General features: G+C 41.3%; 1 protein-coding gene across 2 annotated transcripts; it reads right to left on the reverse strand.

Moving 5' to 3' along the window:
- Nucleotides 1–900: 900 nt before the first annotated feature.
- On the reverse strand, nt 901–70,029 carry LOC126162896 (myoneurin-like). Of its 2 annotated transcripts, none has more exons than XM_049919703.1 (3): nt 69,915–70,029; nt 44,893–46,536; nt 901–3,293 (listed from the first exon to the last, which is right to left on the reverse strand). In XM_049919703.1, exons 1-3 carry the CDS (start codon nt 69,919–69,921, stop codon nt 2,785–2,787), a joined length of 2,160 nt encoding a protein of 719 aa, XP_049775660.1. In that variant the 5' UTR covers nt 69,922–70,029; the 3' UTR covers nt 901–2,784. The 2 variants fall into 2 exon arrangements, with proteins under 2 accessions (XP_049775660.1, XP_049775661.1); XM_049919704.1 differs by lacking the exon at nt 69,915–70,029 and adding an exon at nt 47,672–47,928.
- Between the last annotated feature and the right edge of the window lie 42,445 nt (nt 70,030–112,474).

Here is a 112,474-nt window from a genome sequence, read left to right on the forward strand (position 1 = left end):
AAATAGTAATTCTTATTTTATAACAATATATCTATTGAATATAATAGAGGGAAACATTCCACATGGGAAAAATATATTTAAAAAGAAAGCTGATGAGACTTACCAAACAAAAGCGCTGGCAGGTCGATAGACACACAAACATACACACAAAAATCTAGCTTTCGCAACCAATGGTTGCCTCTCTTTCCTGACGAGGCAACCATTGGTTGCGAAAGCTAGATTTTTGTGTGTATGTTTGTGTGTCTATCGACCTGCCAGCGCTTTTGTTTGGTAAGTCTCATCAGCTTTCTTTTTAAATATAATATATCTATTGAGGTATCCTGCTAATAGGAGACCACATGGACAATGTTTCAGGACTGTTACACATTACCAAAGAAACATATCGTGATCTACTAGAAGTGGTGGTGTTCTGTGACCTTCTTTACAGACTCTCTCTTCTGGCTGTGAATTTATTGTTTTGTGAATCCCATTTGTGTTTTGTACAAGTAAAAAGAAATATATATATATATATATATATATATAGAAGGAAACATTCCACGAAGGAAAAATATACCTAAAAACAAAGATGATGTGACTTACCAAATGAAAGTGCTGGCAGGTCGACAGACACACAAACGAACACAAACATACACACAAAATTCAAGCTTTCGCAACAAACTGTTGCCTCATCAGGAAAGAGGGAAGGAGAGGGAAAGACGAAAGGATGTGGGTTTTAAGGGAGAGGGTAAGGAGTCATCCAGTCCCGGGAGCGGAAAGACTTACCTTAGGGGGGAAAAAGGACGGGTATATATATAGAAGGAAACATTCCACGAAGGAATATATATAATAAAAAAACACCATGATTTATTTTTAATAACTGCACTTACGTGTATGTTCCGTTAACTATATTTTGTTGAATGATTTTTGGAAGTAATACACAAGGCGATTTAATAAGGATACAAAAGTTGAAACACTAAAGTATTTGAGTGGTAAAAAATATCTCAGGGTGTTCCACCAGGCTCCATATTAGGCCCAGTCCTGAAGATCAGGATTCGGAAAAAATTCCCAAATCTGTGATCAGTACCCTCAGTAACTTAGAAACTTGGTTTCAGCTAAATCAAGTTGAATCTACACATGTCTAATAAGACTCACGTGATGCAGTTCAAAACCAAACAGCCAAAATGTGAGCAAATTGTACATAACAACCAAGATATAGAAGAAGCTGACTCAATCAAATTCTTAGGTTTAAATGTATATAAAAACTTGTACTGGCAAGCACACATTGAATACCTGGCAAACAAACTGAGCAGCTTTGCATTTGCAATGCAAATATTATCAACACAACTGACATGGACACACGAAAAGTAGCATATAAAAGCTACTTCAAATCCATTATTAGGTATGGTATTGTTTTTTGGGGTAACTTGACAAACATAGTGCGGATACTAAAAATACAGAAAAAAATCATTCGAAATATGTGCACTGCAAATCACAAAGAACCATGTCGACCATTATTTAGAAAACTTAAAATACTAACTCTGCCATCCTATTATATTTTTGTACGCCAGACATGAATTATTTGAGGAAACAATTTTGTCCATTCACATGATACTAGAAATGAAGAAAATTTTACGCTCCCCACCCACTGCCTCAAACTATATGCCCAGGGACCTCAAGATATGGGAATGAAAATTTGTAATAAAAGGGAATAAGTTGATGCAGATGAATTTAGGTTTACTTAAAAGAAAGCTATATGAGGTACTGACATTGAAGTGTTATTACTCAGTGGATGAATTCATGCAGGACAAACTGGAAATTTGAGCTGGATACAATGTGTTACATATTCCAAGAAATATCATTATAATGTTATTATTTATTGTAGTGCTATTATTTATTAATGTAAAAATCACTGTAACTGTATTATAAATTTTTGACATATCTCCTGTACACAAACCAAATGTACGTCATGAGATGAATAAAACACAATTCACACTGACTTATTAATCTTTATAATTTACTCAAGTTCATTCAAAATAAAAACAGAAAATCTATAAACAATATTATTCCTAAAACCCTGTGTGACAGATGACTAGAATCATAGATGAATAGAATTTTGTCGTGGGATTTACATAGAGGTTATATAGTGAAACATGATCTTAATATCCCATTAGTTTCTAAATTTCATAATCTGATTTGACAACTATACTAAGAAACTGAAAAATAGCATTCAAACAAATAAGACACATAGGGTCAAATTTTTAAAAATATTTTTTAACTCTTTTACGGAAAACTAAAGAACGGTCATTCAATGCACCTTATAAATTACAACAGCATATTTCAATAAACACTGTAACTGTGAAGTTCCAAACTTTAAAACTGCGCCCCTGAAAAAAATCTAGAAAATGGAGTTAATTCCTCCTTCCCCTGTAGTCTTCAAATGAAATACCAAAAACTTTGTGCTCAGTAATATGAAAGCTGCAATGCCTGTAAGGCATATTTATAAGCCCAAGTTCAACATTCTGCTCATCTGTAAATATAAAATTCAACTCTGATGATTGAACTCTGATGATTGTACCACACAGTAAACATGCCAAGGTCTCTCAGGATACTGGCAAGAATGTTGGTCCCTTATTATCTGTAAGGTACGTCAACTGAAAGTAAATCAATATTTCTGGAATAAAAAGTGAGAATTACAATGAAAGGTTACAAGGCCAAGCTAATACTTGTCTGTCTTTCTTGGTTCTACTACGTAAAAAATTTTCACGTTACACTAGAAGCATGTACAGGTATATCTCACACATGTCCTTAAAAGTAAGTATCCCTCACAGACTCTAGAAATGACATATCCCTTGCCACCGAACTTATATTTTCATGACACACAGCACTTCTTTCTGTTGGAGTTGAAGTGATGATGTTGTCCTCATGGTTGGACCTTTGTATTTCTTCTGTCATCCAAGCACCAGATGTTGACTGTTGCTGATGTGTCTTAAGGTGCTGCTTGAGACTTTCTCTCCATCGAAAACTTCGACCACAGGTAGTGCATGACAAGTTCCTCTCATCTAAGTGAATCTTCATGTGCTTCTTTACACTGTCTGGGTATGCATAGGATTTACCACACAGCTGACACAAATACGGCCGTTCTCCAGTGTGCTGGCGCATGTGTACTCTCAAGTGACCTGCGTGATAGAAACATTTTCCACAAGTGGGACATTTCAGCATCCGTTCACCACTATGTAGAGTTTTCTGATGCTTGTTGAATGTAGAAGCATCACTGAATGACTTTCCACAGGTAGCACATAAGAATGGTTTCTCACCTGCAATAAAAAAAAATGTTTAAAGTAGCAGACACTAATTGGAAGAAGAAACTAAAAAACATAACTTCACATTATTTGATACTGTAGTCTACAAATGAACTGGCAAAAGGAAAGCAATCAACAGTGTTAAGCAATACTGTTTTCCCTGCAGCTTCCCCCATGCATGAATTTGACATGTGTATTGCACACATCTCCTTCTCCCCAGTGTCTCAGGTCAACTCCCTCTCTCTGTCAATCTCTTCCTACCACCTCCTACTCCCCATCTCTGTCCATCTGCTCATCCTTCTTCCCCTCTGTTCCCAACTCCTCTTCCCCTCATGTCTCTGCCAATCTCCTCCTTCCCCCCTCTCCCTGTTCATCACCTCCTCTGTCCCTCTCAACCCCCCCCCCTCCCAACATGTAACCCCTGCAACACAGGCTGATAAAGCTGGTGATAAAGCTGGCCTATACTACTCCAACATATCAAATCTGTCATGCAGGGCAGCCTACACAAGAGGGGCTTGAAAACTGTGCCCCTGATATGTAGGCTGTCCTACAAAGCAGGTTGAAAAGGAAGACCAATACTATTCCCAAATAACATGCCTGTCATGCAGGATGCTTAATCAGCAAGGGCTGAAAAAACACTCATTTGCCTGTATTTCTGCTTCTATTGAAACCAAAAAATGCTGATAATAATGAAGTTTGCTGTCTGGGCGTAGAATTTGGCTGAAATCGATAAGCTCAGTTAAAAGAGACATAAAAACAATAACTTCAGATTTTCAAAAATGGCAGCAAAAGCTCAGGAGACCAGAGATTTTTCCAATGGACACAAAAATAGAAATGAGAACATACTGAAAGTTTCTGCAAAACACGAAAACCCGCTGGTCAAGAAAGTTACGTTGACATCACTTCAACACATCCTATTTCAATATGTGCCAGACGTTCCTCAGACTGATAAATTAAGTTTCTACCTGTTTGTCCACTGTAAAATTTAATACTATCATCACATGAGATTTTATATATTCCTGAAGTCAAGGAAACAAGAGTACAAGAAGAAGAAACTAGAAACCCAATTTTCTCAAATTCAAGAATACACAAAATCTCATGCAATGGACAAACAGATAGGGACTTCCCAATTATGTTCAAAGAACACACTCTAAATTGTGAAAGTAACCAATCTATCTTTTACCTGCACTAATGCAACCATAAACACTAACCAGAATGAATACAAAATGCAATGAAAATGCTACAGTTTACCGAAAGGGACTAATAATGCAACTCCTGAAATAACTTGAGATTTATACCCACACAGACACTTATCCAGACGAAATTGTTGATGAAAAATGGAACTAAAACACAAACAATATTTAGAAAACTTTATTGACTTCCTAAAGGAGAAAGGGTGATTTTCAGTGGTTCATGACACCAGGAAATAAATAAAAAACAGCAGAACTCTCAACACAAATTATATATATATACATGATACATGAAAACATATAGTGATACAATCTATGTAATGTAAACTTATTGTAAACACATACACATCAGTGGAGTGGATCACATCAGTGGAGTGAATCGTAAGTGAAGTTAGCTTTCCTATGAAACAAATGTAGGCACAAATAAAAAGTGAGGACCATACATAAAGTTCTGACAAATTCCAACACTCAACGACATGACATCTCAAATGTAAAGCTAATTGTTGCTAACATACATGTAAGCTTATTGATTGGCGACTCCATGTTGTCTTGTGCACTACGACCAGGTAACAGGTATACTTGAAAAAAGAGACAGCATTGGTCGTATATTTTTCTATTGCAAAATCGATTTTCTGTCACTGAGTGACCATCTTCAGTGCTATATTGTATAACAAATTGGGATGCACTGTTGTTACTAAGCTTACGGCAATCACTGAGTGACCATCTTCAGTGCTATATTGTATAACAAATTGGGATGCACTGTTGTTACTAAGCTTACGGCAATCACACCGGCGGCGTCAAGAAGCCCCACCGCTACAGGCCGGGCACCCTGCGAGAAATCAGGCGCTACCAGAAGAGCACAGAGCTGCTCATCCGCAAGCTGCCATTCCAGCGCCTAGTGTGCGAGATCGCCCAGAACTTCAAGACCGACCTGCGCTTCCAGAGCTCCGCAGTCATGGCCCTGCAGGAGGCCAGCGAGGCCTACCTCGTCGGCCTCTTCGAAGACACCAACCTGTGCGCAATCCACGCCAAGCGCGTCACCATCATGCCCAAGGACATCCAGCTCGCGCGCCGCATCCACGGCGAGTGCGCCTAAACACCGCGCCGCTGGGCACCGCGCACTCAGTGACAGAAAATCGATTTTGCAATAGAAAAATATACGACCAATGCTGTCTCTTTTTTCAAGTATACATGTAAGCCATACCTAATAATTTTAAACAAAAAACTGTACCATTATTAATATGGTAGGATTACTTGAAAATGGCATAACAGCCGAAACCACTTGTCTTATGTACATAATGAGCTAACAAAATCAGTGTGCAGCACAAAATGGAAAATTCATACTAAATCATTCATAGAAATAGAAGTGTTCATCTTTGGTTACCTGGACAACTACAGTTTTACAAACTTCCAATGTGCTGGAATAGCTGTGGGTCAGAACATTCTGTTAATCATTACACAAAAAAAAAAAAAAAAAAAAAAAAGGTTTAAAGTTGCAAATTTTACTTTTTATTCACTTGATGACTAATTTTGGGCTGAGACCCAATTTCACATCATCGTAACATAGTCAAAAATGGTATTTCCAAAGATGTGAAAACCACATCAAAAATGTGCAACAAACGCGCTGTATACGCTGTAACTGTTCATTGCACATTTCGGACATGGTTTTCACGTCTTTGGAAATACCATTTTTGACTATGTTACAATGATTTGACAATCAGTCTCAGCCTGAAACTAGTCATGGAGTGAATAAAAAAGTAAAAATTGCAACTCTGGACTGGTTTTTTGTTGTACAAACTATAATTTTAACTTGAAAGAATTTCTCTTTGCCGAATTTGTTAGTTAGAAGACTGGAGTTAAGGCAGTTAAAGTTGTGATAAGTGTTGGCCGAGAGAACAGGAAGGAAAGGTTTAGCTCCCTAATTGGAAAGATTTTCTTTCCATGTACACTATGGCATCTCTCCTCTGCAAATGTGTATCAGTTGAAATGATTGTGATGAGTATATCATGGAAGAATAACAATCTCCATAAGTCAAATACAATTGCCCAAGCACAAATTTAGTTTTTCTGACTGACTTTGAAGTGGTGAAAAATGATTCCATGGAACAACTTCCAGTTCATTTCTAACAAATATATGCACTCCAAGGACTTTTTGGTAGGGAGGTTCAAATGGCTCTGAGCACTATGGGACTTAACATCTATGGTCATCAGTCCCCTAGAACTTAGAATTACTTAAACCTAACTAACCTAAGGACAGCACACAACACCCAGTCATCACGAGGCAGAGAAAATCCCTGACCCCGCCGGGAATCGAACCCGGGCGCGGGAACACTACCGCACGACCACGAGCTGCAGACTTGGTAGAGAGGATGTGGCATGTTATCTTGGATGGAGAGTCACTGTCAGATGTAGAAGTAACTTCAAGTGTGCTGCAGGGAAGTGAGCTGCAAACAATACTAATAGTAATCTCAGACTTTTTGCAGATGATGCAACTGAACTGGTAGACTCTTGAAGATGGATGTAAGCTGTATAAATATGCAGTCAATCTTGATAGGATTTCAAAGTGCTGCAAAGATTGGCAACTTGGTTTACATGTTAAGAAATGTAAAACTATGCACTTCACAAAACAAAAAATGTAATATCCTGTAACATCAATGAGTCACTGCTGGAATCAGCCGAGTCATACAATTACCTTGGTGTAACACTTTGAAGGGGTGTAACACTTTGAAGGGATATGAAATGGAATGAACACACATGCTCAGTCATGGGTAAACCTGGTGGTAGTCTTTGGTTTATTCGCAGAATACCGGGGAAGTGCAATCAGTCTACAAAGGAGATTCCTCACAAATCGCTTGTATGACCAGTTCTAGAATATTGCTCAAGTGTTTGGGATCTGTACCAAATAGGACTAACGGGGGAAATTGAATGTATATAGACAATGGCAGCAGGAATTGTCACAGGTTTGTTTGATCCACTGGAGAGTGTCACAAAGGTATTGAAGGAACTGAACTGGTAGACTCTTGAAGATGGATGTAAACTATCCCAAGAAAGCTTAGTTTCAAGACCCGGCTTTAAATGATGACTCTAGGAATATACTACAATCCCTTACATAATCACTCCCACAGGGTTTGTGAGAATAAGATTAGAATAATTACTGCATGCACAGAGGCGTTCATACACAATTCTTCCCACGCTCCACATGTGAATGGAACGGGAAGGAAACCTAACAATTATGCAATGGAATGTACGTTCTGCCATGCACCTCATGGTGGTTTGCAGAGTGTAGACACAGACAAGAGCAACTATCAACAATGGAGTTAAAGAATGGACCAGAACTGTGTTATTCTTAAAGCCTTCATCAGTGTTACCCTCATACTACAGTTGAGACTCATATAACGTAAGACACAAGATGGCATCTTATTAGAAATGCCTGTTACAACAACATGACATCAAACCTTAGTCAAATGAACTGCAGATTCTATGAGGAGGAAAGAATCAGAAGTGCTGCAGGTTTTAACTTAGGAAACCAAAAGGAGGATTCTTTGGGACAAAAAGTAAAATATCTAATGTGCATCTTTCCAGGCATCCAAATTTTGATTCCCATTAAAATATAAAAATTAATAGGCTCTATGAATATCAGAAATTATTAAATGCTAAGCTCAAGTGTACATGTGGGTTCGAGGACCAATTCATCAATCTTCAACAAATTTTTACTTCAATCTACCCATTGTAAAACATTGTTGAAATACTCCATAATAAAGAATTTTCCTATGTGACATGAGGCCACCCGAGGATTACATATTAATGGGCCAAAGTTGATATCGTGAATAAATAAATTTAATAACAGTGCAAGACTGTGGGCAAGAAACAGAAACAGTATTTACCATTTAATGTTCTCCTTTCCCACACAACACATATAGCCTCTCGGTCAGCAACAACTTTTGGAATGTCCAGAAGCGCTCCCAAAAGCTTGTCAACATGTAATGGGCTGCTTAGCAAGAAATTAAAAAGAGAGAGATGACTATTAATAAAAATGGACACTGTGAACTGACCTCACTAGTACAGGTCTAGCTTACAGTTGCTGACCACACATTCAGGTAGGTAATGTAAACTGCTTTCCAACAAACTGCCCAGGCCTGGAAAACTGTGTGTAAGTAATATTTTGAATAAAAACATTTATACAAATCCTGATTAACCTGACTGTAATCAAAAATCAACAAAACCAAAAGACAGAAGGAAATACAAGTAAGAGAGGGGCGAGAGTGAGTAAGATGGGAAAAATGCTCCACTCAGAAAGCAGCTGGAGGCCCCGTGGGCATGTTATGCAGTGGACCTGTGTTTCCTCACCCTCCGTTACTTCAAGAAAACTAGCCAAGTGGCCAAACTGATAAAATCTCAGGAAAGATAACTACAATGGCTAGGCATTAAAACACTGACGAATTAAAAAGAATAAAAAGATGGTAAGGGCAAGAACTATGCTGCCCCACTGAGAATGAGCAGGCATGTGCCCCCTGGGCAAGAGCCGGTGAAACGGCACACCTCCAATCCCTCAAACAGCTGACGAGGCTAAATCACCCTACCTCAGAGAAAGGAATAGATACTGTCTTCATCAACAAAATGTAAAACCAGATCAGCCACTTTCGTGTCATCCACTAACATCAAAGGCAGTGAGTTTAACATTTTACCATAAGGTAGCCAAATTAGGGCACTCCAGTAGAATGTGTTCATCATCAGACAGGCATCCCACCGACAGTGGGGTGGATTCTCATGTCATAAAGGGTCACCATGGGAAAGCCAAATGGGGCCAATGCGAAGCCGACAGAGAATGGTGGATTCCCTGTGAGAAACGTGAAGGGAAGACTGTCGTGTGATCTTGGTCCCCTGATTAAGAACACTTGGCTGGTGCAAGAATGAACATAACGAAAGGTTTGACTGATGACCACCAATTCTGCAATGAATACACAGCATTGATTCTCCAGGCATCATAGTTCACTGCACCTCGATTGTGTGTAGGCAAAAGCAGTTGTTCTGTCAAGCGATCAGTGTATACCTTTTCTGAACCTCGAAAAGCATCAATGACGGTCGGGAACAGGTGGCAAAAAACCGTGGGACCAACAGTCTTTGTGTCCAAACAATACGTTGAAACATATCCAAGGATATGGTACACACAAGGGGGGACAGATGATTGTTCCCTGACAAGAGGCAACAGTGGAGGGAGGTGGAGTTCAGAGCAGAGACACTATGTGAACAGCAATTTTGACTCCAGTTCTGGGCCTCTGTTGTGGAAGGTAGAACACAGTAACAGCAAACAGATCATAGTAACTTGAATGCTAAAGGGAGCAGCTCCTGTGTATTGAATAACTGAGCAGTGGTTGTTGGCACCTGGTCTGTAGTGGTGTGGTGTGCGTACTGTAAGACCTTCGGAACACACACCATCAGATTATTTGACTTGTCGCTCTAACGAAGTAGGCGAGTGTCAGCAATATGTCTCGTGGTCTTATCATGGCGTGTTTATCTTCTGCCATTAGGTCAGACGATATGCCACTTGCACGCTTAGAGTAGCACATTGACGGTGACCAACTTTAAACAGAACTTGATTAATTTTCACACATATTTATTAAAATAATAACAAGCATAAAAATAACTTAACTTGGCTCTGGATGCTATTTACAATTGACAATCTGAAGTTCCTTTGGTCTTGGTACGTTAATCTTATTCTCACATATCTCTGAAACTTGACAAAGTGTCTATACATTTCTCTTCATGACTATGTACAGGAATATGATAATCTTATTAGGCGCAGACTGAAATTTGACTATAGACTAATGCAGACTGACTAATCAGAGGTCTGTACACTCGTTATAATACCTCACGCGTTCAGGTATCACTGTGCGAGTGTGATCCGCGAGGAGAAAAGGTTCTACGTTAGCAGCAATCTCATTGGCTGCGTTACATATTAATATGCGGATCAGTGGAAGCAGCATTTGGTCCGTCTTTATGGCAGCGCCATCTCGTAGAGCGGAGACGGACGAGTGTTGCGCATGCGCTGTTGTGCTTAGAGGGGCGCGCTCTAGTGGGAAAGTTGTGTACGCGCTGACTACGCGGAACTATGTACACAACAAGTGGGTAGACCCAAGCATCCACGAGTAGGCTGTTCACAGGGCTAGTCGAAAGGCACCTGTTGCAAGTTGGACCCACAACAGTTTATCAGGTCCACCATCCCCAATGTCAATGGCTATGCCAAGCCAAGAGCCAGTCTTCCACAATCAAGACAGGACAGGATCAGAGCTTTGTAAAGCTGCAGAAGTGTAGAGCGATCTGTGTCCCAACTGGTGTTACTGAGGCAGCGAAGGGTATTAAGGTGTGACCAACACTTTTGCTTAAACTGGAGAAGATGGGGAAACCACATCAACCATGCATCAAAGACAAGTCCCCTAAAACCTCCACCACTTTGAGCAACTGACCGTTGATGTATGAGTTCTGTTTGTGGATGGACAGTATGACGGAGGCATAAGTGTGTGACGTGTCTTGGCAGCCAGAAACTGAAAGCCATAGGTGAGAGCCCAGGGCTGCATCTCTTGTATGCCATCCTGCAGTAGGGATTCAGCAACACCCGCAGTGAGGAGCAATAGTACAAGCAAAAACTGTCGGAATACATGGAGGGTGACACTCTAGACCCCACACCTGTAGCTAGATCATTGATACTACTAGAAACAGGGGAAAACTCAATATAGAGTCCTGCAGGACCCCTTTCTCTTGTGAGTGGAGAATACTGTGGGAAGCATCAACTTCAACCTGGAAAGTACAGTATGATAAGTGCTGGACAAAAATTGGAAGCACACCCTGGAGACCCCACTCATGTAGGGTAAGGAGTATGTGGTGATACCTTTGTAAGTCTAAGACGACAGCAATAAGAAGCAGTCTGGATAGCAGACTCCAGGCAGACCAAATTGTCAGCAACAGAATGGCCTCGGCAAAAACTTACCTGCGATGGAGCCAAAAGGACCCGAGACTCAAGGTACCAACACAGCTGCCGGTGCACCATAAGCTCGCGAAACTTGCAGAGAACATTTGTGAGACAACTGGGCTGTCCACCTAAAAGGTGCTGGAGAACCCATATGCAATCTCTTAATGATCACAGCGATTTCAGAGGTCCACCAAGGTATGGTCTTCAGACAGTTGGAGTCTGAGGAACAGTGTATCACAAAGTCAGCTGCCAACAGAATGGCTGCGGCTGTACTCTGGATGGCCACACTGATACCTTCATGTGGCGGGGCGCTAAGGACGACAGCAGAAGTGAAGATATCCCTGTCAGCACAGTTGACAGGCCATGTGACTGATGCTGAGGGAAGGAAGGACAATCAGCAAGTGGCCACTGTCACATAGTTCATCACGGACACTCCAATGGACAGAGGGGAGAAGACCAGTGCTGCAAATGGTAAGATCAATGGCCAAATAAGAGCCATATGCCACACTGAAGTATGCAGAGGCATCACTATTCAAGAAACAAAAATCTAGCTTGAAACATAACCACCTTTCGTAACTAACTAACTCGATACTTAACTTGCAGTTTCTCAGAGTTCTTCGCTGCAATTATCTCAACCTGAAAGAAAGTGTTGGGCTCCTTGTAATGTCACGATCGATTAGTCAGGTTAATCAAATCTAGTGAATGATGTGGCTAAAATGAAAATATACTTAATAAATTGTTTATTCACAACACAAAGATGACTTAACGCTGACCCAACAAAATATGAAGCAATACTAGCCATTCCATGGCTGCTGCCATTGATCCTTATACTTCTAACGATAAGCGCATATAAATACAGGTATTGTTTGAAACAGTAATTCTGTAGTTTACATTTAAAAGTAGATTGGTTTTATTAAACAAGTTACATAATTTGTATTTACAATCTGTAACAATCTTTTCAGAAAATGTAAGCAATATGCCAAAGTAATACAGTTATCATTGCCAAAATACACAAAATACCTTTCCACAGTAAGTTTTGGTTTAGAAATGTTTATAATATTCTAAACATTGGTTTGAGTCTGATACTAACATAAATCCTGGATCCTTACACACAGTTAAAACACGATTACTATCAGGTTTCTTCGTATGAATTTTGCCAATACAAGTTTTATCATTTGTTTACATTTTTATACATATTTTTCGATTGAAACCATATTTCATCATAATTTTAATACATTTCATCGTTTTTATGTTCCATGTATTTCCATTCAGTCAAATAATATTGTTCTAATGTGTGCTAATGTAGTTATATAGCTTTGTGTACACATCGCGAGATAGTATCAGGTAGTTCGATACTTTCTATACTGCACTCTTCATTGTGTGTCATCCCATTCTGTAACCCTCCAAAGTACTGCACATAAGAACTATGGATGAGACTTTGCCATAGTATGCATGAATCCCAACAGGAATACATTATACAATACACTTGATATTGGTGTCTGTTTGTATTGCGAATTGATGGTTAGTATTACTGTAGTATCGTAGTCGATTGGTACTGCTAAAGCTGTTGCCTCAACATTCCTGTGGGCACCACGAGTGGGGCTTTGAACATTGTCGCCACTGAAGAACCTCCAGGCCGTTGACCAATGAGAAATGCCAGGATGGCGTTATAAGTGGCAGGTGCCAGAGTGCATCTGCTAGTCAAGATCACTTCCATGTTGCTAGTTTGTGCCAAATGTTACATCAGGTTGTTGATAGCTAGCTCTACCGGCAAACATTCAGTGTACTTCTGTGTCAGGCCTCTGCCTATAACTAACCGTGTCTGCTACACGTCGTCAACACTGCAGCATTTCTTCATCCACAACCTGAGTATAACATATTTATTTAAAGTGCACTTGCGTCTACTAATCGTTTGCTTGTCTATCCAGATTTCTATGGTGACAGATCCTTTGGTCATCTCCCACCCATTTATCTCAGGCAGCAACGTCACCTTCCACCCATTTATCTTCAGCAGTGAGGATACATTTGACTCCTTGTAACACAACTGTTACTGACTTGCAGCATAACAGTTCTCAACCAAGCATAAAACATAAACATATTAAGCAAAGAACAATTTAAACAAGTATATACACAATGTTTTTACATAAATAATTAAACATAACTTAATTTTACAAATGTGTTTCTTCCATGTCTTTTCTCTCCTCCATAGAATCATTAGTAGAATGGAAATTTGTATTCAATATGCCATCAGCAGGCACCTACTTCTTCTTGAGCCTCTTCACAGTGTTTTGTTTTCTCTGAAACAACACACATATCTATTACCAATCGATACAACTACAGATAAAAGAATTTTTTTTTAGGTAATTATACAATGTGATCCTACCTAAACTCAATTCTGGTATTTTGTCTACTTATCCAGTAGTAAGTTAAGTATAGTACTCCAGGTAAATTTGTATTATTATTTTCTGCATCATCTGTCTTCCATATCTGTGATATGGTAATGTCTTCCACACGAAAATCATCAGGAAAACCATGTACTCATATTTTTAATAATTATTTTGTCATCTTCAAAATATGTAAATTGCATTTCCTCTTAATGACATGTACGAAACTTAAGTTATAGGCAATGATTTCCAAAACAGTATTTTATAACAAATATGGTTCACTCAGAATAGTGTTACAGTATAATCATCATAACTATTGTTTTAAATTCATTGTTTACAGATAAGATACATAACATTTCATACATATGGTCAAAGGTGTACACACAGAACTCATGAGTATCAGTGTAAAATTCTACCATATTTCAACAAGTGTTAACTTATGTTAGCGCTACTTTCACAAAGGTGCAGCTCATTTGTCATATCCTCCGTACAGCTTCACAATTGTAATGAAACTGCTGTGTCCAAGTTTAAAGCACTTCATATTTATTTCATTTATTTTTATCTGACGATGAACTACTGTTTCAAATTTTGAAATTTATTTCTGAAACTAGCTGACAAAGCCAGCATTGCCCGTGTTTCCATTTTGCCAATTTTCACTGGAAACGAAAACAAAAAATGAACTGTGTTTGTAGTGTAAAACCGAAAAAAATTAATTTCCATGTATTCATGAAAACACCTTTGAAATTATTGTGGTTCATCTGTCTACAATGTGATTTTGTTAACATCACTATAGCCATGCCTGTTCATAGCTCTTTTAACAGCTTCTTCTTGAAGTCTGAGGGTATTTCGCCTGTCACATACATCTTGCTCACCAGATGGTAGAGTTTTGTCAGGACTGGCTTCCCCAAGGCCGTCAGTAGTTCTAATGGAATGTTGTCTACTCCCAGGGCCTTGTTTCGACTCAGGTCTTTCAGTGCTCTCTCAAACTCTTCACCCAGTATTGTATCTCCCATTTCATCTTCATCTACATTCTCTTCCATTTCCATAATACTGTCCTCAAGTACATTGCTCTTGTATAGACCCTCTATATACTCCTTCCACCTTTCTGCTTTCCCTTCTTTGCTTAGAACTGGGTTTCCATCTCAGCTCTTGATATTCATACAAGTGGTTCTCTTTTCTCCAAAGGTCTCTTTAATTTTCCTGTAGACAGTATCTATCTTACCCCTAGTGAGATAAGCCTCTACATCCTTACATTCGTCCTCTAGCCATCCCTGCTTAGCCATTTTGCACTTTCTGTTGATCTCATTTTTGAGTCGTTTGTATTCCTTTTTGCCTGCTTCATTTACTGCATTTTTATATTTTCTTCTTTCAACAATTAAATTCAATATTTTTTCTGTTACCCAAGGATTTCTACTAACCCACGTCTTTTTACCTAATTGATCCTCTGCTGCCTTCACTACTTCATCCCTCAGAGCTACCCAATCTTCTTCTACTGTATTTCTTTCCCCCCATTTTTGTCAATTGTTCCCTTATGCTCTCCCTGAAACTCTGTACAACCTCTGGTTCTTTCAGTTTATCCAGTTCCCATCTCCTTAAATTCCCACCTTTTTTCAGTTTCTTCAGTTTTAATCTACAGTTCATAACCAATAGATTGTGGTCAGAGTCCACATCTGCCCCTGGAAATGTCTTACAATTTAAAACCTGGTTCCTAACTCTCTGTCTTACCATTATATAAACTGTCTGATACCTTCTAGTATCTCCAGCATTCTTCCACGTATTTCTTTCATGATTCTTGAACCAAGTGTTAGCTATGATTAAGTTATGCTCTGTGCAAAATTCTACCAGGCGGCTTCCTCTTTCATTTCTTAGACCCAATCCATATTCACCTACTATGTTTCCTTCTCTCCCTTTTCCTACTCTCAAATTCCAGTCACCCATGACTTTTAAATTTTCGTCTCCCTTCACTACCTGAATAATTTCTCGTGAGCTTCGTGTCTATCTTGGCCACAATAATGCGTTCACTATACTGTTTGTAGTAGTTTACCCGCACTCCTATTTTTTTATTAATTATTAAACCTAGTCCTGCATTACCCCTATTTGATTTTGTATTTATAACCCTGTATTCACCTGACCAAAAGTCTTGTTCCTCCTGCCACCGAGCTTCACTAATTCCCACTATATCTAACTTTAACCTATCCATTTCCCTTTTTAAATTTTCTAACCTACCTGCCCGATTACGGGATCTGACATTCCATGCTCCGATCCGTAGAACACCAGTTTTCTTTCTCCTGATAACGACGCCCTCCTGGGTAGTCCCCGCCCGGAGATCCGAATGGGGGACTATTTTACCTCCGGAATATTTCCCAAGATGACACCATCATCATTTAACCATACAGTAAAGCTGCATGCCCTCGGGAAAAATTACGGCTGTAGTTTCCCGTTGCTTTCAGTCGTTCGCAGTACCAGCACAGCAAGGCTGTTTTGGTTAGTGTTACAAGGCTAGATCAGTCGATCATCCAGACTGTTGCCCCTGCAACTACTGAAAAGGCTGCTGCCCCTCTTCAGGAACCACATGTTTGTCTGGCCTCTCAACAGATACCCCTCTGTTGTGGTTCCACCTACGGTATGGCCATCTGTATCACTGAGGCACGCAAGCCTCCCCACCAACGGCAAGGTCCATGGTTCATGGGGGAAGGATGTCCTATTAAGATGTGAAAACATATACTAACAACATTTAATGAGTTTATAATGTCCTATTATAAACTCATTAAATGTTAATATACGTTTTCACATTCCTATCAGACACACAGTACAAACCTACATCTTATTACCTAGCACAAATATTTACTATATATCATAACTGATCATCACACACCACAGTGCAGAATAAAATTCCATAACACACAGCAACCTCATCATAATTATTATCTTCAAAATGCTATAATACATCCTATATTTCGTCAATATCTTATCAAATAGTGAAGAAAATCTCTACATATCATCATCACAGCATATACATAATCCTATCTCATCATGTCATCTTAATACACCTAAACAACTTCTCATATTTGACCATAAGTGTAAAACCTACTGTCTCCACATTATAAAATACACCACAGTGTATCAACTCTCAAATCACTACATCATCCATCACTTGTTCACCACTTACAAAAATGACAACTTCATACACTGAGGTCATAATGTTATGGGATAGCGATATACACATATACAAATGGTAGTATCGTATACACAAGTTATAACATGGCAGTGCATTGGTGGAGCTGTTATTTGTACTCGGGTGATTCATGTGGTAATGTTTCCGACTTGATTATGGCCGCACGATGGAAATTAATAGACTTTGAATGTGGAATGATAGCTGGAGCTAGACGCATGGTACATTCCATTTCAGAAATTGTTAAGGAATTCAGAATTCTTAGCTCCACAATGTCAACGGTGTGTTAAGTATACCAAATTTCAGGCATTACCTCTCACCATGGACAATGTAGTGGGTGATGGCCTTAGCTTAAGGACTGAGATCAGTGACGTTTGCTATGGGCTATGGCAGAAGACGACCAACGTGAGTGCCTTTGCTAACAGCACAACATTGCTGAAGCGTCTCTCCTGGGCTCGTGATCATACCAGTTGGACTCTAGATAACTGAAAAACCATAAACTGATCAGATGAGCCCCGATTTCATTTGGTAAGAGATGATGGTAGGGTTTGAGGGTGGCACAGATCTCACAAAGCCATGGGCCCAGGTTGTCAACAAGGCACTTGGCAAGGTGGTGGTGGCTCTGTAATGGAGTGTGCTGTGTTTACATGAAATAGACTGGGTCCTCTGGTCCATCTGAGACGATCAATGACTGAAAATGATTATGTCTGGCCACTTGGAGACCATTTGTAGCCATTCACTGATGGAATTTTTATGGATGACAATGCGCCATGTCACAAGTTACAACAGTTCACAAATGGTCTCAAGAACATTCTGGACAATTTGCATGAATGATTTGGCCACACATCGAACATTTATGGAACATATTCCAGAGGTCAGTTCATGCACAAAATCCTGCACTGGCAATACTATTGCAATTATGGACGGTTGTACAGACTACTGTCTGGTGCTGTCTACAGGGAACTTGCAACTACATATTGAGTCCATGACACTGAGATGCTACACTACACTTGGCAAAAGGAGGTGTGACATGATATTAAGAGGTATCCCATGATTTTTGTTACCTCAGTGTAATTCTCACCTGTTTTAGCTTTCAAATATTACATATGTGATCTAACAAATAATCTCCTCACTCTACTCCTCTTTTATAGTTGAAAGTACTTGATATAACGAACAGGTGTTCTGTAGGTTTGAAATTTTCAGCTTAGTATTTACTCCTCATAACAAATCATTATCAATGTTCTCACTATATTCAACTGCTGACCATGGATCTTGAAAGAGATAATAGAAAACTTACAAGCCTGACTTCCTTCATTTTCAGTTACGAATAAAGTTCAAATCTTCCCCAAGTAATTCCAAATTTTGTGTTTTTCGAACTTCTTTGGGACCAAACAGCACAGTAAAAACTTCTTCTCAAACACAGCCAAAATGTGCCCTCTGAAAATGCAAGACAACTCCTCCACTACACAAGCATATCAGTATGAAATACCTGTAGCGTAACCATGGTTCAAAATTTCTCTGCCTTAATCAATTGAATCCAAATTTCATTTAGATGCCTCACTTCTACTAGTGAAACTATTACTTAGACTAGACAGCATTCCATTCATTTTGTTATCTAATTGTACAAAATTGTTTTCTTGATTTTAAACTGTTACTGCATAAATGACATTATCTGTTTAAAAGTGTTGTTGTAATATTGTCTAGCTCCCTCTTCCTGCTTTTTTTATTATGAAAATTTTTGCCTAACACACATGAGAAATATTGTTTCACAGGTCACATGACCTTAACATACTGCCTATCATTATGGCACAAAACAGAAAAAAATTTGAAAGTACTTAACTTTGTTTGTAGTCCACCAAGTAGATATTACACATAATTAATTGCCACCCACTCTGTTCGTCATCCTCCTTGTCCGCCCCTCTGTTTCACTTCTGGCCCCTATTGTTGTCAGTGCTGTACACATTTGCAATTTGGATTAGTTTTAATTTTGAATATAGTTTTTGTAATGTGATGGCACCTGAAACTTAGAAATTATTAACAAGACTGACCTGACAGTTTTAAACATATTCTAGCTAAATCCACCAAATTAAAATGTAACCACTTTTCATGATTACTGAACTCGGTACTTAACTTGTAGTTTCTCGAAGTCTGTAAACTGAGGTGTGTATCTCTTCGCTCCTATTATCTCCACCTGAAAGAAAGTCTTGGGCTCCTCGTAATGCCAGGATTGTCTCGTCAGGTTAATTAAATCTAGTGAATGTGTTACTCAATAAATTGTTTGTTCGCACCACAAAAATGACATAACACCGACCCAACAAAATATGAGACAAAACTAGCCATCCCAGGGCTGCTGCCACTGGTCTTTATATTTCTAACAATAATTGGAAATACAAACACATTCATTGCTTGAAGCAGTAATTTTGAAATTTACAGTTAAAAGTTGATTGGTTTACTTACACAATTTATGGACTTTGGATTTACAATTTGTTGCAGCATTTTCAGAATAATTAACATGTCAAAATAATACAGTTATCATCACCAAAGTACATGAAATACCTTTCCACAACAATGTTTCACTGATAAATGTTTATGACGTTTTAAATACAGATTTGATACTAACATATATACTGGATCTTTACAAATAGCTGAAAAATAATTACTATCAGGTTTTCCTGTATGAATTTTGCAAATTCAAGTTTTAATGTTTGTTTACATTTTTTATACCTATTTTGGGACTGAAACAATATTTCATCATTATATTCTGGGTACCTCAATTTCATTACTTCAGTTAACTAATACCGTTAAAATGTGTGCTAATTCACTTGCAAAGCTTCGTCTATACATTGCGAGATTCCATCAGGTATTTCGATATGGTCTGTATTGTATTCTTCATTATGTGTCAACCGATTCTGTTACTTAAGCTCTATGAGCAAATTTTTATAAATGGCCAATGGTTGTGGTTCAATCCCACAAAAGATTATACGGATACTGAACTCATCCAGCATTAGGAAGGTTGGGGGTAGCTGTGAAATCGGTGCAGAAAATGTGATCTGACACAATTCACTATGGGTTGGGAGGTAAACATTACAGACAGTAAAATCCAGAGACGTCTTCACACGAACAGTAACAGCTTCCAGAGATGTATTAAGTGGCACGTGTTTGCTGTACATGCAAGCTCTGTGCAACATTCTTTCATAGCCACTGTGATTCTTAAAATAGCCCCAATAGCAATGTAGGGAAGCGGTTTGCATTGCTGGGAACCAAGTTTCCTGGAGGGCAATGCAAAAAGCACAGGAAATGCATCAGAAATGTTGAAGCTCAGCCAGGTGGTGGAGGAGAACCACTACAGTTCCACTAGAACAGTGGTTCTCAACCTAAAGGTAATTACCATCTGAGGAGTAAAATTAAGTTTTCTGAGGGGTAAAATGAAATTTTTTGAGGGGTGAAAACTAAGCAATCCAATTACGTTTCTATCAATTGCTCTCAAAAGATCATTATTACTACCACTATTACGTATGACTCCTGTGCCTAATCTTTCCAGTATCCCACTACCTCACAAAGTCCCACCGTCTGCCCACAGAGGAGCATTCCCCTTGTAACTCATACCACACAGGACTGGAGCAACTGAATTACATTCTCTGCCAGGATTTTGACTACCTTTCAGCATGCCCTGAAATGAGAAATGTCCTGCCCACTATCCTTCCCACCCCTCCCACAGTGTATTCCGCCATCCACTGAACCTACACAGTATACTCGTCCATCCCTACCCAACCCCTTATCTCATGACTCATCAAAGGCAGGACTACCTGTGAAACCAGTCACGTTATCTACAAGCTAAGCTGCAACCACTGTGCGCATTCTATGTGGGCAAGACAACCAACAAGCTGCCTGTTCACATGAATGGGCACCGACAAACTGTGGTCAAGAAACAAGTGGACCACCCTGTTGCTGAACACTCGGTCAAGCATGACATCCTTCATTTCAATGACTGCTTCACAACCAGTACGATATGGATCCTTCCCACCAACACCAGCTTTTCTGAATAGCGCAGGTGGGAGAACGATCCTGTAACCCTCTTGGCCTCAACCTTTGTTAGTCATTGTCCTCACCCATCAAGCCCCTTCCCTGTTCCCATTCCAGCACTACACAGCCGTCTTTCCAATATCACACTCAATCTTTTTACTTCTCTCCTTTTCTGCTACTCCCCCCTCCCTCCCCTGTACTCTGTCTAACTTGCAGCACTTCACTGTTCGCCAGCCCCACCATACTATCACTGTCCCTCCCCCTCCCCACCACAGCCTCCTCCTTACCCCCATCTAGTTGCCACTCCCATCATGCATGGGTGTTGCTACTCACAGTGTGGTTTCAGTTGCCTGAGATGGCAGTTGCATGTCTACTTTTATTGTTGACGAAGGCCTTAATGGCTGAAAGTTTTATTTGTGACAGTCTTTTTGTTGTGCCTATCTGCAACTCAGCATCTCCGCTATACAGTGAGTAGCAACTTTCCTTTTCATAATATTATTACATTCCACCCTGGATTTTCCATTGTTTGAGTGACTTTAATATTGATTATGTAAGTTATCAATAACGACTTTTTCTCAATTACTAGCATTAATGCAGTGGACATTACAGGTTCCTCACACAGTCCACCCACTACTCACATATCTTGTGCTTTGTCCAGTACATTTCTGATGATAAAAGTGAGACATATATGTAACAAATGCTAAATATCTCAAGGAAATGTCTTCTCCAAGTTGTAGATAGTACCTGCAGTAGTCCAGAAATTACCTCATTACTCGCTTCAAAACAGATATATGAATTAATTGACAGCACAACACAGCATTAACTACACAAGGGCTACTTCAGTGCCATACAAGTATTTTTATTGTTGTTATTACGAGAGTAGTTAGACACAAAGCATTGTTATTACGAGAGTAGTTAGACACAAAGCATTAACAGTCTGAAGTTGCCAATTTCTGCCAGTTCAGAAGTAAGAAGTGCAGTAATCAAGTGATTTACAAACAATCAGTATACTGCACACATTTGAACTCTGTTGATTTTTTATGGAGTTGCAGTGTGCAGGTCAAGCAAGTGCTACAATGGAGATGAGTAATAAAGGATAAGTAAGTTTTGTAACAAGTGTCCACCCTCACTGTGGATAGTTAGCTTTCTTATCTGAGAAAGAATTATAGCTACCATTTGCAATGCACCTTGAATTCCTTCATCGTTAATTCTGACACACACACACACACACACACACACACACACACACACACACACACACAGAGGAACTAAATATAATTCATCTTTCATCATTTTAGAAATAAAAGTGTGTCACTCTACAGTTTTGTTAGGTGCTAAAGTTGGTCATAATGTAGGAGAAACGAGGGGAGGGGGGTGGGGGCAACAGATGGCTGGGGGTGGGTGGGGACACTAGCTAATGTTGGACTGCACTCAGGGGTAATTGTCCTCCTCAGACAATTTAGATGCCTGTGAGGGCTTCTCTACCTTAATTCCAGGGACAGAGAAGTGCCACGACTGACTGGCCACAGCCCAATTTTACGGTAGCTTGAAGAATAGCAACTAGATAGAAGCGTCAAAGCTTCTTCGTACATTCTATGTAGCTCAATCTTGGAATTGTTATACTGAAGAACATTGATTATTTTGCATGTCGCCCTTTGCTTACGACACATCTATGTATTTCTCAAAGTTAAGTATTATCATTTACTTTTTGTAATAAAACTCATTAATACAATTTGTTTAAATGTCGCCCTTTGCTTACGACACATCTATGTATTTCTCAAAGTTAAGTATTGTCATTTACTTTTTGTAACAAAACTCATTAATACAATTTGTTTAAATGTTGTCTAGCGATCCGAGAAAGCTGGTTTCCCAGACATCCCACTATTGACAACTAGGCAGGATTCAACATCTGGTGAGAGCTATAAGAATAACCCAGTGTCTGGGGGGCCACGGATTTTCTTTTGTGTTCTTGCTGGTGTCGTAAGTCTACCTTGTCTTTTCTTTGCAGGAGTGTGTTTACTTGCTTTAATAGTGTCTCTTATAGTGTTTTTGCTCATCAGTGTTTTCAGGTGTGTTTGCAGAAATCTTCTTCACTTGTGTGCTTCTATTTACTGCTTGCCTTGTCTGTTTATTGCATTTATCTCTTCCAATATGAGAAACCCATCTCTCCTACCTCTGCTCAGGCGCCTTAGCTGCAAGTGATAGATGCAATGCAGCTAACACAGATGTTCCAGTTTCAGACCAACACACTGCCTCGCTGCTAAACACGGTACAGCAGCTCCTGACGACTCAAGCCACCAATACAGTGCAAAACATAACAACTGTATCTCCGAGTGCCATACTGCCTTTTTGCCAGTTTAACGAAAAAGATGAGGAGTGGCTTGAGTGGCTGCAACAGTCTGAAGCCCACATAATTTCTCACAATGTACCAGGTACTGTGAAACTACATTATTTTTTTGTCAACGGTAGGAAGTGCAGTGTTTGCCTCATTCAGAAATTGTTCCCTAATGTAACTCTGAGTGAACTTTCCTATGATCAGGTTGTTGATTCGCTATCTAACTATTATGACCAACAAGTGAATGTGGTAGCAGCTAGGTACCAATTCCTTCATTGCAATAAATGGTCAGAGCAAACTTATTGCTAGTGGGTAACAGATTAGCATGGCATTCGAGGAAATGCAAATTCAAATGTGCTTTATATTCAGATGCTACGTTGCCTGATGCAATCATGTGCAATGTAACAGATGTCAAACTTCGATAATAGATTTTGAAACAATCAGATCCATCATTTCAGCACATAGTACAAATATTAGATCAGTATTGTTCAGGTGCCATGTCGACCGATAAATTTGAGCAGCCACTGATTTGTCGGGTTGTCGTCCCTTGTTTACGACCGGCCCAGGAGGCACCGGCAGCTACCACGCGACGTAAACAGTTCTCCACGGTGTGTAAACAGCTCTCTAAACAGGCAAATGGAATTAAGTCATGCCCTCAGTGCTATTCATGGCTCAAACACCAAGACTGCCCATCTAGACACACACAGTTTTACGCTTGTGGCAAGAAAGGTCACATTCAATCTGTATGTTTGCAATGGAACAAACATACGAATACTAACCACTCACAAAAATCTAGTCACAATGCAGTGTATTCAAAGCCTGCTGTGGGCATTAGCAAAACTAACAGGTGAACAGTTTCTTCAGTGCTATGCCAGACCAACAAACGTTTTGTTCATTTGCACATTAGTGGAGAACGTGAAATTTCAGTTGGACACAGGTGCCTCTGTTACATTGTTGAATCATAACACATATGAACTGTCAGGCTCTCCACACCTGTCAAAAACTAGCAAGCACCTGACAGCTTATAATAGACAAGACATTCCTATTCTTGGAAAATGTACTTTGCCTGCCATGTATCGCTCACGTACGCGAAATGTGACTTACTGTGCTACAATCACGCGATTGTGAGAACATATTTGGCCTTGATTCATTTGAGTTGTTTGGTTTTAAAATTCAGGACAATGTGTTGTCAATGACTTAAATCAATGCAAAAGACAATGTAGCTGAAAGACAATGTTGCTGAAAGAATTCCCTGAACTTTTTCCTGGAGGTTTAGGCAAGGCTAAAAATTTTGATGCACGTATTACTATGAACAACAGTGCTCAGCCGAAATTTTTCCAGCCCAGAACTGTTCCCATTGCATTACGGAACAAAGTGGCTGCTGATCTTAAGGAATTGCAAGATATCGAAGCTACTGAGCCTATACAAGCTAGTTCGCCTCTGTGTTGACTTTAAATCTACAGGCAACTCACAAACTGTGATTGATACTTATCCATCGCCACGCACAGAGGATCTCACAGACAGATTAAGCACTGGTTGCTACTTTTTAAAAACAGATTTGCGTGACGCATATCTTCAAATACCACAAGATGAAGAATCTTAAAAAGTGTGTGCTGTGAACACTAATTTGGGCTTGTTTAAATATTTGCATTTGCCTTTTGGCAGTGCTTCCGCACCCATCATTTTCCAATGGTACTCGGAACAGTTGACTGCTCAAGTACCAAACTGTTCAAAGTATTTGGACAATATTGTCACAGCAGGTCGTAGATCTGAAGATCACATTAAAATTTTGCGTGCTTTGTTTCGTGTTATCTGATGCAAGACTAAAGTGTAGACTGGAAAAGTGTGATTTTTTAAACCTGAGTTGCAGTATCTTGGTCATGTCATAAACAGTCAAGGTGTACACCCTCTTCAGTCAGATTTTTTACCCATACGGGACCTGCCAGTTCCTCACAATGTCACAGAATTGCAGTCAGTCTTAGGGAAAAATGAACTATTATATTCGGTTCACGCCGAATGCTGCGCAAATAAAGGCTCCATTGTATTGCAAGAATGTCCCCTTTGTTTGGACAGATGAGTGCCTAGTAGCTTTACAAAAACTTAAAGATGCATTGCTCAGTGATCGATGCTTAGTTCACTTTGATCCAGACAAACCAGTTGTACTGCAAGTTGAGGCATCCTCTTACGGAATCGGTGCAGTGCTTTCAACAGAATTGGTGATAAAGACAGGCCTATTGCTTTTGCATCAAAAGTGTTGTCCAAAGCTCAATGTAACTATTCAGAAATAGAGAAAGAGGCATTGGCTATTGTGTATGGTGTCACCAAATTCCACCACCACTTGTATGGCACAAAATTCTACTTAGTAATGGATCACAAGCCACTGCAGTTCTTGTTTCATCCGGCGAAGCTGGTTCCTGTACGAACTGCTCAAAAATTGCAAATATGGGTTTTGTTGTTGTCTCAATACCCGTACGAGATTGTGTATTGTCCGACAGTTCACCTTGGTAATGTAGACGCACTTTCATGTCTTCCGATTGGCCCTGATACGGTCTTTGATACTTCTGCTGCATCTTGTTGTCACATCAATGCTCACGATTCTGAATTGCTTCAATCCTTTCCTCTGAACTACAGGAAAATTGCACAGCCAATGGAAGCTGATTCTGATTTGAACATTTTGCTAAAGTACATTCACACATCTTGGCCTTGTCCCCTGCTCAGCATAAAGAACTCTGTAGGGCGCCGATACTTTGCACATTGGCGTAGCCTCACTATACAGCAAGGTGTGATTGTTGTTCAAAATGACAGCGGAAAGTCACGTATGTTGATCCCCAAAGCTTTGCAAAAAGCAGTGTTTCTGTTACTGCACCAAGGACACTGGGAGATTGTTCATATGAAACAGTTAGCATGTCGACACTGTACTTGGCTGGGTATGGACACCCAAATAGAACAGGTGCCGTCACAGTGTCACACATGTGGGGAAAATCAGTCCGCTCTGTCACAAAAATTCTCTGCTTGGCCTAAGTCGCAATTCCCATGGCAATGTGTGCACATAGGCTTTGCGGGACCTTTCTGGAATGCTCATTGGTTGATTGTGGTGGACTCTTATCGCAAGTATCCTTTTGCTGTGCCAATGAACTCGACAACGTCACATAGCGCAGTTCAGGCATTGTCCTCTATTTTTTTGCCTCGAAGGCTTGTCTGAAGTCATAGTGTCCAGTTCACATCAAATGAATTTGAAACATTCTGTGAACGCAATGGCATACAGCATCTAACTATGCACCGTTCCATTCACAGTCAAACGGCGAAGCGGAACGTTTTGTCAGAACCTTCAAGCAGCAGACGGCCAAACTTGGCACCGCACACACCAGGGATTACATTGTAACTGTTTCTCACCTCCTCTCCTTTGCATCCACGAGGTGGACCATCGCTGGCAGAATTGCTTCAGGCTCCAAAGGAAGGTCGCAAGTAACGCTTCATGCCGCATGATATTGTCTTTTACAGGATTTTTAGAGGCAGCAGACGGTGGACACGAGGTGAGATCCTTTGTTGCCTTGGCGCATGCATGTATCTCATTTCAGATCCAGACGGATTGCAGCACCAACATCACAATCAAATCCGTCACTGACAGTACACAGTGATCCTTCTATGTCTCTTCCCTCAGATTCACGGATGCCAAGGACAGCACAGCCACAGCAGCCGGCAGAGGGTGTCATCATGATGCCGCGGGATGACCCCACGGAGACGGAGCCTTCGCCTCCCCTCGTCCTATCGATGGAGCTGGACCCGCTCGCCCCACAGCAGCCGATGCCTTCTACATCTTGTTATGGGCCTCAGGAGGTGGACGCACACCCTTCTGGTCGTTTTCTGGGCAACATTTTTGGCAGAGTGAAGGCCAGATGGCAGGTACAGTCCATCGCAGCATCCACTCTCCTGCTGTTGTGCTCCCTATACAATGATGGTCCGTTGCTTTGGTGGTGGTGGTGGTGGTGGTGGTGTGTGTGTGTGTGTGTGTGTGTGTGTGTGTGTGTGTGTGTGCGCGTGCGTGTGTGTGTGGGTGGGTGGGGGGGAGTTACGGCGTTAAGTCAAGTGCCGGCACACCAGTCAGGAGTGAGAGCGCATAGAGGGTTGTGAAGAAGATGTCAGCCAACTGAACACTGACTGACTGTCCAGGATGACAACATGGCAGCAGTGGCCTCTATGCGAAGAGGATATAAGTGCCGTGCCCCAGTTCTATAGCAGCTTGAAGACTAGCAACTAGATAGAAGCATCAAAGCTCATTACTTTCCTCGTACATTCTATGTAGCTCAATCTTGGAATTTTTATACTGAAGAACATTGATTATTTTGCATGTTGCCCTTTGCTTGTGACACATATACATATTTCTTAAAGTATTATCATTTACTTTACATAATAAAGCTCATTAATATGATTTGTTTTATTGTTGTCTGGTGATTCGAGAAAGCAGGATTCATAGACACCCCTCAACTGATTGTCCGCCGCTCGTGGTCTCGCGGTAGCGTTCTCGCTTCCCAAGCACGGGGTCCCGGGTTCGATTCCCGGCGGGGTCAGGGATTTTCACCTGCCTCGAGATGACTGGGTGTTTGTGTTGTCCTCATCATTTCATCATCATCCAGGAAAGTGGCGAAATTGGACTGAGCAAAGATTGGGTAATTGTACGGGCGCTGATAACCACGTAGTTGAGCGCCCCACAAACCAAACATCACCATCTCACCCCTCAACTGACGACTAGGCAGGATTCAACAATCCTATTGCAGATCAACAGTAACCTGGGAGGGGAGCATCCTGAGAGACCCCTTCCTGGTGAGAGATGCCGCAGGAGGGTGGTGCTGCTCTTCGGCAGATGCATAGTCAACGCTCCCAAATGTGGTTTGGGGGAAGCAGTATGTGGTGAGGCCCCAACCACCAGCAGAGAGTGTAGTCGAGCAGTTCCAAGGACCCGACATAGAAAGCACAAAGGGTGAGGATACTGTTGCTACAGAGGATGACGACGTCATAGTCATAGCATATGTCATCATCATAAGTACGGGATGCATACTTGGCCCATCAATACTTCAGTTGGCCAAGAGTCTTGTATTCTTGGATTTTCCTTTTTTGTTAGAAGATGGTGCAGTTCGGTGAGTAGGGGAACGGTCCTCTCAGAAGTTGGCATACTTGGGGGAGGGAGGGGGGGATGAGGCCCAAGGAATGTCTGTATGCAACTGATGTCCACAATCCCAACAGATTGGGCTAGCTTTACAATGCGAACGCACGACTGACTCTTGTGCATTTAAAGTGTGGCATAAGGTAGTAGAAGGATACGTTTACAGCTTGGAAAGAGAAGTAGCACTGCGCAGGGACTGGGAGCCCATGTTAGCCAAGCACAGACTCACAAAAGAATGAAATGTGTAGGCACATGGTTGACAAACAGATATTGATGCCATGGAAGTTTGGGTCTGGCTGTGGGTCATGCTTGGACAGCCAAATGGTAAGGCGACTGCTCATGATAAGTGGGGAATCTGGGTTCAAGTCCTGGTCCGGCACAAATTTTCCTTGTCATTCCGTTATACACTCATGGTTTTTCACACTGTAACTGCAAATACATTTAATGTATTTCATAACAGTTGTAATCATCACAGTGCTTCTTCCTTTGGACGTGCATGCACTGCAATATTGCATTCGTAAAAGAGTTGTGAGTCACTTGGGGAGGGCAAGAGGGATCAGTGGCAAAGAAATTAAAAATTTTATGGAAATGTGTTAGAAACAAGAAACTGGAACACATATAATCTGTAAAGTCTTTTGGAATGTCATCTTTAGTGTTACAAGGTGTTATCAGCAAATGAAACATCTTCAAACAAACTGACCTGGACACGATTTACAGAAATACTTATTTTTCTAAGGACACTAACTGTACCTTCGTTACATAATTTCTGTGCTTCCAAAAGTGATGTTTTTCTTTTATTATATGAATTAAATAAATTTTAGTTCTAATTAAACATTTAATACATTTGTGATGTATGATATGCTTTATGTAGCATACTCATCTTACTTATTACGGAAGTATTACTACATCAACAAAAATAATCAATTTTTGAAAATATAGTGTCATTGGATAGGTAAAAAAATCTATTCACCAAGAGGTGGCTGAGGAATACACATATAAAGGTATTTAAATTTGCAAATTTTCAGAGACAGCAGCTCCCTCTTCTGACGAAAAGCTTGCAGGGAAGGGAAGAGGGGTGACAGAAAAGGGACTGGTGATGTTTAGGAAACGAGGGGAGTTGGAAAAAGTCACTTTGAACCCCAAGTCAAGGGAGACTTACCATAGAGGATGAGAAGGAAAGACTGAATGTTGGGAACTCCGCTGGATGAGACTTGGAAACCTGACAGCTTAAAGGTGGAAGATAGGATCATACACATGAGCTAACAAGGGAGGAAAGCTAAGTGCATTGTTTGTGATAGAGGTGGGATGGGGGATTGATAGGTCAGAAAATGAAAGAAATAAAAAACTAAAAGTGAATGAAGAAAGGAACAGTTGCTGTGAAGAAAAGCTGAGACCGAAGAAACTAACACAAATTAAGGCCAGGTGGGTGGTGAGAACCAAGAACATGTTGTAACACGTTACCAACTGCAGTTTTGAGAAACTGGTGTCTTGGAGAATAATACAGATGGCACGCATGGTGAAACAGGCACCTAGGTGATGACTGTCATGTTGTAGAGGTTGCTCTGTAATAGGATATTCTGTGTTGCCAGTATACAACCTCTTCCTATGCCCATTCATCCTACCTGATAACTTGGTGGTAGTCATGTCGATGTAAAAGTCAAACAGTGTTTACATAACAGCTGGTATGCAACACATGTCATTTCACAGGTGGTTCACCTTTGATAGAATGTGTTTTACCAGTTACAGGACTGGTATAGGTGGTGGTAGGAGAGTGCATAAGGCAAGTCTTACAGAGGGGATAGTCACAGGGGTAGGAAGGAGCACAGGGTCTGACAAGGATATTGTGGAGACTGGGAGGGTAATGAAAAGCTATTCTATTTGTGATGGGCAAAATGTCAGACACAATGGACCTCATTTCAGGGCACCATTTTAGGAAGTCATAGCCTTTTTGAATTAGCTGATTAATATTTTCAAGACCAGAATAACACTGAGTGACAAGATGTGTACTCCTAAGTTACTTTAAATCTCCGTCTTGTGTATTACCCCATTTTCCACCTTTAACCTCTGAAGTTTTCAAATCTCATCTGCAGTCCTCAACAATCCAGTCTGGTAAGACTTCCCTGACTGCGGGTGCTGGATGACTTTTCCAAACACTCTCCATTTCATAAACCTCATCAGCCCTTTTCCTTCGGTCCTCTTCTTTTCCCTTCAACCCTTCTGCCAGGAGCCACTGGCTCTGAAAGCTTTCTGATTTAAATACCGTGGTACGTGAATTCTCTTGCAGTCACTTGGTGAATAAATTTTTTTATCTATCAAATTAGAAGTATTACTGTGACACCAAAATCGGCTTCTGCTGAAAACATTTCCCCACCTTAATATGTGTACCATCTCAAGAGTACCTTAATAATGCTGTACTGAATTGCTTTTACATGCACTAATTCTGGGAAGGTAGGGTTTCTCACAAATTTTAATATTTGCCATTACATTTTTCCTTGTCATATACTTATGCAGGCTGCTACGGTTATGAACGCAATTAGAATACCACAAAAAATATGTAATGCGGAGAAAAGAAACACAGCATTTGCAATGTTGCGAGTAAAACTTCAATATAAATTTGAAATTTAGTGGCACTTTTGTAGCAACCATGCAATATATCTTCTCTCTGCTTTACTTATGTTACAAATTCTTTTCCTAATAAAAGAGAGAGAGAAAATTGGAAAATATGATCTGAAATAGCTATTACCAAGAACCATATTCGTGCAATTCCCACTGCATTTGCATTATAGTGACTGGGTACTTTTGAACGTTGCTCAGTTTAGTTACTCCACGAGCTCAACTAACATTACCCATTGACTCCACTGAACAATGGTCAACACATTTCTCACAATGATTGTTAATACGTCCGATAACATTTCTAATTTTCCAATGCAAAACAGCCAAAAACAAGCCTTGGAGTATATCAAATATAGATTTATATACAACAAATAGCTGAGCAGAGATTCTTCCACAAAAGGTACTGACACTAAAAAACTGCATTTAAATGTTGGCAGTCCAAAAGTAATGCAGCATTAACAGGATGAGGCAGCTAAGACAGGCAAACCCAAACATATCCAAAATGAATAAATGTATCAAGGGGCAGTTTACATGAAGTTATAGAGGATAATATTGTGAATCTCTTTATGTTTGCAAGTAATTTTTATCGTTTACAGTCACTGAATTATGACACAGATTTGTTTTCTTGTATTTCCTAATGGAACTAAATACTTTTTCTGTGGCAGCTTCTAAGAAAACTTCAACGATATAACATGTACTTTAACAACTTAACATGTATGGTACTTGATCAAATACTATAAAGATAACAGCACCGCAAACCACTGTCCCAACATCAGGAGAACAGATTCCACAAATGTCTGTCCTATTGTACCAAATGAAAGCAAACACAACACTCAGGTATGTTTCTTGTGGTTTTCTGTCTGCTTGAAGCCCACCAGTTTGTGTTCTGCTGTTGTAGCAATTAGATATGAATATTGTTTAAGGCAAATGTCGCCAAGTTATTAGAGCAGCATCCAGTCATGTTAAGCAATCACAAGTTGTCATTGCAAACATTATAAAAAAGTTCTACAAACTGGATGTGTAGAGAATAAAACACGCAAAGGAAAAAGCAGCACAGCTGATGAAAGAAATGAAATTAACACTTTAGCAGCAGTAGCACAGAATGCAAATGTCACTAAGAGGCATCTAAGAAATACAAGAAGGATCAAACAAATTAGTGTCCTAAAACATTACCCAAAATTTGTTACAGTTCTTTGAATGTTATCTATGAAAAGTGCAAAGTGATGCCGCATGTCTATGCAAAATTTTGTTTAAGGAAAGAATATCATTTACAACAAATTGTATGCAAGTCAATCTTCGCAATATGCATGAATTGTCAGCTGAAAATCTACGCTGACTAAAAGAAGTGGATTAAAACAACACGCTTGTTCTATCAAGGTTTGACACGTTTTTGATGACCCTTATCATTGGTCCCTGTTTTATTGATGAGAAGCTGAATACACTCAATTATCTCGAGTTCCTAAGATATGCTGCCACCACAGTTATTTGAAAACATCCCACTGGACATAAGACAGTCAAGTGTGGTATGAAAATGACAGCTGTAATGACAGACTCTAAAGAAAACATTTGGAGAACAATGGGAGGGTCATTCAGGAAACGCAAAATTGTCTGCACATTCACCGAGCTTAACACTTTTATATTTTTAACTGTAGCAAAAATTAGAACAAGATGTCTATTAGGAAACTACTTCCAAAGGCATGAAAAGCCTTATGACAATGGCCTGTGATGCCGTAACTACAGATGAAATTAATGTGTAGTACTGTCTCCCCAGAATCACTTAACAGCATGTCGCAATGCTCAAGGTCAACATTTTAAGCTCTTGGTATGACAGCCGGGATGGTAAATACACAAATAGCATCTGAGTTACATGTTTGCTTACATTTGGTATAATACAGCAGACATTTGTGGAACCTCTTCTCCTGATGCTGGGACAGCAGTTTGCAGCACTGTTAGTTTGATACTACTTGATCAAGTCCCAAACATGTTACGCCTTTTAAGTTCTCTTAGAAGCTCCTTTCAAATGCCGCAGAAAAAAGTACATAATTCTGTTCATCATATTTGATGTTTTAGGAAAGCCTGCAACTCATTCATGATTTAAATAATGAAAAACTGCATGAGTTACATGTTTTTCATGCTTAGCATAATGTGTTTTGAGAATTTATTCTCGTTTTCAAGTGCATTTGATAACACCAATATTTTGGTGATGTTCGTATGTTTGATTTTCTGCCTCTCTTACAATGTAGTTGTCCTTTTTAGATTATACTGCAATCAGAAAATCAGACAAAATGAATCTTGGAGTGTTTTTATATACTAATATTAGAAACAGTATTTTTGTCTGCCTGCTTAAAGGTTATGTGCCTCCTCTGTTACACAATGCGCATGTGTGCACACATACACGGGAGTGAGGGCACGAGCCCCCCCCCCCCCCCCCCCCCCCAAATATTGTCTCTATTGAGGTTGAAGATGAGTGTGACAGTGAAGTTAACTAACTAGTTGCATATAACAGGAGTAGGTGGAACCAAGTTAACTGATGGATGTTTTTACTGGTCACCTGACTCCTTTGTGACAGTTCTAGAGTCATTCAAAGAAAGCCTATGGATAGGGTAGTGTGGAAATACCCAGACCGTGCAATACTAGTTGGTGGTGGCTTTAACCTACTAAGTATAGACTTGGATGTCTATGGACTCAGTGCAGGAGGTACAGACAGACAGACAGACAGACAGACGGTCATGCGAAATACTTTTGTATACTTTTTCTGAAGAAGTGTCTTGAGCACCTAGCTCTGCAGCCCACACATGATGAAAATATGTTAGCTATATGTTAGCTATGTAGCTACAAATTGGCTGTACCTTACTGACAATGTCAACATAGAAATGGGGATTAGCAATCATGATGTGATTATGGCTACTATGGCTAAGAAAGTTAACAAATCAGTCAAGGAGGATAGGAGACGGTTTCTGCTAGACAGAGCCAATTAGCAGTTGTTAGCATCTCACTTAAGACAGTGAACTGAGACCACTTAGTTCCAGTAAGATGGACATACAGGAATTATGGGCAAAGTTTGAGCAGATTGTAAATCGTGGTCTGGAGAATTATGTGCCTAGTAGGTGGATAAAGAATGGAAGAGACCCACCATGGTTTAATAACGAAATTCAGAAGATGCTGATAAAGCAAAGGTTGTTGCACTCTTTGTTCAAAAGACGATGCACAAATGACAATAAGTAAAGGTTAATGGAGATTTGTGCATTTGCAAAAAGATCTGTGTGCAAAGCATACCACAATTACCATTGTCACAAAAGATCTGGCAGAGACCCCCAGAAATTTCTGGTCCTATGTAAAATCGCTGAGTGAGTCTAAGCCTTCCATTCAGTACCTTGTTGACCAATCTGGTATGGCAAATGAAGATAGCAAAACGTAAGCCAAAGTTTCCAATTTCACAATGAAGAAATCTTTCACTCATGAGAAACATGCAAACATACCATCATTTGAACATCGGACAACACAGTAATAAGCACTCCTGGTGCAGAGAAACAGCTGAAAGCAAATAAATCACAAGGTCCGGATGAAATCCTAATTCAGTTTTACAAAGAGTACTCTACCTATTATCAGTTCAAATATCACAAACTTTCTTGAGAGCGAGTAGCTAATATCCACAATTCATCATCGTTTTAGAAAGTACTGCTCGTGTGAAACTCAGCTAGCCCTTTTCTCACATGATATACTGCGAACTATGGATGAACAGCAGCAGCTAGATTCCATATTTCTAGATTTCCGGGAAGTATTTGACATGGTTCCCCATTTCAGGCTCTTAACGAAGGTATGAGCATGTGGAAAAAGTTCACAGATATGTGATTGGCTTGAAGACTTCTTAAGTAATAGAGCCCAGTATGTTGTCTTCAACGGCGAATGTTCATCAGAGATAAGGGCATCGTCAGGAGTGCCCCAGGGAAGTGTGATAGGACTGCTGTTGCTCTCTATATACATGAGTGATATGGCAGATATTGTGAGCAGTAATCTGCAGTTGTTTGCTGATGACACTGTGGTGTATGTTAAGGTGTTGAAATTGAGTGCCTGTAGGAAGATACAAGATAACTTACACAAAATTTCTATTTGATGTGGTGAACGGCAGCTAGCTCCAAATCTGGAAAAATGTTAAGTTAATGCGCATGAGTGAGATTAAAAAACTTGCAATGTTCAGATACAGTATTACCAGTGTCCTGCTTGACACAGTTAAAGTGTTTAAACATCTCGGCATAACACTGCAAAACAATATGAAATGGAATGAGCATGTTAGAACTGTGGTAGGGAAGACAAATAGCCAACTTTGGTTTATCGTGAGAACTTTAGGAAAGAGTGGGTCACCTGTAAAAGAGACCACATATAGGACCCTGGTGTAACCAACGGTTGAGCATTGTTTGATTGTTTGGGATCCAAAAAAATTGCAGGAAGACATTGAAGCAATTCAAAGATGGGCTGCTAGATCTATTACCGGTAGGTTCGAACAACACATGGTTTGAAGAACACGTAAGTGTTACGAAAATGCTTCGGGAACTCAAATTGGAATCCTGGTGGGGTGGGGCAACGTTCTTTCCGAGAAACACTATTGAGTAAATTTAGAGAACCGAAATCTGAAGCTGACTGCCTAACGACTCTATTGCCGCCAACATACACTGTGTGTAAGAGCCACAAAGATAGGATTTGAGAAATTAGGACTAATATGGTGGCATGAGAATTAGGGCCCATATGGAGGCATATACACAGACATTTTTCTCTTGCTCTATCTGTGAGTGGAACAGGAAGGGAAATAATTAGTAGTGGTAAACAGTACCCTCTGTCATGCACCGTACAGTGGCTTGCAGAGTATCTATGTAGACGTAGATGCTATGAAGATATTATAACACTATGGTTTCACAAAAAGTTTGTTCAGTCAGAGGTGTTGTAGTGTTATGGATTACATTATATATATGTAGCTGTCAATTATAAAATGTATTTTTACTAATACTGATATTGAATTATTGATTACATTTTTTAAATACCACATACAATGGATTTAAAGGAGGAACTTGAAATTTCTGTACAACGCAAAAAGCAAGAAGGAAAACTTCTTAATGACAAATTAGATAGTGAATCAGTTAACTTTTTCAAATGTTACTCCTGCATATGATAACTGTAGCAATTTTTTATAAATAAGCATATTTCATTTCCTTGCTCGTGTGTGTGTGTGTGTGGTGTTTTTTTTATGAAATGTAATCGATAATTCCGTAGCCAATAGTGGTAAAAATGCATTTTATAGTTAACAATTTTATACAATCCGAAAACACTAACACCTCTGACTATGCACAAACCATTTGTGAAACCACAGTGTCGCAATATCTTATTTGTAATTTTTGATTACTGAGACACAGAGTGTAAGTGATGATTTGTGTGTGTGTGTGTGTGTGTGTGTGTAATGGAGGAGGCAAATCAAAATACCATTTCTAACATTAGAAAAAAAAAAACACTCCAAGCCAGAGGGTTTTTGATACGTACCTCACAAGTGGCTTGTAAACAAATTGCCTTTATATGGGATATTGTCTCAGTTATGTGACTGGATTCATGATTTCCTATCAAAGGGCGTCACTGTTTGTAGTAACTGACAGAAGATCATCTAGTAAAACAGAAGTGATTGCTGAGGCCCTCGGTACTTCTTTATCTATATAAACGATTTCAGAGACAATCTGAGCAAGTTGTTTGCAGATGATGCTGTCATTTATCATCTAATAAAGTCATCAGGAGACCAAAACTGATTGCAAAATAATTCAGACATCTGTATGGTGTGAAAACTGGCAACAGACCCTAAATAATGAGAAGTGTGAGGTCATACACACAAGCTCTAAAAAGGAATCTGTTAAACTTCGGTTATACGATAAATCAGTCGAATCTAAAGGGCATAAATTTAACTAAACACCAAGGAATTACATTTACGGTCAACTTAAATTAGAAAGAACACATAGAAAATGTTGTGGGGATAGCAAACCAAAGACCATGTTTTATTGGCAAAACACTTAGAAGCTGAACGGATCTATTAAAGAGCCTGCTGACACTACGCTTGTCTGCGCTCTTCTGGAGTACTGCTGCGTGGTGTGGGATCCTTACGGGATCGGATTAACAGAGTACATCAAGAAAGTTCAAAGAAGGGCAGCACATTATGTATTATTGAGAAATAAGGGAAAGACTGTCAAGGACATGATACAGGATTTGGGGTGGAAATCATTAAACTTTCTCCTCCAAATGCGAAAATATTTTGTTGACACCAACCTACAAAGGGAGAAACAATCATCGTAAGAAAATAGGGAAATCACAGCTCACACGGAAAGATATAGGGGTTTGTTTTTTATTCAGGCTGTTTGAGACTGAAACAACAGAGAATTATTGTGAAGGTGGTTCTGCAGGTGCTTAAGTGTGATTTGCAGAGTAACCATGTAGGTATACAATGCAAGAGGGGCAGAAAATCACACATGCACACCACAAATATTAATGTAAACAAATGCACTCAATTTTAAGAATAAATTCTCAAAATATATTGTGAAAGGCATGAAAAAATAAGCAACTGGTGCAGATTTCCATTATTTAAATCCAAAAAGTTTAGGCTTCCACTGAACAAAATAATGCTAGTGTCATAATTTGGCAACTATAAACAATAAAAATTACTTGCAAACTTCAGAAAATTTGCCATATTGTCTGGTATAACTTGGCAAAAACAGCATCTCAATATATTTATTAATTCTAGATGCATTTGTGGTGGCCTGTCTTAGCTGTCTCACCCTGTATTTACACTTTAAGGAAATAGATAATGTTAGTGTAGTGTCTTGCATTATTTATTGTTTAATTGTGTCAGCACCATTTATTATTATGTTTTATTGTTTACCTCTGTGTAATCCATCAGTTTCCCGGAGATTTGAAATACAGTTATTGCATGAACAGATATTTAATTTTCCATCTCAACATTATTGCAGTTTTTTTGCACACTATACATCACTGTAGACTTCAAATATTTGCTGCTTATACCTAATGTAAGTTCGGTGAATTTTTGTTATTTTATACCGTTTGCTGCTGCTGCCATTATTCTATTCTGTTACAGTCTGTTTGTCTATGCTATGCATGGGTAAGTGATTCTGCATCTATATCTACACTCTGCAAACCACTGTGAGGTGCATGGCAGAGGGTACATCTCAATGTACGAGTTATTAGGGTTTCTTCCTGTACCATTCAGGTATGGAACGTGGGAAGAATGACTGTTTGAATGCCTCTGTGTGTGTGGTAATTATTCTAATCTTATCCTCATGATCCCTATGTGAGTGATACGCAAGGGGTTGTAGTATATTCCTAGAGTAATCATTTAAAGCCAGTTCTTGAAACTTTGCTAATTGACTTTCCTGGGACAGTTTATGTCTGCCTTCAACAGTCTGCCTGTTCATTTCCTTCAGTATCTCTGTGACACTCTCCCACAGATTAAACAAACCTGTGACCACTTGTGCTGCTCTTGTCTGTACACGTTCAATATCCCATGTTAGTCGTATCTAGAACACACTTGAGCCGTATTCTAGGGTGGGACGCAAGAGTGATCTGCAAGCAATTCTTTTCTACACCAATTGAACTTCTCCAGTATTCTACCAATACACCGAAATCTATCACCTGCTTTACCTAGGACTGAACCTATGTGATCACTCCATTTCATATCCTGCGGAGTTAAACCCAGGTATTGTATGGGTTGGTTGATTCCAACAGTGGCCCACAGATATTATACTCATAGGATACTATGTTCTTTTTTTTCCATTTTGTGAAGTGCAAAATTTTACATTTCTGAACATTTAGAGCAATTTGCAAGATCTTTAATATACAACATGAACAGCAAGGAACCCAACACACTTCCCTGGGGCACATCCGAAGTTACTTCTACATCTGACGATGATTCTCCATCAAAGATAACATGCTGTGTCCTCCCTACCAAAAAGTCTACAATCCAGTCACAAATTTCACTTGATACCCCATATGATCGTACTTTTGACAATAAGTGTATTGTGGTACTGAGTCAAATGCTTTTTGGAAATGAAGAAATACTGCATTTACCTGACTGCCTTGATCCAAAGCTTCTAGTACGTCATGTGAGAAATGTGCGAGTTGGGTTTCACATGATCTATGTTTATAAGATCCACGCTGGTTGGCACTGAGGAGGTCATTCTGCTCAAGATATCTCATTATGTTTGAGGTCTTTCTTCCGAGAACTGGGCATGATTTTTTGCCCAAGGGATCCACGATAGATGTATCAGGGACCCTATATTGCTCCAACTACACACTCCTCACACCATTACAGAGCCTCTGCTTGAACAGTCTCCCACTGATATGCAGGATTCATGAGGTTTTCTCCATACCCGTACATGTCCATCCACTCAATACAATTTGAAACGAGACTCATCCAACCAGGCAACATGTTTCCAGTCATCAACGGTCCAAAGTCGGTGCTGACAGGCCCAGGCGAGGTGTAAAGCTCTGTATCCTGCAGTCATCAAGGGTACACGAATGGGCCTTCAGCTCTGAAAACCCATACAGATGATGTTTTGTTGAATGGTTCGCACACTGACACTTGTTGATGGTCCAGCATTAAAATCTGCAGCAATTTGCTGAAGGGCTGCATTTCTGTCACATTGAATGATTCTCTTCAGTCATCGCTGATCCTGTTCTTGCAGGATCTTTTTCTGGCCTCAGCGATGTCAGAGATATGATGTTTTACTGGATTCCTGATATTCACAGTACACTCGTGAAATGATAGTACTTAAATCTTGATAGCGTGCCATTGTAGCAGCAGTCAGCAGTCTAACAACTACACCAGACACTTGTTGTCTTATATAGGTTTTTCCGACTGCAGTGCCGTATTCGGCCTGTTTACATACCTCTGTATTTGAATGTGCATGCCTATACTAATTTCTTTGGCACTTCAGTGTTTTAGTTGTCTTTTGTATTTTGGCAATCACTGTTGCCACTGCGTCATTGTCACTGATACTAGTTTCAATGTGGACATCATCAAACACGTCAGGTGTATATGTTGCCATCAGACTCAATATATTTCCATCATAAGTGGGGTACCTAACTATCTGTTCTCGGTAGTTTTCAGATGAGGCATTTAGTAAAGTTTCACAGGATCCTATCATGCCCACCACTAACAAAACTGTAATTATTGTTGGATGATTAAAGTCTCCACTGATGATAACAGTATGATTGGGGAATATCCAAGTGAACTGAGGTTTTCTCTGAAGTTTTCGGTTACATCAGGAGATGAGTTGGGTGGGTAATAGAAGGGTCCAATTATCATTTTATGCCCACCCCTGATACTGCATCTTGGCCAAACAATTTCACAAGCAGCTTCATTTTCTATCACGGTGGATTTGAGTTTCTTGTCTATTGCAACAAATACACCACCTCCATTTTCCATTTGCCTATCCTTTCGATATACACTTAAAATTTCCTCCAAAAATCTCACTGCTATCAATTTCAGGCTTCAACAGGTGAACGTGTGGCTTGCACCTCATTGCATGTATTCTTAGATATATGGTCACATAGTGACAACATTTTCATATATGGTCACGTAGTGACAACACTTTCATATATGGTCACGTAGTGACAACACAGTACAGAAAAATTACTAAGTCATTTGTTATGTGTGATTAATAGTATGATGCAGTTACTGGAATATCCATACATTTATACGGTGAAAGTTCTTCATTAATCAAAGGTATTCATGGACACAAAAAAAGAATACTGCATACACAAACAAAATTTCAATTATGTTGAGGGAAGTTAAATGATCTATAAATATAATACGTAAGTACACTCATGAGTTAATGAATCAGACAGAGCTGGTGTGTGTGTGTGTGTGTGTGTGTGTGTGTGAGAGAGAGAGAGAGAGAGAGAGAATGCCTCTCACCATGGAGAATGTGTGTGTGTGTGTGTGTGTGTGTGTGTGTGTGTGAGAGAGAGAGAGAGAGAGAGAGAGAATGCCTCTCACCATGGAGAATGGAATAGTTCAAGGTGTCACATAATTGGGATGTTATCATACCATGTTATTGGATGTTGGTGTGACACTTGAGAGCTCGATTGAAGCTAAATTGTTTGTGACCAATACTTTAATAACTCACCCTTCAAAATCAACCAGGCACTAGAGTATTAAAATGCCATAGTTTCAAGAGAGTATCATGAGAACTTTTAGTCCTGAAAAACTGCAACTGCCTGAGTCAATGGCTGCCGGCAACAACTTAATGACAGGCTGTATTTGACTATCATGGATTATAACAGCAGACAGGTGGATTGCAGCAAATCCTATCTACCGGTAATTCAACGTTGGGCAACAACAATTCGTTGTAACAGTGCACACAGGAACACATTCTCAGAGTACAGAAAAATATTGCCTGGACTCTGAATTGTGGTACATGTTGGTACATACTGATTGCTGAGTAAGATTACACAGAAATTATATGAGACAATGCTTTTCACATGCCATATTTCAGCCAGACATGAAAACAAGGCTGTGTGAAAGAAGTTTACATAGTATTGTGTCAGAATGGTTTGCATGTACAGAGCGCACACATTAGGTGCTTATATGGTCCCCCAGCCATCTGACCTCTATCATGTAGAGCACATCTGTACTCCACTGTGTGAGTTGCATTTACTGAACACTCCCACCTTTCTCTGTGAGTTGTGGGTAACAGTTGGTCTACTGTGTTAAGGGTAGTTTTCCGGTGCTTTTGTTGTCCCATCGAGTCAGTGGTGTAAAGTGTCTCCACCATTACCAGGTCAGGAGGGGATGCTAAGGGCTACTATGCATGTTATGTCATGTATAATTGCTTATGGGCATATAACTGGAAATCTTTTACAGGCCACAGCAGGTGCTTTCTAAAACTAAGCACTATGATATAGCTAAAACAAACTAAGTCCTCTTTTTAAGGTATGACATACTTGCAATAACATGTAGGTATTAATGCTCTGAATACCAATGCTAATACTGCAGTTAGTGCACCACATACTTTTTCTGAACTTGTGCACCTAACTGAAACCAATGAAACTATCATCACATAAACAATATCTCAGACAAATGTATCATTATTAAATGAAAGTGATCATAAACAGCCTTTTTTCAGAATAATTTTTATTTTGCTGTCTGCTTGTGAAAACCCAGCAGAGGAGACAGAAGAGGACGACAATGAATTACTACATGAAATGTATTCACAGTAGTGAATATGGACGATCATCAGCTGTATAATGGCATGACGATGATGAAAATTTAGGCTGGTCTGGGACTCAAACTGGATTTCCTTGTCGTTTTGGGCGGTGCATACACGCATGCCTGGAGAAATATTGCATCACACTTCTGAACAACACAGGCACTGTAATGTTGTAAGAATTACTACAGTCTTTATTCTAGCAAACACATGGAATATTTTGTCGTGCTTTGTCCACACTGACATGACTTCCGTTGTCAAGTGGAATATTTTGCTTGTGCACAAGTCATAACCGTAAAAAGTTGCTGACATGTATGTACATTGAATGACTGATAGGATGAATAAAGATACAATAAAGATATGTCACTGACACATCATGTGTTGGGTATTTAATCTTATTGTTATCATCTTTTACTCAAATCACTTTAAATCACTGCTTGTGCACACTGTTGTCGTTTGTATAATCTATACCAGTAGCAATTTGCTGTGATTTATGTAAAAGGTGATAAGAACGTTAACATTAAATATCAAAAAATGGATGTGACGATGACATATATACACGTCGGGTATTTTTTAAGATTTTAACATGAGCTGAAGCAAAACTTTTCAGTATTTCTCTTGATAATGGCCATATGGCTGGAACTGCAATAGTAGGTTTTGTGAATAAATAATTTCACAGTCAAAGGTGAATGTAAAGTAATTTGGAAAATGTTATGTAACTGTGAACCCCAACTATGAGAAGTTAATCAACAGATACACTGTCAACATTTTGGTAGCATACTAACTAACATGCTAATGTGTGGTGAAATGCTGTTTGCCACATTCAATCTGCAGACATGCTGAAGCATGTTCACTAATCAAAATTGGAAACTGTGAGCTGTAGCGCAGGAGATTCTTGCTGTGACAAACACGCCAATGGTGACATTCGTCGTCTTCTTCTTTTTTAAAAATAACATTTTACACTACAGTACGTTTCACAACAGACACTGCGTGGAATATTCATAACCAGCAAAGTGCGATGCCACCACCAGCAAAGATACATACCCTTGGGTGCTGCCTCAGAATTCTGGGCCTAAAGGTTGTCCTTTATTGTCATGACTAGTAATAAGTTTTCTAGATCCTCATAGACCACGATATGTGCAGTCAATTTTTTAAAATCTTAATTTCTGTCACTGCTATTTATTTGCCATTTTTATCCACTAAAATACACAGCTTTTTCTCTCTCTGACAACATGTGTAATAAAATCTTTGGAAGCTTTGTTATCCCAGAACATGAATTGTAATTCAATATAAAGAATACAAAAACAGTCACACTCAAGATAATGGAAATAAAGACATATTCAATACCCACACTCTGCTTAAAACTTGGCAAAAGTGTTTTTGAAGTACACAAACATATAAAAACAGCAACAAATTAGGAACAGTTCTGATAACTACGAAATAAATGCAAATCTGAAAATTAGCAGACTACATCGCATTTGTACTTAAGACAAAATATGCTTGGTCCAAGTAGGAAGACAGCCATACAAACAACAATTCATATGGTTAAGTAAATAAAACACACCCAATAATGATGGTGAAACAGAGCCAAAACACATCTAGGTAAAAGTGAACAGGAACAAACTTTTGTTTTGATCAAGGTGACGTCATCAAAGTACTTTATGTTAGGAACATTTAGTAAGCTTCACAAAAGTTCAGGAATATAGTGTACAACCAGTCTTCAATGTACATTCAATTAAAATACTTAACAAGGAGCCAAAAACTAAGTAAGGTGTAAGGTAGGTTTGCTAATTGCCACTAATGATATTTAATTTTCATGTTCAAGAGACAATGAGGAATGTAAAAAGATTAATTGATGTGTGTGTGTATGTGAGATCTGGGGACTGGAGGAGGTGTCATGCACAGAAAATCAGCATGATCGTCTTTGCTGACAACACAGAACATGGCTGCAAATGTCAACAGGAATTGAGTTGAGTGCATAATGAAATCTAATGTGCGCTAGCTGAAAGCTATAATATGCGCATAATGAAAATGAAAACTAATGTAATAGTATGCCAAGCTGATGGATATGGTGGATGGTGTAGTTAAACCTGGGCAAGATACACTTGAGGAGGCGAATGAGTTTTATTTTCTCAGAAGCAGAGCATGCAAAGAAGGAAAATTGTAGGAAAAGCATAGTAGCATGGATTGGATAAGGAAAAAGCCTTTCAATAAAAAAATAATCTACTCACATAAAAAATTATCACCTTCAAACCAGAAGACTACTGATGAGAAGCTATGTTTAGAGCACAATTCTGCATGGATGTGAAACATGCACTATAGAGAATGCTGAAAAGCTGCATCAAACATCAAACCAACCTTAAGGTTGATTGGGGGAGGGGAGGAATAAAAAAAAATATAAAAAAAAAATAGGAAACTAGAAACACATTTAATTTTCAATGACAGTTAATTTTTCATTGTTAAATCCAGCAAAGGATGAAATCATTTCATTTTCTTAACTATATGGACTTCACCATACCTGTATGGGTTCTTGCATGCTGCACAAGGTTGAAGGCTTTTTTGAAGATTTTCCCACAAACTGAACAACTGTATTTACTTTTGGCATGGATTTCACCTACATGTTTTTTTAATTGAATGTCATCATCAAAAGTAGAAGAGCATTCACTACACACATATCTTCCACCACTATTATGTTGTACCATGTGTTGCTTCAGTGCACCCACACGTTTAAATGCCTGACCACATATTTTACACGTAAAATCCGTAATGCTGCAGTTGTCTAAACCACCTTTATCAGTCTCTGTTGGTGAGACTCCCAGTTTATCAGTTAAGGAACTAAATTCAACTGCTTGAGTTTCAACTTTGACTGAACTGTTGACAGAGATATTAACTGTTTCAACCATTCCACTATTTAAACCATGTCCATTATCCAAACTTGAGAACGCATTGCTGTTGCTGCTATTGCAATCACTGTTTTTTAAAGTATTTATAGTAGACAATTGTAGCTCAGAAGAATCTGACGTATTATTTTGTGTATGTTTATTTAACATACCATTATTGTCAATAGTTGAGGTCTGAAATTGTAGAGCTGTGTTTATTACAATTGCATCTATGTTATTTTCCAAGGCAGTTTTCTCTTCTTGCTCAGAACTGTGATTTGTCTTTGCTAAATGCAAAGAATTCACATCAACACATGGGATCTTCTGCTCTATGTGTGACACGGACTGTTGTTCTAGCACAGAGCATGTAAGCTTTTGGCTAGCTGAGACAGCTGAACTACTGTTAGGTGATGAATTACAAGAAAGGTATTTGCTCCCCGAAATGCCTGGTCTGGAACTATTTTGTGCAAGTTCACTTTTTACTGGCTGGCTAAGTGATTCTGAGAAATTACTTGTTGCTTCCTCAAAACTCTCTGTGTACTCAAAAGTACTATGCAGACTATCTCCATTAAGGTTTTGTTCAAGCAAATCTAACCCCTCAAACCTCTGATTACATGCTGATGATGTGAATACTTCTTCCTTTGGTGAAAGTTGCAAGGTTTTTTCTACATCTGGGCTCGGAAAATTGAGAGCTGCTTCAGTTACAATTGATTCGATCGGCACATGCAGAGCGTCTTCCTGTTGATTACTTGATCGGTCTAGAGAGCCCATCATGTTGACACTATCTAAACATTCTATACTGTGCACAGTATGTAAACCCATGTGTTGTTTCAACATTTTTACACATTCAAAAGTCTGATCACAGAGAGAGCACACAAAGCTTCTAAAGGCATCACCTCTATCGAGGAAGCAGTCAAGCAGTGCATCAGTATCACCTGAAGAACAGTCTTCAGACGCATTTCGTGCTCGATACGGTATCTGATAAATGCGAAAGAGATCGCGTAACATATCTTCACCGAGTCCGAGCTGAGCCTTAACCTGTTGTGTGTACACATTAACCTGCCAGCCCTGCGAACCTGAACGACATGAAGAATGCAAAGGGAGACGATGATGACATGCCTGGCATGCAAAACACAATGCTGAATACAGTCCACTGGACCGCCGAACATCTTCGTGCAGCTGCAGCTGTCCAGAGCAACAACAAGGGCATCCCAATAATGGTCCTAAGGCTTCCTGCAGACATGTGAGCTCCAGCAGACGTACTCCTTCCGCCCGTACCATACCTGCAGATATGCAATGGTCACAATTAAATGAAAATAACAGGCTGTTTGAAGGGGTTTGAAAGATGACATAAAAATGCAAGTACATAGCTGGAAACGATATGAATTTTAAAAAAAGAAAAATTGCACGCAAATAGCTGGAAATATCAATTGCAGCAACATAATTACATAGTTACAATAATTTAAGATCTGTACCCACAGCCGATTTAAGGCCCAGGCAACACAAGCAGCTGCTTGGGGTGTCAAGCTGAGAAGGGCACCAAAGGTGCCCCCTTATGCAAAATGTGTGCAGCAGGTGTAGCAAAAACAATATTTATGAGGAAACCGACAGATGGAAATGGGAGCGACAAATGACACGTTGCTCGTGTGGAAAATGGAAGGGACGGAGGTGTGTGTGTGTGTGTGTGTGTCCAGATGAATATGTCCTGATTATACTCTACATAGAAAAAATTCTCTCACTGTGCAGCCTTTAGTGGTCACAATGATTAGTTACAGCCCTTGCAGTATACATTTCAAAAGGCATACACTGGAGTACGAAGATGTTATAGTGGGGTCACAGGATGCCTCAGCCTGGAGATTAAACTGTAATGCAAAAACAGTGTTTTTTTTTCTTTTTTTCTTTTTTCACTTCACATATGAATCAACAACACAGCCAGTCATATCTGTCTTACGAATATATCAAACAATGGAAAAATGACAATATTATGAAAAGGATAGACTGCAACTCATTGTATACGTAGATATTGAGTTACATACAGGCACAACAAAAGGACTGTGAAGAAGTAAGGTTTTGGCCAAAAAGGCCTTCATCAGAATTAGACCACCCCCCCCCCCCCCCCCCACACACACACACACCCCAACCACAGTCTCTGGCTGCTAAGGCCAGACTGCATCTATCTGCGACTCAACAATTTTATGATGTGGTGAGGTGAGAAGCAATCCATCCTTTTCATACTACAAATATATGCTTATGACAATTGTGATTAGGATACAGAAAGCAACAAGACTATTGCAAAGTCAACACATGTAATATTGTGAACACAGCCCACCGGACAGATCATAGACAATACCTATTTTCTTTGATTTAACAAAAGCATCTGACTGTGTCGACTATGTTCAACATTGGTTCACTTCATACCTGGAAAGTAGGAAGCAGAAGGTTCTCCTCCTGTATGAACAAACAAGTAAGAGAGTTGAGTACGGATGGGATCATACAAAGTTGGTGTGCCCACAGGGTCAACAACTAAACATGACAGACGACTTAAAAAAAATTGTCTTTGAAGATGATAATTGTTATTGTGAAAGACAATGAATGTAATGTAAATGATGCAGTTTATAGTATAGTTGGTAATATCAGCATGCGGCTTTGAAAGAAAATTAACACTTAACTGCAACAAAATGCAATAAGCACATATTTTCTGACATGGAACCCTTCATGATAAGATTTTCCCACATGATGTGTTCACTGTCAGTGAAGTTGAGTGTTTTAAATTCTTAGGACTGAGCTGGAAAGCAATCTTGGAAGGGTCACCTTCAGGATCTTATGCAAAAACTCAATCATGTTAATTTCACTGTAAGAATAATTTCCACTGCCTCTTACACTGAAACACAAAGGCTTCTTTACTTTGCTACTTCAATTCTATTATCTCATATAGTGTTATATTTTGGGGCAACTCTGTGCACTCTTCAAGAATATGCTTAACCTAAAAAAAGGACAGTCAGACTGATCTACAGTATCACCCACAGACTTCATTTAGGCCCTTTTTACATTTTTTATTAATATTTTGTTTATAAAATTTCTAATCAGCATTCTGTGAACTATGAACTGACTTGTTCCATGACTTTGGCTTGCATGGTCCCATCGAACATGATACATAAAAATTTCTCTCTGAAATGCAAGGATCACCACTTTTAATAAGAAACTTCTTGGAATATTAAAAACTGTACGGTGGACTGACTCGAACTCGGGACTTTGCCCTTTGCAGCCAAATATTCTACCGACTGAGTGCTCAAGCATGATTCACGACACATCCTCACATCTTTACTTCTGCCAGTACCTCATCTCCTATCCTTCAAACGTCATAGAAGCACTCATCCGAAACTTGCAGGACTAGAACTTCTGGAAAAAAGGATATTGCAGTTTCATGCCATATCCTTTCTTCCAGAAGTGCTAGTCCTGCTTTTAGTTAGCTTTCAGACAATATTTGCTGTGGCCTTGTAATGATTTAATTGGTTTCTCTCGAAGTCAGCTTGGCTGATGAACATTTCTACTTCTCTCCAAATGTGTTCTTATTTATTTTATTTTAACATCTTTTGCCAAAAGTTTAGAAATTACTGCTGTTCTGTGCATGTGTTTGATAAATTACTTAAACACTATGCCTCAAGGGCTAAAATGGTGTTTATTTCACTCTCACTCCAACATTTACTTGAGGAACAACTCTCTTAATAGCAATATGACATTCTGGCTATAGCGCAACAATCCTACTGCTATTGCAAATAAGAGTATACAAATTGCCAATTGTCTAACTGTATTAAAATATTTTGAGTTCAATAGTTTGGAGCTATTTTCTTGTGCAGGATACCTGCAAGTGATGTTGCTTAATGGTAGTGCTGGTGGAGTTTGGCTGCCAATAGCACATCTGAGTGTTAAGCCCTTTTGTAACCCATTATGAACAGATGACGATTATTTAACAGACTGGTTACATCTCAGTGAAGACTGCAATATTTATCAACATATGAAGCTAAAAAGAATGAAGACTTTTTCGTTTTAAAAGACTCTTCATCTCTGCATTTGAACTTATCTACTGTATTCAAGCCTTGGTCATCTTCTACAGCTCTTAACTCTCACACTTCCTTCCATTACCAAAATGACAATTCTGTGATGCATTATTGATGTGTCCTAGATTCTTTCTTTTAGTCAAGTTGTGCCACAAATTTCTTGTTTCATCAGTTTCATTCATTACGTCCCCATGTATTATTCGATCTAACCATCTGATCTTGATCATTCTTCTATAGCACCACAATCAAAAGTTTCCAGTTTTTTTAGTGTCTGGGATGCCTTTCATCCATTTTTTCACTGGCATGCAAGGCCACAGTCCAGACAAATGTCTTCGGAAAATACTTCCTAACATTTAAATATAAATTACATGTTTCTCATTTTCAGAAACAGTTTTCTTGGTATTGCTGGTCTGCATTTTATCTCTTCCTTTCTTCAGCCATAATCAGTTATTTTGCCATCAAACAACAATACTCATCTATCACTCTCAATATCTCATTTCCCAATCTAATTCCCTCATAACTGCCTGATTTATTTTGATATTATTCCATTACCCTCATTTTACTTTCATTCAGGTTCATCTTATAAACGCTTTTCAAGATACTATTCATCTCATTCAACTGCTCTACAAAGTCCTTAGCTGGCTCTGACACAATTACAATGCCATCGGCAAACTTATTTATTCTCCTTAAACTTTAATTCCTTTTCCAAATTTCTCCTTGGTTTCCTTCAAGCTTGTTCAATACAAATTATATAAATATAGGTTTAACTTTCTTCAAACTGTCTTCCAAGATAAGTTGTAGGGTCAATATTGCCCCAAGTTTTCCTGCATTTCTCCGGACGCCAAACTGATCTTCCCTAGCATTGACCTCTATCAGTTGTTCCATTCTTCTGTAAATAATTAGTGTCGATATTTTGCAATCATCACTTTTTAAACTGATGATTCTATAGTACTCGCACCTGTGAGCACCTGCCTTCTTTGGAACTGGAATTACTATATTCTTCTTGAAGTCTGAGGGTATTTCACCTGTCTCATATATATCTTGCACACCACGTGGGGCAATTCTGTTATGTGTGGCTCTCCCAAAGTTCTCAATATTTCTGAGGGAGTGTCGTCTACTCGAAATGCCTAGTTTCCATTTAGGTCTTTCACTGAGGCACAAGCTGCCCCACCTTGGCAAGGTCAGTTGTCTGTGGGAGGATCTGTAACCTAGGTGAGGTTACATTACCCTTACAGCATTCCAATGATTTTTTATTGCCTTAAAAGAGCAAACTACAGTGGGCACATGTGATTATTTTTAAAAATAATTGTTTGCATTTTACTGTGTAGATACTGTTCTTTAGCAATAACATCATCCTAAATAACAACACAGTTACATATTACACCCAGAGCTTTTCAGCTTCATCTCTCGCAACATGAATTACAATGTCAATGACAGTTGAAATTTCTAAGCTGCATGTAAATGTTGGTTCTAGGCATCTCCAATACCCCCTAAAAGACTGATTGAAACACTTTGTAAAAATTGGTACAGAATTCCATTCAAGACTATTTATAGACAACATGCACAAATTCTAATGTAAATGAAGATAAAAATTACAGACATTACAGCAATCTTAGATTTTTTCTTCAACCTTTTAGTACACTCCTGGACCCGCCTTGAATTATAGTGTCTAAGTAAGGAATGAAGAAGTATTAAGATGAGTTGGAGAAGAAAGAAACATGCTGAAAGTCATCAGAAAGAGAAAATGGAACTGGATTGGACATTGTTTAAGGAGGGACTGTTTACTGAAGGAAGGAATAGAAGGAATGGTGGAGGGAAAAAGGGGAAGAGGAAAAAGAAGATATCAAATGCTGAACAATATCAAAGGAAGCAAATATTCAGAAATGAAAAGACTGGCTATGGACAGACAAAAGTGGAAGAGGCTTAACCCATGACAAGACCTTAAGGCAGAATACCATACTACTACTACTAAGAGCATAAATATTGTTTGAGTTGAATGTGGAACTAGGTTTCAAATTTGTACGTATATGCACATATGAGACGTTTCATTGTACGCAGTAACATCATATTTCCGAAACTTCCTGAAAAATTAAACTGTGTGATAGACTGGGACTCAAACCCAGAACTTTGCCTTTCATGGACAATGTTGTTACTAGCTGAGCTATCCAGGTATGTCTTGCAACCTGTTGCCACTACTATACTCTCAATACATCTCTCTTGCTTTCCAAACTTCAGAGTAGTTCATCAGCATACACTGTGGGACTAGCACCCCTGGAAGAAAGTATACTGTGGAGAAATGGCTTATCCACACCCTTTGGGATTTTTTCGGAATGAAAACAGGAGACTGGTACTGGCACAAGTGAAGCTGTGCACCCATGAGTTGCACCCAGGATAGCACAGTCAGTACGACACTGCCTATGAAGCACAGTCTGGGACTGCTAAGATCTTACGTCTGCCACAGTTTAGCACCATCTACATACCTCTCCAAAGTCTTTGGGCACTAACAAGCTAGACAACATAATAATTGACAACATAAAAACATAGAAGCATTCAGAAATTTCTTAAAAATTTGTATACACCCGGATCGCTATAACAAAGTGACTGATAGCTAGCTAGCTGTTTATAGGACAACTACCAGAGCAAGAACAAATCTGAAAACAACCTCGATGTACCTTTGTTCCGCTCACCCTTTTCATACTGCACTGCTATCTGATGGACTGGTTGTCACAGTCAGATGCAAATTACACTTCTAATGGATAATGTAATGGTGTGTGTTTTGGTCCTTTGTCCGACATTTTAGTTTACAGAAAAGACTGGCTGAAGCTAGCAGTGAAAATTCTATCATACACAAAAAATGCAAATTCAGTACTGCATGTTAATGTATACAGCACAGAATTGCACAGCTATTGCCGCCACAGCAATGTATAGTAACTGTGAATCAGCATCATCTTCTACACCCAAATGTGCTTGTGTGTCACTCACTTTATTCTGGTCAAGATGTAGTTCAAAAGATGACTCAAACAAACACACAATTAAAAGAAATGATATGCCAGATAAAGTGTACAAAGGCATTCAAGGTATGATGAAAATAAGATAACATGGCAATGATGCCAGTCAATGAGAAATCACTAACGCAGAGGAAGAGTAATGTCTATAAAGGCAGACAATTCCACAAAACATAATTATCACCAACAAACAAAAAAAAAAAGTTTTTCACAAAGGAAGAAGTGGGCTTTACAAGTTCCAAAAATATAGAAGTTAATTCAGCTGAGTATGAGAAACGATCTTGTAATTTTTGAATAATGGTGTGCTGCTTGGGTATAACACAGCCAAGTGATATGAAATGGAACAAGTATATCAGAACTGTAGTAAGGAAGATGGATGGTCAACTTTTGTTTCGTGGTTTAGTGGGACAATTTTGGGTCATGTAGCCCCCTATAAAGCAGACTGCGTATAGAACAGATGTGCAACCCACTCTTTGAGTGGGATCCCAACAGGTCAGGTTAAAGGCTGACATCGAAGTAATTCAGAGGCATACTGGTAGATTCGAAACACAAACTTTGATCACCACAGAAATGTTTCGTGAACTCAAACGTGGTTCCCTGAACAGAAGACAAAGTTCTTATCACAAAACATTGTTGAGAAAGTTTAGAGAACTGGCAATTGCTGCTGACGGCACAACAATTCTACTACTGCTAATACATGTCTAGCATAAGGACCATGAACACAAGTTAACATAAATTAGCCGTCATACGGGCACACATAGACAGTGGTTTTTCCTTCGTTTCATTAGTGAGTGGAATCGGAAAGTGAATGATTAGTAGTGCTACAAGATACTCTCCACCATACACTTTACAGTGGGTGGCTGAGTGTGTATGTAGATGTAGATACAACAGAATGCGCCCTTTTGCAGATCTACACAGTGAGTAAGAACGACAAATTTAGCAGCTACAGCTGGATGATGTGTTCCATTGATGCTCCACAATTTTCAAAGTTTTGAGTGTGATAAACTGATGCTGCAGTGTTCATCTTTGGTATGGTAGTGTAAAAGGTGTCACATATACAGCTAAATAAAACAATCTACACAATTTGAATGTTTATTTACACATACAAACCGACTTACATTTTTTTGTATGCACCCATGTGTGGCATATAGGTCCAATTCAAAATTCTAGATTCTAATGTTTAGGCCTATGTTGTTTCTGCATCAGCTTTCTGTGATTGTACACTCCTGGAAATGGAAAAAAAAAAACACATTGACACCGGTGTGTCAGACCCACCATACTTGCTCCGGACACTGCGAGAGGGCTGTACAAGCAATGATCACACGCACGGCATAGCGGACACACCAGGAACCGCGGTGTTGGCCGTCGAATGGCGCTAGCTGCGCAGCATTTGTGTACCGCCGCCGTCAGTGTCAGCCAGTTTGCCGTGGCATACGGAGCTCCATCGCAGTCTTTAACACCGGTAGGATGCCGCGACAGCGTGGACGTGAACCGTATGTGCAGTTGACGGACTTTGAGCGAGGGCGTATAGCGGGCATGCGGGAGGCCGGGTGGACGTACCGCCGAATTGCTCAACACGTGGGGCGTGAGGTCTCCACAGTACATCGATGTTGTCGCCAGTGGTCGGCGGAAGGTGCACGTGCCCGTCGACCTGGGACCGGACCGCAGCGACGCACGGATGCACGCCAAGACCGTAGGATCCTACGCAGTGCCGTAGGGGACCACACCGCCACTTCCCAGCAAATTAGGGACACTGTTGCTCCTGGGGTATCGGCGAGAACCATTCGCAACCGTCTCCATGAAGCTGGGCTACGGTCCCGCACACCGTTAGGCCGTCTTCCGCTCACGCCCCAACATCGTGCAGCCCGCCTCCAGTGGTGTCGCGACAGGCGTGAATGGAGGGACGAATGGAGACGTGTCGTCTTCAGTGATGAGAGTCGCTTCTGCCTTGGTGCCAATGATGGTCGTATGCGTGTTTGGCGCCGTGCAGGTGAGCGCCACAATCAGGACTGCATACGACCGAGGCACACAGGGCCAACACCCGGCATCATGGTGTGGGGAGCGATCTCCTACACTGGCCGTACACCACTGGTGATCGTCGAGGGGACACTGAATAGTGCACGGTACATCCAAACCGTCATCGAACCCATCGTTCTACCATTCCCAGACCGGCAAGGGAACTTGCTGTTCCAACAGGACAATGCACGTCCGCATGTATCCCGTGCCACCCAACGTGCTCTAGAAGGTGTAAGTCAACTACCCTGGCCAGCAAGATCTCCGGATCTGTCCCCCATTGAGCATGTTTGGGACTGGATGAAGCGTCGTCTCACGCGGTCTGCACGTCCAGCACGAACGCTGGTCCAACTGAGGCGCCAGGTGGAAATGGCATGGCAAGCCGTTCCACAGGACTACATCCAGCATCTCTACGATCGTCTCCATGGGAGAATAGCAGCCTGCATTGCTGCGAAAGGTGGATATACACTGTACTAGTGCCGACATTGTGCATGCTCTGTTGCCTGTGTCTATGTGCCTGTGGTTCTGTCAGTGTGATCATGTGATGTATCTGACCCCAGGAATGTGTCAATAAAGTTTCCCCTTCCTGGGACAATGAATTCACGGTGTTCTTATTTCAATTTCCAGGAGTGTATTAATATTCATATGTAACACAATATACTGCTTATTTTTTCTTCAATTGCCATAAAAAACTTTTACCATATCATCAACTGTAAACTTAAATAGGCCACATCTAATACCATTGCATATTGACATGGGGAGGGGGAGGGGGGGAGAAACAAGTTATTTACGTCGTTTTTCAGAATTTTTGGACACTTACAAATTTATATTTCTAAGAATTTTTATAAGTTGTGAGTGTTGCACATAACCTATTATGTAGTCAATAAGCATTTGAGATTTACAAGTTACTGTAAATACTTAACATTATAAGTTATATTATTTTTCTCTTTTAACAGGAGTGTATACTGGCTGCATTTATTGTAAACCGATGATATTGTTGAATTTGTTACTGGCTTTAGGCTGAAGAATATTTCACAGAAATAGTAAATTTTTTACCATATTTTTCTGTTGTTGTAACAGATATGTCATTTTGACTCTAAAAGGTTACCAGGCCCACTAAAGGGAATCAGCAATCTTACTTTAAAGCTATTCATTACTGTTCTGTAAGATATTGCACTAGGCACAATGCAGCCACACTGTTTATGCTGTTCTCAGGCACAGGATGAGATGGTTGGTGTTCCTAAGCAACTAGGAATCATCGTGACTACTGTACGGCAATTGGAAGCTGCTGTAGGGCTACTGAGAACCATTTCCCACAGTTATTAAAGGTGCACTGAGAGCCATTTAGCAGAGATACTAAAGGTCTGTCCTCTTCTGTGGATACTGTCTCTTCTGCAGGAAATACAGGATGTGTCACTCAACATCCACTTCAGTGTGTGTGACTTATCAATGGCAGGTCTAGGTGTCCTGTGTAGGACCTTAATCAACAAGTTCGAGGTGCTATCTTCCACTGTAACCAAACTGAGCCAGTGAGACTTCACTTACTAGAAAAACGTGCACAGTCCAGTGTGAAGGGAGGTAAAAACAAAGGGGGAAGGAGGTCTATCAATTATCTGCAAGTCAAACATACAGCTAATAATGGTCCCCCTTATGGAAATGCCAACAGTGGACTGGAAAAAACACCACCCACATTCAGTGTGTATGCCTGGGGGTCTCATTCCACATTTGTCAATGGGGCTATACCAATAGTCACTGAGGAAAAAGGGTGTAACCAACTGCAAAGTGAGGCTCATGTTGGGAAAAATGTTGTTTTTCATCTGGGATCCAGAGCTGTACTTATATCATTCCAGTGACTGGCAGAAAAGGTCGACATTATTAGCCTCACTCATATTGTTTCAACAAAGCTCACAATCTGCAGCATGGTCCCTATAACAGAACGTGACCTCCTGGTTCTCAATCAGGTGGAACCTTAGACAAAAGATATGCGACAAGCTAAGCTGCAACTTCCTTGACTTGTACCATAGTGTTGAGAACTGGAGGGTCCCCCAAAATGAATCAATTCTGCACTACACAACAGAGGCTGTTACCCAGGTATCAGAGGGTTTTTTAGACTGGGCCAAAATACTAATCAGAAAAAATATTATGTAAAAGTATAGTGTGCTTGCCTGTATCAAAATTTGTTCAAATGGCTCTGACCACTATGGGACTTAACTTCTGAGGTCATCAGTCCCCTAGAACTTAGAACTACTTAAACCTAACTAACCTAAGGACATAACACACACCCATGCCTGAGGCAGGATTCGAACCAGCGACCGTAGCGGTCTTGCAGTTCCAGACTGTAGCACCTAGAACTGCTCGGCCACTCCGGCCGGCTTGCCTGTATCAATGAAACTTTAACTTACTTATTGGATTATAATGATATGCTGAACAAAGGTTCTAAACCGGAAGACAATTCTGAGTTTGAGCCAGGAGATTTTTAAAAATTATTTTGCATGCACCAGGACAATGAAATACATTTCAACTTTTGCATTTTTTAAGTTTATAGACCTTCATTTTTGTCCTGACACCATCTTGTGGTAACAACATTCTGAGAGCTTTCTGTTCTCTTAGTGTAACAGACTTTTTTGGCGGTCATTATGGAAAATACTGTACAGGCGTTAACACTTGTTATGTGCACTGCAAAAAGTATGCATAAATCTCAGAATGAAATCAAAACACTACTGATATACTGAAGAGAATGTCAGGAAAACAACAGAAAGGTTCAGTCATGTTATTCTATTCACTGAAATAAAAGAATAAAGATCCTAATTATTTGTAGAAGTGGAATTAACAACTCACTGTGTAGCTGATGGTAACCCACTGTGTAGCTGAGTGGCTGATATACTCATAAACAAGTCTGCAGACCTTGCCAAGTGTTCAGACAATTTTGCTGACCTAAATAGTACAGTTTACACATCAACCTGCATCGTTTCACTGTCCTAGTTGACTGCATTGTGCCAGCACTGCAGGATGAGCTGTAATAGTCAGCCCTGAAGGTCTCTGTCTGAAAGCTTGGCACCGTTTCAGTCATGCTTGTGTGCCTATCGAACGATCAGTCTCACCCACACAGCAAACAGTTACCCTTACTTCTTCCATTATTTACATTTGACCAAGTGAGATGAGGTCTAGATTTCAAAAGAAAAATAATATATAATAAGAACAATGAAAGCTACTTTGGGAAGAGGATACTGAGGGGTGTGAACTATTAATTATTAAAAGCTATTATTGGATTTGGCATACAATCACCTTCCACATCCTTCTGGCATAGCTGAGAAGCTGTAGTTGTGAGTATACGGGATGAACATAAGACTGAAAAGTCTGCCCCAAATGAGGTGCATCAGACTGAACTATTTACCATGAATTATATAGTTTTGACTGTTTGGGCACTTAAGTTTTCACGTAGCGATACCCTGAGGAATTTTTTGAGCATGCTCGGTAGTAAAGGCCTCTGTGCAATAGATGGTACAGGACTTTCGGACATGCGTGCAGCTCTTTTGTCAGTATGGTTTAACGAAATCAGGATGGCTAATCAAACTAGAAAGAAAAAGTTCCAGAGAATTCCAGGTATGGGGAGGAAAATTGTGTCATTTGTTAGAAGCTACTGATAAATTAATTGTGAGTGGGGGTAGGGGAGCATACAGCAATAACAACTTTTCTTTCATCACAGCTGAGATACGCTAGCCATAAGTAAGAGTTTAATCACAGTTTTTAAACACTGATAATTTTTATGGAATAATGATTATATAATTAACAGACTTTGAAATATTAAGTATTTTAATACTTGTGATTTTTAAAACAATAAAATTAAATTATAATGTAAGGTTAAAAACACAGAATTCCACGAGATTTTATGAAATTCCTAAAGTTCCCTGAGATTTCCCCTGATTTTTCCATTAAAATGTAATTCCCTGAGAATTCCACGTTTTCAAGAAGAATTGCCACTCTCGGGTCCTCAGGTTACTTGTGAAGTTTGTTTCAGAAATTACTCTTGGTCAGTAATAACATACCAAGTAAAACAACACAAAAATTGTGGACGTGAAGTTTCAGCTAAAATAGTTTATTCATTGACCAAGGCAAACATTTAATTTTATTTGTGAAATATGTGCCCTATGGAAAGCAGAAGAAAATACTTTCAGCACTTTGCCGTGAATTTTAAAAGAATCTCAAATTAAGCTAGTAACAGTCAGGGTAGATGGGAGGTGCAACGGAAATCCAGTTTGCCATGCAGACTGGAGTTAGTGCAAAGGGCATATCAACAAGTTCACACTTCCAGACTCACCAAGTGCCCTTGATGTGTGCAGTGAAAAAGACTAAAACTGTGTTTCTTATCAAAGAATGGTATATGATATGGATCGACCAAAGGAGGCAGTTGTTTAAGACACTGACATCATGTTTAAGAGGATGGAGTTGGTTCTATCTGACCATCCTGATTTAGGTTTGTCCTAAATAACTTCAGGCAAATACCGGCATTGTTTCTTCATTAAGACCATGGCCGACAACCTGTCCTATTCTCAGAAAGCTATTTGTTTTACGTGCATTATGATGATAAACCCAACACTGTTTTAATAATAATAATAATAATAATAATAATAATAACAACAACAACAACAGTACATGGCAGCTAGAACGGAGAACAATCTCCAATACATTGGGATGGGTAACAGCTGTTGTGGGACACAATCAGTAGGGAAAGGCTGAGGGCAAAGGGGTCAAATGGGGATGATCAAAGATGGAGGCCTTTAGAGGATGACGGCAAGGCAAATATGGCCTTATGGCATATGCTGGAGGGGGATTTCTTAGCAGAGAATGAGTTGACACTCAGAAGAGGATCAGAGTGGTATAGACATTGAACCAGGTTTTCAAATCATCGTGTAATATGTTGATGACTGCATAATATGTAAAACACACAACAATAATAAAGTAACTGAATGCTACTTATTACGGGATATGAAATCCTTGACTGGCCTGTGGAAGCAGATGGGAGAGAGTATGGTACAGGTTTCAGCAAAGGTTGTGAAAGTTTTTCTCAGGACACTGGTGATATTGGGAATACTGCTCAATGGTTATATAGGCAGTGGTAATGGAGTCTGTATTTTGCATTTACATTCATTGATTTTGCTAACTTACAACCAATATTATCAGCTTCCTAACTAACCTAGACCTCAGGCTATGCTACAGGCCAGTCTCTTACCACAATTAATGTTACATTCCATCCAAGAGCTTGCATCACCATATCAATTTTCACTCACTGTTATACAAGGGTCAGGTTGTAACATGGGTGACAACAATGAAGTAGAATGAGATTTTCACTCTGCAGCGGAGTGTGCGCTGATATGAAACTTCCTGGCAGATTAAAACTGTGCGCCAGACCGAGACTCGAACTCGGGACCTTTGCCTTTCGCAGGCAAGTGCCCTACCAACTGAGCCACCCAAGCACGACTCACGCCCCGTCCTCACAGCTTTACTTCTGCCAGTACCTCGTCTCCTACCTTCCAAACTTTACAGAAGCTCTCCTGCGAACCTTGCAGGACTAGCACTCCTGAAAGAAAGGATATTGCAGAGACATGGCCTAGCCACAGCCTGGGAGATGTTTCCAGAATGAGATTTTCACTCTGCAGCAGAGTGTGCGTTGATATGAAACTTCCTGGCAGATTAAAACTGTGTGCCAGACCGAGACTTGAACTCGGGACCTTCGCCTTTCGCGGGCAGGTGCTCCACCAACTGAGCCACCCAAGCTCACAGGAGAGCTTCTGTAAAGTTTGGAAGGTAGGAGACGAGGTACTGGCGGAAGTAAAGCTGTGAGGACGGGGCGTGAGTCGTGCTTGGGTGGCTCAGTCGGTAGAGCACTTGCCCGCGAAAGGCAAAGGTCCCGAGTTCGAGTCTTGGTCCAGCACACAGTTTTAATCTGCCAGGAAGTTTCATATCAGCGCACACTCCGCTGCAGAGTGAAAATCTCATTCTACTTCATTGTTTCAACAATGACGTAGTCATTGTTTCAACAATGAAGTAGTCTGCAATAAAAAACACTAATTTCCAGTTCAAAAACCAAGTGAAACAGGCAGGATTATTTAGAATGGTAAGGGTCTGGAAAGGGGGAGTAAAAAAGAGAGAATAATAATAGACAACAGGAAAACATTAGGATTTGAAGCATGGAATGTCAGAAACTTGAATGTGGTATGAAAGCTAGAAAATCAGAAAATTGAAATGTGAAGGCTAATTCTAGATATAGTGAGGATCAGTGAAGCAAAATGGAAGAAGGTAAGAATTTCTGGTTTGATGAATATAGGATAATATCAGCAGTAGCAGCAAATGGTAAAAGGGTTGGTTTGTGGGGGTTGAAGGGAACAGACTACAAATGTCATCAGTCCCATGCTCCATGACAATAAAGACTCACAAGGTGCAAAAACAAGTAAAAGAGGCAACAAGGGATGACACACGACAAGAAGGACACAGACAAAGACCAGAAAACAAGGAAATAATAGCACATGGAGATTTACAGAGGTTGGCCGACCATGGCAACAAAAAAGGAAAAGCCAACCACCAAGAAACACACTAAAAACCACAATCTAAAACCGTAGGACAAAGGCCAGACTCAAAACAGAAAAGGACACAAACCCTTCGATCGAGCCCCCTGCATGAATAAAACTCAAAACTAGGTCTGCCATTGCAGCGTCATCCGATAAAAGTGCAGGGAGCGTATCAGGCAGTGTAAACATCTGCCTGAGTGCAGTTAAAAAAGGACAGGCCAACAGGATGTGGACCACTGTCAACATTGATTCACAGCGGCAGAGAGGTGGGTCCTCACGGAGCAAGAGATGACTGTGCGTCATCCAGGTGTGGCCAATGCGGAGCTGGCAGAGAACAACTGAGTCCTTGCGGGAGGCTCGTAAGGAGGAGCACCACATGTCAGTAGTCTCCTTGACGGCCCGAAGTTTGTTGGGTGAAGGCAGGATGTGCCATTCTTCGCCCCAGGTGCGAAGTACCTTCTGCTGCAAAACTGACCTGAGGTCACTCTCCGAAAGGCTGGAGAATCGATAGCCTGTTTGGCCAGCATGTCAATACGTTCATTTTCCAGGATGCCAACATGATCCAGGGTCCACACAAAGACCACAGAGTGGTCGCAACGGGCAAGAGTATGGAGGGCCTCCTGGATAGCCATCACCAGATGAGAGCGAGGGAAACACCAGTCGATAGCTTGTAAACCACACAGGGAGTCACTACAGATAACGAAGGACTCACCTGAGCAGCAGCTGATATACTCTAGGGCGCGAGAGATGGCGACCAGCTCACCAGTGAAAACACTGGAGCAATGAGTGTTGTTTATAATGATCCCCTAGGGTAAGAGCATAACCGACACGACCAGCAACCATCAAACAACGTCAGAGTCTTGAAATACGGCAAGGATTGAAAGAAAGTGGTGGCGGAGAGCCTCGGGAGAGACTGAGTCCTTCGGGCCCTGTGACAAATCGAGCCGAAGGTATAGGCAGGGCACGCACCACGGAGGGGGGGGGAGGGGGGTAGATGTATATGGGCCCGAAAAACAGGAGGGAGAGGGAAAAACTCAATCCCAGAGAGAAGAGCCCGGACATGAACTGAGATCGTACACCCTGATCGGGGCCGCCACTCTGGCAGATGGACAGTAATTGGGATGCGTGGGCGAGCTACAAAAGTGGGCGGCGTAAGCAGCCAGTAATCATTGGCGCTGGATCCGTAATGGAGAGACACCAGCCTCCATAAGTATGCTAGTGACAGGGCTTGTGCGGGAAGCTCCAGTGGCAAGTCGGATTCCGCTGTGAAGGATGGGGTCAAGCAACCGCAACATGGAAGGGGATGTCGAACCGTAAGCCAGGCTCCCATAATCTAGATGGGACTGGATTAATGCCTGGAGCAGACCGATCAGCACCCCAGCTGGTGTGACTCAAGCAACGAAGAGTACTAAGATGCCACCAGCACATTTGTTTAAGCTGCCGATATGATGGAGCCAAGTCAAGCGGGTATCAAAAACCAATCCCAAAAACCGATGTGTCTCTACCACCGAAAGAGGTTCGTCATCAAGATAAAGCCGTGGCTCAAGGTGAACAGTGCGACACTGGCAGAAATGCATAACACAGGTCTTGGCAGCCGAAAACTGGAAGCCAGTTGCCTGCTGCGCCTTGCGGAGAGCGCTCTGCAGTTCCCGTTCAGCAGCTGCAATGCCAGTGGAGCTATAGTATACGCAGAAGTCATCAGCATACAAGGAAGGTGAGACAGACATTCCCACCACCACAGTGAGCCCATTAATTACAACTGAAAAGAGGCAAACACTCAAGATGTATCCTTGTGGGACCCCATTCTCCTGAACTCGGAAGGAACTATGGAAGGCCGCAACTTGCACGCAGAAAGAACGAAGCGACAGAAAATTTTGTATGAAAATCGGGACCAGACCCCGAAGACCCCACCTATGAAATGTGGTGAGGATGTGATGTCGCCATGTCGTATCATATGCCTTCCGCATGTCAAAAAAGACGGCAACCAGATGCTGATGGAGGGCAAATGCCGTATGGATGGCAGACTTCAGGCTCACCAGATTATCAGTGGCAGAGCGGCCCTTACGGAACCCACCCTGGGACAGAGCCAGAAGGCTAGGGACTCAAGCAGCCAACTCAACCTCCGGCTCACCATGCGTTCGAGCATCTTGCAAAGAACGTTGGTGAGGCTAATGGGGTGGTAGCTGTCACCTCCAGTGGGTTCTTGCCAGGTTTCAACACACGGATTACGATGCTTTCCCGTCATTGCAACGGGAACTCACCCTCAACCCAAATGCGGTTGAAAAGGTCTAGGAGGCGTTGCTACCAGTCCACCAAGAGGTGTCTGAGCACCTGACAGTGGATGCAATCTGGCCTGGGAGCCGTATCAGGGCAAGCAGCTAGGGCACTTTGGAATTCCCACTCACTGAATGGTACATTGTACGAGTCAGGGTGGTGCGTGTGAAATGAAAGGCTCCGACGTTCCAACCGCTCTTTCAGGAGTGGAAGGCCTGCGGATAATTCGCAGAAATGGAACTGTGAGCAAAATGCTCTGCTAAGTGGTTCGCAATCGTGTCAGAGTCAGTACAGACTGCTCCACTCAGTGAAAGCGCAGGTACGCTGATGGGGGTCCAATAGCTATAGAGTCGCCTAATCTTGGCCCAAACCTGCAATGGAGAGGTACGAAGGCCAATGGTGGAGACATACCTTTCCCAGCACTCCTGTTTGCGCCGGCAGGCTCGCACACGGAGCCGTTTAAAGGCGATGAGATGTTCCAATGAGGGATGCTGCTTGTGACGCTGGAGGGCTCGCCTGCGATCTTCAATCACCTCAGCAATCTCGGGCAACCACCAAGACACAGGCCTCCGCCAAGGGGACACAAAACAACAGGGAATGGCAGCAGATTCTGCAGCAGTAATGATGCCGGTGGTGTCCGAGTGAACCACAGCATCAGTGGCATCATTGGAAAGAGGCTCAATAGTGGCAATGGAGGTGAACAAGTCCCAGTCAGACTTATTCATAGCCCATCTGCAGGTGCGCCCAGAAGAGTGACGCTGTGGCAGTGACAGAAAGATCGGAACATGGTCACTGCTGCACAAGTCATCATGCACACTCCATTGGACACACAGTAATAGGCTAGGGCTGCCGATCGAAAGGTCGATGGCTGAGTACACATGTGCCACACTGAAATGTGTGAAGGCACTATTATTCAAAAGAGAAAGGTTGAGCTGTGCCAACACTTGCTCAACGACGCTGCCTCGGCCTGTTGCCACTGATCCACCCCACAGAGAGTTATGAGTGTTGAAGTCGCCCAGTAACAGAAAAGGTGGTGGCAATTGGACTATCAGTGCAGCCAGGACATGCAGCGGGACATCACCATCCAGTGACGATAGAGACTGCAGACAGTAACAGGCTGAGGCGTCCACACCCGAACAGCGACAGCCTCTAAAGGTGTTTGTAGAGGGCTACACTCGCTGTAAAGAGAGGGAAGGACATAGATGCAGACGCCACCAGGTACCCCCTCATAAGCTGCCCGGTTCTTATAATAACCCCCATAGCCACAGAGAGTAGGGTTTCGCATCGCCGGAAACCAAGTTTCCTGAGGAGCAATGCAGAGGAAAGGGTGAAGGCTGAGAAGTTGTCAGAGCTCAGCAAGATGGTGGAAAAAACTGCTGCAGTTCCACTGGAGGGTGACATTGTCCATGGCTGCGAAAGGCATGAAGGGACCAAGGAAGCAGATTACGCAGCTGGGTCACCTGCTGCCACCGATGGAGTACCTGTGCGAGTGACATCAATTGTGTCTGAGGGTCTGGCTAGATCTAGGTCCTCAGCGGACACCAGAATCTCTACCTCATCCGCAGACGCAGAGGTTGTGGTGGGGTGGGTGCCACCACAAGTTCCTTGGTCGAAGAGGTCTTCTTCTTGAACTTTTTTCGCTGCTCCTTGGGTTTCACTGGCTGGGAGGGCTTCACTGATTCAGTCTGCGGGACGGAGGAGGATTGTGCAGCCCTACGACCAGCTGCTTCTGGGCACATATGCCACTGCCAGGCATCATCTTTCCCACTTGTGGAAACCTGGGAAGGAAGGGACCTAAGGGACCCCTGGCGAGTGAGAGGAACCGAAGAAGTTGGACGCTTCTCCGGCTTAGATGCGCGGATGGACGTCCCCGATCGGTGGGGGGTGTTGCCCCTGAGGTAGGTGGCGCAGGAGCAACAGGGTGGGTAGTGCCCTCCACGGTCAAGGGGGCATGTGGAGTCGTACAACTCGGGGAGCCGACTGGAATTCGCTGAACTGATGGGGCTATCAAGGTTGTTGTAGTGGCGGCATATGAGGAAGTCATTCGCACAGGATGGATTCGTTCATATTTCCTCTTAGCCTCAGTGCAGGGCAGTTGGTCCAGGGTCTTATATTCCATGATTTTCCGCTCTTTCTGTAAGATCCTGAAGTCTGGCGAGCAAGGTGAATGATGCTCTCTGCAGTTGACACAAATGGAAAGCAGGGCACATGGAGTATTGGGAAGTGATGGGTGTCCGCAATCTCGACAAGTGAGGCTGGAAGTACAGCGGGAAGACATATGGCTGAACTTCCAGCACTTAAAGCACCGGATCGGGGGAGCGATATAGGGCTTGACATCACAACGGTAGACCATCACCTTTAATGTATCACCCTCGAAAGCCAAGATGAAGGTATCAGTAGCAATCTGATTATCCTTTGCATCCCGACGAACACGCCGGACGAAATGTACGCCTCGCCGCTCTAAATTGGAGCGCAGCTCGTCATCAGACTGCAAAAGAAGGTCCTTATGGAAAATAATACCCTGGATCATATTTAAACTCTTATGGGGTGTGATGGTAACTGAAACATCCCCCAGTTTGTCACAAGCAAGTAACCTTCGTGACTGGGCAGAGGATGCCATTTTTATCAATACTGACCCAGAGTGCATTTTGGACAAGCCCTCCACCTCCCCAAACTTGTCCTCTAAATGCTCTACAAAGAATTGAGGCTTCGTTGACATGAAAAACTCCCCATCAGCTCTCGTACAAACTAGGAACCGGGGCGAATAAGTGTCGCTGCCATCCTGAGCCTTTCGCTCCTCCCACGGTGTGGCCAGGGAGGGGAACAATTTGGGATCGTATTTCTGAGCGCTGAATTGAGCCCGGGAACGGTTAGAGACTGCTGGCCACCAGCAAGAGATGATGTACCACGCTTCATTGAGGGTCATCCGCCCTGATGCCACCCACTTCAACCAAGGGCCCTCCTCACGGGCGCCACCCAGCCTCAGTAAGGGCCACCTGCCAGGAAGGCCACTGCTGGGAGTCCCGATGCCCCATGGACATAGGCATCTACTCCTTGGCATACATGGGAAGTTAATGGCGCAGGCATCAGCAGAGCTATCCCTGTGTTGTCAGGGGGCTACAGCCAACAGGGAACATGGCGGCCCCACCACAACGGACTGGCTACTGTGCTGGATATTAGGTGCAAGGAAGTCCATAGTCGTCATCTCCGCAGAAAGCAACACTGCACAGTGCATGGTGGAAATCGCACCCAGGAATGTATCCTCGCCCAAGAGATGGAGAACGAGCGGGACTGCAATGTGACAACGAGAAAGCTGGCTAAAGGTCTCAATGCACAATGGACACAATGTACCATGTAAGGCATCCTTCCCCAAATTGGCTCGTTCTTCGGAAGAATTTTGAAAGATGGAGGTAATACATGAGAGGGGACCATCACATAAAAACCAAAACTTGTGAGAATCCTTCTAGTCGCCTCTTACGACAGGCAGGAATACCGTGGGCCTATTCTTACCCCCAAACCCGCAAGGGGTTGGTAAAAGGGAGTAGGATTTGTTATGAATGGGAAAGCAGGGCAGACATTTACTACAAGTAGTTTAGTGATAGGGTTGTTCTGATCAGAACTGTCAACAAAACAATGCCAACAACAATAGTTCAGGTATACATCCCAATATCACAAGCACAACCTTAAAAGTTAGAGAAAAAATAAGAGGATATTGAATGGGAAGTTCAATATGTGCAAGCAGATGAAATGCAGTTGTAGGGGAAGGAACAGAAGAATAAGTTACAAGAGACTATGGACTTTGTAGAGGAATGAGAGAGGAGAAACAATGAGTTCTGCAATAAATTACAGCTAGTAATAGTGAATACACTGTTCAAAATTCACAAGAGGGCATAGAATACTTGGGAAGGGCCTGGAGACATGGAAAGATTCCAAATGCATTACATCCTGCTCAAAGCTTCAAAAATAAGATATTGGATTGTAAGGCGTATCCATGAGCAAATATAGACTCAGATCACAATTTAATAATGATGAGGAGTAAGCTGAAGTTTGAGAGGCTTGTCCAGAAGAATCCTTGTGCAAAGAAGTGGGATACTTAAGTACTGAGGAATGATGAGGGGTGTCAGAAGTTGTCTGAAGTTATCCATACTGTGATAATAAATAAAAGAATAGGGCTACTTCATCTCATCTCAAATCATACAGTTTAAGAGTGAATATGTCACAACATTATTTCAAAGTTTTATGGAAAAAATATATGTTGATATTCCACTAGACACCTCTCAAAAACTATAATATTTTAATTTTCTGATGATTTGTTAAAACATTATGGACCTCTCTACATGAGAGTATTTGTGAAAATTCATAACGAAAGGGAAAATAAAGAAAAACTGTAATAAAATATTACTAGTGACAGAGATCAGACATAATTAAAAAAAAGTTGAAGAAGAATTAGACTGTGAGATACATTGAATGGAATGAATAGTCTAATCAGTACAGGATATAGATTGAGAGTAAACTGAAGAAAGTAATGACAAGCAGCAGAAATGCGATTAATGATACACTTCACTTCACAATTGAGGACCAAGATGTAGAATACGTTAAAAAATTCTGTTACATTGGAAGCAGAAAAATATGGCGGACAAAGCATGAAGGACATAAAAAGCAAATTAGTATAGGCAAACAGGGCATTCCTGGCCAAGGGCAGCTGCTAGTAACAAACATTGACCTTAATCAGATGAAAAAATTTCTGAAAATGTGCATTTAGAGCACGGCATTGTAAGTCAGTTATTCATGGACTATGGAAAAACCAGAAAAGACGACACACAAAGTGTTTAAGATGTGGTGCTAGTAGCATTTTGATATTTAGGTGGACTGAGAAGTTAAGAAATTAAGAGATTCTCTGCAGAAACAGCAAAGAATGGAACATATGGAGATCACATTTAAAGTGTGATACTGAACCCTTTCCCCTCCTCCTCTGAGCTCTCGGTTGTGGTGACAGACTGATCTGTGATGCAACCCGAAGTCTAGGTTGGGTTGGAAGGTAAAAATTGGGTTAGAGTTAGCGAAGCCAACAAATGTAAACAAAGAAAATCTAGTTGTGGAAACAAATTTATCCATAGAAAAGCCTAATATTTACACTGAACCATACTGAAAAACGCTATGTAGGTCCAATACATGAACTTTTACCTACTTCACTGACAAGAAGGGGGCAGGCTGATTACGAATGTGTTAACTTATCAGGAAATAACTTTCATGGTACTAGAGGGAGCTGTTGAGAGTAAAAAACAGTATTAAAAGACAGAGTTTGTGAAACATCCAACAAATAATTGAGGATTAATGGTGAAAGATATTGGCACAAGTGAGGAATTCGTGGTATGCTGTACCAAACCAGAAGACTGATGAAAAATTAATATTACAAACAATATACTGGGACAACCAAAAACTGGATTCAAACACAAATTGTTGCATTTGATGTATACTAATATTTCTATGGAAATCCAAGTTGGAGTCCTGGTTTGGTGCAAATTTTCAAAGGTAAGAACATAATTACTACAACGCAAGTTTATCATTTCTGAACGGCTTTTGGTGACATTATTCCGTATCACAGCATCTTTTTGATTTAATCCTAATTCATCATATTTCAATGAGTTTAATTCCATTAATAATACAAACTTAAACTTGACGAGAAAAAATTTGGCAAACCGCATTTGATAATTAAAAATGAGTGTTCTCTGTCAGATACATTGTGATGAACATATGTATAGCAGCTTGTCTTCACATACTAGTTGTACGTACAATTAATTCTTGGGTTTTCTTGGGCCAATACCCCCGAACAATGAAAAACGTGTCTCTTACATGAACAATGTTAGTATAGGCACCAAACTGTACTGAACATTAAGTAAAATGGCGATAACTACAAAGCAATTATGGCGATAATTACAAAGCAAAAAGCCTAATCAATAACAGCGCAATGAAGAATTTTATTACAGCGACAAAATCACAATAAAAATTTAATTATGAATGTAATGTTAAGAAAGAAAACTGAGTATTTTTTGTGTGGTCTATCTACAGCATCCAATTGCTATAAATAGGCTACTTAAGGCAGAAATAAACAGAATTATGGACGTATCAATGGTGTACTTCTGTTGCTGTCTTTATCATTATTACTTAAAGCAACTGTTAAATGCAACTGTCCAATGCTTTCGACTAAGAAATTCCTTAATCTCTCAAGACTTCACTGTAGCATGTAATGATCTGCGTTACGACAAAAACAATTTAGCTTTTCAATAGTGGATATAGCCAACAATTGAGGGAATTAAGCCACAAATAATAGTTCAAGCGTCTTTAATTCTCATGAGTCTAATATTCCATGGTCCGTGCTCGAAGGACGAAGCAGTGTCAATTCTCACAATTTACAAAGCTTGCATGCTGATACCCAACAGCATAATCGAAAATTCCTTCTACAAGTGACATGATGCTCAACGTCACAACCGCCGCTATTTACATCGCAATAGATATTATTAGCACTTGAGAAGCGTATGAATTATAACACAATTTTAGTGTTGTGTCACATATCACAGGAAACGAAACAATCAAGTAAACGAAAAAAGAGAGAATAGTTTTTACACAAATGTTTACGAAAGAAAGCGAAACTTGTTTGTTTTCAACTGCATCACTGGTGTATCTACTCAAATTACGCAGCAAACGCACATGAGCACATCCAAAACTTCCAAATTTTCTTACTAACCGCCCATTTCCGTTTGTTACGCCAACTGCGTAAGAAAAACATACATTAAATCCTTTAAATACAACAATAAGTTAAAATTCCCACTCGATACAACTCCTTCACAGCTTAAAATCGATACCACTATCGACAATCTATTGTCATTCGTATATGCGCGACAGTATTCTAGTAGGTCGATATCTATGAAGCATTGCCAGCGAAATCCTTGCTTTTACCCATATCGCATTGACAGTGTTCGTACTTAGATCTACGCTAATAGATACAAAAACTACAGGGTGACAAAACAAGACTGCTCTCCAAACAGTAAACTCAAAAACGTATTTCCATAGCGAATGAGAAGTTCTACATGTACACACCAACCAATGCGTGCTTCCCATTTTTCGCCCTTGAAACACCGGTCTGACACACTGGCATGACCGCCAGAAATGTTACATATCGCAACAAAATGGTTTTTTATCGAGTAATCTTTATTGAGGCTACACTTCAAGGCCAGCTTACTCTTGTCGTCAGGGCTCCTTCACGTTACGGGACTGTCACGTCATGGTGAGTTCCCATTGTTCGTCACGTCACGACATTTTAAGCGGGGTTTACACGGGCATGTTTGGTCCACGTTGACTTACGCGTGTCAAGATGAGTGTATGAACACCCAAAATCGCACGTCGTCGCTACTGGCGCACTTAGAAATGAAAGTTGAAGCCGGATCTACTGACTTGCCCACTTTGGCTCCCCCTCTACTTTTTCATCGTCTGCGCGGAATGACTCTTCTTACCGAGTGACATTCAATCTGTTTTTTTCCCGTTCTAGAGGTGACATCGTACAAATTTTATTTTGTTTCCGAGGTCTGAAATACAAGGGTAACGGTCGTTACAGTATACTATACAATTTCTGCAACTCTACAAAGAACATCCGTGTTTCTGGAAGTATGGAAGTAGAGAAGGAAGAAGCGATAAGAGACATTATAAACTGAATGAGGAAAAATGTATCACATATTAATGAAAATGAAATAAAAGCCAAAATCCGAAGTTTACGAAATGCATACATGACAGAGAACAAGGTTAAGAATTCGTTGAGGAGTGATCCTTCAGGAAATGAAATTTATAATCCAACATTTCCCTGGTTTTCTTTTGCTGATCGGTTTTTTAGAACACTGCAATAGCGAGAGAAGCAAAATAACTTTCTGAAGCATCTCGCATTTGAGAATCTTTTCTCTGAATAATGTGCCTAGGAGCCTCAATATATGTTCAAAACTATACCTGTTCATTCGAAAATGGTTTTCGAAGTAAGCTTTTTTCTCATTTTCGAACTCCCTAACCAGCATTCTAGACGCTCCCAACTCATTTCTCCTCGCAATCCACTTTCGAACACAATATCGGTATTTTCTCTTTTCCATACTCAAGCGTTCAGCAAATTTTTGAATTGCAATTTAAGCAACGACTCGAATGCCCTCACATGATAATTCAGTTGGCGCCATGTTGAACAACTAAATTGGATTTGCCTGGACTGAACATTTTCACGTCCTTGTGAATGGCCACCGGCGCACGTTGAAGTCAGTTGGCGTACGTGAACACCACTGTCAGTCAGTGCATGTCACGTGATCTCAACTAGCATGGATAATTTCAGCTGTTTTTTCGCAGTAATTGCGGTATTCGCAAAATTATTCTCAACTGTTTTTATGCGCCGAATGCTCATGCGCAATGCAGTAGCTAATGTACACGGATGCTGGAGTCCTCATTTGTACGAAGATGACTGTCATTGGACCCAAACGGTTTGCAGCTAGCGAAGGAAGACAGAAGTGCAAGACAACGCAAAGAAGAGTGCGGATCCAAAAAATGTCTTTACATAATGCAGAAGGTTACGAGCTGCCATCACATTCGGTGAAAAATTGGTTTGTTTTAGTTGCTAGTCCAGTGTAAATTTTTGCACAGTAGTCATCCATATGTTTTCCTTCAAGATTTATAATTTTTCTTTACATTTTGCATTTGGTTTTTAATAGTTCAAGTGCCTTATTTGCATTGGGGTTAGCTAGTGAAACCACATATGTATTGACAATTGACGCTTGCAAAACTGTTTCACACACAATCCACAAAGCTTCTGAACAATAAATAAGTCTACCACAAATGCATATTTAAACAAACAAATCTAATACATTACCTAATGGTATACTTAAAAAAAAAGCATTTTGCCACTGTTGGATGCAATCTTACCCACCCACACGTCACTGTTAAAATTCTCGCTCTCTGCAAAAGTTTTGAAAGTTTTGAGATGCTTAAGGTATACAAAACAAAAACTTCTTACTTATCTTCATTTTTCGTTGTTGTTGTAACCAAGGTTTGTGTCCAGGGGCACATTCTTGTGGGTGAAATTTTCATTTAATGTTGTGGGTTTCTGATGACTAAATAACTGATGAAGATTTGTCTGTACATTTCTTGAATTTTATTCTTTCTCACATTATTAAATATCACAGAGTGTTTACAATTTCCACTTAATATTCCAAATTGCATTGTTAGTGTCGATCATATAAATATGTCTGTCTCCATCTGAGGCATGCTCACTATTTCTTACATTCTACCTCTTAATATTCCAAATTACATTGTTAGTGTCGATCATATAAATACATCTGTCTCTATCTGAGAAGTGCCCACTATTTCTTACATTCTACCATACTCACAATATTCCAAAGAGTTTACAAAGTGAAAGAGTTTACATACTTCCTTGACAAAAGAAGAATCGTTACCGGGTTATAGCATTATTTTATAAATGAATTCAGAAAAAAATAATAATTAATTTCAGATATTTCTAAAAGATGAGTTATTTTAACCTTTAGTACATATCGATTGTAACAATTGAATTTCTTTTTATACATTTTAGTCTGCAATATAATACATCATATACAAAATCAAATGAAATTCTTTCAGTGAAACATCCGAGAATGTTAATCTATACTAGTTAATGTTAGAAGGTGGTGTCCCATTACAATATCCCTCTCATAAAATTTGGAAACAGTGTGTTTACAATATTTTGTGACAGACTATAAGGTTTGCCAAACAGTGTACAAAATGATGCCCAGGATGGAATATATATGTAAAGAAGTATGTGATATATCACATATTACAGAAAACATAAGAAAAATATCTGCTACACAAAATATCTACTATACAAGTCATAATCTATACATATGTCATGATATGCCATTCAGATTTTCAGATCTGTGGAACATAGTGTCACAAGACAAACAATACAAGGTCAAAACTACAACACTGCATCACTAAATTATAGAAATAATTACAGATACAAGGTAAATTACTAGAATTACAAATTTTAACTTTAATCCAGGCAATCAAACCTTCAAAATATTCAAAAGAGAAGAGAAAAAAATTTCAGAGTCCGAGTATACAAGGAGTGAACCAAGTCAAATACTCGCTATGATGGATACAGACCAGCAAAAATGTACTCAGTCATGAGTAGGAATCTGTCAGCCACATAAACCAGAGTACTGAGGATATATGAAAGAACAAAGTAATGGAAAAATATTATGACCAAAGTTTATGATGTGTGGATCGACCCATGAATCCAGACCAAACTGGGTACAAACCAGCAAAGAATGTTTTGACACAACAAAATGAATTAATCATATCAAAAAGTTCATTTATATGCAAAGAGTAGCTGAAACTTCAAAAGGGATACCAGCTGTGTCATTCATGACATTAGCATTGGTTAAAGTAACTGAAATGGCGAGGGTGCAGAGATGTGAGAGTGGTGAATGACTGAGTCCACTCTCACCAGAAACGTTTGATAATTTATTTCACTCCAACAGTTTACATAAGACACATGATGCTAACCTCAGCACACTTGATTATTAAGTTAAGCCATTGTAAGATGATTATTAATTGTTAGAGACACAAATAAATAAATCATATATTACCAAATCAAAATTATTTAAAGACACTGATAACTAGCACAGACCACACACCTCCAAAAATTATTTAAAAGTGCCAATAAATAAATCACACACAGAAAACATAAAATATATTTAAAGGTGGCAATAAGTAAAACAAACAGTATAAACATGGTAAACTTTCCTTTAAAAGGATCTCTGTACCTTAAATTTAATAATGGACAGAATTCCAATAACAAAAAATAAATCACAACACACAGCTTATTTACAGTTCCAAAGTGGAGGCCAGTAAATGATGAAGAGAGTCAAGGATTCATAATGGAAAATTTAGTGCAGAAGCTGGTATAAACTTATTTACATTTGGCACATGTTCCAACAGGCTGCCCCACAAGGTATAAATGGGTACAGTAAAACAACTAGGTTTTACAGCACTAAAACCGAAAAAAATATTACTCCACATGAGATAACATATTAAAACAATAAACCTAATTTACGTGAGGGTACAAGAGCTGCACCCTTTCCACAACTCAGCAGCATTTATCAAATTAAGGCTAATTTGATAAATAACTCTCTTAACAATCCAGCCCCTTTGGCCCAGCTATGTATATTTAAAGTGAGTTCCAGCTAATACCTGGGGCACCACATCTGGGGAATTTAAGGACTGAGTTATTTGAGAGGAGCACAAAAATTACTATTACCTCTCTTTTCAGAATCTTGAAATGAAAAGCACACATACATCTAACATACTCTGCCTGGCACCTGGTTTCTAAACCTGAAACACAGAAACAATCTTTGATGACACATAGATGATGGAAATGCTACTTATGCATGAGCACTGCCAAATTTTATCCACGAAAGTAATATGTTCAGTCACTTAGGTTCAACTAAATATCATTATGATGCAACTTGGCCAATAGAAGCACAAAATTAAAGCAAATGCTGGTAATGAGGGATGCTATGATCTCACAGTGGGCACACCACACCTTCACGAATGGATCAAAATCTGGATCTGCCACATGGAAACGCTTCAGAACAGCAATAGAAGGCTTTGACAAAGAAACTCAATAGTTTATATGTGGCTACCAATCACATAACCAGCTCCAAATTGAGAAACCCATCGCCTTTCCAAGTTGGTGACTACCACTAAGGGTGGGCAATGCTGATAATCTCGCCATTCCGTCCAAGACTTTTGCACTATGCTAAAACCAGCGTATACAGAACCTATGCAGTCTCATGAAGCGCCATGGTAGTCTCCCAGCACCACAGGTCGAGGCACTGACACTAGTCACAGGATATCGACAGGTAGGTATCAATCTCCCACCATCCCTCATCAAAACCTGACACAGGTAGCCCAGTTTCTTCAGTCCATTACATAGCAGCTTTTGCTTTGGCACTACCTAATTTGAGCTGACTCAAATGTCACTCGACTTTCTCACGCGTTTTAAGGTCCTGGAGTAATAATCTGAGGGCAAACACTTAATGACCTTACATGGCCCAAGAAATCGGGGCAACAGCTTCCCTGTGATGCCCTGTGCCCATTTGCTTTGCCCTCAGAAATTCTTCAAATAAACAAATTCTCCACAGTCAATGAAGTGTAGTGTCTCCCCCCAGTGGTAATGATGAGGCTTTCTTTGATGTGCAAGAGAAATGTTATATTTCGCTGCCTCCCATTGAGCCCTGGTGTCCTCATGATTAATATGTTCAGGTAATAGATCACTCAACAACCACTAATTACTCAATGATGAAGTAAGGTGGAGTGCAAATATTAGTTTGGCAGTTGTCTTATGTGCCTCATAGCAGGCAGTATTAAAGGCTAGACTAAGTCAGTTCACAGAACTATCCTAATGTATCTATGAATGATAATGATGAATTATTAAAGCAGATTTCAGATCCCCATTAATATGTTTCACAAAAGACAGCTGAGGGTAATACGAGGTTGTTGTCACATGAGAAATGCCATTATCAAAATCAATTTTTTCAGTTCATGTGATGTGAATGCAGAAGCATTGTGATCATGAGGAAACTGTTGTACCGATTTTGCGGGCCTTGTAGGGTCATTAAGAGTTTTTCCCCTGACAGCATCTTGCTCCAAAAACTCAAAACACATTAGAAAATAAGGGCACATTTGAATCAGCTGAAATTACGTAGAGCCGAATCAGAGGCTGGTATGTATCAGATTACAGAAACTGGGCTGCCCACTCCAGCTTTTGCTTTAAGGGATGGGGATGGGTGGGATAAATACGTTTGCTTGAATATCCTGTGAGCTAGAATCAGTTCCACTCTGGGGTCTTAGGAGCATTCTTTGACACACTGTAAGAGGGGATGAGTTATATGCACCAGTTTTAGCATGGCGTGCAAGCTTATTAATGGTTGTCATCTTGGAATGATGATGGGTTTTTCAGTTTTTTGGAGCAGGCTTTGTGACTGGTAGCTACATATAAACTACTCAGTACCTTCATGGCCTTCTGTTGCTTATCAGGAACATTTCCATTTCCTGTTTCTGGTCCAGTTATGAAGGTTATTTTCCTCAAACAAGTCAGCCCCAGCACACCTCTTATTCCCATTGCCAAATAACCTGCAAGAAGAAGCAGCATGAGCAACGAACTGCCTGCCAAATAATCACGCAGTCTCTTGCCACTGAAGTGGCGAGGATGTGGAGATCATGTAGTCATAAGTGACTGAGCGCATGATCGACAGAAACCTTTTACAGTTTATTTTGCTCCAACAATCTACATAAGGCACACACTGGTAACTTGACCATACTTGACTATTAATTTAAGCACACATAGGATAGTTATTGAACTGTGTAATAAAGCTAGTAAGTATATTGTGTGCATTCGGGAGGACGATGGTTCAATCCCGCATCTGGCCATTCTGATTTAGGTTTTTCGTGATTTTTCTAAATCGCTCCAGGCAAATGCCAGGATGGTTCCTTTGAAAGGGTAGGGCCGACTTCCTTCCGCTTCCTTCCTTAATCTGATGAGACTGATGACCTCGCTGTCTGGTCTCCTTCCTCAAACAACCCAACCCCTATATTGTGTGCTATCAACAGCAAAATAATTTACAGGTGCCAAAAAGTAAATCAGACAATATGAACATCAAAAAATTATTTAAAAGCGCTATACAGGTACATAAAGGAAAAGTCCTGACACACTATGATAAACGTTATTACCAATGACAATAAACACTAGCGCAGACACTGTAAGCATCGGCAAAGAGATATTTTGCTACGCCGGAAGGTGAAAGACAAATGATGGAAACTTTTTTCAATTGTTTTGACAATTATTAGAGAGACTCTGTCGTTAGTTCTCGTAGCGAGAAGACGTATTTCTTGTGATACAGTATGTTTTCTGAATAATAATTTGATGAAAATATGAAGTCTGAGAGTTAGTTTTTGTGCAACACCATGAAAGTTTTATTTTCTTCCGCGCATTATTCCAATTTCATGTCACTGTAGCTGCCTGCATCAGAAGAGGAAGTCTGGTTAAGAATCAATATTGTACACATGATCGAGAATGAGAACTAATTATGGCAGAAGGAGAACCATTTAACCAACTTGTGTAAATCTCAACAGCAAAGCGAATACAGGAATTGATGTAAGTTAAAAGTGAAAGACATTGCATTCCCTTAAAAATCTATAAGGAATCAAAAAGATAAAAGTGCAAAAAATTAATTTGTTTGATTAATTATATTATATTATATTTTTAATATAAATTTGCACAACAGCAATAAATAAATCAGACACTATAAACCACAAAATATTTTTAAAGGCAACAAAAAGTAAATAAGACAATATAAAGAAACAAGAATTTTCTTTAAAAGGATCTCTGTGTCTTAAATTTAGTAATGGACAGAATTCCAATAACAAGAGTTACATTACAGCCCACAACTTATTTATAATTCCAAACAGCAGGCCAATAAGCAAAGAAAATGATGACAATGACTCATCTTGAAAGACTTCATTTGGCACAGATCCCAACAGGCCATCCTGCCAGATATAAATGGGTACAGTAAAACAGTTAGGTTTCAGAGCTCTAAAAACGAAAAATATTTCTCCATATGGCATAACATCTTAAATCAATTACACATAATTTAAGAGAGTGCTTCAGAGTTGCACCTTTACCACAACTCAGCAGCTTGCACACATTTAAACCGAATACCTGGAGACCAGGGGAATTTAGGAGATAAATTAATTGAGAGGGCACACAAATTACTATAAGCACTATAATCTTAAAATAAAAGGAACAAACACCTCTAACATTTTGTATCACAACACATGGCAGCTGATTTCTAAATCTCAAACACAGAACCAGCCTTCAGGGACGTGTAAATGAATGGACAGTCAGTTATATGAGCACTGCTAAATTTTACCCACACAAGTAATATGTTCACTCCCTTAGCTAAAACTAAACAGCATTAGGATGTAACTCAGCCAGTGGAAACTCGACATTAACTTCTGTCAAATGCCAGTAATGACAGCTACAACGATCCCACAGCAGGTAGGCCTTGGTGAACCACTTTCATGACTGGAGACTGGATCACAGTCTGGATCTAGACCATCAGCAAAAGGCCTTGACTAAAGAACCGAATAGTTTATATTTGGCTACTAATCAAACTGAAAAAACCGTCGTCTCTTGAAGCTGGCGACCAGTATCATCCATGGGCAAGTTGACACGCTCGCCACTGCCAGAAGAATCCCTCGCAAATATACTACCAAAAACTCATTCACTGCCCGCGCTTGTGCGCTGTGCTAAAACCGGCGAATGAGGAACTCACGCCTTCTCACGACTCATAAGGAAAACTCCCGAAATCACAGATCGAAGCACCGATGCTAGCTCATAGGATATCAATACGAATGTACGAGTATCAATAACAAAACCACTATAATCACGAAGTCGTGTGCTCAATGGACAACTACAAATCCACATGCAAAATAATCCACAAATGTAATTAATACACTTATCTTACACAATCGAACAATATGAGTATATAAAACTTTCGTAATATGTAATTGGTGCCTTACTCGTAGACTTGTGGCACAAAACACGTCTTTACTGGCTGCTGACAGGGCTTGAACTCTGAACACCTAGCCTTCCAATACACAGCATCACTGGCTGCTGGCAACACTAAAGATCCCCTCACAGCCTCGTGGAACATTCTCATGGGGCATTGCTCATAACAATGTAGAGACATTTCTTATATTTCAGCAGGTTTTGTCAGGATTATGGGAACTTAAGTCCACCTATTATGCAAAAAAACTGTTGTTTGTAAATGCCCAATCATGTTTCAGCGCCTTTGTGCCATTACCAGTGGGTACTTTTACTCAGTTCTGTAAAATCGACCTTGTTGTATATAGCAGAGAATATTGTACCTGGAGGACAGTGGACTTAGGAACACATGAAGTTTTCTGATCTGTGTCTTAATGTAGCGACCAATTTTAGAATTACATGAAGGAAAGCACACTAGAGACAACCTAAGCAATTTCTGGCATTTCCTACTGTTTTTGTTGTGAGTTATCTAAGTGGCATATCTGTTATATATACACAGCAGTATGTATGTGTGTATGTCTGGGATCTCCTCCTAAACACCTGAATCGATTTCTACCAAATTTGGCAAGGAAACAGCGCACCTTGTGAATACCAGCTCTATGGGATTTATCACTTCCTAGCTCCAGTAGGAGCGGATAAATGGGCAAAAACGCGTTTTTTCCAGCCCCTGGAGTATAGACTGCCTTGCATGATGGGCATGCTGTATGGAAAAAGTATTGGTCTGGCAAAATAACCTGCTTTACAGGGTTACCTATATGTCAAGGGTAAGAAAACGGTTTTCCAAGCCCCGGCATTTAGGCTGCCCTGCATGACAGGCATGTTTTGTTTGAGTAGTTCTGGCTTGTTTTATCAACCTGCTTTGCATGGCAGCCCATACACCAGGGGCGAATCAATGATTTTCAAGCCCCTGATGTGTAGCCTGTCCTGCATGACAAGTGTGTTGTGAGAGTAGTATCAGTTACTTTAGGGAAATGTATTGCAGTAGCGACATGTGCCAAAGGACATGGTTGGGGACAATTTGAGATGGATGGAAGAGGGTAGGAACAGAGTGAGGGGGAGGAGGAGATGTATAGATAGAGGGGGAAGAGATGGAATGCATGAGGCAGCTGGAAAGTATAGGGGTGGTAGGCAAGTGGAAAAGGAAAAGGGAGAGGTGGAGATGGGAAGAGGGTGGGGTGTAGATTGTGGTCAGAGGGAAGGGGGAGGAAGACGTGGTTGCAGAGAAGGGGTGGAGGAAAAGGACAAAGTGAGGGGAGGAGAAGATGAAGAGACAGAGAGAACAGGGAGGAGGAAATAGAAAGATAGAGGAGTGAGAATGAGGTGAACAGACAGAGAGAGGAAGAGGTGGGCACAATGAGGGGGAGGAGGAGATGTGTTCAATATATGTGTCAAACACATACGCAGAAGAAGCCATGGGGAAATATCTAGTAACATATTAAAACTAGTGTAGCCATAGGGAAATATCATATTAAAGCTAGTGTGAGAATGTTGTTAATTCTTCAGTAGCAGAGTTTTATGGAGAGTAAAGTCTGTTTATCATGGAACACATGGCATTTCCAAATGAACTGAGTTTCTTTAATGTCACAATTTGTCCTGTCTCTACTAATTGTTCTAATGAAATTGGGCCTAAAACAGTTTAATGTCTATTGTGGTTATTATATCATTTTCTGTATCTGGATTTCTTTACATTACTGCAATCCAGTAGCTTGTCATCTGCAACTAAAGGATGTTGTTATGAGTGTAATTGGTGAGTTAACAATTAACTTTATCTCTAACCGTAATTTCGTAGCCTTATAATATTCTGCGATACTATTTTGTCGTTAGTTACCGTTATTTTCAACTTATCCATTCTCCTCTGCACACTTCCCTGTTGTGGAAAAATACCCAGACATACGATATACGTTTTTGATTAACTCCACTAACAAGTTATACTTTTGCACTTCACGAAACACATTGTGTATGTTGATACCGTGTGTTTAGTCCTTGTTGACGTTTGCTTGTTTTCATAACAGTCTGGCGCCAAATGTGAACTTTCTTTACTTTCTCGCTTCCTCTGGGTCTGTATTTTGTATGTTGGTGTCGTTTATTTTTGTATACTTGCTTTAATGTGTGAAATACGCTGAGATGGCGAAAGTCATGGGATACCTGCTAATATCGTGCCAGAGCTCCTTTTGTCCAGCATACGTGCTATGGACTCAACAAGCCGCTGGAAGTCCACTACAGAAGTACTGAGCCCTGCTGCCTCTATAGCTGTCCATAATTGATGAAGTGTTGTCGGTGCAGGTTTTTGTTTATGAACTGATCCCTCGCTTATGTCCCAGAAACGTTCGATGCGATTAATGTCGGGCAGTCTGAATGGCCAAATCGTTTGCTCCAATTGTCCAGAACGTTCTTCGTGAACATTTGTGGTCTGGTAGCATAGCGCATTGTCATCCATAAAAATTCTATTGTTGCTTATGAACATGAAGTCCATGAATGGTTGCAAATGATCTCCAAGTAGCCGAATGCAACCAGCATCCAGTTCATTCCATGTAAACACAGCCCACACAATTATGGAGCCACCACCACCTTGCACAGTGCCTTGTTGACAAATTGGATCCATGGTTTTGTGGGGTCTGCACCACACTCCAGCCCTATCATCAGCTCTTACTAACTGAAATTTGGAGTCAACTAACTAAGGCCAACCTGATATGGTCTGAGCCCAAGGGATGAGCTGCAGGCAATGTCATGCTATTAGCAAAGGCACTCGAATCGGTTGTCTGCTGCCATAGCCCATTAACAATAAATCTCGCTGTACTGTCCTAACAGTGACGTCCGCCGTATGTTGCACATTGATTTCTATGGTTTGTTCATGTAGTGCTGCTTGTTTTTTTTAGCACTGTCGCCAATTTCGCTGTCTGTGGTGAGAGGTAGTGCCTGAAATTTGGTATTCTCGTCACACTCCTGACAATGTGCATCTCGGAATATTGAATTCCCTAACGATTTCCGAAATGTAGTGTACCATTCCGCATTAAAAAGCTGTTAATTCCCTTCGTGTGGCCATAATCTTGTGGGAAACCTTTTTGCATGAATTACCTGAGTGCAAATGACAGCTCTGCCAATATGTAAACCACACACAGTTATGTTACTAATCCCATAAACGCTGTAGTATTAGACTACAAATCTGTTCACTTACCCCTGTAATAATCAACAACCTAGTTATTACTCATGAAAGTATAGTAACTTGATTCTAAGTACAACGTAAACACAGCCTGCATCACTTGACAGCTGTCACATTCTGTTTGCCCCCATTGCGAAGCTTACACAATAGCGAACAAGCAGCTTTAATTCTGTTGGTCGGTGCCCAGAAACCAATGGCAGATGACGCGATTTACGCGCTCGACCATATCAACTCACTTTGAAGATAACACTGCATGAGCATTTGTAGCACTTCTCTCCAAAAGCTACATAGAACACATTCAAGTGTAGAAGCATTAATTTAAAAGAAAGATATAGTTTAAGTAGAAGAAAAGTGCTTATAACTAATAGTGGGTCAAAAAAAGCTACATTGAAAGTTAATAGTTCACTTAGAGCAATTTTATTTACGTGCCCAAAGGTGAGAAAAGGAAAAGAAAGAAAATAGTTTTATAATGAAACAAACGATCTAGAATCTGAAATGCTAAATTCTGTTAGTCTAAAGCTGGGGAGAGTGCAGTTAGGTTGCAAAGTCATCTGCAATGGCGTTTAATAGGCCACAGGCTGAATATACTTAATTATTGGAGACAAACCACAGATTTCACATGTGCACGTTTATTACTCTTTACACATCTGGTTCCCGTTTCAGTGCTTTATACATTAATTTCCGACCTCGATATAACTGTTCATCATGTCTGCATGTGACTATAGCAATTGCGAATTCACAATCAGTAAAACAGTCCTTACACCTGATCCACAATAGTAATTATCTTTACCGTGACTGTTACAGCTTCAGACACTTGGCTATTCATTAAGGAGACAAATACATTACACAGTTTTATGAAGTCTTGGCTCCTGCAAAGTGGTTAAACGTAAAAGCGGTTTCACTCACACGGTAGCAATAACTATGTCTACTCGCGAAAGCATTGTCAGTATCGACTGAGATACAGTCCATTTAGTGAGACTCAAACCGCATGTGCTTTCTGCTCATAATGATCACTTCAACTTCCATTGCGCACTGCGACGGTAATCCAAATCGTCAGTGGTAAAGTTCCACGATTAACTGTCTCATCAAGTGTTTGTATCTCAAATCAACACTGCGTGTCTGGGCATATTGCTGCATACCCTACTGTTGATATTTTCAAAAATATCGGTAATCCGATTAATCGACATTTAAAAAGTGTCATTGTAGGTTGTCGATACATCGAAGAAAGCGTCGATATCGACGTACCAGCCTATAAAATATTGGCTGCACATTAGTGATGGGCTAAACTGCGATTTTCCGATATCAGTGATTTCTGTGAATGCTACTTTTCAGTATCTGTTATTCTTAACTGTGATTTGTCGCAATTAAGAGTCGCAGATAAGGAACATTGGTCGTGTATCCCTCCGCCACTGCTACTTCTGCGATTTCTGCTACTTCCGTGATTTCTGCTACTTCTGCAATTTCTGTGACTTCTGCTACTTCTGCGATTTCTGCTACTTCTGCGATTTCTGTGACTTCTGCGATTTCTGTGATCCCTTCGATTTCTGCGACTTACCACCATATGAAAAAGTTACATCTGTCAACACAGAAAATTGCATCTCAACAAACCTGTCATTGGCAAGTATGTTTTACGTTTTTTCTTCCGTTGGCTTTAATTTTGTATTAAAGAAACAACTGTGAAAATATTAATAGTGTAATTAATATGTAAGTAGCCGTACAGTACCGTAATAGTTCGTATTTAGAAAATGAATTCTAACGTATTGTTATGTTCACAGGTACCTGAACTACATTTCAGTCACTCAGTAAAGTGATAACTCAAAATATCATTGTCAACAGATCTGAAGAAATTGCCACTGCGTCTTTAGACCGTTTTCGTCAGACGAGAGGTTAGTTTCTAAGCGTTTCGATGGACTTAATTACTTCAGTGAGATAGTTCTTGCAAATGTGATATTCATTATAGCAAATATTAGCAATCTACTCTGTCAATTATATTGCTAGTAATTAATGACAGCAAAAATTGTTTAATAATTCTTGTGTTTTTGCAGAGACAGTTCTGACTCTGATTACTGGTTGCTGTACGTATCTATCCACACCAAGGCTGTTTTTGAGAGAGACTCATGAAGATTCAAGACAGCTCTTAGAGGATTTGCAGTTTAAAAGTGAAATAATTGTCAAATAAGTGTGTGAATGATTAAACTGTGTTTTATTGAAGTTTTTGTGCGATTTTAAAGGAATAGTAAATGTCAAATACAGTGAGTGAATAATAAAAATCTCATTTTCCACATGTTTAAGTCGTCCTATACCCATAATTTTCCGCCACTTACTTATTGGTAAACACTTGTTGGAGAGTGACATGCCGCCCCCCCCCCCCCTTTCTCCACAATGTTGGTGTGACACTGACCTGTAACATATCCCGAAGTCTACAATACGCATTTTGAGGCTGTTGATATGAAAGTGGAAAGTACAGATCTTCCAGTTAAATCAGGAATAGCTTAAGTGCATTACTTGAAAGTAACACAGGAAAAGCTTACTTATGTAGGTGGTAGTAGTGTCGGCAAAAAGTTCTTGTGTGTGAAGTTGCCATGTAGAACACCAGGTGTAAAACTTTTCTCCCGAGTCTTGAACTGTGTCGGAACAAAAGTGAGGCATTCATATGACTGTTTTCATTTCTCTACACTTATAAAGATGTCTGAGTTCTGCTGTGTTTACATTGCAAAGTCCTGTAGGCATGTGGAGTATTAACCAAAACTGTCATATTGGAAGCAGAATCAAACAGATTTGTTACGTTACTTGATATTTTCAGGAGAAAAAGGCAATGTTGTTTCTTATTAATATAATACATTCAGAGTCACAGCAGTATTTGACCAACCATAACTGATGCTGAATGTGCATGTCGTCATATAATATAAACGGCTTATTTCTATAGTGGTACAAGTCCATTACTTCCACTTTTCTGTCTATAATGCTTCTGAAATTAGTGATCCAAACAAACATAAATAAAGGTTCATCTCTAGCAAGAAGCCATATGCTTGAATATTTATGGTATCTCAAATGCAGATTTGTCAGCGCTCATTTAACTTTACGACTCTGTATCTCAAAATGAACAAAAATGGACTTGTACCACTATTGAAATAAGCCCTTCATATGCACACACAGCATATCGATCTCGTGAGGCACAAGGCTCTCATAACGAAGTACGTACGTCGGTCAACAGATGACACTAGGAAAAGTATGTTAACTGAGCTTTTTAGTTGCTACTTGCGACTCTTAGTTGCGATTTGTCACAGAAATCGCAGTTTGACTCGGTAGCGAATAGCGTAGTATGAACTTTGCTCAACAGATGGCAGTGCTAACTGCGCTTTTTAGTTGGTACTTGCGACTCTTAGTTGCGACTTGTCACGGAAATCGCAGTTGGACTCAATAGTGTATCGCAGAGATAGGCGTAGTACGAACTTTGACCCACAGATGGCACTGTTAACCGCGCTTTCTAGTTGCTACTTGCGACTCTTAGTTGCGACTTGTCACGGAAATCGCAGTTAGACTCGATACCGTATCGCAGAGATGGACGTAGTACGAACTTCGGCCAACAGATGGCACTGTTAACTGCGCTTTTTAGTCGCTACTTGCGACTCTTAGTTGCGACTTGTCACGGAAATCGCAGTTGGACTCCATAGCGTACCGCAGAGATGGACGTAGTACGAACTTTGGCCAACAGATGCCACTGTTAACCGCGCTTTTTAGTTGCTACTTGCGACTCTTAGTTGCGACTTGTCACTGAAATCGCAGAAAGCAGTGCTAAATTCGACCAATAGATGGCTCACGTCTTTGAATATGAAATACTACTTGCGACTGCTAACTGTGACTGAAATCACAGTTAGATTCTGTAAAGTTGCTACTGTGATATCTGTGACTTCTCAGTCACTGTGGTTTCTAACAGATACGCGATTTCCTGCCCACCACTACTGCACATTGTAAATACACTACCGTTTTTAGAGCTGTTTATTTAAGTACTGATTGATCATCAGATATTCTGTGCATAAGCAAGCCAGCAGCTTGCCATTAGAGCAAGAAGGGAAAGGAAAACGATGCACATTCACGCTTGGCGATAACCACTTCGCTAACAAGTGGTAACTGGATATATGTGGCACAATAAAACATGTCCGATGAGTCCCTTGTTCGGTTTCGTCACATATCGGATTTGTCCAGAAATAACGACTTCCCTGTTTTTTTTTGTTTTTTTCATTTCTACCAATGCCAGCAACCTAGCAGTTGTACTGTCAAAATTCCGTTGTGAAGCTAAGTGTTGCAGTTTCTATTGGTAGCGCCGAGCGCCAATTACGCCAGCGTTTCGCCTCATACCTCTCTGTCCACCACAAAGATCAATCTTCTCATTTAGATTTTTGTTCATCATTTTCAGCAACTGTATTTGAAGAATGCCGATGTGAAAAAAACAGCACACCGGGTTGCACTAAAAATAGTTTTTTAACGCAACTGGTGTGCTAATTCTTCATATCGGAAATCTTGTTATTCCATACACACTGCCACCCCTCAATGCAACTGGACTTTTTCTTGTGCCACCTACACTTACTTCACACAATCAAAGAGAAAGACAGGGAGTGATGAAAGCTCAAAAAGTAGAAAGCCTCCGTCACACAGTGAAAATAAAATTATGTTTTACTACAATTTCAAAAGAACAACTTCAATTATATACCGAAAATTGTGAAGAAATTTTATCATGAGGGTCATTTCTCACTGTGTAGATGAGAGTCAACGAATATTTCTACATTTGAAGTTGGTATTTGATATTTCGTGGAAAGATCTCTGCGCAATGAGAAACGCTTTTGTTTTAGTCATTGCAGCCCCAACTCGCGTATCATATCCATCACATTTAGCGATGATATAAAAGGAGCTGCCTTCTTTGAACATCCTCGCTGTCGCTCTCAATCCTATCTGGTAAGGATCCCCTACTGCAGATTTGTTGGCGTCCTACCAATATAATGCATTCTTTGGCTCTGCTTCCCACAAAGTTTTCTCTCTGACGTTTCCATTTTAGTTGTTCGTCTTTGTAATCCTAGATCTGTAACTGAATCAACAACTTTCAATTTTGTTATTTATCATGAAACCGAAATTTAACGGGTTTGTAGAGGATCTTGTGTTATTATCGTGTAACCGAAGTTTAACGAATTGGAAAAGGATCTCGTTCTTTTTAAGGTTGAGGACTAATTGCCACTTTTCGTATCATGCAGGTATCTTGTCTGAATCATTTAGTAATTACTTTTAATATGCTGATGACTTTACTACATGGCACACGACGGAATTATTTGAAAACAATCTAAAAGGGTTGCTCAGATTGCCTTCCAAATCGTTAATACATTGAATGACTATAATTAAACTGAAGGTGTTTCGAGTGGTGCAGTGCAAGCTGTATAAATCGTAGGACACTGAAATTTCAGAGTCGTAAGTATGTTGATTAATCGGTGCGCTCGCCGAATATGCTGAAAAAAGAAATAGTTCTACTTTCTGCCACCAGGTGAAAATATCGTCCTATAAGCAATCAGAATGTGGCATGGGAGCAGGAAAACGGGAGGAACTATGAAACACATAATAATGGTGGTTCTGGCACGTTTGTTAGGATATGGTCACAAGTTACAACATTTGTTCAGTATGGTCTCCTAACTCAACAACATGCTTCACCCATAACATGGCAAGGTCGACAATTGTCGCAGCACATCCGATTTAATCAGAGTGATTACACCCATCAAAAAATGTTTTTCATCATCCTGGTTCCCAGAACTCCTGAAGATAGACATTGATTGTGGATCACAAACACGGTCCCTTTGACTGTTCAGAGATGTCACCAAACCCGCCCAAAGGTGTAAACAGCCATGTACGAGCAGCGGCTATTAGACGAAGGGAGTGCGATAGCCGATCAGTTCCAGTCATTCCACCAGGAAGGAGGGAAGGAGGTACACGGCTCGTGTTGTCTGTAGTTCAACCATGCCTAACGGTCAGTACCGCTGTTCGATCGGGTCCGCATTGTTACTTTGTGCCAGGAAGAGCTCTCAACAATTGAAGTGACCAGGCGTCTAGGAATGAAACCAAAGCGATGTTGCTCTGACATGGAGGAGGTACAGAGAGACAGGAACTGTCGAAAACACGCCTCGCTGAGGCCGCCCAAAGGCTACTACTGCAGTGGATGACCGCTACCTACGGATTATGGCTCGGAGGAACCCTGAGAGCAACGCCACCATGTTGAATAATGCTTTTCGTGCAGCCACAGGACGTCTTGTTACGACTCAAGCTGTGCACAATAGGCTGCATGATGTGCAGCTTCACTCCCGACGTCCATGGCGAGATCCATCTCTGCAACCACGACACCACGCAGCATGGTACAGATGGGCCCAACAACATGCCAAATGAACCGCTCAGGACTGGCATCACGTACTCTTCACCGATGAGTGTCACATATGCCTTCAACTAGACAATCGTCGGCGACGTGTTTGGATGCAACCCGGTCAGGCTGAACGCCTTAGACACACTGTCCAGTGAGTGCAGCTAGGTGGAGGTTTCCTGCTGTTTTGGGGAGGCATTATGTGGGGCCGACGTACGCCGCTGGTGGTCATGGAAGGCGCCGTAACGGCTGTACGATACGTGAATGCCATCCTTCGACCGATAGTGCAATCATATCTGCTGCATATTGGCGAGGCCTTCGTCTTCATGGACGACAATTCGCGCTCCCCATCGTGCACATCTTGTGAATGACTTCCTTCAGGACAACGACATCGCTCGACTAGAGTGGCCAGCATGTTCTCCAGACACGAACCCTTTTTTTTTAAAAAAAAATCTCACGGTATAGATAAGGATGGTTCATTTATTAGGCATGATAATATACAGTAACACCACCTTGTACATCAATATATTTAGTCAATACACCATCAATTTTACACCAAATATTGACTCGCTCATTTGCATTAATTCTCCTTCTGTTCCTGGTATACAATGAAAATGGCTTGTCTGTAGTAACAACACAGGTACCATAATTCCTGTCTGCTACAACTCCAATAGCAAACGTACGAAAGGTGGTCATGGAAGGCGCCGTAACGGCTGTACGATACGTGAATGCCATCCTCCGACCGATAGTGCAATCATATCTGCTGCATTTTGGCGAGGCCTTCGTCTTCATGGACGACAATTCGCGCTCCCCATCGTGCACATCTTGTGAATGACTTCCTTCAGGACAACGACATCGCTCGACTAGAGTGGCCAGCATGTTCTCCAGACACGAACCCTATCGATCATGCCTAGGATAGACTGAAAATGGCTGTTTATGAACGACGCGACCCATCAACCACTCTGAGGGATCTACGCCGAATCGCCATTGAGTAGTGGGACAATCTGGACCAACAGTGCCTTGATGAACTTGTGGATAGTATGCCACAACTAATACAGGCATGCATCAATCCAAGAGGACGTGCTACTGGATGTTAGAGGTACCGGTGTGTACAGCAATCTGGACCACCACCTTTGAAGGTCTCGCTGTATGATGGTACAACATACAATGTGTGATTTTCATGAGCAATAAAAGGGCGGAAATGATGTTGATCTCTATTCCAATTTTATGTACAGGTTCTAGAACTCTCGGAACCGTGGTGATGCAAAACTTTTTTATATGTGTGTATCTCGTATGCTATCCTTCAGATCGGAAAGAGTCTGGATAATTCCTCGATAGAAACGGTCTTTCAAATAAACCCTCAACCAGAATTAACACAGATTGGGTCGGGGGATGTGGAAGGCCACTTATCTTGAAACTGCCAAGAGATGATGAAGAACGTTTACCAAAAGTTTCTCGAAGCAGATCTTTCACATGGCAAGAGAAATATAATGTTGCCCGATCTTCCTAGAAAACAGAGGTGTGGACACAGTTGAGTTCTTGGAAAGCTGGAATCACGTGTTGCACAAGGACCCGTGAGGTGTCATCTCATCGAAGGAAACAGACCGAGGACGACGTGATGATTTTCGGGATGGAGCGTTTCTTGAACAGCCAAAATACACTCCTGGAAATTGAAATAAGAACACCGTGAATTCATTGTCCCAGGAAGGGGAAACTTTATTGACACATTCCTGGGGTCAGATACATCACATGATCACACTGACAGAACCACAGGCACATAGACACAGGCAACAGAGCATGCACAATGTCGGCACTAGTACAGTGTATATCCACCTTTCGCAGCAATGCAGGCTGCTATTCTCCCATGGAGACGATCGTAGAGATACTGGATGTAGTCCTGTGGAACGGCTTGCCATGACATTTCCACCTGGCGCCTCAGTTGGACCAGCGTTCGTGCTGGACGTGCAGACTGCGTGAGACGACGCTTCATCCAGTCCCAAACATGCTCAATGCGGACAGATCCGGAGATCTTGCTGGGCAGGGTAGTTGACTTACACCTTCTAGAGCACGTTGGGTGGCACGGGATACATGCGGACGTGCATTGTCATGTTGGAACAGCAAGTTCCCTTGCCGGTCTAGGAATGGTAGAACGATGGGTTCGATGACGGTTTGGATGTACCGTGCACTATTCAGTGTCCCCTCGACGATCACCAGTGGTGTACGGCCAGTGTAGGAGATCGCTCCCCACACCATGATGCCGGGTGTTGGCCCTGTGTGCCTCGGTCGTATGCAGTCCTGATTGTGGCGCTCACCTGCACGGCGCCAAACACGCATACGACCATCATTGGCACCAAAGCAGAAGCGACTCTCATCGCTGAAGACGACACGTCTCCATTCGTCCCTCCATTCACGCCTGTCGCGACACCACTGGAGGCGGGCTGCACGATGTTGGGGCGTGAGCGGAAGACGGCCTAACGGTGTGCGGGACCGTAGCCCAGCTTCATGGAGACGGTTGCGAATGGTCCTCGCCGATACCCCAGGAGCAACAGTGTCCCTAATTTGCTGGAAGTGGCGGTGCGGTCCCCTACGGCACTGCGTAGGATCCTACGGTCTTGGCGTGCATCCGTGCGACGGTGCGGTCCGGTCCCAGGTCGACGGGCACGTGCACCTTCCGCCGACCACTGGCGACAACATCGATGTACTGTGGAGACCTCACGCCCCACGTGTTGAGCAATTCGGCGGTACGTCTACCCGGCCTCCCGCGTGCCCACTATACGCCCTCGCTCAAAGTCCGTCAACTGCACATACGGTTCACGTCCACGCTGTCGCGGCATGCTACCAGTGTTAAAGACTGCGATGGAGCTCCGCATGCCACGGCAAACTGGCTGACACTGACGGCGGCGGCACACAAATGCTGCGCAGCTAGCGCCATTCGACGGCCAACACCGCGGTTCCTGGTGTGTCCGCTGTGCCGTGCGTGTGATCATTGCTTGTACAGCCCTCTCGCAGTGTCCGGAGCAAGTATGGTGGGTCTGACACACCGGTGTCAATGTGTTCTTTTTTCCATTTCCAGGAGTGTACAAACTTCTAGAACCAAGTTTATAACCATATCGCCCACCTTTAGGAGATTCGTGCCACACTGAAGGCTGTGGAGAAGTATTTCCTTTTTCCTCTTCATTTCGAGATGAAAATTAAAAACTTTATGAGTGCCTTTCGTAATTTCACAGTGGACGGATGTGTGTAGGTGGCGTTGGGGAAAGGGGGGACTGGAATATTTAAAAATATAAATATAGAGGGAGACCAAGCCCCTTACTACCGTAAACAGCTTCAAGTGGATATGCAACGAACACTGACGAACCAAAATATTATGAGCAATTGCTTAATAACTTGCTCGTCTACCTTCGGAACGCAATACAGCAGCGATTCTGCGTGGCATAGATTTGACAAGTCCTTGGTAGGTTTCCAGAGATATTTGGCACCAGACGTCTATGCACGGTCCACTCATTTTCCGCAAATTATGGGCCAGTTGCATGTAGACGCAGATCTGTTGCCTGATATGTTCCAACTTGTTCAGGTCAGGCAAATTTGGTGGCCAAGACGTCAACATGAGTTCACTGTTGTACTCCTCAAACCAATGTCACACGATTCTCATAGGGCAGTTATCCTCCTGGAAGATGCATCACTGTTGGGGAGACATAAAGTAAGAGGGGATTCAAGTGATCGGAGACATTGTTCACGAAGTCCACTGCTGTCATGGTGACTACGATTACTACCACGGAGCCCATGGAAGCCCAGGTGAATGTACCCCATAGGACACTGCTGCCGTCACCGTCTTGCGTCCTTTGCGTGGTGGATATTTCAAGCATCAGTTCGCCTGGATGAAGACGTCTCCGGAAACGGTCATTAACCTGGTGTACCAACAAACGTCGTTCGTCCGACCAGGCGACACGTGCCGGCTGCTGTGGCCGAGCGGTTGTAGGTGCTTCAGTCCAGAACCGCGCTGCTGCTACGGTCGCAGGTTCGAATCCTGCCTCAGGTATGGATGTATATGATGTCCTTCGGTTAGTTAGGTTTAAGTAGTTCTAAGTCTGCGGGACTGATGACCTCCAATGTTAAGTCCCATAGTGCTTAGAGCCATTTGAACCAGGCGACACGTTTCCATTGATCTGTAGTGCAATCTCTGTGCTCTCGGGCTCACTGCATTCTTAATTGACGATGTTAGGTGAACACGGGAACTTGTAGGGGTCGTCTGCTGAGATACAGTGTGCCCTGAACGATGTGTTCCGGAACACTTTTTCCTCCATCCGCATTGTTCTCTGTTGTCACATTTGCCACAGATCACAGCGTATCCTGCTTTACAGAGACGGGAAGCCTCCGAATTCCACGTTCTGTGATGAGGCGTCCAACTCCTTGTAGCCTACTTACGGTTACACCGTCTTTGAGGCACTTTGCGCAGATGCTCACGTCAGTAACACGTGACCAGCCGACAAACTTCGCCGTCCCAAAGCGTTGGCGGTAGCAATCTGCCCTTTGTTGGAGTCACTTACGTCAGTACATGAAATGTACTCGCAGATGCGAATAGGAACAGCCATCAGCTGTATAAGAGAATGACGACAAAGAAAATTTGTGCCGCACCGGGACACGAACTCGGGTTTCCCACTTTACGCGAGCAGATGCCTTAATCACTTTGGCTATCTGTGCACGACTCACGGCCAGACCCATGCTTCTACAGGGTGGTCCATCGATCGTGACCGGGCCAAATATCTCACGAAATAAGCATCAAACGAAAAAACTACAAAGAACGAAACTCGTCTAGCTTGAAGGGGGAAACCAGATGTCTCTATGGTTGGCCCGCTAGATGGCGCTGCCATAGGTCAAAAGGATATCAACTGCGTTTTTTAAAATAGGAACCCCCATTTTTTATTACAAATTCGAGTAGTACGTAAAGAAATATGAATGTTTTAGTTGGACCACTTTTTTCGCTTTGTGATAGATGGCGCTGTAATAGTCAGAAACATACGGCTCACAATTTTAGACGAACAGTTGGTAACAGGTAGGTTTTTTAAATTAAAATACAGAACGTAGGTACGTTTGAACATTTTATTTCGGTTGTTTCAATGTGATACCTGTACCTTTGTGAACTTATCATTTCTGAGAACGCATGCTGTTACAGCGTGATTACCTGTAAATACCACATTAATGCAATAAATTCTCAAAATGATGTCCGTCAACCTCAATGCATTTGGCAATACGTGTAACGACATTCTTCTCAACTGCGAGTAGTTCGTCTTCTGTAATGTTCGCACATGCATTGACAATGCTCTGACGCATGTTGTCAGGCGTTGTCGGTGGATCACGATAGCAAATATCCTTCAACTTTCCCCACAGAAAGAAATCCGGGGACGTCAGATCCGGTGGACGTGCGACCAATCCACCTGTCATGAAATATGCTATTCAATGCCGCTTCAATCGCACGCGAGCTATGTTCCGGACATCCATCATGTTGTAAGTACATCCCCATTCTGTCATGCAGTGAAACATCTTGTAGTAACATCGGTAGAACATTACGTAGGAAATCAGCATACATTGCATCATTTAGATTGCCATCGATAAAATGGGGGCCAATTATCCTTCCTCCCAAAACGCCGAACCATACATTAACCCGCCAAGGTCGCTGATGTTTCACTTGTCGCAGCCATCGTGGATTTTCCGTTGCCCAATAATGCATATTATGCCGGTTTGCGTTACCGCTGTTCCTGAATGACGCTTCGTCGCTAAATAGAACGTGTGCAAAAAATCTGTCATCGTCCCGTAATTTCTCTTGTGCCCAGTAGCAGAACTGTACACGACGTTCAAAGTCGTCGTCATGCAAATCCTGGTGCATAGAAATATGGTACGGGTGCAATCGATGTTGACGTAGCATTCTCAACACCGACGTTTTTGAGGTTCCCGATTCTCGTACAGTTTGTCTGCTACTGATGTGCGGATTAGCCACGACAGCAGCTAAAACACCTACTTGGCCATCGTGGTTGACGTTTCACATGGTGCTGAACACTTCCTGTTTCCTTAAATAACGTAACTATCCGGCGAACGGTCCGGACACTTGGATGATGTCGTCCAGGATACCGAGCAGCATACATAGCACACGCCCTTTGGGCATTTTGATCACAATAGCCATACATCAACGCGATATCGACGTTTTCCGCAATTGGTAAACGGTCCATTTTAATACAGGTAATGTATCACGAAGCAAATACCTTCCGTACTGGCGGAATGTTACGTGATACCACGTACTTAAACGTTTGTGACTATTACAGCGCCATCTATCACAAAGCGAAAAAAGTGGTCCAACTAAAACATTCATATTTATTTACGTACTACACGAATATGTAATAAAAATGGGGGTTCATATTTAAAAAACGCAGTTGATACCCGTTTGATCTATGGCAGCGCCGGCCCGCATCTCGTGGTCGTGCGGTAGCGTTCTCGCTTCCCACGCCCGGGTTCCCGGGTTCGATTCCCGGCGGGGTCAGGGATTTTCTCTGCCTCGTGATGGCTGGGTGTTGTGTGCTGTCCTTAGGTTAGTTAGGTTTAAGTAGTTCTAAGATCTAGGGGACTGATGACCATAGATGTTAAGTCCCATAGTGCTCAGAGCCATTTCTATGGCAGCGCCATTTAGCGGGGCAACCATAGCGACATCTGGTTTCCCCCTTCAAGGTAGACAAGTTTCGTTCTTTGTAGTTTTTTCGTTTGATGCTTAATTCGTGAGATATTTGGCCCGGTCACTATCAATGGACCACCCTGTGTATTGCATAATTTATGCGGCACAACCTGCACTCGTACATATTATGTTTTTCCCTTACAGGGGAGGACATACACTCCTGGAAATTGAAATAAGAACACCGTGAATTCATTGTCCCAGGAAGGGGAAACTTTATTGACACATTCCTGGGGTCAGATACATCACATGATCACACTGACAGAACCACAGGCACATAGACACAGGCAACAGAGCATGCACAATGTCGGCACTAGTACAGTGTATATCCACCTTTCGCAGCAATGCAGGCTGCTATTCTCCCATGGAGACGATCGTAGAGATGCTGGATGTAGTCCTGTGGAACGGCTTGCCATGCCATTTCCACCTGGCGCCTCAGTTGGACCAGCGTTCGTGCTGGACGTGCAGACCGCGTGAGACGACGCTTCATCCAGTCCCAAACATGCTCAATGGGGGACAGATCCGGAGATCTTGCTGGCCAGGGTACATGCGGACGTGCATTGTCCTGTTGGAACAGCAAGTTCCCTTGCCGGTCTAGGAATGGTAGAACGATGGGTTCGATGACGGTTTGGATGTACCGTGCACTATTCAGTGTCCCCTCGACGATCACCAGTGGTGTACGGCCAGTGTAGGAGATCGCTCCCCACACCATGATGCCGGGTGTTGGCCCTGTGTGCCTCGGTCGTATGCAGTCCTGATTGTGGCGCTCACCTGCACGGCGCCAAACACGCATACGACCATCATTGGCACCAAGGCAGAAGCGACTCTCATCGCTGAAGACGACACGTCTCCATTCGTCCCTCCATTCACGCCTGTCGCGACACCACTGGAGGCGGGCTGCACGATGTTGGGGCGTGAGCGGAAGACGGCCTAACGGTGTGCGGGACCGTAGCCCAGCTTCATGGAGACGGTTGCGAATGGTCCTCGCCGATACCCCAGGAGCAACAGTGTCCCTAATTTGCTGGGAAGTGGCGGTGCGGTCCCCTACGGCACTGCGTAGGATCCTACGGTCTTGGCGTGCATCCGTGCGACGGTGCGGTCTGGTCCCACGTCGACGGACACGTGCACCTTCCGCCGACCACTGGCGACAACATCGATGTACTGTGGAGACCTCACGCCCCACGTGTTGAGCAATTCGGCGGTACGTCTACCCGGCCTCCCGCGTGCCCACTATACGCCCTCGCTCAAAGTCCGTCAACTGCACATACGGTTCACGTCCACGCTGTCGCGGCATGCTACCAGTGTTAAAGACTGCGATGGAGCTCCGCATGCCACGGCAAACTGGCTGACACTGACGGCGGCGGCGCACAAATGCTGCGCAGCTAGCGCCATTCGACGGCCAACACCGCGGTTCCTGGTGTGTCCGCTGTGCCGTGCGTGTGATCATTGCTTGTACAGCCCTCTCGCAGTGTCCGGAGCAAGTATGGTGGGTCTGACACACCGGTGTCAATGTGTTCTTTTTTCCATTTCCAGGAGTGTATTAACTGAAAGTCGCTGCTTGGTATCGGAGGATAAATACGATGTTGTAGTGCGTATGTTGTTAAGAAGAACGGTGCAATGATCCGTCCGGCAAGTATGCATGTCTGAAGGAACATTTCATCGTTCTTGTTAACAACACAGCCACTGCATCGTAATTACGGTGGTGGAGATCCCCACTTCCAATGCGTACTGACGCTAGAATAATTCCCCATTAGTTTCTGCTCCGTTTATTTACAGTTGTGGGCAATAAGTCAGCTGTCACTAGCCTTAGCCTTGAAATTACAATGAAATCCAGACCATTAGCTGCTTACAGGCGTTGATAAATATCGCCGGGAATAGTTGAAAATGTGTGACCCGACCGGGTCTCGAATCTGGGAGTTCCTGCTTACATAGCAGATGCTCTATCTGACTTTTTTTTCTATGCTGTTCGTTGAATTTGTTCGGGGCGGACGTCCGATGACACCCGTTCAGGTTCTTGGTTGATCCGTTCACTCAATTTTTTATTACAGAGGGTAGCTAACCCTCTGATCGAACACGCTGAGCTATACTGAGCCATCTAGGACACAAAGGATAGTGCGACTGCAGGGACTTATCTCTGGCACGCTCCCCGTGAGACCCACATTTCCAACTTACTGTCCACACACTACTGCCCCTGCCCACTATACTCATTACTCGCAGGAGTCAATCTACCGATTCCCGTAAGAGTTAGAGCAATGTGAATGCATCCACACTGAAGAAGATCATCGGCCGGTATTCCTTAACTATATGAATATGGTATCTGTTCTTTCAGACATGTCGGAAAGAACAGATACCATCTTCATATATCCTTAGCCTTTGTGTTGCCTAGTGTAGTGGTAGTCAGATGTGAACTTAACTAGTGTGTAGTAACCATAAGTAAATTGACACTAGCAATTTGGGGGTACGTTGTTTGTCGGTGAATAAAAAGTTAACTACAGAAAAGCGTGTATTTGTTTTGTAAGCATGGTGGAAACATGGCCATAATTGCAGTGACTTTGTAAATTGTTTGCGGAACGTTTTCCCAACATCCAACTACCATCCAGACGAGATATTCGCAAATTAAATTTAAGGTTTGAAGAGACCGGACTGGCAGCGGAGCTTTGTCGTTCAGGTGAGCCAAAATCTGTTACTACAGAAGGGAATCTTAATGTTGTCGCCAATTGTTTTGTGCAGTTATCAACCGAATCTTAAAGAACAGAGTCCAAGGAGTACGGAATAGCAAAAACAAGCCTAGGAAGGTTTATGAAAAAGCTGAATCTGAAGCCGTATAGGCCTACTGTACGTCAAGGCGTAAATGTAGATGATCCGAACAAGAGTATGCATTCTGCGAGTAGTACACAATCCGACAAGACGCCGATCCAAAGTTTTACAAAAGCATTCTTTGGAGCGGCGAAGTGACTTTGCAGGTGAATGGCAGAATGAACAGCCACAACTGTGTGTATTGGGATCCTACGAATCCCCATGTGGTGATGGAAATAGAGTAAACTCTCCTAGCGTGAGTGGTTTTCGGTGGTAGGTTCATTGGGCCTTATTTTCTTAACGGCGCTGAATTTTATAAGTTACCTAGATATGTTTCAAGAAGTGTTGTTAACACTGGAAATTAGTCCACTTTTTGAACACCTGCAGCAGTTTAAGAAAAATCTGATATGGAAAGAAGGAGCACCCCCGCATTACGAAGTTACCGCGATACACTTGTTAAGTGGAAACTTTGATGGCGGCAGACGGGGTACTATTGAATGGCCTCCACGATCCTCAGGTATCACTCCCATCGATTTTTCATTCTGAGATAAACTGAAAAATGGGTTTGATCCCGTCAACAAACTTGACGTTGAAGATTTGAAGACACGAAACATATCAGAATTTGAAAACCTACAGCCTCTGAAGACCTGTGACAAAATTTGTAGATCATTGTTGAAAATATGCAATGTTTGTTTGGAACAGAGTGGAACCACATTGTGCACCTTTTGCAGATTCATTGAGCTCTACATATATGTCTCTGTTCATCATTTGTGTAGTGTTATTGCACCAAACGCATTTTTGGCAACTTACTTATACCCCCCCCCCCCCCCCCCCGCGCCCCCGTACTTTCCCTACCGCATGAGACGCTGTTGGCAGGTGCTCCAAAATGGTTCAAATTGCTCTAAGCACAATGGGACATAACATCTGAGGTCATCAGTCCCCTAGACTTAGAACTACTAAAACCTAAATAACCTAAGGATATCACACACATCCATGCCCGAGGCAGGATTCGAACCTGCGACGGTAGCAGCAGCGCGGTTCCGGACTGAAGCGCCTAGAACCGCTCTGTCACTGCCGGCTGGCAGTTGCAGTGTTCCATCTCACCAGTATAAGTTCTAGTACTTAAGGCTTGTGTCCACCAGCAGATAACTTCCGCAAGTAACTTCTGCAAGGACTTGATGATGTGTTTACTTTAGGACAAAGACTTGCGCAAGTCGCTTCGCTAGTCAGTCTGCAAGTACTTGCAGAAGTGATTCCACTAGAGTAGCGTCGTAAGAGATTCACAGTGTTGTGGTCAAAAACAGAGCAGCCGCCATCGTCATTGTATCATAGCATTACTGATGAAAACTCTTCAGAAAAAACTAAGTTAGGGAAAGACGAAATGTTTGGGTGAAGAAATGGATACAGAAGCGAACATGTTTAAGTATCAGGGAACACTACTGAATAAACAAAATCAGAGCACAATTTTCAGATTAAAAACTTCCTTAAAATGTCGTATGCTAGTTCCGAATGTATCTTTTCAAATTTATAATCAAACATTCGGAAAAAGAATAGAATAATGCGGCAAGCTATGGGACCAAGAGATGACCTTTTAATTAATCTTCACTTTTTACAAACAGTGTTTAATATCTACATCTACATCATACTCCGCAAGTCACCTAATGGTGTGTGGCGGAGGGTACTTTCGCAACCAGTATGATCTCTTTGATTGTCGGTAAGCCTCTCTATTGGCTCTAATTTCTCGAATTTTCTTCTCGTGGTCAATACGTGAGATGTGTGTGGAGACTGACTCCTGAAAAGCGCTGTCCCGAAATTTCAGTAGTAAATCTCTCCATGACGCACAACGCCTCTTTCGTAACGTCTGCCAGTGAAGTTTGTTTAGCATCTCCGTAACGCTCTCTCGCCAGCTAAACGATCCTGTGACGAAACGCGCCGCTCTTCGTTGGATCTTCTCTATCTGCTCTATCAGTCCTACCTGATAGGGATCCCAGATAGATGAATAAAACTCAAGAATCGGGCGAACAAGCGCCTTATAAGCCACTTCTTTCGTGGATGAGTTACATTTCCTTAAGATTCTTCCGATGAATCTGAGTCTTGTGTCTGATTTTCCCACGATCTGTTTTATATGGTCATTCCACTTAAGGTCGCTCTCGATAGTTACGCCTAGATATTTTACGGCAGACGCTGTCTCCAGCTGTTTGTCATCAATAGTGTAGCTGTACAGTAGTGAATTTCTTTTCCTATGTTTGCGCAATATGTTACATTTATTTACGTTCAGGGTAATTGCAAGAGTCTGCACAATTCATCAATTCTCTGCAGGTCGTTCTGCAAATTCGTACTATCTTCTGGCGTTGCTACTTTGGTATAGACAACTGCATCATCTGCGAATAGCCTTAAAGAGTATCCGACTACTAGATCATTCATATATATTGCAAACAGCAACGGTCCTATCACACTTCCCTGTGGTACTTCGGATATTACCTTTACATTTGTCGATTTAGTTCCGTTAAGAGCGACGTGTTAAGTTCTATCTGCAAGGAAGTCTTGAATCCAGTCTCTGGTCTGCTCCGATCCTCCGTAAGCTCGTACTCTTTCCTTAAACGGCAATGTGGGACGGTGTCAAATGCCTCACTGAAATCGAGGAACACGGCACCAACCTGAGCGCCGTTGCCCACTGTGCTGTGGATCTCACGGAGGAACAGAGCGAGCTGAGTTTCACAGGATCTCTGTTTGCGGAATCCATCTTGATTTTTATAGAGGAGATGTTCATTTTCCAAGAACGTCATAATTTTTTAGCATAAAACATGTTCCATAATTCTACAGCAGATTGACGTCAACGATATAGGTCTATAACTGTGTGGATCTGTCTTACGCCCTTTCTTAAAAACGGTAGTGGCCTGCGCTTTTTTCGAGTCGTTAGGTACCTTTCGTTGCTCAAGCGATTTACGATAAATCACTGCTAGAAGGGAAGCAAGTTCTTTCGCATAATCTTTATAGAATCTTATAGGTATCTCATCTGGTTCTGAAGCCTTTCTACTACTAAGCGATTGTAGCTGCTTTTCAGTTCCGCGATCGCTGCCATTTCGATGTTCGTACGACGATTGAAAGCTTCGCCACTTATCTGGCAGTTGCAGAGACGTTTAAATCAAAACATTTTGACATATTCGCGCTTTCTTACGTGTTAGCATTAGTGCCCATGTCATGTAATGTAATACATATTGTCAAATAAAGTAAAATGTCATTTCATATAACATGACACATTCTCTAGGAACATATAAATTTGTGTCTGTTTGTTCTTACACCCAACACCATACATGTTACAGGGGGTGGGTGTGGCGCAGTAATAGTCCCCTCGAGGAAAAATCAACCACCCCAACCAGAAGTAGAAAAAGAATTTGCGTCCCACCCCTATGAACAAACCCACCTCCATGAATTTTATACCCCGTCCCAGAAAAACTTTTATGGCTATTACATGTACGCCCGCCAGCCATACGATATTATATCTATGGCTGGATCAGGGTATTTAGCCAATAAATTGCAAGATGCAGGTGTGCCAACACCGTGCAGCTAGGAGAGCTCACAGTGAAACGCCTGGTTAAATCCGCAGGACAGAAAACGTAGTTGGAATTGTGTAAAGGGGCCAAAAATGAGCGGCTGTCGGTTACACTGGAACACATATAACTTCATTTAGTTGCCCAAACATTACAGAGCAAATTACCGAGCTTAACCATCGACTGAACATGTCACACAATCTTATGGATTAAGGGCACAACCTCTTTAATTTTTAAATCGGCTGAAGGCCCATTATTTAAAACCCAACTAAAAGCATACAGATTCAAACCATCGGCTATGAGCCATTAAAATACACAATGAAACACCAAGAAGGAAAGGCAGTACAGCCAGCGGCGCTCCGAAGTTTCCGGGGGTCGGTCTGCACTTGAAATATTAACGTTAGCTTAGCGGATACAGGTAGTCGGTCCAGCTATATCCGATCCGCCGGCAACCCAACTAAGAGACAGTCAATGGACCCACCGACAAGACGACTTGCCTTCCACCCGACCAGTACACAGGGAATTCCAAAGCCAAAACGTTAAAGACGTAGCTGCCCACAACCAAGTATGCATAAGCTGTCAAAACTACACACACGTGTTGGACAGCAACAACACGGTGAAGAAAGGACACTGCCTGAATTTTACGCCAGCGGCCAGGGCAGGTAATCGGAACGCTAAGGGCTACAAGGCAGAAAATTTCACTAGTACACTTGGACTTCAAATAATCAAAATACAGTTCAACTCCACCAGATGGTGGCCAAACTTTCGCCAACTCGAACACTCGCTGTTGCTCACGGGAACACCCCCAACAGCCAACCGTGAAAACCAATGGCACAATGTGAACAGACTGGCTTCGGCAATTTAATCACCACTCAACTTTGATGTCCTGGATCGGTGAGCCACGACCCTCGTAGCAATCGGAACAGCTCCCACACACTCTGACACTGCGTAGAGACCACCAGCGGGCCCGGCTCACTGCGCCACACGGAGATTTCCTCGCTGATCCACACCAGCTGAGCAACTGCTCAGAGCCAGTACGCCGACAACATTTAAAATAACTTGTCAGTCAAAATCACACAAACTACACACAGTTTCACGAACACTTGCACGAAGAACCAGACAATGCTAACGGCAGTGACTGTACAATAACAGGGACGAATCACGAGTCGGCACACACAGCCAACCCATAAGCGATCGCCGGCCAAATACACGTCGTCCGGCAAGACGACCGACCGACGACCAACCAAAGTCGTCCCCACTCCAATCGTGTTTGTCGGCAACCGTTGGGCGAGTAATGGCGGTCCGGACCTCTGTGATGCCGCACCCCAACTGAACTTGTGCCGCGTGCCAACTCAAACACTGCCAGGTCTGAACTAACTGCTGCCACGTTGCAACTCACTGGCGGATCCGAACTCACTCCCAACACACAACAACTGGGAAGTAATAGCAGTCAGCAATGATAATACGCCAAGGCTTATGTCGATAAGCACCGCTGCTGCCGCTCATGGCCAGGCAAGGCGGCAACTCAGTGACACCAGTAATTGAAATTAACATAACGATGTGGTAGTACAGTAAAAACAGGATGTCAAATGAGATATGGCACGAACACGAACCACGCACGGCTCACACAGTTCTGGGGAAGTAGAGTTAACGCGTAAAAAACCTCGAATCTGTCTACATGTTTTGATTTAAATGTCATTGAAGATGACAGGTAAGTTGAAAAGCTAGTTTCCTTCTTTCCCTTCCCTAACTCTGCCCAGGGCATGTTACCTCATTTTGTGCTATGGTACGACCATTTTTCATCCTGGTTCCCAACTTTTACTCTATCATAAGTTTGACAATAGACAGTTATAGCTTGCCAACCGATGTAGATTTTTATTGACTCAGGCATCAACTGATACGGTGCAGGTAGTTTTTTTTTTTTTTTTGTCTTTCGAACTATGTAGCATCAGTTGGGCATCATTGGCCTGGTTCCCCTGCGCTTGGTGTGGTTGTACCTGCCCATAGAGCACACAATCTCACCACCACGTCAAAGTCACATACCTTAGGTCTTTTTGTTTTATGTTTTATTTTTCTCATACTTTTATTATTTTATTATTTTGTTTTATATTTGTTAATTTTTTAATATTTTGTTTAAGTTTTAATTTTTTTAATGGTTACATGCATATTATTCATAAACTCATGAGGCTGTATACGCAAACATATGAAAAATAACCATAAATACTTAATATAGGGCACAAAATAACAGGAGACATAAATGCGATACCGAACAAATTATTAAATACTGTGCGAAGTTTATGACAACAATGTATATACACAGTTTACATTACGCAGATAAACTTACGCTACGATGATATTACGTAGATAAATTTACATAAAAGCTTACTACATTACATCCTGAACGATTCGCGCAAGAAATAATAAACTACTGAAAAGTGTACATCTTATTATTATCTCTTATTTCAAAATTCTTGTCATTTTTTTAAAAGCATGCAATAATAAAAACTGAAAGTTAAGAAACCCCCTGCTAGAAAAACTCATGTGAATAATTTTGGCGCGAAATGTCGCAACAACAATTCCGAATTAAGTATGAGTATGTTGGTTTGTCGCATGATCCTTGGATTATTTTGCGCTATGGACCGCAATGACGTGGGACCAGTCAGTTTACTTTCACATCGCAAATTAATTTGTACATATTTTTACGTTCTGAACTTTTCTAATTCCTAATCACCATCTTTTACACATTTAGTAATAGAAATTCTTCTGCGGACTAGAAGAAGTAGTGACGGAGAAACTTCCTGATTGGCTGAAATAAGCAGAAAGACTGTGAAACGACGTACAGAAGCCAAAATACTATCAAACTATCAATCCTGCTTGAAGATTGACGAACTTAAGCTAGTTTTGTCCGAAAATGAATTTTCAGCAGGATACCATAGTAGTTTTTGAAGAAAGCACTGTAAAATATTTTATTATTGGTTTGTAATACGGTGACTTTTTTCTGACAATCATTTTCATGGCAGTTTTCGGGTTAGTATAATGTTCTGCCTGGTCATCGATAAACCTTTAAATGGTCGGTCAAATACTAATTCAATTTTTACAGGGCTGGGCATAATTGGGCGCTGTTGTACTGTTTCGCTCGCCCGAAGATTTTTCTATGATTTTAAGCCGTTGGTGAGAAAACCTTTAACGTTTAAACAACGAAACGATAATCAACTGTAATAACCAATTTTTTTATTACATCCAAAGGCAGCGCTTAAAATACATTGCATTTCCACTAAACAGTGTTTTATGTGCAAACGCGTGATGTTTCGCACGTAAAACACAAACGATGTAAAATTTTTGCAAACTCTTCTAATAATTACAACATATTTTTATTATAAACTGTGTAAGTAGGCTGTTTAGTTTTTTATGTTGGTAACGCCACGTAGTGCTCTGTATGAAAATCACTGACTGTGCTGTGTGAAGGCTGTGGTTGGTTTGCATTGTTGGAGTGTATGCTGTTGTAGTGTTGGGCAGTTGGCTGTTAATAGCGCGTGGCGTTGCGCAGTTGGAGGTGAGCCGCCAGCAGTGGTGGATGTGGGGAGAGAGATGGAGGAGTTTTGAGAGCGAATGATCTGGGAGTGTGCCCATCAGACAGTAAGTTTGTAAGACTGGATGTCATGAACTGATATATATATATATATATATATATATATATATATATATATATATATATATATATAATGACTTTTGAACACTATTAAGGTAAATACATTGTTTGTTTCTTATCAAAATCTTTAAAAAATGGTTCAAATGGCTCTGAGCACTATGGGACTTAACATCTGAGGTCATCAGTCCCCTAGAACTTAGAACTACTTAAACCTAAGTAACCTAAGGACATCACACACATCCAAGCCCGAGGCAGGATTCGAACCTGCGACCGTAGCGGTCGCGCGGTTCCAGACTGAAGCGCCTAGAACCGCTCGGCCACACTGGCCGGCTCAAAATCTTTCATTTGCTAATTATGCCTAGTAGCAGTTAGTGACTTCAGTAGTTAGAATCTTTTATTTAGCTGGCAGTATTGGCGCTCGCTGTATTGCAGTAGTTCGAGTAACGAAGATTTTTGTGAGGTAAGTGATTCATGAAAGGTATAGGTTAATGTTAGTCAGGGCCATTCTTTTGTAGGGATTATTGAAAGTCAGATTGCGTTGCGCTAAAAATATTGTGTGTCGGTTTAGTGATGATCAGAATAAGTAAAGAGAGAAATATCTGAGTACGTTCAGTTTTGCTCAGCTGTTTGAAAATCAAATAACGTAAGGGGTTTACCAGCATAGTAATTCATAAATTTTTCTAAGGGGACGTTTCAACTATATCACTTTAAATCGTCTCGGAGCGTGCGATTGGCATAAAACCAGATTTTGCGGACATTTTATGGGCACCCTTCGACCACTATATCGTGGCTTTCACAAAACAACAGTACGACCATTAATTACATATATTTGCTTACATTATTACAAAAGTTAAACTGATTTGCACAAGTTTTAAAGATAGAAGTGGCACGGGTTAAAAAAAACCCTAACAGAAAACGTGTTTTTTGCTCGTAAAATCAGAGTAAAGCTCGATTTTTGAAAGCGAGTTTTCAATTGTATCGTAAGACTCAAATTTATTTATTTGATTCACTTAGACAGTTTCCGCCTATTCAGTTCACGTAAGAACGAATTTTACGTGCTGTGTTTAGTTCGACTTTAAACCATCCTCTCTTGACAACGGATAAAGATTACTGGATAACAAGAATTTCGTTTTCATTTTATCCACCTTTGTGTAAAATTTGAATCGATTCGAACAAGTAAGTGGGGCGCTTCAAAAACCTCTTTTGTACATAAAATCGAAACGGAGCAACAGCAGACACTCTCCAGTCCTGAGGTAATTAAGGATAACTGTTTTTACGTAAAATCCGAGCGAGGTTTATTATTTTTGAAAGTAAAATCCAAACATACAAATGGTGCCATTAGCTGAGCATTAATGTCAGTTCAGTTAAAGTCTTTTGCAAAAGAATAATCGATTTGCACAATTTGCCCGGACACCAGCTCCGGTTCGTCGTTCAAACCTTACTTACTATACCATAACGTAGCTACGAATCACCCTCCCCCCCCCCCCCCCCCCCTTCCAAACCACGTTGCAGTACGCGACATTTTCATACATACAGTCATGGAAAAAAGTATTTATAGACCGTTGGTCATGTAGAACAACTTTATTTATTAGAACTAAGGTTCACAAGCAGAGATGTTATGCGATAAAGTGTGCATATAAAAGGATTACCTAAATTAGACTTCTGCAAAAAGTAAATAACAATGCTTCATACCGTGGGGGAAAAAGTACTCATACGTACAAAGAAAAATACAATGTACATAAATACAGTATAATGACGAAGTTAATACTTTGTAGGCATTCCTCTTCTACGTATCACTTCTGTCTTTGGCACGGAATGAACAAGTTTTTGGGTAGTATTTTGTCATTCTTGTTGCGGACATCGTTTCAGTGCAGAATTACTTCGTATTTCATGTTTTCCGGCCATTATTTCAAGTGCACGCCAAAGATGTTCTGTTGGATTAAGGTCCGCACTCTGTACTGAAAGCCGGCTGTGGTGGTCGAGCGGTTCTAGACGCTACAGTCTGGAAGCGCGCGACCGCTACGGTTGCAGGTTCGAATCCTGCCTCGGGCATGGAGGTGTGCGATGTCCTTAGGTTAGTTAGGTTTAAGTATTTCTAAGTTCTAGGGGACTGATGACCTGAGATGTTAAGTCCCATAGTGCTCAGAGCCATCTGTACTGAAAACTTGAGGACATGGGTAATATGGTAGAACAACCGCAGACGAACAATTTCTGCTGTATGCTTAGGGTCATTTTCTTGTGGAAAGTAGTATTTTGTGCCTGAACCCAAGCTGTAAACACTTTTTTGCAGATTTTAATGAAAAAGTCGCCCAACACCAGTTAAGCCATACACCCCATACCATAACTCCTTCAACATTTAGCTTTACTGCAGAATGAATGTGTTTGAGGTACAGCTCAGTATTTCGTCGTCTCCACACCAAAATTCTGTCATCATTTAGAAACGTGTTAAATTTCCTTTCATCTGTGAGCAATAACTTGTTCCAGAAACTTGTGTTTTTATTCATATGATCTCAAACAAATTCAAGTCTCGATGTCTTGTTCATCTTGCTGATGTACGGTTTTCTTCTTCATACCCTGTATGTAGGTCATGTAAACCTGCACTACTTAAAACATAGCGAACAGCCCTTGGTGTGATTTCCTTCTCGCAGTGATCATTAATATGCGAAGACAATGCAGAATCTGTCAATTTAGAATCTTTTTTGACCATCCTTATTAAAAATTTTTATTCTCTTTGCGTTAGCTTCTGTGGTCGACCTCTTCTTTCGCTGTTAATGAGTATTTCTTTCTCTAAATCGCGATATTATGGACTGCACAGCTACCCGGCTTCTTCCAATGATATCAGCTATTTCTGAAAATGATTTCCCCTTTTCATATTGGGAAACAACTATTTGCTTTTCTTCTCCGGTTTTTTCCTTCCCTTTGGGGCCCATTTTACGGTTGCGTGGCATTCACAGCGTATCAAATACAACATGCACGAGGTGAAAACATCCACTAAAGGGGTCCCTTGCTGCAAGCGATTCGTTAGTCTTCCCTATACTTACATTTCTAGCAGTGTATGAATAATTTTTTCCGCACTGTGTGAGTCCAGCTGGTACAAAAATTTTATGGACTTTTTTAAGAAGGCTAGTTTAGTTAATCCCTTTATATGTACGGATCTAGGAAGGAGACCCCACACTGTTAGTTTACCAAATAACGTATCTGGCTGTGATCTTCAGTGCAGTTGTACAACGGTATGTGAATACTTTTTTCCATGACTATTTGCTACGGCATTTCCACGCTGCAAGGATGTGGGTGTTCCAATGATACATTTGTTGTGGTCTTTGTGCCTTTCTCTTTTTCGACATTTACATTTCCGTTGCGGTTTGAGAAAAACGACCAGCAACTGGCAAATTCGGAAAATACTTGCAGCAATATGGGACAAATTGTTTCCACTGAACTTGCGGAAGCTACTTCTTCAAGTTGACGAAACTTGTGGAAGTCGACTTGCACGGGGGTGATTCCTCGTCAAACCACCTTTAGAAGAAGCTCATGCAAGCGACGTGCGGGAGTTTGCTTGCCAGTGGACACACACCCTTAAGCCGGAATTACATGAGCGACTTTCTGGTCAAAATCAGTTACTCAAAATTCTATTGCCTTTAGTGCCAGTGTGTAAGTCAGCAGCAAACTACGCCGCGTGTGGGGTCGTAAATTTTCGAGTGTGCTGCACACTACCCATGCGCAGAAGCGAGGAGTTGTGGAGGTGTCTGGAAGCTAACCTAATCTGAACCAGCTCACTCCTACCACATAAATGGATTTTATGCTTTTGTCTCTTCATAAACTTTGTTATGCTGTTTGTTTTGTTTTCGTGAGGCAATGAAAAGGTTGCTCGAGGTCTTGGAATTTTTCCTACTAGTGTTCTGCTACAAGGGAGACGAAACGTCAAAAGCAAATAGTTATTCACGTTTCACAGCGAAAAAACATACACAGTGCATAAAAAGAACGTAAATAGTAAATGTGTTTGTCGTTGTTGTTGTCTTCAGTCCTGAGACTGGTTTGAAGCAGCTCTCCGTGCTACTCTATCCTGTGCAAGCTTCTTCATCTCCCAGTACTTACTGCAACCTACATCCTTCTGAATCTGCTTACTGTATTCATCTCTTGGTCTCCCTCTACGATTTTTACCCTCCACACTGCCCTCCAATGCTAAATTTGTGATCCCTTGATGCCTCAGAATATGTCCTACCAACCGGTCCCTTCTTCTTGTCAAGTTGTGCCACGAACTCCTCTTCTCCCCAATTCTATTCAACACCTCCTCATTAGTTATATGATCTACCCATCTAATCTTCAGCATTCTTCTGTAGCACCACATTTCGAAAGCTTCTATTCTCTTCTTGTCCAAACTATTTATCGTCCATGTTTCACTTCCATACATGGCTACACTCCATACAAATACTTTCAGAAACGACTTCCTGACACTTAAATCTATACTCGATGTTAACAAATTTCTCTTCTTCAGAAACGCTTTCCTTGCCATTGCCAGTCTACATTTTATATCCTCTTTACTTCGACCATAATCAGTTATTTTGCTCCCCAAATAGCAAAACTCCTTTACTACTTTAAGTGTCTCATTTCCTAATCTAATTCCCTCAGTATCACCCGACTTAATTCGACTACATTCCATTATCCTCGTTTTGCTTTTGTTGATGTTCATCTTATATCCTCCTTTCAAGACACTGTCCATTCCGTTCAACTGTTCTTCCAAGTCCTTTGCAGTCTCTGACAGAATTACAATGTCATCGGCGAACCTCAACGTTTTTATTTCTTCACTATGGACTTTAATACCTACTCTGAATTTTTCTCTTGTTTCCTTTACTGCTTGCTCAATATTCAGTTTGAATAACATTGGGGAGAGGCTACAACCCTATCTCACTCCCTTCCTAATCGCTGCTTCCCTTTTATGCCCCTCGACTCTTATAACTGCCATCTGGTTTCTGTACAAATTGTAAATAGCCTTTCGCTCCCCGTATTTTACCCCTGCCAACTTCAGAATTTGAAAGAGAGTATTCCAGTCAACATTGTCAAAAGCTTTCTCTAAGTCTACAAATGCTAGAAATGTAGGTTTGCCTTTCCTTAATCTATTTTCTAAGATAAGTCGTAGGGTCAGTATTGCCTCACGTGTTCCAATATTTCTGCGGAATCCAAATTGATCTTCGCCGAGGTCGGCTTCTACCAGTTTTTCCATTCGTCTGTAAAGAATTCGCGTTAGTATTTTGCGGCTGTGACTTATTAAACTGATTGTTCGGTAATTTTCACATCTGTCAACACCTGCTTTCTTTGGGATTGGAATTATTTAAATGTGTTTAATGAAAATTATTTCAACAGTGAGTGAGTCAGGGTTTTTCGACGAGACAAATAATTTTCGACATTATTTGACAAGATACAAAGGATAAAGTAAAAAAGAGATGCTGCCTTCTAGTTACTGTTTGATGTGTTTGCAAGTACATAAGGTGAACATTAATAAAACCAACAAATTGCAGGGACGGATTCCTGACTTTAAATGGAGGAAAGAAGGTCCTATGAACAAGTGCACGGAAACGCATCGTTGCCATGGTCGATGGCGCTGACAAATGTAAGTTCTTCTGACCACGTGGTGCGTGTTCCTTGTGTGTTGCAGGCTGTGTAATCGACGCAGCTTACTGTATGCAGCAGAATGGTCCGGTATTCAATACGGGAACAAGCCAAGATGTCTGTGTACGGCCAATCAAGTGGAAACGGTAGAGAGGCACTACAGCTATACTGAAACAAGTACTCTCACAGGCGCCAACGACGTCACATAATATTTAAAGTGCTTTTTTGACGTTTGTGTGATCATGGCTCCCTTGAGACGGACGAACGTGCTGGGAGGCAGTGGACTGTGAGTGCACCATATTTGGAAGACTACAGGATTTTGAAATGAGCCCTAGTACGAGCTCCAGGTAAGTGGCCCGCCAACGTGATGTAAGCCAAACTACAATTACGTGTATCGTGTGTGACAACCGCTACAACCTCTATCATCAGCAACGAGTGCAAGCATTGTCAGCAGCGGATTTCCATTTACGGGAAGGATTATTCCTACGGTTTTTCCACCAGACCGTCACAAATATTTACCGACGAAGCAGCCCTTACCATAACTGGAATCCTCAGTCTGAATAATCGTTACCTTTGTGCTACAGACAATTTACGAGGAATGATTGAGGCATTGTGTCGGCGTCGGTTCAGCATCAACGTGTGGTTAGGGATTCTTGGCGGCTACAACGCCTCGACAGAGGACCGCACCTGGACTTCCTGTGAAATACTCTGCGTGGGCTACTTCAGAATGTGCCTTTGGCAGTACGACAGGTTATGTGTTTTCTGCGTGACGGAGCACCGCAGTTCGCCGAAGTCTCAACAACATCTTCCCTGGACGATGGATAGGACGCGGAGGCATGTACCATGGCCTGCTAGATCACTGGACTCTGAATTTTTACCTGTGGGGGCATTTGAAAAGCGTTGTGTATTCTGAACCAGTTCCTGATGTGCAGGCCCTTCAACAGCGTGTTCATGACGACTATGGTACTATTCGGAGAGAGGCCAGAGCGTGTGAAAGAGTGCGGCAATCCATGATGTGAACGCGTGCATTGCATCCCATGGAGGCCACTTTGAAAATCTGTTGTGAAGTGCGTGTGATGCTGTTCTGGACTGTGTTCCGGGGTGCACGCACACTATCCATTTGCGGACCTATGTTCATTGGATTATTTTCTCTTCATTTCCAGTCAGGAATCCATCAATGCAGTTTGTCTGTTTCATTAATCTTCACCCTGTCCGCCCCGGTAGCTGAATAATAGCCAGCACGGTAGCTCAGCGTGTTTGGTCAGAGGGTTAGAAGCCCTCTGTAATACATAAAAAAAAACTGAGTGAATGGCTCAATAATGAACTTCAACGGACGTCAGGGGACGTCCGCCACGAACAATTGCAACTAACTATAACGAACAAAATGAGATAAAAAAAAACACCAAAAAAGAATGTCAATCCTAAGGGCCGGGGTTCGATTCCCGGCTGGGTCGGAGATTTTCTCCGATCAGGGACTGGGTGTTGTGTTGTCCTAATCATCATCATTTCATCCCCATCGACGCACAAGTCGCCGAAGTAGCGTCGAATCGAAAGACTTGCACCCGGCGAACGGTCTACCCGACGGGAGGCCCTAGTCACACGACATTTTATTTATATCTTCACCCTGTACATTTTCTCGGGCAGATAAATGTATATTTTTCGAAATTTTGGACGACGTTTTCTTAATTCTCTCAGTTCTCAGAAATGTAGACAATTTACCCCACGACATTTGACAAGAAGATCCACTATGA

This window comes from Schistocerca cancellata, chromosome 2, assembly GCF_023864275.1.
Source record: "Schistocerca cancellata isolate TAMUIC-IGC-003103 chromosome 2, iqSchCanc2.1, whole genome shotgun sequence".
Lineage (NCBI taxonomy): Eukaryota > Metazoa > Arthropoda > Insecta > Orthoptera > Acrididae > Schistocerca > Schistocerca cancellata.

Coding starts and splice junctions, on each gene's coding strand:
- LOC126162896 (XM_049919703.1), bottom strand. Junction 3,294..44,892: donor GCATGCAAGAACCCATACAG/GTATGGTGAAGT, acceptor TTTTTATTGCAG/GTGAGAAACCATTCTTATGT.